General features: G+C 41.0%; 4 protein-coding genes across 7 annotated transcripts; 3 read left to right on the top strand and 1 right to left on the bottom strand.

Annotated features, from left to right (window-relative positions):
* Positions 1 to 26525: 26525 nt before the first annotated feature.
* Positions 26526 to 32573, top strand: FAM89A (family with sequence similarity 89 member A; the record flags this gene model as incomplete). Its single annotated transcript, XM_082308034.1, has 2 exons — positions 26526 to 26777; positions 30781 to 32573. The coding sequence occupies 2 exons, from the start codon at positions 26526 to 26528 to the stop codon at positions 30937 to 30939; spliced, it is 411 nt and encodes a 136-aa protein (XP_082164160.1). The 3' UTR covers positions 30940 to 32573.
* A 5504-nt stretch (positions 32574 to 38077) lies between these two features.
* Positions 38078 to 57995, bottom strand: ARV1 (ARV1 homolog, fatty acid homeostasis modulator). 4 transcript variants are annotated; one of them, XR_014227719.1, is made up of 6 exons: positions 57785 to 57995; positions 49701 to 49820; positions 47905 to 48058; positions 46463 to 46687; positions 44848 to 46042; positions 38078 to 38507 (listed from the first exon to the last, which is right to left on the bottom strand). XR_014227719.1 is itself a non-coding variant. In XM_082307300.1 (5 exons), exons 1-5 carry the CDS (start codon positions 57881 to 57883, stop codon positions 45936 to 45938), a joined length of 705 nt encoding a protein of 234 aa, XP_082163426.1. In that variant the 5' UTR covers positions 57884 to 57995; the 3' UTR covers positions 43634 to 45935. The 4 variants fall into 4 exon arrangements, 1 of the variants encoding a protein (XP_082163426.1); XR_014227720.1 differs by lacking the exon at positions 38078 to 38507 and adding an exon at positions 43634 to 43790; XR_014227721.1 differs by lacking the exon at positions 38078 to 38507 and having other exon boundaries at positions 43634 to 45014; positions 45804 to 46042.
* A 141-nt stretch (positions 57996 to 58136) lies between these two features.
* On the top strand, positions 58137 to 101185 carry TTC13 (tetratricopeptide repeat domain 13; the record flags this gene model as incomplete). Its single annotated transcript, XM_082306686.1, has 23 exons — positions 58137 to 58363; positions 61840 to 61934; positions 64833 to 64908; positions 67732 to 67802; positions 70032 to 70097; positions 71605 to 71697; positions 72800 to 72916; positions 73744 to 73854; positions 76320 to 76402; positions 79182 to 79323; positions 80638 to 80812; positions 81230 to 81386; positions 82536 to 82666; positions 82998 to 83130; positions 83635 to 83727; positions 87948 to 88031; positions 89516 to 89600; positions 91954 to 92063; positions 94067 to 94202; positions 94927 to 95006; positions 96149 to 96227; positions 98225 to 98304; positions 101062 to 101185. The coding sequence occupies exons 1-23, from the start codon at positions 58144 to 58146 to the stop codon at positions 101183 to 101185; spliced, it is 2541 nt and encodes an 846-aa protein (XP_082162812.1). The 5' UTR covers positions 58137 to 58143.
* A 5751-nt stretch (positions 101186 to 106936) lies between these two features.
* LOC309587715 (uncharacterized protein C1orf198 homolog) lies at positions 106937 to 129780 on the top strand. Its single transcript, XM_082306146.1, has 4 exons — positions 106937 to 107327; positions 115310 to 115360; positions 124873 to 125424; positions 127371 to 129780. Exons 1-4 carry the CDS (start codon positions 106980 to 106982, stop codon positions 127425 to 127427), a joined length of 1008 nt encoding a protein of 335 aa, XP_082162272.1. The 5' UTR covers positions 106937 to 106979; the 3' UTR covers positions 127428 to 129780.
* The last annotated feature ends 7560 nt before the right edge of the window (positions 129781 to 137340 follow it).

Genomic DNA, 137340 nt, shown 5'->3' with positions numbered 1-137340 from the left:
TTTCGTTACCCCAGTGGCCCTTTCTCCCCTCCCCGAGGAGAGGAGGACGCCTTCCACCAAACTCGGAGCGTGCTTCTCCTGCGCGCAGCTCCCGCCGTGCGGGAGCACCGCCGCGGCGCTCGGGGGGTCAGGCCGCGCCGAGGGAGCGCGGGAAGGGGCCAAGAGCGGGGGGCGAAGCCCGGCGACGAGCGCGGTGGCTGGAAGGGGCGGCAGAGCGCAGCGAGGGGCGCCGCGTCGCCCCAGCTCCGCCGGTGTGACCCCAACCGGCGTGTGCCGCGACGATGAATCGGGGATGACAGCTGAGAGTTTATGAACTGAAAATAGCCAGCCTTAGAAGAAAGAAACCAGCAGCGGGAAATCCCCCATCTGTTTTGTTTACTCTACATATGCTAAGCGTGGATGTAGCAGTGGCTTATTTTCATAGTGAAGAGATTATACATAAGAGTGATTTCACTGCTTTTTCTTTTTTTATTTGTCTGTCTTGTTTAAAAGCCACTTCTGTATTAACTTCAGTTCCACAAGCAGATCCTAATTTTTCGTTTTTTTTAAAATGCGAGCGGGTTGTTTCAGAGCAGCTATTTAAAAAATGCAGAACTAACTGGTGTCAAGTGGAAAAAAGAAAAGAGAGAACGTATCAAATGCGTCGCCTCTCATCGTAATGTTTCTTAGTACATGAGCATTTTGTGACACTGGGTAGGAAGGATTTTCTAGTTTCAGGTTTTGCTTTTGCCAGATTATTAAAACTGTTGATGGATAGAAAAGGAGGAATGGGGAGAGAGAGTAGGAATATATTAAAGCTTCCAGTTTTTTCAGTCTTTCCCCTCTGCAGTTTCCTTCTTGTATTTTGCTTAGCTGCTCTCATGAGAAGCCGAGGGGAAGAAAGTCCTGAGGGGTTTAAAGCCTTGTAGTTCCCCAGTTCAAGGTGGAAAGGAGCAGGTTTGTCCTCTGGTGCATAAAAGAAACAGTCCTGACCCACATAAACCTGTCTGTCTTCTGCCTAGGTATCTTTTTCCTTTATGTGACCTCTGTGCCAAGATTGAGAGTTTCTAGACTGACGGTGTGTTTCGGCTACCTCCAGCCCGAAACCTCAGCAGCACAAGAGATGTTCAGAAACACCTCTGATTTCACAGCTACCTTATGCTACTACATTGCAAGAAAAAGCTCTAGGTGAAATGCTGTTGTCTTCATAGTCTCTGTTCTCTGCTCTACCATCTGTCAGCAGCGGGAATGGATGTATGCTAAAGATTTCTTGCAGACCTATGGGTGAATCCAAGTGACAAATTTCAAGTCTATGTTGGAAACCATAATCCTAAAGGTATTTAGGAAGGCATGATAGCTTTTTTCCTGGACTTTTGCTTTCTTTCTTTACCTCTCTTGTGTGTAAAGTGCCAGTGATCATAACGTGTGCAACGGTAGCATCAGGTCTGAGACATCTGAGCAAAACTGGACGTATCGGTCATGAAGCGGTGGAAATGCAAAGGTATGAACACCAAGCCCAACCAGCTCCCCTATATAGCTGCTTTTTAGCTGGGGCTTGCAAGTTCCAGAGTTCTAATACACTGAATTTTACATTTCCATTTTGACCATTACTCTAGAGTTTACATAAAATCCTAGCATTGTTTGCACTTGACTACAGAGGGAAATGGCAGGAAAGAAACCGTCTCTGAAGTACAACCATTCTCTTTCAAACTGAACTTTACTTCTCCTCTCCACAAACCTGATCTGGCTTCAGAGCGTATGTCCATAGCGGATGACATTTGAGACGAAGATGACAAAGGGATCTGGTCTTCTCTGTACTTCAGTGTGACTTGTACTGCATCCAGGATCTTTTTCCACCTACTTTAGAAGTTTGTCTGAAAGGTTTATGCCCAGGACAGCTGTGGCTTTGAGAGAAGGCAGAGCTGTGTGGACTGGTGCCCCCGTTTACCTATCCTACTGATCCCAGAACAGCTCTCATTTCTAAGGAATTGTGGAGTTTGAACGCAGAAACCTACACCTCCATGGCACCAGAGGCTGGTGGTGGAACTAGCACCTACTAGTACAATACTAAATGGGTTTAGGTTGCAGAGCACAGATTTTCCTCCTTATGACAAATATTTATCTATATAACTGTAAGTGCGCTGCTGATGACGGAGGGGAACAGTCAAAACACTGCTGTCATCTGTACTGCTCCAGAGGCCAGAACAGAAACTGATCTAAGCATTGAAAAATGCCACTGAGCTTGAGTAGACTGACTTTGGGCACCCTTACTCTTGCCGAGGAACAGATCACACTGAGTCGATCCCACTAATTTTAATGGAGCTATTCATGAAGCGCTGTTCGGTCTGAGCCTGATAGAATCGGGCCTTTACTATGTTTTGTAATCAAGCCATCTTTGTAATGGAGATGATCCCTATGATTTCTCCTCTTTTTATGTTCAAATGAGTCTTTAATCTGTTAGAGCTGTAATGGTATATGGATAACCTAGAAACCCTATTCTGGCAGTCATGGCTTTGATCCTTATTTTAATATTTCAGTATCACTAGTATCATCCCCTTAAACTATTTACCCTCTGTAAGAACTTATTAGCGTGTTTTATATCCCCCTGACAGGAAAAAAGCTAACGAAGTTTATTTATAAATTTATATTATAAAAGATAAGGCACATCGCAGTACAACCCCTCAGTAAGGAGAGAGATTTAATTCATCTTTTTGCCTCTCTTGTTTTATTGCTTATGCCTTCTCCTCCTGTTTCTTCCTTTTTTTTATTGTTTTCCCATTTCTTTTCTTGTACTTTTTATATTTTATATTGCCCTCACACATTAACCCCTTTCCAATTAGTCTTCCCTCCTTTTTTTCTCTCATTTTTTCCTTCAATAGCTGTCCACCCAGGTCACTTCACTTTCTTTAGTTTTCTTCTTTTACCACTGCTGTTCCCCCATGGGGAACTTTTTGATTCCAGCATTGCTCCCACTGACGGGCATCACTCCAAGCACACATCCTGTGGTGTGAAGGGTAACAGAGAAAAAAGGGATCTTATCTCCACAAGTGCTTATTCCATTACAATAAAGAAGGACAGAAAGAGAGTTCACAAGAGGAGAGAAGACAAAGCGCACCTGGGCTAATGCCAGCAGCTTGTGTGGCAGTGTAAGGTGAAGAGTCTCGCAGCCTCGTTATAAATGCATGGTGCTCCGTTATCGGCGGAGGATGCCCTCAGCAACCAGTGCGGACAATACAGCTGTAGCAGCTGGTCATCTCTGAATTTTAGGCTGGAGTACTAACCGGTGGCTATGTTTTTGATACACACACATAGATCATGCCTTGGCATTGCTCTTACACATAACAAACAAGACACCACACTATAATCTCCCCTCTCTGCTTGTTCTTCATCACATTCTTTACCCAGACTCTTCTTCCCAACATTACCAGCTGCAGTTGATGCTGGTGTTGCATATTCTGTTTGAGGGGTGATGTGGCAAAGAGGCATGGGAGGGTAGGCTTCCACCATGGCTTAGAGGAAAAGCTGATACATACGGTCTGTGGGGCAGGGCAGCTTTGGAAGTGGTAGTTATGTGCTACCCCTTTCCCTTCTTTCCTTGGTTTTGTAGATTTGCATTCGTGCAGTTTTGCTGTTTTGAAATCGGTTTGGTTCTGGGGGTTTTTTTTGAGCATGCATTCAAGTAGCTATTATGTTATTTAGGGTTTTCAAATGTTTGCACATTGATCTGTTCATGAAAGGAATGAAGGCAGAGCTTGGCAGGAGCCCAGAAGAGTGGCACAGAAGCATGGCCGCTGATAAAAAGCTTATCTGTTGGCTAGCAGAAGACTGTATCTGTAATAGAAATGCAGCTACATATTGAATTTTCTCTGTCAGAGGAGTAAATCTGCCATAAAAAATATAATTCACAACAATTCTATACAATGGAATTTTATTCAGACTGTCTGGTAGGTATATGCTTGTTATGATGGTTAAATGGCAAAAAATGATGCTTGATCCTAAACATTGCTTGACACATACTCACACTTCTAAATCTTTTTCAGCAATCTATGAATGAAATTCGATACAGAGGAAAATACTGCTTTAAACGTATATGCCAACAAAAAGTGGTACGTTGGCATGGACAAATTTCAGTAACAGGTCGGTTTCAACACTTCTTAAAAAATTTGTATTGAAAAGAAAGCACAAAAGGCACTAACCTACAATCAGGACTCTTGAAAAAGAAGATCTCATGTTTCTGTGATGTTGTAAAAATACCTCAGCCTGAAAGCCTCTGGGATTACTCCAGGGACATCTTGGCTTTTCTGCTGTGCGAGGAGCCCTCTCTTTGTCACTGTTCCTGCAGTGGAGTGAGATCCTTTCCTTCGCTGCTACGGTTCAGCCTGCCGGCAGCGGCCTCAGAAGGCTGCTTGCTCTTTTGAGAGGCGAGAGGATGAGAGCGCTGGACCCTGAGCAGCTGCCTGGAAAGGAAAGGAGGAAATTGTGCCCCGCTTTGGACCCGTTTCAGGACACCATTGGCGATGGGATCATGGTCAGCGTCTTCCCAATACGATTATTGTAGAGAGCTCTTGTCGCGTGTGCTCCCCCTTTTTTAAAGTAAGTGTGTAAACTTCTCACAGAGCTGATTTGGTTTCAATGGTATTATGGCAGAGATTGGGTTACGGCTCCTCATTTTGTTCTCCGTGCCCACTTGAGGAGAGGGTCATAGGAAGCTGGCCTGAGCACGGGCTTGCAGTCTGTCTCAACCCTCTGCACCCGTCCTGCCGTGGTTCCCTGCTCTCCCCAGCTGTCCCCATGGTCATCCCACTCATGCCTATAAGGGAAAGAAGCTTATTTTGCTTTTTAAGAAACTAGCCAAGGATTATATAAAATTCAAACCTGTCCTGGTATTCTCTTTTGTCAGGAAGACTGGAAGGAGGTAGGAAAAAGTAATGTCATCCTAAGCCATCACTTAGGAAGGAGGGAAGGAGAGAAGATGGGCAAACACCCCCCAACAAAAACAAAGGAAGAGCGAGTAATCTTAACATTGAAGTGCTGGCGTTTCCTAAGAGCACAGGATGGGCTGAAAGGAAACAGACAGTTGGAAAAGAAGCTAGGCTAGGCTAGGTATTTGTATATACAGGTGTAAAGTGGAGGTAAATTGCCACCATGTGGCAATCTCTCCACATGTAAAGAAAATACATACGTAAAGGGGGTAGTGAATTTTTGTCCCTGAAAGGGGGGGTAGGGAGCTGATCCATTTTGACTCACTGAGAAAGGTCTTTTATCTAGAAGGGAGGCCTAAGTATCCTTTCTACAGCTTTACTATACATGAGAAAAGATAAAAAGTGCTATTGTTATTTAGCAAAAGACAACTAGTGAGGGAATTTCCCCAAGCCATAAAGGATCTTTAAATACCCTAAGAGATGGGCTTTGCTTTTCTATTCTGCAAGTAGCTCAAGATCAGAACCTCCCACAAGGTCTCCAGAAATGGTGCCCTGAACGCGTACTTGAAAGACCAGGAGACCTGTGAAACCTGCCTTGGCTGTAGCTATTAGGCCAAAATTTACAGGGAGTTCTAGTGGGTTTGACCAAAGCTGCCTCTATTTAGTGCAATGTCGTCCAAGAGCATTGAAAATCAGGAGGAGACTTGGAAGCTGCACGGAGAAACAAGGGGTAAGAGCCGAGAAAGAGGGATCACTGGAGAGAAACATAGGAGATGATAATCGTGTGAGAGGCCCGGATTGACAGGCTGCAGAAATGGGCTTCCCCTTCTCTTCTTAGCTTGGTTTCTGTTATGTAAACAAGAACTTCTACATTATTACACACCAGAGAATCAAGACAGGAGAGGCCTCTTATGAGTGTGGGGACTCGTGTCCTGCCAGTTAGTGATGAGACGAGCACTGTAATCCGGCATAAATCTGTGTCACCGCTGTAAAGGGAGGTGCTTTCTGCCACCACCCCTAGCTGCCCATTCTCGTTGCCTCTCCTGTGCTCACGGTAGCTTTCACACAGCCACAAGGATTAATCCAGCCCAGAACAGTTCTTTATCAGCATCAGCATTTCAATTCAGAGATGCCCGTGCCTGCACAAGGACAGCAGTGAGGAGGAGTGGCCCCTTGTAGCACCACCGAGAATTCAGCCAAGATCCAAAGAGCAACATCCATGGCCTGAGACATCAGCATCAATCAAGTGTGGAGGCAAGGCCACAAGATGCCAAGCTTTATATACCTTTTTTCATCAACACATCACCTCACTTACCTGAGTTTTATGTGCCCCTCTCTATCAGCAGCTGCCCAGTAGGAGGGAGGAAATGGAAGTCAGCCGAATCAATGTGCATGCAGCACACCAGCAAAGTATTTTATTGTTTCATTTAGTGTTACATTTTTTTATTTGAAAAACAACTTATTTCTGCCTTTGTCCTCTTTCCCTTTGCTATGTTTTCCTTTCACCTATGATAGTATCTTTTAATATTCTTAAGTAAGTACAGAGATTCTACTTCCCTCTTCCTTATGCTGCTTTCTGCCGCTACTCCCCACTTCATTCTTTCCTTGTCGCAGAGAAACTCCCTTGCTCCTTCACCCTCCCCTCCTGACACCCATTGCAGCCTTTCTGCCCTGCTCCCACCACTCGTCTCACAGACAGACACCTCCACCTTCCAGTACTCCGCTGGTTCCCCACCTTGCACCGAGCCCTGCCCCAGGTGCACCTTTGTCTCCCCCATGGACAAGAGGGAATCGATCTGGAGAACATGACTCCTACACAAAGAGGTGGGGTTTATCCCATCAGTCCTCTGTACCGGCCGTGGCAAGAAACCCTCATTCAAGAGAAGGAAGATTTGCCTACCTGTCCCTCAGGCACTAAAGGATCACCCTTTTCTTGCCCTCACTGCAGGGGAAGGACCAGCCAGCTGATGGGGTACAATGCTGACCATAAGGCTTTCTTTTTCACATCACTGTGATACAAGAGGCAGAGGATCGCCCCTGGGGAGAACCCTTCACATGAGAGCTTTTATTCGTCAGTGTGCATTGCCTGATGCCAGCCCCTGAACAGAAGCACAGCAGAGAGGTTTGCATGAAGAAAGCAGCATCACCAGACTCCTGTGCACCTCCAGCAATCTAGGTCATCGAGCGATGTGCGAAGCTGTCACCATCTAGCCTACTGGGAAGTACTAACCTAGAAGAAATGCAAGGCCCTCTCTGGTCCAGAGTCAGAAGATAGATACAAAGACAACGATGAATCCTACAAAGCACACCAGACAGTCTGGTCCATCAGCTTCAAAATCTTATTTACATCAATTTTGCACCAGTATAACCACTGATTTCAATAGCATGAGCTGCTTTTCACCATAGCGTGTACATAACATGAAGTATGCACGGAATCAAGTATATTCGCTGACTAGTTCCTCTTTATGCTTTTGCTGTCGTCCTGTAGGAACGGCTAATCCACTGTCAGGCCTCCTATTCATTTCTTGAGCTTCATCGTTTCCCAGTACACACCACGTGGGAAACCAGAATTCCATAAAACCCACTTCACCAAAAAAACCCCAACCATTACCAATCTGATTTCAGTTTTCTTCTTATACTTGCTTTGATACCCACAAAGATAAATGAAATGGCAATATTTGCGAAATACCCAGTATCCACTGCATGCATATTTAAAACCGAATCTGTCAGCACATTACCCCAGCCGCAGAGAGATTAGTCAGAATCTCCCCCCTCAACTTTTCCCTCCCAAGTCTCTTGCTGGGCTCTTGCCTCTGAGTTGATTCCACTTTTAATTTTATGTTTCCGTCAATAGAGGAGAAGTAAAACAGCTGAAGGGGACAGATAAGGGACTTAGCCCACTACAACCACCATCCAACTCCAAATTGGATTGACTGGCTGAGTGCCCTCAAATCCTCCATGGATATGCAATTTAATAGAAAGAAAAAGCTCCACACACAAAGGAAAATATGCAGAAAATAATAAGGCCACTTTATGAAACATAACAGTTTCAGCAATATATATATGATTATAGCCTTAATTCAAATGAAATGTAACATACATGTTCTTAGGTTACCCAAGGATTAAAGAGCCCCAGATGATTAATTAATTTGTCCTTTTACTAAATGATTTAATTTTTAGCAAGCCATTACCCAAGGAAGAACATAAAAAAGGCCGTATCACATCAGCCTAATGATGAACCTGGTCCACCTTGTCTTTGACAGCAGCCAGTAATGCATACTGAGGGAAGACTACAAACTAAGGCTGCAACAAAACAGATGGGAAAAAAAATGCTAAGGAGAATTTGAGGAAGAGGAAAAATAGCTTAAGGCAGGTGGAGAAACTAAAATAATTCCCTTAGTTTTGTAGACAGCTGTATATGCACCATATCGGTACGCGCGAGGCTTTGCTCCCATGGATGAGCGCACATGGATTTCTAGAGAGACAGCCCCAAGCAGAAGCGGTGCTCGCAGGGAGCAGCGCTCTTGGCTGTGCATGGGTGCTCCCTTACCGGGCGGCAGCGAATGGAGATCAGCTCTCCTGCCTGCAGAGGCAGAGCAGCGGGGATTTGGCCAGCCATTCCTTCTATTTTTTTTTTTCTTTTAACTTGAGATATTGCCCCCAAGATTCAACCAGTTTTAACTGCAAGCAGTAGTCATGTATCTTCAAAGTATGTGTTGGCATCGTCTGTAATTGTTCAGCTAATGGGAAGATTAAGATTATAACAGTCCTACCAAACTCCTTTGTCCCAAACCAGGCAGATCTCTGCCCTAGCAGTACGCTATTCTGTCCTCATCTCTCCCTCTCGCTAGCCTTCTTTTAAATTATTCCGCTCAGCTTCACAACTTGCCTTCCCTTGTTCTCCTAATAGGATGGCAACCCCCCTGATCCCTTTCCAGGAGCTCTGCCTGCAACCTAGCCTTTCCAGACTGCCAAACTTTCATTTGTTCCTCATTTCCCTCCCGCTGTGCCACTGGTGTCATCGGTCCCTTTCTACGTCCTGATCTTTCCATTTTCTTTCATTATTTTTCTGCTAGGAAAACGCAGTTTAGCCTATTCACTGCTGAACCACCACAGTAGTTGCTGAGTAACAAAAAATCAGTGGAGCGTTACAACGTTTGCCGCGGCTCATCTAGCAGCACTGCAAACGTTTTGCACCAGGAGGGTGTGGTGATTTCTATTTGCTCCTAATAATTGGAACATCTCCAATTCGAATGCTGCTGGTTTGGGGTTTTTTTTCTGATTTGGTAAAACTGAGCCTCTGTTTGTGATCTGCGCACAGCGCAGGTCCGCAAGCGAGAGGTGGAGGGTGGGATTCGTTTCACCCTGAGAGCGCGGCTCATCCCGCCGTGGGACAGGCACCTCCGGCCGCGGGGACCAGCCGCCCGCCGCCCCGCCTGTGCCGCTCCAGGCAGCTGGCGAGGTTGGGCCTGACACCCACCCTTCAGGTGCGTCAAGCTGGATGAGGGAAATGCTGTCTCCGGGGACTTTGCTTGCTGAAGTGACAGCAGCACCCCTGGCTAGGGGCCGGAGAGGTACCGTAGCCATGAGCACTGGAGGAGACGGGGGCATCATTCTTTTGCCAAAATACCAGTTTGTGCAACAGATCCCCACTCTACTCACTGTACTGTCTGCTTCTGGGTGTCAGGTTATTTCTGGCCTTGCTGACAGCCATCTCTGTTCATACAATGACTGTGGGTAGCAATGCTAGCTCTGACATTCAGACTTAATTGACCCTCATCCCTCAAGGACACAGAGCAGAACAAAGAAAGGCTATGCTATAAATACACTGAAATAGGCCACGCATCCTCGTCTGGAGAGCCCTTCGTGTCTCCTGTCATCGTCTTACTCAGGGTTTCAATGAGACTGTAGGTTCTCCGCAGTGCCTGTCCCAGGCACGCATGCAGGAGCGGCCGCATGGCTGTGCAGCCTTCCTCCAGCCCACGGAGATGGTCCAGGACCAGCCCCATTGAGGGCACAGGTTCCCTCTACTACTTCTTGCGTGCTGCAGGACATTCCCCTGGTCTTCCTTGTCTTCTCAGAAATTGTTACTTATCCTGGATGGCTCACTTCATGGCTCATTGGGTAGGGCAATGCGTTCAACCATTTCTTCAGCGGAAGCCATAATTACCAATATTTCAATCTAAGGTGCAACTGCCACTGACAAACATCCCCTGCTCAGGCAAAAGACAGGACGTTCTAAGCTAACACTTGGGTGATACACAGGTTGGCCTGTATTATTACCCACATGTAGTGACGTCATCAGCAAAGTCATTATTTGAGACAATGGGGTCTCAAAATAGTAGTAGAATTTTTTTTCATGCCTGTAAACCTGTTCTATGTGAGTATATATCCATAAGACATACTTGTTGATCAGCTCTGAGTAATTTCAGCCTACTTTTCTGTAGCTCCATCACAACCCAGAGAAGGTGGGGAAGAATCAGGGATGACTGAGGTCTGCAGGAATTCTGGAAGAGGCTGCTGAGGTGGCCCCAGTGAGACCAGAAAGGCACTCGCCTTCCACTTGCTTCTTCCTCTTTAATATTTAAAGTTTTACTTTTACTGAGTCATTTTTCAGTCCACTGCTAATAATTACAATGATAATCACAACATCACTGTAAGTATTAAAGTGGGTTTTGGTGATGTTCTGAGACACTCAGTTGAACAGCATTATATAAGAAATTCAAACTATTTTTCCTGTGCATTATTTTTTTTTATTTTACATCTCTATTTAAAAAGTGAAGATAGTATGCCTTGAATCTGTAATATAAACAAGCAGCTGCCTTCACATTCCAACAATACAAATACAGCATGACAAACTATATACGTATACGTATACATACATATACACACACACACCCCTCAGCCTGCACAGCTGTTAATAAATATGTATTTTACATTTAGCCAGTAACTGCTGTTCAAAGTTTCTTTCCCGATGCTCAGGGGTGAGTTAAACATCACTTTGATTACAGGGTGATGCATTCCCCATATCAAAAGCTAGCAAAAGGAGCTCCTTCGATAGCAAAAGAGCCAGCCAGCGGTGATTAAAACAAGCAAGCGTCCTGGGGAAGTGTTTGAAGTGAACTGCAGACCCTGATCAAAGCACAGGTAATGTAAGCAACACAAGGCTAGTGGGAAGAAATCCTGTCTTCTATTAGACCGGTGCACACTATTGGAGAAAATGGGCAACTTTTGATACTAAAGCCTTTCTTCAGGTCTGTCATTTGGTCTAATAAAAAGTGTTGTGTCTGCCTACCTATGTTGCTTCTCTTGTGTTCGCAGAGCACTGCTGAGCCAATACTCCTGCTGCTACGGCAGAGGTAAGTCTTGCTGACAGACATGATTGATGCCACACTGTCTTAACAGTTTAGGGGAATAATCTCAGATCTTAATTATTCCAATACAGAAATGCAGCTCCCAAGGAGAATTTGTTTGAATTATTGAAAGAGAGCTCTGTCAGAGGAAGAAGAAACAAGCAGTTGAAAGACGTGTTTGTCAAAGCCCGACACTTCTATTACAACAATGGCAAAAACCTATTTTCTAACCTGGTGAAGGTTACCGTAGAGCAAAGCTGTCTGAAGTCTCTGTCTCTCACAATCACTCTCTGGCTTTGTGCAACTTTATTCCAGTGACTTCAGATATTTATTTGTTTCTTAATCTGTAGCTATGCACCCCTCTGCCCTATCTGACTGTCTGGTTGCCTGCCGAATTGAGACAAAAAAAGCCCTTCTGCCACTTTCTCCCAAGATCTGCAAGACTGACAAGAAGCACATCTGAGCACAAGCAGAGAGCTGAGAAGAGCCCTCTCCAGCTCACATTTGCAAGGGGTTCCCTGCTTCTTGGCTCTTCCTCATCTCTCAGCAGCAGCTTCCTCCACCCTGAGGACTTGTCACCTCCGCGGGAAAGGAGGCTGAGCTGGCGATAAGAGCCTGAGCCACATGTGGTATTGCAGAGAGAAAACGGTGGGACAGTGAGGGAGAAGGGAAAGGAGATTAACTGGGATGAGAATTTCTGCAAAGGCAGCATTTGACATAGAGATGTGCAACAGCTTGGGGAAGAATGAGCCTAGAGTTCATGTTTGGGCTATATAAGGACATAAAACAGACTTTGGGATTGGAACCGATTTATCCTGAACATCAGTTGGGTGCCTTGGAGAATTGTGGGATGGGACTGAGCTGGGGGGAGGCAAGTACAAGTCCTGGGAGGGGAGTGTGGCTCTTTTATGAAAAGCTTGTTTGAAACTGCCTCCCCTTCACTGGGGTGTGCACGAGGTTCCCCCAGGGGAAGGAGCAAGCCAAGGATAAGAGGGGCAAAACGCCTTTATTTTTTGTGATACTAAAGTGAATCCTTTAGTGAAGCATTTTGATTGAAGGTACTGCTGACACATGCTCCAGTTGTAGATCTGCCAGTTTGCTTCCACACCGTCTGTGATCAGAGGAACATTTTCACCAGCCTGCTCTGCTGCCAAACAGGCAGGCAAGCAGGAGTGAGACGGTGCGGCTGACTAATTTCCAAATGTCAAAACTTGCCTTTAACTCTCTCTCCCCCCCCAGTTTTACAGAGGCAGGCTGCCCATTTGTGACGGCAGTGCCTTGGGCAAGGGTACTGTTATTGCTCTCGGGACGCTGGCTACCGATGCTGCATGCTGCTCCTGAAGTCTAGTCACACAGTAATCCCTGAGGAGCGCATCTTCATCTGTTTCTTCAGGGGCTGTTTTTTCCCAGTCTGCGTGATATTGTGTGAGAAGCTGCTGCAAAGTCCTGTGCAAATGTCACTTGCACTTCCCTTGTCAATGAAGAGCTGAGCTCTTGTTACAGATCCTGGCTTTGTACCAGCATGTACCTGTTTATTCCTCTTGCAGACAGATATGGTACATTGTGTACAAGACTCTCCAGAGAGCACGTATATAGTTTAAGAATAACACATCGCCAAATGTATTCCCTCTCAGAGACAGAAGAAAAGACTGTATTTCCTGAAATAAACACATCCCCCATCTATCCAATCCTTCCATATTCCTGCAGACAAAGACCTGGGGAAAGAGATGAAATTGTAACCTTTCCCTGCAAGCCACTCGCAGTCCTTGCCTGACTAGGACATGGCACAGCGGAGGTCTTCACTGGGAACGTCGCCTAGCTGTGGCACATTAGACCTAGGCACATGGTTTGTAAAGCCCCAACGGCTCTTAAGGAAAGAATTGACTCTGTAGCAGTCAAAAATCAAATGCTGAGGTATATTCAGAAGTAAACAAGAAACCCCTCCAACTGCTGAGAATCAGGTTGTCAGAAATGTCCATCAGTTACTGCCCATCAGATTGCTCACACTGCAAACCATCAGATGGTTTTGACAGCTGTGTTCTGCTGAGGCTGTAACTTCTCTGAAAACGCTCAGGGGTGATGCAAAATGGGGTAACCCCATCCGTAAGTCACATATATATGGGTAAGCACGAAAAGCTACATGTAAAGGTGCAAACAAAGAGAGGTGAGTGGAAAAATAAGAGCTCTTCGCTAACGTACGTGAACAGAAATTTGAGAAGAAATGGGAGAATCGGAGCCCCCTCTCTCCTGCATGCATTGCAGCAGAGCTGTTCTTGTTTTTATCTTTTCCCTCTTCTTTTGGCTTCTCCTTTCTGCCTTGCTGACCATTTTAATAACTGTTTTAAGGGTGCTATTTTTCTCAGCACTGTTTCCAGCAAACCTACCTTCCTTCCTTCCTTCCTTCCTTCCCTTCCTTCCTTCCTTCCTTCCTTCCTTCCTTCCTTCCTTCCTTCCTTCCTTCCTTCCTTCCTTCCTTTCTTCCTTCCTTCCTTCCTTCCTTCCTTCCTTCCTTCCTTCCTTCCTTCCTTCCTTCCTTCCTTCCTTCCTTCCTTCCTTCCTTCCTTCCTTCCTTCCTTCCTTCCTTCCTTCCTTCCTTCCTTCCTTCCTTCCTTCCTTCTCTCACTGGTTACACACTTCACCCTACTGCTGGGGCGATACCCTCAAACACGCACTTCAACTTTGCTTATTTCTCCCCATTATCTTTGCTCCAGCCAAAGCCCCAATGATCTTTCAACTCAGCTCCTTCTTCCCTGCAGAGGTCTTAACATCAAAAAAAGGTTTTTTTCTCTCTTTACCTTTTTCTTATTTCACCGCTTCTTTTTCAATGTCATTATCTCTCTGTTCCACCACCAACACAACTACCTCAAAGCTGCCCCTATGTTTCTCGTCTTCCAGCCTCTCCCGAGACTCTCCTCATTGAATTTCCCATAAGGATCCCTGCAAAGATCACAAGACCCGTAGAAACCCCTGCCAAACTGATGAAATATGCATCGACTCTACCTGCGCTGATAGCGATAGCCCTTTCGAGCCTCCCATGTCAATCATGAACTCTGCTGTTCACATGGTATCCTGCAAAGACGATAAACTAAGCACGGACTCCTGCAGAGAAAATAAAAGCCAGAAGGGCTCCCCTGGTGCTTCACATTACGCTGAAGCTTCAAAAAGGTAGGGGTAAATATATTCAACCTTTGCAAGACAAGGAAGCACAGCAAAATGTTGCAGAATGACTCATTTAAAGGAGTTTCAGCAATGTGAAGGAAATACACAGCACTGGGTTAAGACACAAGGGTGGTACAGAGCAGAGTGGTATAAAACTTAGGAAACTTCATAGGAAAAAAAAGGAGTTCAGGAGGAATCAGAGCCTGGAAATTCAAAGGTAAGTTAACCCAACTGTTTCATATATAGGCAATCAGGACCAAGCTGGCTTAGAAAGGCTTAAATCTGTCTCGGCACCTGCTCTCTGGGGGCACTTGTCTGCTGCCCCAGGCTCTCTAATAGTCAATGTTTGTCCCTAGACTATAAAGTATTTGACACCCTAAACCCTCTGTAGCTTTATCAGTTCTTTGGCCCATATTGCCGTCATCCTAAAATAGGTCTAGCACAATTTAAGTTGCAGAGGACACACATAAGGGAATATCCTTGCACACAAGGCTGTAGTCTTTGAAAATCATAAAAGCTTAAAGTAGTTAGCAATTTCCCAACCACTGACATCAATAAATTATATGAGGAAAGCGGGTTGGAAATGAACTGAATCTTTGGATGAAGTATGAGAAGAAAAAGAGGGCATGCACTGCTGCTGTCTTATCAGAGCAAGGACAGGAGAAAAGTCTGTGATCTTCTCATAGCCCTTTGGGCAGGTTCTTAGGTACAACCTTGGCTCGCTCTGGGGCAAGGGTGCTGAACAGACTTGAGCTCTTCCTCCTTTTAGCACCAGGCAGCCTGAACAAGCAGCACCTCCAACCAGATCATGGATGTGTCCCTCCTTCACTGACTAGCTGACCCAGGACTTTAAAACCCATGACACCACCACTGGCATTCATGCATGCAATTCATTTTGCATTAACAAATTCTGCAGGTGAAGCTTTTGCTCAAAACCAATGGAGTCTGTTTCAACTGTCTTGAAATGTTGCTTGTTTTCTCCAAAGGTCCTTTCCAACAGTCAGCTTTAACTAGATTTTCCCACTGTTTTTATATAACCATTTGCTTCTACACCAGAGGACAGATGATGCCAGCTAAACACAAATTTATGCCAGTATGACTTCAGTGACTTCAGTGGAGTTGAATTAAGTGATGTGTTTAGCCTCGCTTGGTAGTGTTCCCTTCCTTCTGTTTTTGATAAATTAACCATTTGTGATCATGGGTTTTTAATAAACTGATAAGGTCTAATTTCTTCTTACAGCTGTGGGCTCCCTACCTGATGAGCATAAACCAAGACTTACTAATACCACTATTTTTAATCATCTTTTAACCTGCGTTGTTCTTGTTTATATTTCACTTGAGTGTTTAATTTTTTATTAATGCATTATGTTATTTTTTGAATAAATACCAGCAGAAATGAAGCAATGCATGATGACTGAGGAAAAATTACCATACAAGCAATGTTTAAAAGTATGTAGTTGAACAGTTCTGTAAACTGGGACGAGAGGAAGAGCCAGAGGGGAATAATCCTTTGTTCAGGCTAGGCTGCCTCTGTCATCCGAGAGGACAAAATTAAGACAGTAGGGCATTGCCAGGCTGCACTTCCACTGCCATCTGAGAAGTGCCCAAGGGGAGCTGCGCTTTGCTAGCTGAAGCTATTTTCCTTCCCATCTGCTCAAGTTGATTTAGAGAAGTGCATTATGCAACCTAACTAACTGCTCAGCTGTAGTCCTGCTATGTTGAGGTTCAAATGGATGTGGCAGTGCACTTAGCACTTCTAGGAGAAGTTTTGAGGAAAAGGAGTGATTATATCAAACCAGGCTCTTCAGTCTGTGATGGTAAAGGTATTGCTATATGGCTATCAAAAAAAAAAAAGGGGGGGGGGGGGGCATGGAAGAAGAAAATAAAATAAAGAAAATACCTGAGGAAAGCTGAAGATTAAAACAGAAAGGTTGAAGTACACTCAATTGTATCGGCAAGAAGGAGTAATAGCATGAAAATCAATCAGGACAAGACTGAGGACACATTACCTGCACAGCTTGGGTGTTTGGCAGAGAAACAGTGGTGTTATCGTACACCAACAACCCAGGGTACAGTCACCTGCAGCCCTTCAGATCATCTCATATCACCGCCAGTATGGGAAGTAGCATTTGTAAATCACACTTGTTAAGTGCTTGCCCTCAGCTGAAAAAAAAATAAACAGTGGCTATTTGTGAAATGTGATAAAACATTCCTATTAATATTTAGTTTAATGAAATCCTTCTTCAAAGTCCCTGCATTTTCTGTTATAAAACTAGCTGATGCTGTCCTTTATGTAGCCTAGTATTACAAATGACACTGTCTTTCCTGATCCTTGTTTATGTGACTATTACGCACCTCCCAGCTCTGTTTGGTAAATCAGCGTTGCTATAAGGACCTAGCTTCCCTGGGTAAAAGGGTGGCAGTGAGTTTGTTAGTCAGCTCTTCTCTGAAACATTCAACATTCAGACACCACAGACATCCAGTTGCTTTTTAAGAGCAGGGAGAAGGGGTTGGTCACAATGACCTGTGTGACCAACCGCTTCCAGCTCAATCTACCCTTGTTTCTTCCAGAGGTGAACAAGAAACCCCAAACACCATCACTGCACTGATTCAGCAGGGCTATATGAACCTATCATCTCAGGCTGTTATGTCACAGGTCTGCACTAGTCCCAAAAAGTCACTTTTTCACCAAGAACAGCCCAAGTTGTAGTTCAGGAAGAGGTGGACATACAGGATGAAAAGCTAAAGAGGCCATACCTCCCTTGACAATACAGTTGCATCTGATGCTGGCTTCAAAAATCCCCCATACGCATTGATTTGGCTCTACGCTGTGCTGTGTTTATGTATTACAAACAGCTGTAAGAGTCATCGCTGCTGCTGGGATGCATTTGACAACCAGGCTGCTGCCTCCACTAAAAACTGACATAAGCTCAACTTTGAGGTTGAGTATCACTTACTCAATGAGCGGGACATGCACAGGCCTTCGATACGGAGCTTATTTCAGTCCTAGGACCTAACACAATGCCCTCTACAGCTGAAGTCAGTGGACAGACTGTCACTGACTTCTGTGAGATTTGGATCAGGCTTCGTGAGGCTTGTCTTAGGAATGCCAGAGGTCTCCAGCACATATTAGGAAGCATCCTCCTACAAAAATCTTGGAAACTATCTTAAATTGCACGCTTCTTGCAGTTTTAACTAGCTAGGGGTTTGCTGATATTTCATTAAATGAATGAGAATTAAAAGTAATTCATTTTCAGAATCAAGTCTAGAGCAGAGACAGCAAAGTATTTAAGTTCTGAAATTATTAAATCACAGTATTTATAAGTTATTACTTGTTTATTTTCTGATCTATGACAGTACACCAAAGTGATAGAAAGTTATCATCTTACCTCTCTCTCTGCCTCAAAGCAATATCAGAGCAAAGAATGACTCAACAAGAATGAAGTTGGTAAATATAAATGGCTTCATCAAAAGAGTGAGTGCCACAGGACGCAAGTAACCTGTTTTCAGAGCACTGACAGAATTATGTCAATTCTGTTCTAAAAATGTTCATAATAAAAACATAAAAGAGCTGGTTCCTGTTATTTTTTGCTTACAGTTGAAAATCGACAAGAATTGTGAGATATTTTTAAGTTATTTCAGGTCACTGATATTCCAAAAAGTTCTGAAAACTCCTAATTAATTAAAAAGCAATTGCACTCTGAAAAGTGACCATGTAAAAACGGTAAGTTGAACTCAAAGCATGTACACCTTGCACTCCAAATCTTATTTCTCACACTGTAGGGGTTTGTGGCCTTGTATAAATTACATTTGGTTTACCCTGTCACAGTTTCTAAAAAAGAAGCTGAGAGAGTAAGGAGAGTGAGAAGGAACAAGTTCCTTTTGCCCATCAGACCTGTAAACTCAAGAGCTGCAAAAGATCACCACCACTTTTGTCTCATTAGCACTCTTTAGGGATGCAAGTGGAAATCAAGTTATTGATGGGCCTTAAAACTGACTTTTAGGATGTATTTTTAACTATTACCTACATTCATACATCAGTACAAAGTTGCTAGTTACTGGTGCACTAAGCACACAGAAATAAAGAAACAGGAGTCTATGAAACAATAAGCTTGTACAATGTCACGTTATCAAAAGTGCATTTTCATGGCAAGTGTTGGACTTAATAGCAATCGTATTTCTGATGGCTCCTGTTGAGGCAGTCTCTGCAGGCTTCCATCTTCCTTGGCCAATTCAGCAAAGACAGACAAAGATTCCTTTAGTTAGCATTTGCGCAGGCAGAACGAGTCTTATTTTTCCAGACTTGCCAAAAATACTTCAGAAATCCCTGTTCTTTCCTTCTAACTCGTTTGTATACCTGTTTGTTCCTGTCAGCGACTGATTACGGCTGCAGTGATTGGCTTGATCTGACCTCATTTCCAGCACAGATGTTTGGTTATCACAGCTTCCCCCCTTTGCGGATATTTGTTGTCGCATTTCCCCCTGCAGGGGTTTTAGTCTTTTCTTTTGTTTTACTTGAGTTTTTTGTTTCCTTTTGCAACCTTGACAGATACTGCAGATTGCTTTTTGGTTTAGGCTCTGTCTGTGCCATGCTCCAGAAGGCACCAAGTTGTAAAATGGCAAAGAAATGACTGGATCATCATATGGTTTGATCCTGCCACATGTGTGAGTTGTCACCAACGATACAACAGGTGCCCAAGGTGTACATAGGAATCGTTGCACTCCAGCACAATTCCCACCTGGCAGCGACGGCTGTCGGCATTACAGCTCTTCCCCAACGGCTCTGCCAAGGAAGAACAACTCTGAAAAGCTGGAGAGGCTTCATGGAGGGAAGATGAATGGAGCCTTTGGATCCCCCAGTGCTCAGGATGTGTTTCTCTCAGTCTATGCCTCTGTCTGGGGCAATGACGCCTGCCTGCGATGAACTGAGAAGAGCGATCGTGTTGTGAAGCACGCGAGAGCTCAGCACGTGATGAGAGGGAGCATCCTCCCGCTTGGCAGGCACAGCTACAGTTCTTGGGTAGGGGTCAGAGAAGCGACCACGCAGTTTGCAGGGCCTGGGAGGGGCATTTCTAATAGAAAAGGAGGGAAAAGAAGAGGGGTGGATTGGTTTTGCGCTATTATTTGAAATGTGAACTGCTTTGATAGTATTTCTCTGACAGGTTCATGTCAGATAAAAATCTGGTATCATAACTACTTACACCCAGAAGCTATTTTCAAGCGTTATGTTTGCTGCATGGAATATATTTTATTTTTAAATACTGAAAGTATTTTAAAGTTATTCCTTTGCCTATACCGTTATAAAAGTTGATTGCCCATAATAAATAAGGCTCAGTCTTGTTGCTGTTTGGGTGCCACATACTAAAATGCTGCAAGAAGCAATGATCATAGTTCCGCCAGTAGAACATCTGCCTCTGAGTCAGTCATTACCGAGTGCCCCTGCATTGAATTTAGGGGTCACTGGGCTGCTGAATGGGCTGTTCTTGTACGAAATATGAAACAAAAATTCTAATCACTTGTTGGCCATTAAATAACTGATGACAGCTTTCATCAGAGACTCGCGATAGCTTTGCTCCTCTAACTGTGCCAGGTAATTACATTCTCTCTACCTAAATGAACTTTCAATTACAGAGAGTACTTTTCTCCTCTACATTGTTTAGAAATAATGTTACGCACTGTTAAATTATTGCCCTTGTCCCACCTCAGAGGCGGCTCAATTTCAGCAGGAGACAAAGAGACCCAGGTCCATACAAGGATGCTCCACGCAAGCTTTGGCCCAGCCTCGATTCGGCTTCCGGATGCTGCGCTCTCAGGCACCGCTGTGGCCTCATCCACGCTGTGCAACCCCGGCTGCTGGAAGGAAGAGGCCCTCCCGAAATCTGCTCATCGCTCTCCCCTTCGGAGAGCTTGCGCAGGAGCACAGGCTGTTTGCACCACCAGGGAGTACGCCGGTGCAGGAGGAGGGCAGTACGGGATAACGGCATTTGGCCCAGCTGAGCTGAAGGGTATGAACTGGGGTTTTTTATGCCCTCAGTTTTGCATTTGTTTATTCAGCAATTCAGTCAGGCACAAATCTGTCTACTTGCATTGTGAGAGAGGAAGGTCATTTTTCAAGAACACAGGTACATCTGAATATAAAATTATGCCCCCCTCCCCAGCAAACATTATAGCCATTCACAGCTGAAGAGGAGTGTTTATCTCCTGAGCAGTGTAATCTACATCTATCTCATGGAGATGTGTTATCTAACAGATTTTTGTATTCGGCCTGGAAAAAAATCTCATATACACATTTACTAAGGGAGAACACAGAAGAAAGAAGCAAGAAATAGGGTAACTTTATTAATATTAGCTGAACAGCAGAAGCTTCCGTGTTTGCTTACAACTGACCATTTTGCAGAGAAATAAATTATTCTTTTTAAAAAATGGTTGACTACTACTCCTCACTCAAAAATGCTTCAAGGCAGCTACCAAACTGCTGGAGAACCTGAAACAGTCTGCACTCTGCAAGCACAAATCCTTCTTACTTCTGCACACCCGCAGCCATCCCTGTTCAGCAGCGCTTTCTCTCCGCCGTGCAGTTTTGCCTGCAGATTTAGATCCCGTCATTTTTACCTCAAACGACCTCGGCCCGGCTTAGACAGCACCCTCCAGATTTGACCCCGATGCAGATCTCACTAAAGGAAAGGGTCTGCTCAGTGTCACTAGGATAATAAGACAAATACCCTTAAAGCCTGTAGCTCTGATCCCCCGGCTATCTGCTTTCAGTAATCAGATTCTGGAAAGCTGTTAGTGTAAGTCAAGTCGGTACTGTTAAGAGTAAGAAGTGCGGTGTTTGTTGTGAGGCTAACAAACTGAACTAACGGCGGAGCAGCAGTAATAAATGCCCCCTCGAGCCATCTTTTTGAAGAGGCAAATGCTTATCAGAACTACACTGAACTCATAGAAAAAGGGAAAAAAATATCAAAAGGCACTTTGAAGTCCTTTTCTTTTGTATTTTTGACACGGTAAAAGGAGATGAAGGGAAGATCCCTTCAGAGCCATTAAGAGCTGTGGGCATGAGGCTAGTTTATTACATAATTATCTCACAAAACTCTGCTGGGTTCTTTCATGGGTATGAATTTTCACATAACACTGAAATTATTAATTCCTACAGCCTACCATTGTTTCTTGTTTCATTTCGGGAGATTTGCTTTTACCAGCTGATACGAAGTACTAAAATGGCTTGCTTTCTTAATTACAACAGAAAACCTGAAGACAAGGACACACTGCAGGAATATGAATTTGGTGTGGTCTAAATGACAACTCTTTTTTCTGCTAGAGTTCACATAATAGGGAAGAATCTATGAGACTGGAGAAGTAGGAAAAAAAAGACTGATACCGCTACATCTAATTTAATAAAGTGAGAGGACAGAGTGAGGAGATTTTAAAACCAATGTTGCAGAGCACTGAGTGATGTACTATGGAGAAGATTCATAGTTTGATCTAAGGTTAAAGAGAGATGTGAACAAGCCAGATTTTGGCATCATCAGGAAAATAACTGGTTGGTTACCTTTACTGTAAGTGCTATCAACTTTACTATCAGATCAAGTCCTTATTTCTCCTGAGCACGATTCTTCCTATAATCCTGAACCAGAATTTCTGATATGAAAGTACAGACTTTGATTCTTTTTTTCCCCTTCACAACACAAACCAGCAGCACTTGGTAACTGATGGCAATGTAAAAAAAAAAGCACGAGAGAGGAATTAGACCCCTCGTCATTGCAGCAACTGCCTATTTGCCACACGCACACGCTCTTTGGATTTCCATACTGCTTCTCACTGCTTTATGCCGTGCATAAATTAGTTGAAAAATCCATACCATCCTCATTGTGAAAAGGAGAGAGGAAACAGAGCTCTGCTTTGAGTAGCTGCCACTTGCAAACAAAAAGGGAAAAAAAATAACCCTACACGCACATCATTGCTGGCTAGAAGATGCCTTCAGTGGTGAAACTGTTAGTCACACACACTTATAGATCTCTACAGACCAGTCCCTCCATGGAACCTCTGATTCTTGCTTCCTTCCGAATCTATTGCCCTTGCTCTGCCCAGTCCTAATCACCTTTCTGTCACACCTACCCCCCATGCCCTAGACACATTCCTTCTCTCCTGTCATCAAAATTTTGCCTTTTTTTTGTTTCTCCATGAAAAAGGAAGAATCAGCAGTCTGACTTCACTGCAGAGGGCTAAAGGGCAGCATTAGATATCAAAGAGAAGCTGAGGAAGTCAGCAGCGAGAACGCACGTGCGGCAGCTGAAGCAACAGGGACAAAAGCAAAAGGCAGGGATAGGAACTAAAGCATCAGAGACCACAGCTAAGGGACGTTGCTTTGGAACAGGGTCTGTGCAAGGACAAGGACAGGAACTCATGGAAAACCAGCAACAAGGCAAGAGGAACAGGCTGGGAGACCAAGTGGCACGCACAAGGGTTTATAACCACAAGAATACATTTCATCAAGAACTTCAAACTGAAGCCTGGATCCCCAAATCGCCATATTTCCGTCTTTCTAGCAGTTCTGAAGCCCGCAGACAAAGGCTGAGGGGTCCTTCTTGGGTATCTATGTGGTAGCAGACCTATAAAAAAGGTAACAGCCCACTATTGCTCCTGTTTACTCAGGTAGCTTAAATAGGAGGATCTCTGCTCCGGATCTAAGGATACGACTTTGCTAGGGACCTAGCTGGAAGTCACTGTGATATTCCGTGTGCTAGAATATACTTGGGTTTTCACCTTTTAGGCATAGATATGGAAATATACCTGGAAAAAAAAAAAAAGTGTCAAAATTAGGACTCGATCATTTTTATTTAAAATCACTTCTCTGATGAAAAATGATGCCTAGGAATTGAATGATCTTTAGCTGAAAATCTAACTTCTGTTTGGATATGCCAGTACGCGGCGGCGTATACTAGGTGCCAATTATACCCAGCATCTTTTAAATTCTGCTTAGCCAAAGGACTGAATTTCGCGTCATTCCCAGAGCACCACAGAACAGCGTGATCTCTGCTCCTCCACATCAGCGATAAAAACCATAGGCCTCATGAGAAACAGAGCATGTTCAGGCACTCTGACTACAGCAGCGAATGGAAGACTAAAGCATGTGTCACCAATTATTAATTTGTCTTGCATATGCCCAGTTTGTGATATCTGGATCCTGACCTGTCCTTGACAAGCAATCCTGACTGCACATTAACCCAATGAGAGGCACCTTGCAAACACAAAAGGGACTTAAAAAGGCCGATGGCACTGACAGGTGAGCTCTGGTGCGTCTTGTTTGGCAAGTTTTAAGATGTCCCTGCTGCACAGCGGACAAAATGGGGCATTAGCCACATCACTGCAAAATCTGGAGTCTTACTTTAAATCTCTAATGAAGGTGGCTTTAAGCAAAGGTGCTGCTCTGCGCAGGGTAGCCGGAAGCAGAGGCACACGTCCTTCTGTCAGTTCTATCAGGTGGAAAATCATCCCTAGGAATCACAAACCAGGCACTTAAAATTAGCAGACGTCTTTTACCATGACCTACCTTTAGCTCCCCGTGTCCTGGTTCCAGTGTGGACAACAACACCGCTTTCTATCACAAGGTTGTCATAAAGAAGAATTCATCAACATTTGCAGATAAGTCAGTTATTAGAGAGGAAAGCATCATAGAAAAGGCTGTAGGAAACAGTCTTAATATATCAATTCAAGATACACTATAATGCATATAGATCACTACATTTGGAAAGAGGAACGTTAGTAAATGATGTACAAATGATACACAGGCATTGTGTATCCTCCTAATGAATAAGGAAAGGAAAAAACATCACATATGGATATGTAAATTAAAAATATACCATAATGCATTTGTGTAAGGAAACGTTATGGGACACCTCTCTTCTGGCACTTCCTAATTCTTTATGACACAAACTACATGCATTTTTAATGTGGTTTTTTTAGGTAACGTCCTTAGCAAAGGACAGTTTAGATGAGTAACACGTTTCTGTACTTCAATTCTAGGAACCAAGAAAGACTGAGAGGTTTATATAGCTAATGAAAGCTTACTCCGTAACCGAAAGACATAACTGCAAAAGACTCCAGCTTCCATTATCACTATGTTATAACTAGGTCAGACTAAATAAAGCAGGAGATTTAGATTTTAAAGGATAGTTATGAATTGAATACGAATGAAGGCTAGATAAGGTTGCCAACTGAGAGAAGGGTCACTGAGAACCCAAAAAGTAATTTTTTTTTTTTTTCAGATGACAAAGTTAAGCAGTAAGCCAGCATATTTTTGCAATAGCAAAGACAGGGCAACAAGGTGCCTAAAGGACACGAATGTGAAGAAAAGGCACTTAGAATCTAATGAGATCAGGCAAGCTGAAAAAAATAATTACGATAAGCTGGTCTAGATGAAATAAGAATATTCACAAGCTTTTCCAAATAGCTGTCATCTGGAAAAAAAAGGGGGGTGGGTTGGAAGGAGGACAAATAAATGTATTTGCTAATAAGCAGGAAGATAATACAGTGCCTACATCCTTAGCAAACCGAATCAATATTTTTGCTGTCAGGCATCCTTGGCCTGGAAGGACGAGGGGTTTGTTGATGCTTTTAATCTACAATGGGGATGGTTTTAAACGCCTTTAGTTTCATAAAAGCTATCATCAGCACTGTTTCACTGTTCACAATCGACCTGGGCAGAAGGGGCATCATGACAAACGGGAAAAAAAATATCTTCTTGATTCCAATGTACAAAGCATTAAAAAGCACATCAAGTCGTCTCAAAAATCAATCCCTGAAGTAGCATGTAAACATGAATAAAGACTGGCAAAAGCTTCCTCCACCGTAAGCGGTGTTAAAACAATTGTCACAGAGTCTGATGACATTTAAACCATGAAAAAGCCATGCGAGTCTGGGAACAAACCTGAAAATAACGCAGAGGCTTAACTCAGAATCGCTAAATCTGGTTATGCCTTGAAGAGAAAACCCCACAAACAAAGCAGGGTTGAGGCAACAGGACCGCACCTTTAAACAACCTGGCTCTGCAATGGCAGCGCGTTCCCAGAAGTCCTTTTTTATACCCTGCTCCGGTTTGGATTTCGAATGATCCAAAATCGCCACCATTTATTCAAGAGACTCCAGAGATACAAACACGTCAGGGGAAGGGGGGGAAACCACAGAAGGCGCAGAAAGGCACTCAGAGCTGGCACGCCGAGGCGGCACTCCTGCGGTGGCAGAGCCGTGGCCGCACCGGCCGTTTCACGGCCTTCCCCTGCCCAAACCCCGCCGTCCGGCAGCGCCTTCCATCACCCTCTCACGAAAGCGCGTGGGTCCTTCTGCAAGCCAGAGCAATAACCCGCTCCGTGAATAAACCCGGACCAAAAAGAGAGAGCCCTCTCTCACGTTGGGAGATGCGATTCCCAGAGTGGACGGATACACCGAGGTTTGTTTTGTTGCAACGCTTGGAGATACAGACTTGATACAAAGCTCGGCTGTGAGGATGCGAAGGGCAACACTGGATGGGAAGGGGAGAGTCACTTTCACGCTGTCAGGTGACTGCACTAACGCCGTGGCCACAGAAGAACCGGCTGCCCTCCGCCTGTAGCACATCATCAGCTTTCACGCCTGCTTTCCCTGCATTTCGCACCCCCCCCCCCCCCCCCCCCCCCCCAGCCTCACCCCGGCACCCCTGGACCGAGCCCGGAGGTCCGGCCCCGGCCCCGCAGCGGCCTTCCGCCCCTCCCAGCCCCCGGCCGGCCGGCTGCCGCGGGGGTGTTTCTGCGGAGCGCCGGCCCCGGCCCGAGCCCGCAGGCTGCGGCGGGAGGCGGGCGGGCGGGCAGCCGGGCCTCGCCCCAGGGGACGCGGGCCGCCGCGCCGCGCCCCGGCTCAGACAAAGCCGCCGTGCCGCGGCCGGGCCCGCCCCCGGCGCCTCCCGCACCCCCGGGCACCTGCGGCCCGGCCTCCCGCCGCCAGCCCCCGCCCCGCCCGCCGGGCCTCTCCCCCCGGCCCCGGCCCCGGCCCCGGCCCGTAGGCGGGGCGGGCTCCGGGCGGCGCCTCCCGCAGCGGGGCCGAGGCGGCTCTTTCCGTCGGTCGCCGCCGCCGCCGCAGCATGAGCGGGCCGGGGCTGCTGGGGCCCGGTGGCGGCGCGGGGCTGCCGCCGCTGCCCAAGAGCCTGAGCGGGCTGCTGAACTCCTCCTCCTCCGGCGGCGGCGGCCAGGGCGGGCGCTGGCGGGACCTGGAGCGGCTCTACGCCCAGAAGTCCCGCATCCAGGACGAGCTGAGCGGCGGCGGCCGGGGCTCGCCGCGGCCGCCCAAGCCGCCCAACCTGGACGCGGCGCTGGCCCTGCTCCGCAAGGAGATGGTGAGCGGGGCGGGGCGGGCCGGGCCTCGGCGGGGGCGGCGGACGTGGCCAGCGGCGGCGGGGGGCGCTGCCGCCGCCGCCCGACGGCCTCCCCGGGGCCGGAAGGGCGCCCCGCTCCCGGCGGCGGCGGCGCGGGGGGCCCGGGTGGGAGCGGGCCCGGGGCCGGGCCGGTGCAGCCCCGCGGAGCCCGGCCCGGCCGCTGCGGGCTGCAGGTAGCGCGGAAGGCACCGGCAGGGGCACGGAGGGGAGTCGGGAGCCCCGACCCCGCCGGCCCGCGCCGGTAACGGTGGGGCTGCTCCCCCCGCGGATTGAGGGCCCTTCAGCGAGCGCCTCGTTCGGTGGCATCCATTTGAACCTGGCACCCATTTTAAAAGGCTGTCGGTAAGAAAAAAGCATCGGCACCGATTCATTCGGTTCGAGTGAAGTGCCGTTAAACATAGTTTTCTTCGGGACTTTGCCTGCGCAGCGCGGTGTTATTAGCGAAATTCCTCCGGGCGACCTGGCCCACCTTTTGATTAAACACTGATTTGGGTGTTGGTGCTTCGCTGGTGCCAGCTGCAGTTGTAATGACTAATAATAACCCAAGCGTTGTGCGCTTAGTATTCTGAAACATATAAAATATGATCGTGTTGAAAATCTGCCTGGTTAAAGGCTGTTTTTCTCATGGTAAAAAGGTGTTCGAGCACAAGAAACTCGGTTGAAAGACCTTTCTGTGGATTTAGGACAGTGTAATGTGGTGAAAACTTAGTCTGCCACCAGTGTTTCAACAAGTAGTTCAAATACAGTTTGAGATAGTCTTAAAACTGGGTATGAGAGTTGCCAGTTTGCATCGAAGCACAGGAAGCCCAAGTGGCTATCGACTGCTGGGGCTTTTTTGTACAGTGCTCTAAGGGGAAACAAGGATATGATCTCGGTCATCTTAATCCTTTCCAAAAAAGCACAGATAACTCGTTACAGAAGTCTAATCTATTTTTCCTAATGGAAAATCAAATGAGATGCTTGTTAAAGTCATTTGACAAGTAGACTTCCCCTTTGATACTGTGTTATCCTTGATGATAATTTGATAAAACACTTCTGAAGAAAAAAATACCTCTGAACACATCAAAGACTTCCAAGCAACAGTCTCCTCGGTTCCAGGTGTACTTTTTTGTGGCCTGTACAAATTAGAGACACTCTCATGTACAAATAAGCTGCCTCTCATCAAGTAGGTAATAGTACTTCAATATTTATATGAAACATACTTTCTTCCAGCAGTCAAAGGTAGCATCTCTATTGAGTAACAAGTTTGCTTTAAATTTTCAATACTGAATGAGGAAGAAGCGCGTAGCAGCATCTTTTCCTGCATGATCAAGCAAGGCACTATGTATATAAGTTTTTAAAGATGAGAAAGTGATGGATTTAGATGCTTTGGAGGGGGAGGGATGAAAGGAGAGGTCACTTCAGAATTGTAATCTTGAGGAAAAGAGCCAATTGCACGGGACTGTGCATTAGGTTGTCTTGTAGGTGCTATGATAAAACTCTGGAGTCAAATGCAGATTGGCTGGGTTTAAAAACTTCATGCTTGTGCTAGCAGGCTTGGACCTTTCTTCAGGCTTTTGCTGCCGCAGGGATCGTACTTGAAAGCTGTGAAGAGCTAGAGGCTGTGTTTTTCTCAATAGACTTATTGTTCTTGCTTGCTTGTTTGACACTAGTGGCAGCTACAGAAAAACAAGATACTAAACGTAACTATTTGGTGTTAAGGCCTGCTAAGTTAATTCTGCTGAGCAATTTCTGTCTTGGAGATTGCACTTGGCATAGAGCTGATCTTCACAGAAAGCGCTGAAGTGCTTTACAGAGCTGAATGGGAGAGCGGCTGGTGAAAACGCGCCCGCTTTCCTCAGGAGACGAAGAACCGGTCGTCTGTCTCCAGGTTGAGTTTTCTGGCTCAACTCACTCCTCATCGCTCTTTGAACAGTTCTTCACCGCAGTCTTGTCCTCCAAACGTTTAGCTCTGATGCAAGTCTGGCTGGTGGCTCTCATGTTCACATGTCCTAGCCTTAAGTCCAGCTTCACAGCATCCTTTCTTACCCAAGGCGAGCAGTTTGTTTAGGTAGGGCAAGCCAAACTTCATCGACTGCCACCTCCAAAGGCTGATGTTCAGACTTTATTCTTGGGCAGGTAAACAGTCATTAGCTTAACAAGTCTGAAGAAATTACTTCAGCAGAGGTAGATGGAGGGATCTGGATATGGTACACATACCTCCCTTTTATTTCCCCTCCTGCAGTCGTGTTTGGTTGGTTGGTTTTTGTTTTACAATTTTTGACAGAAGGAGATTTGCACAAGTGTTGGTTCCCTCTTATAGAATAGAAAGCAAGGAAGAGTAGTATATCCTTTCGGCGGAATGCATACTTAAACAACAAGGGGAGAGAAAGTTGTCATGTTCATTACAGAGGAAAATGGATATGGGTAAGACAAGCAGCATAGATCCGAGGTGGTGGAAAGGCTTCTCTGTAACCTCCTGGCAGCTAGCGCAGTGTTCCACGTGTTGTTCCTTGTGTTGTCCTAAATTCCTCATGTTCGGTCTGTATGAGATATCGTCTTGACTCCATGACCTCGCCAAGTCATTTGTGTTGATTTGTGTTGGTCCTGAAAGGCGCCTGTCCTATCTTTCTGAGTTGAAACGGCATTGTGGTGTGCGATACTTTTTCTTTTTTCTTCCTTCTCCTTCCATCTTGAGAAAAAGGATCTGGCAGGATAGTTCAGCAATGCCAAAGGAAGATCTTCATGCTAGCCTCTGGTGGTTTTCTCGTGTGCTGAGTGTATCTGTCCTTAGAATTTAGACATGTAAGGAGAGATTTTCGAGGTAAGAGTTCTCATTCTGGGTAAAATGTAGCCTGGCATTCAGGCTGCACTAAAGGCTACTAACATTTTTTTTCCCTCTGAATATGAGTTGTAGCAAAAACTTTTATTTGATGAAACAGGCTCGCTAGGAGCAGCCTGTCAGCTTAACTTACTGGAAAATTTAGGCAGAAATGGCTGCTTCTTGAAAATGTTAAATTAGGTAGTGGGTTTAATTTACTGTAAGACAAAAGCTAGATTTAATTTGATCTGACTTGGATAGGTGACAATATCAAATGAACTCTCATTTTGTTGCCAGAGAGGGAAACTGCTTTGAGTTAAATGACTAGCTTTATTTTGCTTTGTGGTGCAATGTACTGGTTTTGTACCTAATGTAAAGATGCGGGATACAAGGTAGCCTTTTTTTAATGTTGTTCCAAATCTTTAATTAGCTCTGGAACTAATATTTTAGAAGCTTGGGGACCAAAATATTAGGCGCTTAATTATAAATCAAACCTATGCTTGAGTAGCACATTTAAATATTCTGAAGATTTGCAGGCTACAATGTACATCCTTATCTTACTTCTGCTTTAGTTTTGCTGCTTCCAAGTAGCAGGCTGTATTGTGCTAGACATACCTAGCCTTGTCAGATGCCTATATATGTCGATAGAGAAAAGAAAATTATAGTAGAAGATACTTAGCCAGGTAGTGGAAAACCAGCCAGAGCTCCATTTGCAACTTTCAATCCACGCCGTTCTAAACAAAAACAGAGCTTCTGATTCTATGTCAGAAAGATGTGTGAAAGACACAGTGTTTCTGGAAAGGTATGTCTCTTGCATAATGAGGAATATAAATTCATATGCTCTATCTGTGATGCTTCAGATAGGAGTGAGCTGCTTATTGGAAGTTAAGCAGGGTGTTGTAATATGACAAAATCTTGAAGAACGCTTTGTTCATGTTCTGCTGTATTGCATCATGTCGTTCCTTATTCTTTCTTCCAGTTTATCCCATAGGGAGTCTGTCACCTTAGAAAATGAATTATACTTCCATATTTCATAACTGTTCAAGGTAGAAAGAAGCTTGATCCTCTTGTTTAGCAATTAAGATATAGAGTATTATACTGCCAGTAAAATCACAATTGTAATACTGTTTGTGTATTTGTTTGTTTGAATTCTTCCCCGCTCAGGTTGGCCTTCGGCAGCTAGATATGTCATTACTGTGTCAGCTGTACTCCCTGTATGAATCGATTCAAGAATACAAAGGTGCCTGCCAAGCTGACTCTAACGCAGACTGCACGTATGCTCTGGAAAATGGTTTTTTTGATGAGGAGGAGGAATACTTCTAGAAGCAGGAAGATTCACCTCCAGGCTGACCGAGGTTCTTTTGTCCTTCTGTCCCTGTAACACACCTCAGCAAGAACGACTGGAATCTGTACGGATCTCCCTTCCTGAGGAGGAACACCCAGCTACCCCGAGCTATGTTAAATTCACTTATTTTAACAGGCTGTCAGTACAAGTTACTCATGCAAATACCACTTGAGGAAAGTGCTGTACTCTAACTTTTGAAGAGTCCTCAAACATGCTTGACAAGAGTTTTCAATTTAATTTGCAAGGTGGGTGTCTTCAACTTACAAACGTTGGTAGCTTATAACTGGAATTTTAAACGTAGAAGACAGCAGCGACTTCCTGAGTTGTAATAACTTTGTAAGGGGGGAGGGAAGCCTCCGCTGTGGTGTAAATAGCTATAGGTGATTTTTTTTTTTTTTTTGGTCAACGGTATTGATAAATGCATATTGAACAGGCATCTGGATGCACGCACATCCTCAGCTGTACTAAGCTAGTTCTGCTCTTATCAGCTGCATCCAGTTTTATACTGGGCGGATTGTTTACACAGTTTAATTTTTTTTTTTTCTCCGTAAGCTAACTTTGACTTTTCCTTATTCCTAGCTTACAAGCTGTACATGCGATAGTGAATGTTATCAGCAGGTTTTTTTTCTGTTGATCTAATTCACTTTCTTGGTACTGCCACTTGGCATTAACTTTTATACTATGGCCTGGATTTCTCGCATCAACATAGCTCTTTGACCTGCTAAACTCTGTTCTGAAATGGTTTGCTTAGCTTTTACTGTACTGCATAGTAAAAGCACAGATTCAAACGTAGTCTGTCTGCCACTGTGTGGCTTGGAATAACGTGAACTCTTGTGCAAGTGTTCTCGATCATATGAAGAATAAGGAAACCTCTCATGACAAAATGGGACAAACTGCAATATTTTATACTGAGTGAACTTTGTTTCTGTAAGGTAGTCTACACCTCTTTTTAAAAATGCAAAATAAGTATTTTGAGCACATACTTTGCATATGTTAAAACTTTTTATACTAACTTGTTCTTTGAAGTGTAACTTATTTTTGTTTTCAGAACTTACTAAAGCACTCGGTTAAGTTTTTATTGTTTCATAGTTTGTACACGTAATGCTTAATCAGCTTGGAAAATGAGAGTTGCCAACTATCTGAGTCTTCACCCTTCTCTATTTTAAGTAAAATCAGCTCCCAACGCGATTTTCATTTCTTAACTTTAATTCTAAAGATTGCTGCAAAGCACAGTGCCTGAATCTTGACACAAGCTAATAATTAAGGGCTTAAATCTCAAAGGGTTTTTGCATGGTTCATGTCTGGCATGCATACAGTTTACAGAAAGAATTGGAGATCACATTCTGGGGTAGCTCCTCTCTTAGTTTTTAGCAAAGGCTAGGATGTTGCAGTGATAAAAGCCAAGCGACTTCCAGGGTGGAGTTTTTATGTGTTCCCTCTAAAACTGGCTTATTTTAGTGGAATTTAAAGGCCACAAGAGTAAAGACTGTGCTGTAATTGTGTATGTGTAGAAGTTCTTAATCTAGTCTGTGGCAATGGTTGCATTTTTTTTTTTAATGTTAATTCTGGTCTAATTACTTCACTCACCCAAAACTAAAGTGAATGATAAGGCAAACACAGATAATCCAAATGGCTACATTTATATTTAAAAAGTTGTGTGTGTGTATATATGTATGAGTATATATACATGCATATGTACATACAACTTTATGCTTTGACTTAAGAATGTATCAGCTTTGAATATAATTTGCTGTGCTTTTGGTATTTAGATGAGGCTTTTTCTAGTCTGTTGAAGTACTGCTATTTTCTTGCTCTTTCCCCCAAAATAAAAAGCATGATGTTTAGCATAACTTTTTAATGTTGTGTGTATCTTAATTTACCATTTCCATGAATCCAAACCCTCCCCCCTTCCCAACCTCCCTCTAAAAAAACTAGGAGTAGTCATTACCCGTGGATTGAAGCAAGCAATTTTTAAATTACAGTGGAAAAGGTTCTACCTGCCTATATTTGGAATGGGAATTTCCTACTTCTCTGTCTTAATTGGATTTTACTTATTTTTTAATTCAGCAGAGAAAATCCTCTCTCTACTAGAATTAAAGATTCTGTTTTACAAATCCTTACATGGTGCCATTCATTAATAGTCCCACTGGTGAGAATGGACTGAGCAAAATTCACAGTACTTTCTCTTATATAAATGACTTAAAAAGCAAAATGCAGTATGCTTGTGAGTTGGGGAATATGGAATATTTGGCTGGTATTCGCTGTACCAAGAAAAGCTGAAAAGTCTCAGGGCATCAGTCCACAACATCATCTGCACTGGAAAAAGGATGGATTATTAGGACTTGCTAAGTTTTCAGCACCTTGTCCCTTTTAATAACACCTTCTTGCATGTGAGAGGAGTTATAATCTATATTCCTAAGGCAAATTCAAACATTGTGAAGGCTGGCTAGCTAGACAAAGGTTTTAAAAACAGTACATTTGTTATGAAGTAAATAAGCAGTTGTTCCAAAGGCAGATTTTTGTGCCTGGTGTTTCAGTTGTGAGCTGTATCTCTTCACCACATTAAAACAGCATGAAGGAGGGAAGTTGCTTTGCAAGAGAAGTGTTTCGTGGGAAAGTATAGCTTAAATACTGAGTAATTGTAACATGCAGCTTCAAGTCAGAGTTTGGTTGTGTGCATGACAGAACAAGCTGTGTTACTACAAAAGCTTGCCACCCTTGGTCCAAACCACATACCAACAACAATCCCTTTCCTATTTTTACTCCGTAACCCCAGTTTCAATTACATGCAACCTTTTAAGGATACCTTTTAAGGGTATAATCAAAGAAACTCTTGAAAAACTTCCCTACCCAGTGAATACCGCACAACTCTCAGTCCCGCACAGTGCAGCCAGCTTAGCCGGCACTGAGCAGGCGCAGGAAAAGACAGGTTTTCAAGGAAACAAGGACGGTCAGGTGCCTGCTGCTCCGAGATGGAACACTGACTGCCGCGCTTCGGAAGGCAATCTACCATGGGTAACTCTTCAGTGGCCTTTCTCCAAAGGGCCTACAAATGCGGTAAAGCAGTTAGAAATAAGGAATTATTACATCTGTGCTAACTATATTTGAAGATTTTTTTTTTAACAACTTACCACCCACATTTTATTGCTGTGACAACTGCAGAGTCATACAGTCATAATTACATTACAGGCTAGTCCCTCAGAAATGTTCTTGGTCTATGAAAAGAGTCGAGTCTGGAAGAAGTGCTCCACGCTGGAGAAAGCGGGTGTCATAAAAAATGGGTGGCTGATGCCCTGGCAGCTATAACAGATGAGCACTTACGTTCAGCTTCGGCTCCTGGTGAATTCACTGTCAGCCCTATTGATTTTACTGGGGATGGACTTCGAAGAAGGGATCTTATTCCTGAAATCAGAACTGCTGCTTGGTCTCTTTTATTTCCAAGACTATGAAAGAGCTGCACGGTATCTATACTAAGATACAAGAGGTATTCAAATACACGCTACCATTTTTTTCAAAGGTACTACTTTGTAGTGCAGTGAAACGCAGTAGGCGATCGTTTGAGTAACTTGTAAAAAAGATCAGCGTTGCTTCAAAGAAAGTTTTCCAATAAAGGCGTGGCAAAATTACACTCTGATAGAAGTTAGAAAGTTGCTCTGTTTTTACACACCTTATAAAAACTAGCAGCTGGAGGAGGAGAGAGACTGCTGCTTCCACAGACAGGATCACGGGTAAAACTCACCTTTTGATTTCTGTTTGGCCACGTAGCAGCCAGAAAGCAAAAGCCAGGTGGTCACCGGCTGCCAGCAGCCGGGACACGTGCCATATCTTCCACGGTGCTGGGTGCCAGTGGGTGCTGTGGGAAGGAGGTGAGAGTCTTCAGCACGTCTTTTAGCAAGTGCCGATGAAGACTGCAGATACAGCAAGACCCCCAGGTGTTGCCTTCAGGACTAAATGGGATGTTGGAAGGGGTGAGCGTTGTGGCGAGGGATGTCACAGAGGTTTTGGAGGATGGAGCTTCACACAGTTTGGAAGGAGATGCCGAGGTCCTGGGACACAAGTTGTTTAAGATCCCATGTTTCATTAGTTCTGCTGTCCACAGCTTTGGGGATTTTTCATGTCCTTTTTCAACGTGTTTTAGAGTCTGGGTATACATTACTTGTCACGTATTTTTAATGTTACAGTCATTTGTTGCAGGTACACAGTTTTGCTTAACGAGAAAGAACGTGTTTTATTTGCTTTGCTGCCTAGCTAAAGCCATTCATTTTGCTTGAGGAATTAGGTTGCTCTGAGGGCAAGGGGAACTAATTCCCCCACTCTGTCGTTCAGCTGACTGCTGGGGAGGAATGTGAAACGGGAGGATTAATCGGGTACATGCCAAAAGGAACCCTATCAACAGGTCTCTTCTTCTCCAACGTGCAGCTTTGTGTTCTTCAGCCACTTCGAAAGAATTTACTCCTGTTTTTGTGATGCCTGCCTGTAGAGGTTATATTACCACAGTAGTTTGAGGTTACTTTTCATATGCTACATGCATTTTCTCAGAAAACAACTCCTCAAATATACATTTTTCAATCCATTGTTATCTTTGGTTTATCTGAAGCTACTAAATTTAAGTCTAGACAACACTGCATGACCTAAGGAAATAACTAATTTTTTGTCTTAGCAAACTAGTTAAAAGCTCTGTCTTCTTTGCAAAGTCATCTTATATTGATTTTAACATTTTCTGGAAATTTCAAAGCTCCCTAACCTAAGTGCTAAAGCTTCCTAACTGGCTGTTCTATGATCCTGGCGACCCAAACTATGCCATTAGCTTTGCAAACATCCAAGGTCTGCTGCAAGGACTAGTTTCTCCCCATGGCTTAAAGAACCTGGGGAATCTGTGCGTAGTGATCTACGCATGGCGACAAACTCCCCCCAGCTGAGGTTGTCTGGGAGAGCGGAGGTGGCCCCAGAGAACCCACGTGTGCTCCAGGGCAGATGTGGTGGATTAAACCGTAGGTGAGGCTCGACGTGTGCTGGGCTGGCATGTGCTGGACTGGCGCCTGCAGCTCGTGGGGCAGTTACGCCTGACAAGGATGCAGTAGGATTAGCAAGGAGTTCTCCCTTCAGATGAGCAGCAGTGAGTTTGGCCATTTGTTTTTAAATGACAGAGGAACTTTAGAGGGGATGAATATTCACTGCAGAAATCTGTCTGCCTTACTTTTTTGGCTCCCTTTCATCCTTTCTATTCAGGAAAATTCATTAGATGAATGTGGAAACAACCAGCCTTGAGTAATGAGGCCCACATCTGATTTCAGAGGAATGTGTTTTTAGCAGTAGAATTTACATTTTTCAGATAAGGTTGGTATGCAATTTAAAGAGACAAGCCCATTTGCTGTTGAAATACACAGGCTTGTGACTATTTCAACTTTTCACTGAACTTTTGCCACAGTTTTAAAGGCATTCACACTAAGACATTGTTAAGATAGTGTCTTTAAGAGAATGTAATCTTTGAGAATTCCTCAATTTAAAATGAGAGGAGAAATCCCATGCAAATCGTAGATTATCAGAATTTAAAAAAATGTGACTGAAGCAGACCGTTTAGAATTGTTCATGCATAGAGTTCAATCCTGTGTCAAGCCACTGCCTTAAATTCACGTTAGCAGAAGCAGTTCGATCCCCCTCGCAGCGCTAACTATTCTCTTTCACAACTCACAAGCATTTTGTCCATGGGTCAGAAACATCCCTGTGATTATCTGGCTAGACACACGAGTAAGAGTTTTAAAGCTCGTTTTGGCTCAGGATACCAGGCACTGTCACAAACAATAAAGTTGCCTGTCTGAGCCCTACCAGCTCTTGCTTAAACGCTTCTGACTCATCAAACAGCAGAACCTTTTAAATCATTTACAAAAAGGCAACATAATAAGGTTGTTACTTCAATTATAAAAGCACCTGGATGATAGGGACAGTACATTTCATTATTTTTCCTCTCAACTCAGCCCTTTACAGTGTGTTCGGTTTAACTGAATCTGAAATTTAACAAAAACCTGTAGCACTAATTATTTGTATTGAAAGCCCTCACAGCCTACAATTTCATTAGGGTTGCTTAAGATATTGGAAAGTTCAAGCAGGGTATGCAGAGGCGAATTAACAAGGAGTGATGCAAAGTTTTGAACAGGTAAAGTACAAGCTTAAACAGGACTACATTTGTAATTTGTTCCAGTACTATTAAATAACATCGTAGGCTGTTCATATCATGGAATAAAATTCTTTGTTATATGCTACATTACACAAAAGGTAAACTACTGAAATATTAAAATAGTTGTTTGGTATAGGGGAAGGCCATTTTATCAGAATAAGCTGAAAGAAAAATAATACATCAAATCAAGGTGAAAATTAATTTCTCATAGCACTAGAATATCAAAGTCCTGTTACCATTTGGTTTTCATCCTGTCTGAACACAGCATGTCTATATTCTCTCTAAGAGCCTCGATATTCCTTTTTTCTTCTGTTTAATATTGTACAAATCATACATAATCTTTGCTTCTATCTTTGAATTACCCCTCCTCTTTCTGACTAATACTTAGTCATGTTGCTCAAATTGGAGAAGCATTTCCTTAAATACATTGCATCATACAATATAACCTGTAGAGAGAAACGGAATATATAGCACCTACTCACTATATAATTTATACCTCTCTTTGTGTGCATTTAAGAGGAAAGACATTTATGAACAAGGCTCTAGCGTATTTTGGGGACTGCCATTGAGCTTGCATAAAGGATTAAAATTTAATGATAAATGAGAGACGTAGAAATTTGCGGTACTCTCTGTGGGGAAGAAGGAATTCTGTTTTACGCATTTTTTTTATCCTGTCTCATGTCCTTTTCCGTAAGATTTGCTTGAGGTCTGAGTTTTCATATGTAAATAGATTTGTCTTGTGTCCAGTGCTTTATGTGGTTACACAATAGGACATTTTTCCCCTGCTTATCACTAGCCAGTCATTCAAAAAGTCCTTTCTATTTCTGTTGCAAATGTAGGACTGTTCTAGGCTTTCAATGTCACTTCTCATAGAGAATAAAACTCTTTTGTATGCCTTCAAATGCAGGTGTGTATGGACAAAATACGTCAATCAGTATTAGAGAAGCCAAGCATATCTCACTATTACCGCAGACGTTAATTTGTAAGAGCGTCTGCTTAAAAGTGTGCCGACTATGGTAATTTACACTACAATTTCTTTTGCAAATTAGAAGGGAGTTTGTACAGATGCGTTTATTCTCCAGGAACAGAGATCTCAATTCACCACGGCCGTTCTCTCATTCCATTCCGAATTAAACGCTTTAGTTTGTAGGCAGCGATCATATTTTTGTTTCAACTTAACTGTGTGTAACCCAATGTGTAAGTCCTTACAAGAAGCCTGTAGTAGATTTGAAGAGGTACAGGCTGCCTTATTTATTTAAAAGTCCTAAATGCTTCGCAGTCCTACAGCCAAGGAATCTGACTGATGGATTTTCATCTTGCTGGCTTAGCAAGGCTGCTGCAGAGGGTAGCAGAGAATTTGAAGCACGCAACCTGGAGTATAAAAACAGAGGACACAAACTTACTAAAAGATCAAGCCACCATCTTCACAATGGATTCCTCAAGTAAAAGCTTATATTTTCACAAAATCGTATTGCTTGAATAAATGGTCATAGTTGAAAAGCTGAAAAACAACTGGGCATCAAACTGCCACTGCACACAGTAAAAGCTGACAGGCCCCCTAATTTAGGAAAGGCTGCTTAGCTTTGGTCTCTCAGAGCCAGGATCTCTGGCTGCCAGTGAGAACATCTGTCAAGAGCGCCCGTCCAGCCTCACAGCTGGAGGAAGGACCAGATGACCTCCGAGTTCACTTCCAGCTCCATCCAATTCTGTGAAAACAAAACTGTTCCCATCGGCGATGGCAGAGGCAGCTGCCAGCTCAGGACAAAGAGCTGAGCCTTCAGGAGCAGCTGCTGCGAGGAGTTTAGAGGAGCCAGCACTTTTTGGTATAATGGCATGAAATTACAGACGGCATCTTCCACCCTGCCATTACAGCGAGGAAGGATCCGCACGCGAGGGCTTCCTGTTTTGCTGTCCTCTATCAGGACGTATTGTAGCCGATTAAAAGCACCTCTCTGAACTTTCTATCAAAGCACTCCTGCAGCTGAATTAGATTAGCATCACCATGCTGGCATTTTTTTAAATGAAAGCAGATGAGTAACAACAAGGGAAGGGAGATGTGATCTGTACATGTTTCTGATGCTGTTTTATCAGGGACGTGACTTTGGTTTTTTTTAAACTGATACAATCTGTCCTGTTGCACAATAGTCAAACTATTGTGAGGATAAGGTGCCTTTCTCCCAGGTTGCCTTTTCTTTCAGTGCAGGACCTTTATATGGTCAGAAGCTGCATAATTTCATACATAGACAAGGCAGAAAATGCACAGCCTGCAAGAGTAGGATTGACCTCCCTCTCTCTCTCTCTCCCTCCCCCCCCATTTAGATAAATTGCACAATTCAATTGAGCAGGAAAGTTTTTTGGGAAAAATCCACTTAAAATGAAATAAATGTAAAATAAAGTTTGAAAAGATGCAAGTTTTAATACAGAGTCTTGTCATGCGGTTATGTAAAGAAATGTATACCTACCATCATCGTGTACATCCACAGCAAAGTTAATTTGCTTTTCCAAAGGAAAGGTTTTGAATAATCTGTCCAACCTTGCTGAAAAAATTCTTCACTAATCAGCACTGTCATATTTTCATTTTGCTCTCTCCCAGGACAGAATGAGTAAGAAAGAGATGGATTGTGTTTTCCTTGCTGTGCAACCCACCTGCCTTTTCCACGCTACTAAATAGGAAAAATGTCCTCATAGGGAAAGAGAGATTCCTGTTGTTGAAAAAATTGATAAGGAGTATGCTCAAAGTGATACATTCACTTTTGTTCCCTACCCTGCAAAGTCCAAGCCCTTTTTCCTGGTGCTGGTATGTGGCACTTTATTATGCAGTGGATGCTCTCAATGGAGAATGTTTTCTTCCTAGTTATTATTACACTTTTGTTGGCTTTTAATTTCTGGTGATCAAAAGAACGCTGTAGTCCTACTGAGACAGAGAGATGCTATCTCTGCTGTAGCCAAGACATGATACATCAGTGGCTTTGAAGGTTAGAACCAAAGCTTTATACTGGAAGTGAAGTGAGAGACCAAAGACGGGATCAAAGTTTAGGAGCGATGCATGTATGACAGCATGGGATGGGCTACAGCATGTGTGGCAGGGAATCACTGTAAAGGTAACACCCACGAGTGAATTAGCAGTTCTAAGAAGAGAATGCAAGGTGAATAGAAGCGCTTCTGTGTTGTTGAGATTTTGTTTTCTTGTTTGAATTTGTGCAATGTACTGGATTCATTTACTGAAAAGATACCAATGGCTTGTAATATTTAAAAGAAAATAATTTTTACACAAGACCTACCTGTGCTTTCTACCTCAAAGCCTTCAACTGTCAAATAAGATACCTTAATTTTCCTTTCAGATAGCTGAAAGTAAGATCAGTTAATGTGCCAGCTCCCTCCCCACCACATTTTTTAACTAATTTCAGATTTATTTTGGCACACAGCAGCTGCAGTAACTTAAAATTCATAATAAGGGATTAATGATTCACTGTATACACCCCTAAAAGCTTTCAGATATGTATGTTATAGAACTGTATGCCAGCAAGGGTCAGAATTAAAGCTTCCCGTACCATAACAAAAATGACTTCTTTGAACATGTCACCTTCAATATTCACATTCTCTGGCTCCTGGCACATCTGTTTCAATATCTGACATTCATGGTGTTGACTGATTCCCAACAACCTGCAGCTGAGAGAACTTAATGCTTTTCATCTTTTTAAGCGGACACAAACAAATTAATCCTCCCCCCAAATCCTGCAATGGTGAAGGTCCAATCATTTTATGAAGCCACATATATGGACTTGTTCAAGGTTGCAGCAGTAGTCAGTGTTATAGCCAGAATTAGGATTCAGGTCTCAGTTCAGGTCCCCACTCGTCTGCTCACATAGCTATGGCAGGCACTTCTGTGCATCTTACGGACAACAGTTCTTTTGCCTAAAAATGTACTCCGAATTACAGTTAGAGATTATAAGAAATTATGGGGGTCATCTGGATTTATTTCTGCAGCAGCCAGCACATGTACAAACTATGAGTTTACACTTTTATGCTACTGTGTAAAGGAATTTAAACCCCATTTTTACTCAGGGAAAAAACAAACGAACGAACAAAATAACATCTATTATCCTAATGAATAGCAATTAAAACATCACTGGTAGTATTTCCTAGCAGCTTTTGCAGACCTCCCATTTATTTATACAGGGCTCAAAAGAGCTTTACAAACTTAGGACAGCAGATCATGTTTAGGAAAAAGATTTTACAAAGCTCCTCATATTCAGATCTTCTTTCTAGCCACCTCAGTAACGTAGTAAGCATTATTGGAAAGAGTAAGGTCAGAACAGCATTATAAGAGACAGGAGAGAAAACAGAAATCTTGTTATATATACCTTCCTGCAAATTCTAACTGCAGCAACCTGGGTTTCAAATTAATTAAACAACAAAATTCCTATTGACTTTTAGCAGCAGAGGAATGCATTCACTATGTCTTTTGCCCTAGAGATTTTCTCTGAGCTCAGCGAGGCTACTCAGAATAATCCCAGCTTGCAGGACTGTTTATGTCTTAAACAAAGAGAAGCTGTGCTAAAATAATTTGCATTTTATAGCTTTCATGGTGATATATTAAATTGACCTTGATACCAAGTCACCAAAACAAGTACTTTGTGATCTGTTTTTCATCACTAACTTCACTCTAACATTTCTCCAAACTGAAAATAATTAATTTCAAAAGCTTGAATTTGTGATTTTACAAAACAAAAATTAATCAAAGAATATGTACTTATAGTGCTTTTACGTTCCTTCCAGTTTTGGAAACAATAGTGCTTTACTTTTCAACTCCAGATGGCACTGTGGGGCTTAACACTACCCAACTGGGGGAGAGCAGATGGATTGCAAAAGCACGCAAGCTCCTGAAAAACAACGGCTTTCTTGTTCTATGAGAAATCAGCTGCTAATAGTTTTCCAGTGCAGATGTCCTATTTTACTTTCAGTTTGGTGAAGACTGGGCTAAACAAATGGCAGTTTATATGCCTGAGATACAACTTGTGGAAGAAAGGACTCGCTTGTCTGTACTCGCACGTGGTCACGAGGGTCATAGCCCTTGCCTCCAGCAGTAAAACCTAATCCAACACACGCTATTGCAGAATGAAGGGAGGTCTGCTGTTCCACAGCTCTTCCTATTCACAGTGATTAATTCTATCTCTGTACAATTGGTAATTCTGCTCATAAAAGTATATTTTCAAGGATAGAGTGCAAACCACTGAAGTAATGAGGTTACCGGTAACTTTTCTAGGGAAACCCATAGACTTTGCTGTTTGGAAGACATCCTTTGCCATTTCATGTTATCACTTAGACTATTACAAAAATGTCTACAATAAATAATATTCTTCCTTCATGTTCATCCTTTGAAAATTTAGGAGTAGGACGTTCATATATTTGCTTAATCATACACTCATCTATACTGCATCTTTTCTTACGTATTAATTTCCCCTTAGTTTTTATAGTCTTCTCAACTCTTAATTTTGTAGAAGCCTGCCTGACACCTACATTCTTTTAACCTTTCCTAGCTTATACTCTAATTATCCAATTTTGTATAAAGTAATTTCTAAATACTTGTTACCCGACCTATGGACCCAGTTAAAGTTCCCAGCTCCCACTGTGCAATCACTAAACTGTTGCTCAGCCCAAGTCTGAATAACATCACTGGTTCTGTGCATTTCATCTGACAGAATTCTGGAATTTGCTCCACAGGCCCATGAATTTCCCACAGGCCACGATAACCCTTTTGATTCCAAGCAAATCTCAAAGAGTTTATATGGGTTCATTTGCAGGCTATTATACTTTTAACCCAAGTAAATCCTTTCCCATACGTTAAGGCAACAACTGAAAACAGATAGAAAGCACAGGCTATTTGTCATACAACTTCCAGCACAGACGACTATTTCTTTACAACAAGTTTATGAAAGAAGAGGAGCTCAAAAGACAAAAAGGAATAAAAGCGAGATGACTTTTAAACAGGCAGCACCAATAGGGTAGGTTCTCTCGAGCACCACATGGAATCCTTTTCCAAAGGCATCAAAAATGCATACACACCTGCCCCCCCACACAGAGGGCATCCTCAAGTTCCCCCTAGATTTATGAAACATTAGTGTATTTGTCATGTTAGTTCTGGTAAATGAGTAGCCATAAAACCACAAAAGGCAGAATGTCCTACATTACTAGACAATAATGATACCTCTGAAGACTGAAAACCTGTACAAAACCTGCATTCATTCCACAGCTCTGTAGCTCTTAATTTTCTTCTCCACCCTCCAAGTTGCATAAAGACAGTGATGGCTCCCGATAGCATTACAGAGTGCATAACTGATACGTTATTGGCATATGTGACACAACAGATAAGCATTTCTTCTTTCGGAATGTGTTCATGTCCATTTTACGTCTTCTGAATAAAACTCAGAAAACATCCTGAAATAATTTTTTTTTTAATTCAAAACAAACTTTAATTTAAGAAAAGTGTTCCCAAACAAAACTTATTTACATTGTATTTACAATTTTGCTGCTGAGTAGTAATATTTACTTTACATGGAATGCAAAATCTTCCCCTTGCATTAGTCACACTTAAATGTGCTCCACTCAGCCTTTACACTGACACCAGTGCCAGAGCAGACAAAGGAGAAATTTCTGAAAAAAAAAAAAAAAATCCTAAGAGGAACAAACCAAAGCACTGTTGTTACATCACTAGAAAAGCAAAATTGGCAGTAGAAAGAATGTACATTTCCTGAAGAGGGACATACAGAGTGGTGAGAAACTTTATCAGCTGCAATGCTAAGGTCATACTAAGATGAACAGAGAGCTGGGTAAAAACCAGATGACGGCTACAATAACAAACAGGGTTTGGCTCAGCAGGGACCAGCATTTTCCTAGTATGTATTCTTGTATGCCATCCTCTCTGCTGCAGCATTTCATTGCCTCTTAAACTCAAGGCAGAAGGTGAAGGAGGAAAATGAAAGCAGGCCAGACCAGCATCCCTGAAGCTTTTCTAAAAGGTCTACTGCTTTTTCCCTTTGCACCCTCTCAACCTGCAGTCTCTGTTGCAACGCTGTGTGCTGATGTTATGGGAGGAAGATAAGCACTACTCAGAGCACCTTTGGCAGCATACTGTTTTTAAAAAAGCTTTTGGGGGTGGAGTATCTCCCTGAATCTAATTATGTAAAGCAAAGCATGTTCTAGGTACGTGTTGCCAAAGCTGCTGCTCAGCCAGGGAGCAACTGCACACCTACACTCAATTGTCTGGCCACTGATTCACACCAGTAGCAAGGTGGATCCCTCATACACCTTCACAACTATGTGCTTGCTGGGGCAGTTGCAGTGTTAAACTGCAAGTACTCGTGTACTTAAAAGAGGCTGCAATTTGGGGGGACGGGGGGGTGCCTTCTCTAGCCATACCATCACATGCTCAGAAAGATGTCAAAGGTAACACAAACGGCACATGAGTGGTGTCAGCCTTTGACCTATTAAAACAGAACCAGCAACCATTTGCTTTTCTGACCGAAAAACTTACCGTGGCACAGGCAGCTGCATCAGACAAACATGTCTGATGTCTTCTGGGGTCATAATCTAGACTTACTCTAAACCTGTTTGGAATTAACTTGAAGATGTTGCAAAATGTTATTTGATGCATTTTGCAAAACACAGATAGGAGCCTGCATCTGAGGAAAATGAAGAATGGAAGTAGTACCTGTAGATAGTACAGCCTTCCAGAACTGAAGCAGGAGAATTAAACATTGGATGGAACGTCATGGAAACTGGTCTGCACAAAAGAAGAAGGTTTGTGTCCTAATTACTGTCTTATGGAAACCAATTCTGCCAGTTCCTTTGTCGGCCATCTCGCCCTCTCTTTGCCTGCTGGGGAAAAAGGTGCAGAACTTCTATAAATGTTTCTTCATTAATTTAGGCCTAAACATTTTTTGTTATTGTTTTCTTTTTTTTTAACAAGTACTACTCTATTGCTGAGCAGCCTCATACTTCGCTTTTTGCTTCCACCAAACCTGCTGCCAGATGAGGGCTGGGTGCAGGAGATGTGGCTTAATATTAAATGCAGAAGCAGCAGTATCCCAAACAACTGTGTATGCTGGGGATCAGAGGCCTTTCACTCTCTTTTCAGCTTTCAGAACAAAGCAGCAGTGTTCATGAGATCACATAAAATTTCAAGCCAGTTAAAACTATAGTTCCTAGAGATTACTCTAGAACTAGATATTTTATTATTTTATAGATTGTTACGTAAACATTCCAGAGTTTTCCCACTGTGGTTTTACTCTGCAGTACGTGCCTTTTCTCTAATAATCTGTTTGCACCTGTTCACTTCTCTCTTTGAAAATCTGTTTTTGCGGAAATATCAATTTTGGCCTTTACATTTTTCCACTGACTCTCTTCTTTCCTCTTAAGGGAACAATTCATCCTCCTCTTTCTGCCAAAATGCAGTGACTGGTAGCAGTGCTCGTTTTTTTAGTGTACCTTTTTTGTTACAGCCATAGCTATGCAGCCAGATTTAAAAAGCTATTAGGATAGTGACACAATCATATTTTTAATGTGAAAATAAACAAGCTAAGGCAGAGGTTTTATGGCTCACCACATTAAATAGGCAAACTTCTGAAGTTTCTCATTTTAACTCATCCTAAAACTGTCTACACTTACCACTAATGCAAGTTTTTGTTATCTACCACCTTCTTTATCACTATGAAAATAGTGTCTTTGGAGCTTGCTGACAGAGATCGTTCTTAGAAAATTATAATCATGTTGGTATTTCTTCAGATCTCTGCTGACATTTCAAACATCCCATCCCATTTTCTGGAACAACCAGACCACACCATTTTCCAAAATTAATCCAAAGATGATGGCCAACCAAGAGAGCATCCGGTTCAAGTTCAGTGTAACTGCAAAAGAAAACAAACAAATTTATCACCATTTAAGAAGATCATGGAAACCATGCAAGAATTCATATTAATTTGTATGTATAAAAAAATCACACAGATCTGTTAAAGTCTGCATTTCAAAGCCATGCATAAAATAAACACGAAATTTTCACCTTCCAGACACACAAAGAATTCTACTTTATGTTTCAATGATCCACAGTGAGTTGTCTCAAATTCTAACTGATGGATCTGATAGATATAATACAGCATATACAAAGAGATGATGGCGAGATAAGAGGTGCTTTTTCTTTAACAGCGTTTTGTTTCATTCACTTTCTATTAAAGTCTAAATAACAGCAATAATAATGATTTCTATAACAGCTGCATTCTCTCACACACATTCTATACAAATAACACAGTAATAAAAAAGCAAAAACATACCTCTAATTGCCTGAGAGTTTGATATCAAGACAAACACTTTTATAAACGCAAGGCACAAAGGCGTGTAGTCATGTTCCCAAATAACAGCTGGAATTAGCAAAAGCTTTCCATAGCTGGACAACAGCAGTGCTTTGAGAAGTAAAATGAAGTCGGACTTTGTTTTCAGCATCTCAGGTCTCATCCACCACAAGGTAATAAAAATGCCAAGCAAAAATGAAGTTTGTTCTAAGAGGAAATAAGAGGAGTTGGAAAGAGAGAATGAAGTGCCAAAATCAAGTCCTTTTTTCAATGAATTTCAATGAAATTATGTGTCCCAAATGCAACTGAGCCACTGCTATTTAAAAGACATCTGCAAACATCAACATGTCCTCCATCTCCTGTGTTCACTCATGACATTCAAAATAATTCTGTCACAGAATTCTGTCTGTAGGATTGTCATACTTGTAATTTCTGACACCATACACAGGAAGTGTAGCATATGAACTTCCTTTACTTTTCCTTTTTAACAAAAGGAGAGGCTTTTTTTCAACTGCCTGTTAGTCTGTAACACAAGATCAATACTTGTCTTTTTTGGAAAGGTCACCAGCAATGAACCATCCATCCAGCATGAGAAAGAACACTAAGGTGAAAATATCATTGAGCTATTAGACTTTTTAACACTGCGTCCCTGAGTAACAATGGTATTAATGCAGATGTCAAAGCAACTCTCATGACAACTGTAATAGGTGAACTACTACTGAAAAATGAATTCCAACCATTTTACTGACTTGTTATGAAAGCCTACTTAGAGCAACACTAGACAATAAATAACTGAATTTCAACTCTGAATGTCTAAGGGAAATACTAATTTTAGTCTGCAGGCTTGATTTAAACTTTATCACCAGAAAAAAATATGAGAATAAAAGTATTAACCAAAATAAAACTAAAACCCTCCCCTGCCTTCAAATTTAGTCTTGCAGCACAGAAGTATTTACTCCTTACCAGTGAGGACACTGCTCTGTATCTTTGTGTATTCATGTAAAAAAACCTCCCAGATACAGCTTTTCCCGATTATTGTTTACTTCTGTAAGGATCATCTTTAATGTTGCATCACCTTAATGAATAATAAACCTTGGAGTCAACATCAAATATGGAGTAAGGCTGAGCTCTACACTAGTCTTCAAAACTATGTAAATGGATTCAGATGAAGATTTCTGAATATTGGCACTTTTCAGTGTTTTGGTATCTAATATTTATCAGTCTGAACTGTAATCAAGATCGAAATATGCATCTGCATTAAATGAAGGCAAATGAGAGAGTATGTGTATAATCGTTTAACCATACTGGGTAGGACATGACATCCATTCTGTATTAATTTTTGCAACACAGGGTTGATGAAATACTCATGAAGTCATTCAATGCTTAAAGAGTAAATCGTTACATGAACTAATCATTGATCTTACCTAAAGAAGCTATACCAAACATTTTATAAAAATCCCATTCCTTGGCATATCTGATTAAATCATCAGGATCTGTATTTTGGCTTGAATCCTGTAGTTGCAACCACCTGAGATAAGCCTCACAGAGCAAACAAAATATGCAGAGCTTCCCATGAATCTGGTAAATGAAAGAATAATAAAAGCATTAGTATTAAATCAGCATAAATTAAAGTATTAGTATTAAATTGGTATTTAAATTTCTACATCTCCACACAAACAAGCTCTGTAGATTTATTATGTTTGTTTAGAAATATAAGCAAATTACTTCTGTTGAGCCACTAGTTTAGCACATCATCCTTTTAATGTAAATTAACATGTTAAGCCAATTAGAGAAGGTAGGAAACTGCATGAACAGTTCCATACAGAATAAAGCATATAACTGTATTTTGTAAAGCCTGCTTTATACTTTTCTTTTAATTGGAGAGGGTGTTTCAGTTAGGAATATAAAAACAAAATTGTGCCATACCTAGCAAAACTATACTATCAAAAATTTTAGTTTCAGGGCAACTACTCCCTTTAGTGAACTGGTTTAATAGCCTAGTTGCTGTTTTTGCCTGGGACGATCTCCATTAGAAGAAACTGGTAGTGTAGTTATACCCAAAGCATTTCTTAGATCAGGTAAGGGTGAAGAACCAAAAATAAATGGACCATGTAACTAAACAAAACTTAAAAGTATCCTCTCAAGTGACTACAAAAATGATGTCGCGAGGGTCCATAGTTAGCATGTTTCCACATTAAACAGCCTGCAAGCCAGCGTGTACGCGAGGTGAATTCTGATTTTATACAGATTTAAATAAACCACTGCAATTTCTGTGCGTAGATTCTACTTTTTTCATTAGAGACTAGTTATGCCAATTGCACACACATGCACAGGCTAAGCCAGTTTGAAATTCAACTCAATTTATTTGAATAGACAAAATTTCCACAGATGGAATAGTTCTTCCAGAAGCCTCATGAAAAACATCATTACCAGTCTCCAGAAGCACTGAATTCATTAAGTCCTTTAGTAAGATTTATGCTTGAAAGATGAGGTGAGTGTATCTATCTACGTTGCTTAATACTGGACTGGTCAAGAGGTATCGACACAAACACAGCACACACTTATGCTTGGATAGCTTGCTCTAGATTAGCTTCCCTCTCCTGGGAAATCAATCCTTAAAGTAAAAATATGCAATTCTGTCAGAAAAGCTACACCTCTACACTCTGGCTGGGCCAGCACAACTAAGTTGACGACATAACTCTGCATCAACAACGCTTCACATGAAAGCCACTATCTTTTGCTATAGTTTTGAGGACATGGTTAATTACTCAGGAGGAAACTCATAAAAAATTACTAGAGTAGGTTTAATTGGCATAGTATTGTTAATATAGTATGTTATGCCACTATAGCTCGTTTCAAAAAGAACAGTTTCCAACAGAAATTTAAGTTGGAAATGAAATTAGACCTTTCTCTTCCAATGAGTCCAATTAGGACTCTCTTTAACATATAGGATGACTGCTGTATTTGCTGGTATTGTGGTATTGCTACTGGGGAGACAGGAACTTTCTTAGTAACAGCTGGAGTTTGAGATTTCATGTGTTCTGTTCACGATATTAGACCCTTAACCTGTTCGAGAACAAAACTGATTCAGCTTGATGGAACCGGTGGAAAGGCAGAGGAACAGTTCCTAAAATTTTACAACTATTACAATCAACTTACCAAACCTAAACATACCTGTAACCAAAAAAAAAAGTCACAGGGTAGGGGCGTAGCAACTTACATTTATCTTTGTATTGAAAAGAATGTGTCTGTACGCTTGTGCTTTACATAAAATAGCATTAATCAAGATGATAACAGGATCGTACTCAATGTATTTGTCCACAGGTTTCTGGCAGGATTTCTGAAAGTCACAAAATAACAAGAATTAGAAGAAAAAAAGAAACAAAAAAAAGCAAGCATTTATTAAATGTTCCTCTACGCTTAGCACAATTGCATAAATCCAAAGTAACTATTCAATTCTTATTAGTCTTTCCTTAATGTAATCTTCATTTTCAATAAGTTTTTAACCCACTCATAAAAATTGCTTCCCTCCCTTGACACTATAGTTATGTTACAAAACAAAGATACATTATCAATTTTTATAGGCTTCAGATTAACACAGATAATAAACTATGCAAGGATGTACTTAGCTATCATTTTGTGTTCTACGATGCAAAAAACCCAAACTGCCTTCCCAACACTGAAGAAATGCACCAGTATCTTGTTAAAGGTTATCTGATCATGGCCTGTCTACTGGTATTTTGGGATTTTTTTTATTTTTTGGAAAGAAAATTAATTTCTTTTATTACTTCCTTTTTTTTGAGAGAGATGCTTTATCCTCCTATCAAGAAAAAAAGTAAATGTTTTTTCCTGTTGCATTGGTCTTCCATATTGCTAAGCAGTCCAGATGTTTCAATTCATTTTCCATTATTGAACAAGATATATTTAGACTACTGATAATGTAGTTTTCACACACAGATATAGCCAAAGAGTGGGAAGTTGCTACTGAACGGCAGTAAGATGCTAGACCATTACTTCTCCAACACATCTGCTGGTTCCCACTGGGCCTACCAGAGAGGTGATTTCACCCAGACCACTGGGAACTGCTTGTCATCAACCCCCTTGAGATTCACTGACTTACCTGCCCGGGTGGTCACTCCTTGACTCCAGTTAAATGAGAAAGGCTAACAAGAGGCTATTACACTAACTGTGACCAGGAGGGTTAAATACCAGTCTTACAAAAGGCTCATCCAGCAGACTTGAGAGGGAAATAACTTCTAGGAGAGAGCTGAGGAGCAGCAGCAGCAGCTGATGATAGCAACCCCTTCAGCTCAAACAAGCGCACTTGCAGAAGGGTGCTCTCCTGCAGCTCAGCTTTCTGATGCCGATCCTCCAGTTCAGCTACTGGTTCCAACCTGTCCTCAGCTAATCCCAGTCCCCTGGACCTCCACATTAGCTGCCATGCTTAGAGTACATCAGTCATAGAAATGATCTCTATTTCCATTTTAATGAGTGCACACTTGTGCGCTGCCAGAAGAGAAATCTATGCACACAGCTTTCTGAAATGCTGAACAGTCAAAAATAGAGCATTAGACAACACACACCTACAGACAAACTCCCAGGAAAGAACAAGAAGGTTTTTTTCAATTTTATAGGGATTCCTTGTGTCCAAAGTTAACTTCGCCTTGCTATTTACTAGATTATTACTGGAGAATTTGAGAAGCAAAATTTCACTAGCAAACTGACTCAAAAGTCCAATACCCATATCAAGAAAAACATCCAAACAAATGCGTAAGTTGAATAGAGTGTCTAAGGAATGTTCTTAACACTAATCAGTGTTTCTTGGTCCAGCTCAAGGAAAAAACCCAACAACCTCATTTGCATTAGAAAAGAACATACTGCATATGACAGTACACAAGTTAGAGATAATGAATTCAAAAATTGACTCAATTAACCGGCAGTTTGATAGGTCTAAAATTAGAGTGAGAGAGATGGAAGAAAGGACATCATTACCAGAAGACCACAGCTACAGCATTTAATAGAGTGAAAAAGAAATTGCAACTATAATTAAAGGCAATGTCTTGCTTCATTTCTTTCTTCAGGGAAGTCACGAACAGATATTCTTATAGGTGGTAATTTACATATGTCAAATCTCTGGGTTGATGTAGCACAGGAAAACTCCTATTTTTTCAATAGGCTTATTCACACAAGCACTGGACAAGCACAAACAAAAGAAGATGATTCTTGAACACAGTGGGTGTCATAAAGGATATCCTACGTACCCCAGGATTTACTCTCAAATTTTCCTACAACAGAACATTTTTTTGACCAGGGTCAAAAAAATCTTTCTGAGAAGAGGAATGATCTTTTCAAGTGGAGGGTCCCAACCAAACACCAATCAAAAAACTTGCAGTAAAGTAGTACTGAAAAATTTTCGCTGACAGCTGACATGAATTTTAGACAATTAAAATACATCAGAGCAACCCTCCAGGCAAAACCAACGATGCAGAAATTCTACTGCAGGTATATAAGAAGCCTACTACAAATGAATACACAAATAGTGGTGTTACCCATAAGAATGGGTTTTCTGCTCAACAGCTTCTGGCAGCCACAACCAGATCTTCTGCAGCTGTGAGAATGATGTTTAATTCAGTATTTCAGCATACCACCACCAAACATTTAAGAATCCTATTTCTCGTGTATTACTTCAACAGGATAAGAAAATCTGCCCTATCACAAAAGAGCAACCGTCTTCAAGGACTTTTCACACACAGACACACACACATATTCATGTCTGCCTGTCTTTTAGAGCTAGATGAGAGCCCTATTCTTAATATACTTGATTTCTATTGAGTCTCAACTGTATGAAGGCAAAGTCCTTTGTGCTTATCCAGCCAGTGAACCAGAGTTCATTCTGGCACTTGTGAGACCTACAAACCACCTTACTGCAGAAGACTTGTGTGTGCACTGCCATAGGCTAATTGGACAAAATGAAGACGACACTATACCATGAGAACATTACAGAATGAACACACCCTCTAGGATGAAATTTTCTCCATACCTGGCTTTTTTGTTATTTTTTCCAGCTGTACGACTAAAACATCTGACACTAACCTTAAATGCCTAGGAAGGAAATTTGTGACTAGAGCCTGACTTCAGCAAAATCAATGCAAGCAAGGGTTAATGCAGTTCAAGTACACATAGGTTTAACTAGATAGCTTTATCTAGTTCAAGTGGTGTAACTTTACGGACATCAATAATCACTAACACTTTCAGAGAAGATAAGTACGAGCAGCTCAGCTATGGAGAACTGCTTGCACGCTTACTTCTAAGATTTTAGTCAGGCAGTTGAGAGTGAACTGCAATGCTGGTGCTCACGTCTCATTCCCAGTTGCAGTTCTGCACAGCTGTAGTCAACAGCCTGTTCAGCATGACTGAAGGCGGCACCTCTTTAACGAAACCGAGCTGTTCCAATCTTCTTTGGGCTTTCTCGAATCAATGCCTCAGTTATCATAACCAGTGCTAAAATGACAGAAAGAAGTAACTGGATTTCTCTCTGTTTTTAACCAGTTTTTAATTTCTTCCTTACATGTGTAACGAACATCAGAAACGGGAAATAACTGGTATCTTTCCTTGAAAATATAGATATTACTTTGTTTAAAAGGTACTTTCAGATTATGTTGCAGAAGAGAAAGATCAAGCTTGACACCATAAATTCTATTTACGCATCTTCTAAACTGGTAAATTTAAGGAAAATTACAAATGTTTGATACTGACACACAGAAGTCCAATAGATACTGTAAAAAAATCCTAAAAAACACACTAAAAGAAGGTGTTGAATATATTTCAATATTCTAATGGATTTAAATGGATATTAGTTTAGGAATTGTTTGACTAGTCAAATATTTAGGAATATTTAACTATGCTTGTCTGTTGTTTCAAAAAAAAAAAAACTTCCATTTTCAGAGCTTAGAAATTTGCTTAGTTATCTTAAAAAAATTTAAAAAAAAAGCAAAGAGCTTTAAGAAAAAAAGAAATCTTCAAAAGCTAGTTCAACCATGTTCTTCATAGTGTAATGTATCAGATTCTTTCCGATCAAAGCAATCCAAAACAGTTAAGGAAAGTAACATATGTTTTAACATCTCAGTTGCATTAAATAAAACGAAGTACTGAAATGTTAACTTTGACTGCATGTTTATCAGCCTTTTATAAAACATTGCTCAAAAGACATACCTCTTCTTTGTTCATCAAAGATACTCAACTTGGAACACAGTTCACAAACGTATGCCAAATGCAATACAGTGTACAAATATGTGAGGAAATGCCTACTATCACTGAAGGGTAAAGTTCCCAAAGTATATGAACATGACTTTTTTAGAGTGCTCTCTCCAATATTAAAATATAACTGAATTTTTAAGGAAAAGTATTTTGGGATGGGGGTGGTGGAAGGGAAAAATGTTCTTTAAGAGGAAGCCACAGGACACTACAGAAAATAAAAATATACATTGAATAACCAGGCTTCATCCTGAACTAAAAATAAACATGAAAACCACACCAGGAATATGTTTGCAAATCTCTGGATATTAGAAAAAACAGTGAAGCAGTCTCATTTTAGTATTCCTTTCTCCAGGGATTGGAGTTTGGCAAAATTAAGCTACAGTTTTTTGCTGGACTACATAACACAGCAAATTTTAACAACATTTACATAGCTTCAACATGAGCATAGGTCCATTTATATAGGTTCATAGGGCAAACTAACACAGACCCGTCATCTTGCGAGAATGCCCTTAATCCCAGTTGCACCCTTAAACAATAAAATGTAATTAGCTGTGCTGCTTTCAGGAATGAGTTCTTTATTAAGGATGCAGCTAAGTGTCATAATAAGCTGAAAAACAAAACAGCCCAGTTTCAGATGCATTCAATTTCAGGAAACTGAAATAAAAAATATTGTTTTATAATTTTTCCTATATGATCTGTTTTCCAGTAGTGAGTTGGTCTGTAGATTGAGTTACATAAATAAGAAAAATAACATACTTTATTTTCCAGGATAATCTTTGTACTGTGGACAGATTCTTTATGTTACCACATAAATGCTTTGCATTCAAAGCATTTACAGTCTCTCTGCCTTGCTGCAATAAAAGAGCTTTTCAATTATTTTTTAATTGCAGAAAAGCTAAATGAAGTGTGCACTGCTCAGGCAATTTGGCTTTCTTATTACAAAACACAAGGGGGATCCTGACTGAGCTCTACATATTGCAATGAATAATTTCTTTCCGTTTGTTCGGGTCTGGAATGATTAACATTTTTGAAACTTTATTTTTAAACACAACAGCATACATGTAATTTAAAACCAAATTTTTAAAAAAATGCATGTTTTTCCTTCTCTTTTTGACTAAGTCAAGTTTGATAATTTCCTGTTTTATTCATTGCACTTTGACTGCAGAATTTATTCCAGGTTAGCCAGATGTGTGGTTTTTTCCCCCTACAGCATTAATACTGTAGTGGGAATGTTATCTGAACAGTATTTTTTGTTGCTGTTGTTAATGGTTGGTTCATAACATATTCAGTGAAGATTCGCTGTATTACTTACAGATCATTTAAGTTTTAAGGATCTCAAAATAATTAAGAAAAATCTCCTCTATAAAGAACCACCTAGGCTTACTTTCACGATCACTTCTGGTTCGGAATAGGGAAACCGTCAGCACATTCACAGCACAGGACTAGAACCAGAACCATGAGTTGCAAAGCAGCCACCAGAAGTCGCCTTCATTGGAGGCAATCCTAATACGCCCGCACACCCCCGCCACCCCCCGTTATCACACTGAAGAAAAAAACATATTGAACAGGTCTCCTCCCTGAGGAGGTGAATTTCCTCAGAATTTTATTATCCATTTTTAAGTACCTTTAAGTTCTTTTTAAGGAGCAATAGTCCACCTGTCTCTTGTAATGGCATCTCCACAGCAAAATACAGGAAGGATGAGAAAAAAGTTCATTCGCTAAATGCGAATCTCAAGCAAGAAGGAATGCTCAATACCAGAGGAATGGGCCAGGTTTCTGCTGAAACTGGCCTTGATTAAACAAAACAGATAACAGTTCCTCATGTGGACCGCTCCTACTCTCAGCACTTCCTGGGTGGCCAGAAATGGAGAGAAAGGGTTAGAGACGATCCATGTAAGAGCAACTAGGACTAAGACTGAAACTGAACCATGATAACCCACAACATAGACAGAGGAAACAGACTGGTAGGAGTAAGTGAAAAATGGTACCAATCTGGGCCTACATGAAGAAAGGTGGACAGAATTCCAAGTTGCTAGGAAAATGTGATCCTTTACTCTTTCTTTACTCTTTTTGTAAGAGTTTGGCGTTTGTGATGAACACAGCAACTGGGACTTAAGTCTTTGATTCTGCGTGGGATGTCACAGCTCCGAAGACCAGGATCTGCAGTCTTCACATGGTTAAATGCTAAGAGGAACAGGTGCCATCTACTAGCTCCCAGTTTCCCTTAGAGATTATCATAGCCGAATTAATAACCATAATTGATGACCTGGGTTTACAGATGTGCTACATCTTATATGATATGGCTGCAGGCATTAAGCTTTATACTTGTCCTTTTATATCCAACTTGTCCTTGATTTCAATGATGATTTTGAAGCTCCACATGAAAGAGCTCCAAAGAAAAACATTTACATTTTTATCATGTACCAATGACAAATTTTGAGTACATGATTTGACTACCAATGATTTGATGTAGCTCATATCTCCTACTAAACATGATACATTATACTAACACGAAAAAGCAACTAAAAATTGATTTTCCTTGCAGCGTGCATGTCTAAAGCCAGTGGAAATCAATCTCTATTACTTTGTTTGTCTTTTACCTAAGAAAACTGCTGACTCTCCAGTTTTTGAAATGTCTGCAGAGATTTTTGTGTACATTTTCAGCTGGTTTACGCTCTACAGCAACAAGCCATTTTAACTGACTGCTGGGCTGGGAAAAGAGAAGGATGTGAATCAGTTCTTTCTACTATCATCAGTAATTTGTACGTATCTTGTTTTCACAGCCTCTTGTTGATAACAGAAGCTGAGATCCAGCATGTATGACTTTCAGCTTGAGCTAACCACAATTTCCCCAAATACAAACTACCCACAGGCCTCTATGATCTGGTTGCCTACGATCTCTATTTTTGATCTAAGAAATGCTCGAATGAGTCGAAGTTATAACGCTGTAAAGGAATTCATCACAGGTTTCATATAGAAAGCTTTCTGGTCAGCTGTTATGTTTATAGGTTTGCGGTTAGTAAATTAGCCCATTTTCTAGTAGCATTCTCAAAATGTCAGAGGCTACAAAACTGGGGGAGACAACCACAAAGGAGGTTTGAATGATACAGAACTAATTCCTTACAAAACACAAAATACTCAACAATTTGTTCAAAAACAAGATTTCCCAATTTTATAAGGAACAGACAGGATGTTGTGAAACACAATCACAGATAAAATCAAAGGCTTAGTCAAGATTTATTTGCAGATCTCTCCATTCCAAAATTTTTACTTTTTCCCCCACACTAAAATATAGGGTGCTAAGTGACCCAGTGTTTTACACGCTACAAAAAAAAAGTCAAAACTAACCACTGGAGACAAGTTTTCATAAAATCTATCAAAATTTGAAAACAGTAATTTAGAAATAGTTGAAAACATCGCTTGAAAAGGTAAATGCTTTTTCCCTGCGGCTGCAAAGTCTCCAAGAAAATGTGGGAGATGCTAAAAGAAAGAAAGTTATTCTAACATTATGAAACACTACGGAAAAAAAAAAAAAAACAAACCTCTGTGAGAGGCAGAGCGGGAAGGGGGAGCAGTAAACAGCCTAGGACACGCTGGCCCCATTTTGGAAGGCACAGCCGCTGTAGCTGGGTAGGTAACACAGGAGTCCTTGTGCGCACGCTGCGGGACCATCAGTCAAAACCCGACGTTTACGCCCAGCTGGTTGCCGGCTTCACCGAAGCTGTCTAACCGCGGAGCCCCTGCCTGCCAGCCAGCCAAGGGCAGGGGCCCGGCCCAGGCCAGCCGGGCAGCGCCACCGCGCAGGTGCCCTGGAGGCCCCGGGGGAAGCGGCGGCGGGGAGCCCGGCCTGCACCCGCAACCGGGGCAAACGGCCGCCGCCCGGGCCTCGGCGCCAGGCCGGGCGGGAACGCCGCCGCGTGCCGCGCGCGCCGCCGCCTGCTGCTGACGTCGAAGCTTCCCGCTCGCACCCCTCCCCCCCGCTCACACTCCCTCCCTTCCCCTCCGGCCTCCCTCGCCCGCTGCCCGGCCGCCGCCGCCCCGACTCACGCAGATGGAGATGCGGAGCACCCCGCGCTGGTAGTCCCGGTACAGCTCCGCCGCCTCCCTGTTGCACTCGATGCAGCGGTAGGCGCCGAGCGCCGCCATGGCACGCGAGAGCACGCCCCGGCCTGTCAGCGCTTCAAACCGCCTCGCTTCCGCGTTCGGGGGCGGAGCCCGGCGCGGCCCGCGCCGCGGCGCGTTCTGGGAGCCGTGGTTTCCTGCCGCCGCCCTCGGCCAGGCCGCGCCGGCGCGGAACTCCACGCCCCGGCGGGCAGCGCGGCGGCGCCCGCCTCCCGGCCCCGCCCGCGGGAGGGGCGGGGTGGGGTGGGGGCGCCCCCGTCCCGGCCGCGGGGGAAGCGGTGCGCATGCGCCCTGGGAAGATGGCACCTGCCGGCGGCTGCGGGGCCGTGAGGGGGCTGTGGGCGCCGCTGGCCCTGCTGGCCCTGGCCCGGGCCGCGCTGGCCCTGACCGAGCAGTACCCGGCCTTGTCCCTGCTCAAGCAGGAGCTGCACCGGCAGCGCCAGGGCCCGGCGGGGGGCTGCGCCTCGGCGGGGGAGTGGGCAAAGCACTACTCGGCCGAGTGCGGTGAGTCGGGGGGCGCTGCGGTGGTGGCCGCCCCCAGCCCCGGGGCGGGGGCGAGGAGGCCGGCAGCCGCTCGGCGCCGCGGAGCTCTGAGGCCGGGGGTGGTGGCGGGGGCGCCGGCGCGGGCGCCTTCTGCCCCGCTCCTGCGGAGGGCGGCGGGAGCAGAAGAGGAGCGCGCGGCCGGGCCTCGCCTCACGAGGGGGCGCCGGCGCGGGGCCCCGGCGGCGGGCGGGAGGCGGGGGGGGCTGGGCTGCGCGCCCCGCTGCCGCCCCGCTGCCTCGCAGCGCGGCGTCGCCGGTCTGAGCTGCGCCCCCGAGCCGCGCTGTGCGGTGCGGAGCAGGGGCTACGGCTGTGGCACGGGGCGGGGGAAAAGCTCCTTCCCCCTTGAACGGGTGAGCCCTGGGGCCTGCGGCATCGCCCGGGAGGAGTCCTGTTGCCCCGCTCGCCGGCCTGCCAAGTCCAGCTGCTGGACTCTGCCTGCTTCGTCATCCCTGCGCTCAGGGGCACGCAGGCACCCCCGCCCCTTGTGCTCGTATTTTTGCATGGAATATGGCTCGATTCATTTTCTGCTACGGTTATGTATCTCTTGCTGGTGAACCAGGTGCTTTTCTTTAGGAGCGCCAAGTTCAGGTAGCAGATCTTCTGGTCTTTTTCAAGTTAATTGATGGCTTTTAATACAGGCACAGTTAAAACTATTTTTATGTGCTTAAATATCTGTTGCATCAGGATCGTGTGACTTAAGCAATCTGTTATGATCTTTGATCGTGAGCATAGTGTGAATGTGCTGTACAAAAATGCCGGTCTGAATCACAATGTACATGTAATACAGATGAAGAAAAAGATTTTATCAATTCAATGCAATATAGACATTCAGTTATTTATATGAGAATAACCAGTGATGTGTCATGACTGCTTAGCTGTCTGCAGGGTTTTATTTTTTTTCCTCTTATTTCATAAAGTCTGTGCTCATATCAACAATTGCTGTGGTCCTAAGGACAATATACAGCTAGTGTAATCCACGCAAAATTACAAACTTTCTAGATATACCTTGTTATGAGTTTCCTACATCTGCTTTTTTTCCCTCTGCATGTGCGCTTTTGTCATTATAGCTTAAAGTTCTTTGGTTAGTTTATATCATCTGTGTTAAGTAGGTATTTTACATCAGCTGCTTTCTTTTTGGGGGGTGGGGGCAGGGTGGCTACAGTGGCTGAGAGCCATAGTACATAAACACTAAATCAGATCATGAAAATTATCTCGGTTGACCATTGCTCCAAATCATTCAAGCTTAAGCATAAAACCAAAAAGACTTTCACCCAGCGTTAAGATAAAATCTGTATATCACACAAGTTAATAAATGGCAAAGCGTGATTACATCTCTTCTGTTACTAAGGCATGAATGATTGACTCGGGATACTCCAGAAGTGTGTTTGGAAGATTAGATTTTGATTTAAAGGTGGATGTTGTTTTAAAGAGACCAGTGTAATTGGGATTGATATAAGGAATTCTGCTTAAATCATCAGGTGCCTCAGGTACTTTGCATACACTGATAATGAGATAGCCCTTAGTTACAGAACAACATACTTACCCGGAAATAGCTGTATACCAGTTCACTCCTTGCCATTTAAATCCTGTGGCTAAATAAATTGCCAGTTGAAAAATTCCCTTAAGCTCTTAGTCTTTGTTTTAGTACAACTTTCCCAGAAGCTGAGAATCTTTTTATCTCAAGTAGTTTCTCTTGTAGCCTACTACAAGGCCCAGGGTAATTTCTCTGGTTGGTGTTTCTGTTTTTTCATAAAGTTGTTAATGAGGCAGTGTGGTACGGGTTTGACTGTATCTAACTCGCAGACAAAGGCAGATCCGTTCTTCCCTATGAGTAAAGCAGTTTATTGCCCCAAGAATTGCAAGATCTGAAGGGTCCTTTTCCCCCTATATCTTGTAACAGGTAGGCTGTTCTTATTTCCTGCCACCTTATTAAAAAATTCCTTCGCTAAATTCTTGCTGTTGTGCGGAAAATTATTCTGGAGGTGGGCCGTGCCTGCACCTCTTTGTTTTGGTTTGTGAAGCAAAAATTGCTCAGTGAGTCCACAGCGATGGCTCTTAACTGTCACTGACTTACGAGCACCAACACAGAACAAGTAATGTGTTAATAATGCTGCCATAGCACAGGAGGGTTTGGCCAACGTGAAGAGCAAAGGGCAGTGTTGAAAACTCTTACTGGAAACTGTGGCTGTTGAGCCACTATTCTTACAGGACTTTCTGACTTTAAACTTTGACCTTCTGCTTTTCACCACTCTTGCTTCTGTTATAAAACTTCTCCCACCAGTTATTGTTTATGGCTCAACTTAGTTCCAAGTTTCTATTTCGAGGGAATGATTTTAGATGCTATTTTGACTTCTCTTTATAAGAAGACTGTTTCTTTTTCTCTTTTAGCACTATACTTGTGAGAAATGGGGAGTTAACTAACTGCAACCCTTATGTAATCAAAATATAAGAATAGCACTGCCTGTACAAGTGAATTAGAAACACACACTGCCCCCCAGCCTTTCAAACTTAGCATCAAGCTTATGTTTACAAGCATTAGGGGAGATGAGAAAATTTGGTATTTGTGACATGCAATCAAAGAGATAAAGACTGTTTATTTACCCTTTCTTGTTTACTCTTGAAATATTTCAAGTTAATAGAAGCTTTAAGATCTGAAGACTTAAAAGCTAATAGTTCTGTTAGGATAGCAGTTAAAGCACCATGTAAGTGAAGTAGTGACATCTATGGTCTATCAATCTAGGGGATTTTGTTGATTATTGTTGTTACTTGTTTATTTGTTTCTTTTGTTAAACTTTTTCTCTGCTATGCCAACAAGCTGTTTGACTTTTCATAGATTTGAATCAATCTTATACTTTTTCTAATGGTCGTCTTAGTAGTATACCTGTGAGGACCTTTGTATATGTTCAGTCAATTATGGTTTACTATTCTGTCTGCTTTTTACAGTCTTTTATACCTCTGTTTCCTGGACTTCCAGCAGTAGCTCTTTTCCTACCTCTGTATGGTCCTTTCCAATTATTTTCCTCTCTGGGATTGGAATGATAATTTTGTCTTTAATTTCTTGGGCCAGAAAATGGAATCATAATGCCAAATGGGGACATGTCTACCCCAGACTTTTCTCAAGCTTCCAGCTTCCTCCCCTTTTTACCCCCCTCCTTTTTTTTTAGCACCTTCATTTTTATTTTTTTAATGTATTTTTAGCCAAAAGCATAAGGAGAAGTAGCGATAAAACTGGTTATATAAAAGCAGTCATGTCAGCTATTGCTTCCCTGGCTGCGTGGATGTAGCGCTGTGTGCAGAAGGTTCTTCATTAAAGTTCTGCCCTGTGGAGTGCCCAATGGGGAAGCTGTTCAGATGAACATGAAGAATGTGAGATGTGATAATAGAACATATGTGCAACTCTCTGAGTTCCTAAAGGTATTTTCTCTATTTTCCCCCAGATTCATCATTTTTGCACTTCCATGAGTCTGATTGCGACATAGGAGGGTCTTCATCTTGTGAATCTGTGCTTTCTTTCAACACAGAAAAAATTCTGGTATGCTATCAAGAATATAATGTACAAAACAATTTTTAATAGATTGTTGATGTCGCAGCACACTTTAGCTGCATAATCAGTGAGAATGAAGTTCAGGCAAATAACTACAAATAGCATCTGTTGATCAGTAGGCATAGGTCCCCAAAAGGCTTAAGAATGAACGAACTCAATTTCGTAGTACACCATCATGAGTCTCTAGGGCTGTCAGCAGTTTCAACTAATTGAAGCTGACGTTTCCACTGAAGGCTAACCTTCACCTGGATTAGTCTACCAATTAATTTTTTATTTTTAGGGGTGCAGGGGCTATGACTGAAAAAGGGAAAGGTGTGTTAGTTTTTACCCAGATTAACTACCTGACGAGGCTTACCACAAAATGCATGTAAGAGTAGGAGTGATAACATGCAATCGCTACAGAAATAACATTGTGCACAGATGATAGAGTTATAGGCTTTAGACCATATTTCACTAGATGTAATACAGACATGGTATGTGGAGAATATTCTAATAAAAGAAGAGTATCTCTTTGTAGAGAGACTTCAAGAGGATTATTTTGAAATTCGGGTTTTCTTGCAATGCTACTGTTAACCTGTTGATCTTGAACAAACATAATCTTCAGTCTACGTTAGAACACAGGTTTGATGTTACTTCTTCAGCCCAGTAGAGTTACAAATATTGAAAATCTTCAAATAATTCCCATGTGAATATACAAAGAAGCCTTGGCAAATTTGTAGAAATTATTGGCTATGGGGGAGTGTGGAAACAATATTCTAATTCAAAGCGACTTTTCCAAAGGAGGCATTTGGAAATAAAACTACTCTACTGCAAATCCACCAAGCCAATTATTTAACTTCAATATTCTCCATAGACGTTACTTCATCAGATATTGGTCTGATCTTCTGTCTAGTCTAATCTAGCGGTACCAGCAATTCTTTCTAAGGCAGTGAAATGTGTATTAGTTTCTTAGAAATTTCCCTGTTTCAAAAAAAAAAAATTGTTTTGAAGAGAGCAACAGTTCGACCTGTTGGGAGCTGGTACTGTGATGAAAATTCTCTCATTTCTTGAAGGCAGAATGACTCACATTTTGGCATGTAGAGCTGCAGGATGTCTAACCTATAACTGAATTCAGAATTTGTTGAAGAAGTATGGATCCCCTTCCTCCCTCAACCCAAGAACCAAACACTATTCTGTTGTTCTATGATAACAAAACAGATGAGGTAGATGAGGGCGGGGGAAACCGTGCTGAGTGCAGCTCTGTAATTCATAGGATATTAATGTAATGCCAGATTCTTTTGGTTGTAGCTTATTTTCCAATACCCAGTGTGGAATCTTGCTGTATCTTATCTTTTGTCCGCAGGCAAAGAAATGTAGGCCTTTTTTGTAAATCCACCAAAGAAGAGGTTGTACTTCAGTAAATTGATTTTTTTCTAATGTTAAGACAATTATAGAAGAATAATGTTTTGCAGAGTTAAATATTGAAGATCACTTTCTGAAGTAGGTTTTCTGGAAATTACCTGAAGGCCATTGATGATATGAAATGGTTGTGTTTGGAGGTGTGTGATTTGTAAATATATATGGTCTTCAATGTAGATTTAGTTCTCTAACTGGTATACTTGTTGAACCCTGCTCATTCTTGTGCTGTTTTTTAATGATTTTTTTTCTATGAGGAAAAGAACTTTTCCATTCTGTTACTGTAGGTGCAGCACTAGGTGGAGTAATAATTCTCAGAATGTTATAGTGTAATGTAGAGCTCATACATGATCTCTAACAAACAAGGTTTGTAAAATCCAATTCGCTAATCGTTCATACCCTGCAAAATACTCAAGTTTTTAGAGCAGATGAAACTTTCTTCTCATTCCTAAGATTATTAGATGAACAGGGCAGAAACTGTGCAATGGGATTTGGCCAGTTACTTTTGTGCTTTGTAGATCATTGAAATGTCTGTGTCATGGACACAAGTAATGAGGCTACTTTCTATTGAACATGCCAAAAAAAGTGGAAGGGAGGAGGACAAAGTGCAGTCCTCTCAGTAGAGGAAATCATGAGTTAAATATGTTCTCTGAAGTTTAAGGTGTTTAACTGCCTTCTCTGAAGTTAAAGATGTACTTATGTGCTGTTTAGCTGAAGCAAAAGAAGAGAACTGAGCAGTGAGAGAAGTTATCTTTTCCTCTTCTTGCTCCCTAAAACAGTTTGGAAGGCTTATTAATTGAATGAGCATTTTGTATTTTTCTAACATAAACTGCTCTGCTAGGCTTACAGCTGTCTATTAAATGTATTTCTGAGGGCTTGTCTTTGGCAGTCTTGGTTTCTGTAGGCGCATTATTTGGGGAACAGAAACCTTAGATGAGGCTACCATTGGCTGAACAAAGTCTATAACTGATAGAAGGTTATTGTTGAAAGGACAGCCTTTTTACTTTAGTATGGCAGTGTTAAGTTAAACTTGTCTTTATTGCTGGAGTGCTATTCTTCTCAGTGTTTCATTTTCAGTGTTTTACTCTTCTGTAGTACCCTTCCCTTTGCAGGAGACAAAGGAATAATTAATGGGGTAAAGAGTATAAACTTCCCTACGAAGTAGCACGTGTCTTAAAAAGACTTCCAAAACTTCATGTTAAGTAGATGTAGTATAGAAACACCAGCCACTGGTAAAATGCTGACAATGTCCTTTCATCGGAAAGGTTTGATTAGCCTTATGTTAGAGAGGATAACAGCAGCACCTGACTGAAGAGCTGTTTTTCTCCCTGTAGACGACTAGGAATGAATTTGTTTTCAGTTACCTTAAAGCAATCACAATAGTCTTAACTTTTTGATTTAAGGCATTCTCTTAAGGATTTAAAACATGGGTTTTCTATTAAATTCTTTACTGTTGTTTGCTGAACACTTAAAAAACATGATGTTTTACAGAGTCAAGCGAAGTTGCTTGCAGAGCAAAAACGATTTCCATTTGCTACTGATAATGACAACACAAATGAAGAATTGGGTAAGATGCCTTATATAAGGTTTGTGCAGGTGAATTACGTGCTAGTTATTAGCACTGAATGTTTTGAAACTAAACTGATGATTCCTTAGTGATGCATTAATTTTTAAAGTGATCCTAATAAGCCTGAAAATACAGTGAGTTTTCTCTGGTCATAAAAAGAAAATATGTATCTCTCTTTCTAAAAATCTTTTCTCCTTTGCTTACTAGAATTCTTCACCATGTCTGCTTAAGCAGGTGTTCAAAAAGCATTTTGATTAAATCCTGTTAAACAGTCTCAGCTATTTCCTGCTTCTCTTTTTCTGTCATTATTGATGAATAAAACTATTCAAACATCCAGAAAATTTTACCAATGGAATATGTTTTCTATCAAGCGTAGATCTTGGATCTGTATTCCCATCTCCACACACTCTTCCCATCAACGCTAACAGGCAGCAGGAAGGCTTTCTGAATTATGTCCTTATACAGGCTGCTACTCGATGTTTTTTTCAAAGCACACTCGGCACAGAAAATGGAGGCATTTCAAATAAAGCAACAGGAAATACTTTTCTGAAAGGACTCGAGGAAGGAGTTACTTGCACTGCTTCTCCAAACTGGTATCCTCTATAGGAAGCAGAGGTATTATGAGGCAGCAAAGGTCTTTTTATAAAAGAGCAAAGGGAGACTTTACTGATAGGTTGTCTAATGAAATTAAAACAACTGAGTAGTTTTTTTTATTGACATAATTTCTGCCTGCACAGATTTATCCAGGATAATTTGGGGGCTTAATCTTTTTTCATATTCCTAGCATACCTATGTTCATAGAATCCTGCAGGGAATACCGAACTTCCCTCTAGCAGAAAATATTTGATGCTTTTAGTATCCGCTCTGTAGACGTGGAAGACTATGCCAGAAGGTCCCTATGCTCATGTTTGACCTGTAGGCTGGCACCTACCTACCCACTTTATTTCAAGTATGCCATAGTGTGGAGAGCCTGGGTACTTCTTGTTTGTGGGTGTTACTTTTAACTGTTCTGAGGAAAAGTAGTGTGAGATGTACGGGGCATTCTGAAGCAACGTTGGTACCAAAATACTTGGGCTAATGGACCATTGTTAACCCTTAGATTTTTCATAATAAATTAATTGTATTTTTGTAGTATTTAATTAAAGATGAAAAGATTAATCAAAGAGATAACATTTAAAAAGAAGCTGATACTGTATCAGCTACTAGCTGCCCATCAGTTGCTGTAGTTTTACAGACATAGCCTACAACCTCCTGCATTTTGCCAAGAGTCTTGGATAAACAAAATAAACTCATTATCAGCAAGACAATGAGTCTTCATTATCTTCCTTCCTCCACTTTTTTCCTTAATACTGGCATGGTTGAGTTGATTTTATTTTACGTGCCAACTGTTCTGTATTCTGGGATTGGAACAGTAAGGATGATACTAAGAACTGTGTAGTCTTGGAGGAGAATGAAATGAGGAAAATTCAAGAGCTCTTCAACCTGTCCTTCGCCTTGCCAATTTTCTTTCCTTTTTTGGCAATGCTATGTATCTGTACCAAGTGAGGCTTTTTATGTATCGAGGAAAAAGCTTATGTTGCACACAAATACTTCCTTCTGCATAACAGAAATGCTCCAAGAATGAGGCAAGCTCTGGATTAAATACATTTCTTATTTCTCTTTCATTTAACTTTTTTCCTCCTTTAACGAACAGTGCTTGGCGACACTGCCAAAACAATGTGGCTCTGCCTGCATGGAAGATAAATGTCTGTGTCCTATTAAAAATACCTGTGTCCTAACTGGCTTATTCGTCTCTCCTCATGTTTGAGTAAATAATTAAGCTGATAGGTGCCTCTTCCATTCTGTTTGGATGACTGCTAAAACTCATTAGAATTATGTGGAAAGGTGAATTCTCACTCTTAGTTCCACTGTCAGCCGTTTGTGCAAACTGCCTGGGGAAGAGTTGTACTTTAACCTTCATGGCTCTGGTCTGCAAGATACTTGTTTTTTGTGGGAAGTGTAGACAGAGCTTAGTCCAGAGTTAAGAACTGTGAGAGATTAAAACATGTGAAATGAAACAATCTCGAGATATTCAGCTGTCAGAACTGAACTTCAGTCATGCAAGCACAACTACAGCTTTCCAGTCTTGTGACTTGACTGTATTTTTATATCTTGTGGAGATTACAGGAACATGTTTCTAAAACAGTGGTCTGTTTCTTTTTCAAACACTTGGCCTCTACCCCAAAGCAGGGGGGATATGCAAGAACTTTAAAGCTTTTCATAATTTTAACATCGGTAAAGATTCTGTAGTTTTTCAGTCTCATTTTTTAAATAATGTAATCACTTTAGTTGAGGTTTTTCTAGATAATTCAAATGAAGGAAAGACTTACTGTGAGCTAGTAAAGTTTAGCAAAATGTGTACAAACAAGTACAATCAGATGTTCTCTGATAGAATTATCAAAAAAAGTTTGCCAGCGTTAGCCAGGCTCACTTATAATTGAGAAAGCAGCTATGGCTACTAAATGGGATCATGGGTCCTAAATACTTTAGAAGCAAACACGGACCCTTTCCTGAACAACTTGTTTGGGTTATTTTCTCTCCTTTTTACAAACCACAACCCCCAAACCCAATTCTGATTAGCATAGTATGAACTGAATAATTAACAAATCCTAGGTAATGGTTGAGGGAAGTCATTTCAATGGCAGTTCAGAAATCATTTGACTACTTAAATCTTCAGTGCAGTGTAGGAACTTATATTAAGTACAACCAAATTGTAAAATGTATAAAAAAAAAAAAAAATCAGGATTTTTGCTGTTTTATTTACATTTGTAATTTTTTTGTTAGCAATTGCTTACGTGTTGATTGGCAACGGCTTGTATGATGAAGCCATACGACATTTTTCAACAATGCTGCAGGTAAGTTTTCTGTTTGGACCCCTAAAAAATCACTTTATGAAATTATCCATTACAACATACAGCTTTCACTAAAGCAAAGATTCCATTAAGGATTTTAAAATGAGGGTAATTATTCTATGAGAGTCATTATTCTATTATTTGCTCATTTTTTTTCCATCCAAACATAAGCATACTCTTAAAATCAGGTGATTCAGTATCTTTATTATTTGCTGAGTACTTTTTATGGCACTTTGGGGGGAAAAAAAAAAAAGGCATCTTCAGAAACCTGACCTGTGCAAAATTGAAGTTCCTTTAATTGCCCTCTTAATGTGTAGGCTGAGATGTTTTGATGTGGATTTTTTTGGGCGACTGTCAGCATGTTGCCAGTAACATCAGAAAAAAAACCCAACAGAGATGACTCGTTGCTAGTGGCAAGTACCACATTGCTTTCACGATGATAAATGATTTTGTATGCTGGGTTTATCCTTCTTCTTCAGTGGTAAGCATTTGATGAGTTTAATATGCAAGTAAAACATAACTAATACTTCAACATTTTTTTTTTTCTGGCCAAGGTAAAGAATTCAGAATCTTCTTCTATGACGTAGAAGGTAGCCACTTCTAAAACAAAACAAACCCCAACAGTTTAAAAGCTTCAGTTAAAGCTGATTTCAAAATACTGCGTTTTTATGGCTAAGAACCTGGGACTACCAGAAGCATGGACCTGCTTTTTGATCTAAACCGGTTGTAGTACATAAATGCAAGCTGGAAGTAATACTTCAAATACTAGCATGCATTTTTTTTTTTTTTTTAACTCAAAAGTCGTATGGCTTGTACTTAAATTGAGTGAAAGTGTGGCAATTTAGTGAATTATTCCAGGGAATTTATCAGAGGACTAGAATGTTTTTTGTTGGTTTTTTTGTTTGTTTTAGGTGTTTAGTGATCTCTGATTTGTTTTTTATGTGAGGAATGATTTTTTTTTTTACCCTAATGAGTAATCCTGCCTCAAAAACCACTGGATTTACACAATGTTTCCTGCCTTCTCTTTATTAAGAAGGGAACTTAATATATGTGAAGATAAGCAAGATACAGCAACTGTAGAAAGATATTGTGAGAAGTGTGTATATAGTAGAGTCCCTTTGCAATGCACATATCTCAGTTGAAATGAATGTCGTGCTTATTGTATGCCTGAAAGGCTGTAAAGTTGTTGACTCTGTCTTCTATAAGGCAATTTTAAATACATATAAAGTGAATATTAAAACATCTAACAGAACAAAACAGCCTTACTTAGCTGCTGTATTAAAAGTAGGGAAGTTACCTGAAGTTGATGTTGGCAAGTGTACACTTGGAATCACCTCAAGTCTGGCAAGCTGCCGGCATTGGTATATCTGTTGTTTTGTCAGTGAAATAATTTGTTTCTTGGCAGTTGTCCCAGTTAAATGAGACCAGGTCTATGCTACAAACTTTTGTAGCACAGCTGTGGTATTGGGTGCAGGTGTGAAGATGCGGGATTCATGACTGGTTTTCAGGGAAACTGACTGCATAGACATTGTTGTGCCAAGAAAACTGGTTTTGCTGTTGTGGTTCTTCAAATTTGGATGGGAAACCATGGCTGGAGTAAATAACATGGAACAAGAAGTAGATTCACTGTGTAAGATGCATCCCCTCAAGTGCCTCAGTTGGAAAGCCAGGGACTTACATCTAACCCAAGGAAGGTTTGTTTGAATTTTGCAGAACTATTTTGGCAGAATACCTCTAGTTTTAGTTGCTACCTGAGTACAAATTTTGTCAGGATGTCACAATTTCCTGCTTCCTAATTTTAAATCTTAAATTTAAATTATGAACAAAACAAGCTTTGAATGGCTGAATTGTATTTGTTTATTATCACTTCAGTGACGCAAGAAAAAAGAAGTCATATAATTACCAATAAGGTTACAGATAATGAAGTTTGGACAACAGACTCTACTAACGTGTACATAGCTTCTGATAGGTGGTCACTGACACTGTAACTGCACTCTGTTTAGCTCATCTTCCAGGCAAATACCCCAGAACAGTTCCAGTAAATTGAATTGGAAGCTGTGAGCATATGAAAGTATGGACTGTAAACCAATCAATTTCTTTGCCTGACAACTGTGATTGCTCATTGCTTACTACTTAAGATCAGTAAGAATTAAATACATATTGAAGAAAGATACCTTTAAAAAAAAAAAAAACCCACAACTTACTATTGTATTCATTTTTTAATCTTAACAGGAAGAACCAGAGCTGGTTAGTGCAATTTATGGACGAGGGATAGCATATGGAAAAAAAGGACTACATGTGAGTAGATAATTATTTAAATTAAGATCTGACTGAATTATTTGAATCCAAACTATAAGAAGGCCTGTAACAAGAGGAGCTAGACTGATTAGAACTTGATAGGTACATCCCAAAGTCTTTGTGCTGTCCTAATATAATGATGTGTCCATCCCTCGGTAGGTCTTCATAACATAGAGGGATCTAGCAGATCATACTGCGCAAGCCACGGGTACATTTGCTTTGTGGGACTGTGGAAGTAAAGCAGCGTGAAGCAAGGGTGCCAAAGGAGAATATAGGCACAGTTGTGAGTGGTAGATAGTAAGGCTGGGAGCCACAACCACTTGAAGGAGTTACCTAATAAGATAATAGTATCTTGCCTCTGAGAGGCAGGTTTATGAAGTCCCACTGAATTTGTCTCCACATCTAGTCTGTATCTGGAAACAAAAAAGTCTTTTATTGCAACTTGGAAACATCGTCAACTCTTGCAATCCAGTAGGCTTTATATTGCTTCATGATTGCCTATGCCTCTTGATACGTATACCACCTTGAATTTGTTAAAAAAAAAAAAAAAAAAAAAAAATCAAAGTTACTTACAGTTACAGCTGACTGCTCAAACAATTTCCTGAGCAAAAATAAGTTTAAAAGTAGACTATGGTCCTCGTAGTTTGAGTTTGTGGCCTGTTGAATCGTGATTGAATGGTTGCTGGAATTCTAGAAGAAAGAATAGTTAAATAACTGTTTGAAAATTTCCTTTGTGCAGAATATTTAATTCTTTAGTGGTGCTGACAGGAGCTTGAAGTCCCTCATATATGCATGTTTTTAACACCAGCCTGAGTTTTTCTCAGTTTGGCTAGATGTTGAGACAGCTTCACCTCATAAAAGTTTCTGTGAGTGACACCTTCAAGACACAAAGATGATGTTAAGCACATGCAAAATTTCTTTGCCTTGAAAAAGAAGAAAAAGATCAATGAAATCTAATACAGAACTTGCTATATAACCAGTTTGGATTTTTTTTTTTTCCAATTAAGTAACTGCTTTCATCCTACAGTTTATTGAGGACAATATAAAAATTTAGATAGGCGAGATGTTGATGACATTAACCCGTTCACCAGTACTACTTGGATTAATTTACAGACAGTACAGATGAAAACACTGGTGGGTGAGAGTATGCGTGTGTGTTGGAGTTCGTGTGAGAGCTTGAGCCAGCTTTGCTGCCAAGAAAGGTACCTGTGGAGCCGTAAACCTAATGTTTATTCACAGAGTTACATTAATAATTTATTAGAGGTACAGCACAAAGATGATGTGTACAAGCAAAGTTTATTTTTTCTTGTTTATAGCAGATGGGGGGGAGGTGTTCAGCTATTTGTAGAATACTGCATCGTAATGCTATTAGCAAAGGTGTGAAGGGCTTTTAATGTAAACTGATATACTTTCAGAAACTTAGCCAATCTAGTTGTCCTTCACTCTTCAGAGTATATTACTCTAAGTATGCACAGTTGTTTACCTTCCTTATTTTTCTCCTTTTCAGGATATGAAAAATGCTGAACTTGCTCTGTTTGAGCTCAGCAGGGTGATTAGTCTAGAACCAGATCATCCTGAAGTATTTGAACAGCGAGCAGAAGTGAGCATTTTTTGTCTCTTTTCAGAATTTTGGAGAAGCTGCAATTATACAGTATTTTCAAGTATTTCTTCACTGGTTTAATGACTAAAGCTCTTACTTGTGTTTTTCTGTGACCATTCCTCCTTTCTTTTAAAATATACATATTTGTTCTCAAACAGTGTAATCTGTGGAATGTTTGTTTTTAAAGTGAAACATACACCATATGGAGTTACTATAGCCAATAGAATAGCGTATATTATGTCTAAATGTTTAGTTTTCGACATACTATATAGCAAGATTGTGTGTGTTTTACTGTTTTTAATATAATGAATCAAAATATCACTCAAACCTTACTGTTTGCACTTGGTGTCACCTTAGTAAATGTATTGTTGGGACTAGTTGGTAAAATGCCAAACTTGTAAAGAATGAGTTTTTAATCAAATGTTTTGGTTTTATATTTGTGCGCGTAAGTTAAATATCATTCAAATACACAGATATTTTTCATTTTGAAAATCATGTTTTGTTTTGCCAATTACAGAAAATGGATTTCAAGAAGCAGCTTTGTAGACAAATCAAAAGCATAAATATTAAAGTCAGCATACTGTATAATGATAACTGCCATAATATGAAATTATAATTCACAATTTTCATGTTTTTAATGATTTGTTAATACATTTGTTAATAATCTTGATCTAAAAATGTGAAAGGCATTCAAATAATTAGAAAATAGACTATTTTCCATTGGGGAGAATATTTTGTCAAAATAAAAAGGTTTATGAGAGTACTTCAACTACATTTTCAGTTGAATGTGTTGAAATAACTTGAAATAGAGTATTTTGCTTTGGCTGAATTGTTTTTATTTGGAATACTAGGTTTCTGCAAATGTTACTGGTGATTTTCATGTACACTAATATTTTTTTGGAGAAAAATGCTTTCAGATTTTCCCTTTGATAGGGGCTTAAAAGCAGTAAGTACTGAAATTTATAGTAGAACTTTCCAGCCTGTTCTAGCAAATACAGTTACTCTGTTACAGCTGAACATGAAAAAGAATAATTTTCATATTTCTAAAACAAATCTATTCAGCCTGTTTGCTCTAAACTATGTTTTTGTTTTATACCCTTAGATATTGTCCCCACTAGGACGAATCAGTGAAGCATTATCTGATCTCACCAAAGCTATTCAGCTACAACCATCAGCACGGCTCTACAGGCACAGAGGTACCCTTTACTTCATATCTGAGGTTAGTGGATTTTGGGGATTCTGTTTGGTTTTGGTTGTGTGGATGTTGTTGATTATTTTGTTGTTGTTTGTGCCAGTTGTGTTACTTTTGTTCAAGAGGTTCTTTCCTATTTAAATTAAAAAACAAAATAACAACAAAAGCCCTGATTTTCTTGTAGTTGGCTTTCTGACAGTTCCGAGGTATTCTTCAGGTATTTAATCTGCATATCTATTTAATGCAGAGAATCAGAGGGCAAGTACCTTGCATGCACATCTCTGATTGTTTTGTGTATTTGAGGAGTAGGATATGGATAAAGAATTTGACTTGATTTATAACCTACAGCTGCATTTGAGCAGTATTGTTAAATGCCAGTCTAAAAAGGAAAACAGTTATGGCCAAGGCAGTAACTGCCCTATATACTTAACCCCCCCTCCCAACAAACAAACGAACAAACCCTACAAAAATGCTAGCATCCTATTTTGCTATGTAATCTGTGTGTGTTGTTCTTATGCTTTAATGTAAAACAAGTAATTTTATCTTCAAAGATTGTGTGAATACTAAATAGCTGATTTCCCACTTTATTCTTCTGATTACACTCTCTTTGTTTCCAGCTATTTTTCCACCTACTTTACTATGTTTTATGTAGCACTTGCTGTAAAAGTTGTGTGTTGTGCATTCCTTATTCTTTGATATTCTGACTGGCAGTTGACAGTCATTGCTGCTTAGGCCTGAGACTGACTTCATATATTAAACAAAATTCTGTAGTTTACTTCTATGAAAATAAAAGTATGTATTCCTCTTTATTTGTATGGTGTTTCCTCTGTCATTTAAAATCTACTTTATTACAGGATTATGCAACAGCCCATGAAGATTTTCAGCACTCATTGGAACTGAACAAAAATCAGCCTATAGCTATGCTTTATAAAGGCTTAACCTTTTTTCACAGAGGACTTTTGAAGGTAAAGCTATGTTAAATAATAGTTCATGTACGAAAATACTCTCTATTTGAAGTTACTTCTACAAAATAGTAGAAATATCATAGGTGTTGATATACATATTTTTCTCTCACATAAGGAAGACTTTTTACAGCAAAAGAGTGCAAGCAAAATGAAAGGTGCCACTGCTGACTGTCATACTTCATGGTATGACATGTAAATACTGCTGGTCTTGCTGGATCTTGGTAAATCAGTGATAACTGACGTGTTTATGGAGTGTTTTGAAAGATGATTGTATTTGGCACCTCTGCTAATATCTGTATGGTAAATTCAAAATTTCTTTCCATGAAATGGAGACTCCCTAGGTTTTGTGAAGGGGAAAGGGATGAAGAGGAAAATAATTTTAAATCCTTCCTTGAATAAGCTAGAAAATAATCAAGGAAATTGCTGATAGAGAGCCCTGCATCTGTGTGTGTGTGTATTTCAGTTACATGTTGATTCTGAAATGCTCATATCTAAATTGAGGGAACATAATTGCTCTCTCATATTCTAAAATCAGCAGGGAAGTAAGTTCTTCCCATGCTTTTTTTAATGTTTCACCATTTCCTGACTCAAAACTTCTCTGTGTTTTAGGTGTAGTAATATTGCACCTGTTCTTGCTTGTAAAGTATTTAGAGATACTGCTGCAGTTTTTCTGAGGGGAGAGTAATTAGACAAGTTGTCCGAAATCATCAGTTTGAAAAGTGAAGATGCAACTGTGTGATTCCTAAATTCCAACAGAGTGGAAGCCTTTTTTTTTTTTTTTTTTTTAACCTCTGCTAACAGCTCGGGATTCATTAACGGTTGTGTGAAGAAATCCTGACAGAACCTGGAGACAACCCAGGACTCCCGAGTTTCAGTCCAGTATCTTTCATAGGCAATCACTGCATGTGGGGTTTTTTTCCCCCTTTTCCTTCTTTTTTTTTTTTTTTTTTTTTTAGCAGCAAACAGGGTCCTTCTCCATTTTCTTGGTACCTAAGCTGGTATTTTTTCCCCACACTCTCAGTGTATGCTGTGAGAACTTCAGGCTGTCATTGAACTTACTGTCTGTATCTTATTGCAGTCAAATGAGTTACTTGCAAATAATAGTCTGATTGAATTTCTGATTTTTGGTGTAGGCAGCAGAGAGCCCAGAAAGTGATGGTGGAAATATAACTGACAAGGATAAATAATATCTCAATTTGCAAAACAGAAACAACGTTTTCTTTCTGTTCGACACATTTCTGCACCACCACCTCCTTCCCTCCAATTTCTTTTCTCAGAGGAAGTGTCTTCCCTCTCTCACGTTCAAGTTCTGAGAGATTGTGACTGAGTGGCTTTTCATCCCCAGGTATACCTTAGCTTCCAGTCAGGTTCAGACTGCCTCTTAAAGGAAGGCTATACACGTCATCTGTTAGGTTTTACCAGGCTTGCTGAAAACTGAGACTTGAGGTGAGGGTAGCAGAGTGTTCATTTTTCAGTGAAAAGAGATTGTTGGTTTTGGATCACTACTTTTGGGAATAATCTTCTTGGATTTAAAACTTATCTAGAGGACATAAGCCTATCAGTAATGGTAGGTGATTATCTTATATTTTTGTTCAGTAGATATTTTTGTGCATGTTGTAGTGCTCAGAATGTATTTGATAGTTTTTTCTGAATAAGAATCTCTAAATTGACTGAAGATACTAATGATGCTTTCCTTACAGCATTTAGTTTCTTGCACTATAGACTTCAAGATACTTTTCAGGCATTCCTTCATAATATAATGTAGTTGATTATTCCTTCCTTAATTCTAAGTCTCAGTACTGCATTTGCCAATTTATATAGCCAGTCCAGTTTAAAAACCTGAGTTCTTAATCAAATCCTTTGAATCGGAAGATTTGTTTGAACATATGCGTATAATTATTTTTAGCTGTTTTATTTTTATTATATTGTATTCCTCACAGCAGCAGTACATGCTACTGTGTGAAGATGATCACTTACTCTGTAATCCCTCCTAAGAGTGTTTGCTAACTGTGCAACTAACACAGAATGCAATAAAACAATGAAAGGCAGAGTACAGATTTGAAGGAGTCTTTTGGATTGCAAAAAGTAAGAGGTGTATTATGAATGAAGAAGGAGGACTAAGGAGAGACTGCTTTGCCTTAGGGACCAGACTGAGCTTTGAAAGCAAACTCTGTAGGGATTTCATCTCTGAATTTTATTAAAATGCTAAAAGAATCACTCTTTCCCATAGCATATTAGACAAAGGAATTCCAGGTAAATCTCTTATTACCGTAAAGAATGTTGCAATATTTCATTTGTTATATGATGATTATTACTCTATAGATTTTGTAATAAATTCATGCCTTGTTTATTTCTTCCAAGGGTTTTGACAAATAACTCTAAATCCATGGCTAGTAACTACCGAGGATGCTAAAATTAAATGAATGCAGTAAGTGACAAGTTTTTCTGTTGATGTCTTTCTATAGGAAGCCATTGAATCGTTCAAAGAAGCTCTGAAGCAGAAAGCAGACTTCATAGATGCATATAAAAGTCTGGGACAAGCCTACAGGTAATTGCATTCAGAAATAGTTTTAAAGTCAGTTTTCTATCTGATGATGTTCTTTAAAATGCACTCTCTGAAGTTTTAAATGCTTGTTACAAAACCGTGCAGAATCATATGTGTATTTGGTAGCTTCTACAGCCAGAACGGCTATGTCGGGATATGTCCAATATAAATAATTTCTAGGTTTGCTGTGTATTTTTAATTCAGTCTCCAGTAGCTGTTTGAATCTCCCAGACTCAAAGGTTAGGTAAATGGCAGTTTTCAGTAAGATGTGTTTTAGGTATGCTAAATGATTTTTTTTTCAGTGGTGTAAATGTTTAGTATGAACTGTTGATTAATATGCTCATTAGTTGCCATCTGAGATTATTGTGCTACTTAAATTTATGAAAAACTCATTGCGTAGCACATATAATTTTATAGAACTGCTAGATCCTATATCAGTTAATCTCTCACCAAAGAGATTTACAGTTCTGAGAATTTAGCTAATTTCCTGTTTAGGTTTTTTTTTTTAATATAGACATGTAGTTTCTTACTTATTAATCAAATAATTAAAAAAAGGCAATTTCCGTTCAGAAGGGAACTAGTCACTTTTTTCCTCTTTTAATTTACATTAAAGATAAAATAATTCATAGTTGAATAAATTGTATTACTTTAAAGGTGGTCTGCAGATAATCACTAAGGAGAGAAGTACATATAGCTTGTGTATAACGAGACAAGAATATAACGTAGTCAGCAACTGAGTATCTCTGCCCATGGTAGTTCTTCTCCCAACCTGCTGGGTCTTGTTGGCTTTTTATTTCCTGTTTTAAATTTTTATTTTTGGAAAGCACTGATCTGCAGCATAGATGCTGCTGCAACATAAATGGCTTTTGTGTAGCAAGGGTTAAGTTGGGTAGGGTTGGTGTGCAAGCGTTACAGGATCGCGTGCTCTTTTTCTTCAGGCTTTATGCTTCCTTCAGCATACAGAACATGCAATATTCACTAAAGGCAGTATCAGTTAAATTTTTTTTTTTTGTTATCTTTTGCTTTGTGGACTTGTGCCTTATTTACCACAGTATCTAAATTCTGAACTCAATGTAGAATCACTAATTTCTTCATGAGTTTTTCTGTGATACTTGTTATTGCAGTGCGTAAGTACTTTCAAGGTACTAAATAATAGTCATTTAGCCTGGAAGATGGGCAGTTGCCTTCTTACATTTCCAATAAATGCTTTAACTTTTTTGTTTTGTTTTTGGATGTGGGACTGGCTCTCTAGTTGATCAGCTGTTCTACCCTGTGCCCAAGAAACCTTAATCTGAAGAGGTTTTATTTTGAAGGAGAGAAAAAAAGCAAGCCTTAAAATGTCTCATTTTGCACAGCATTGTTTTTTTACAAAGCAAAAGTCACTTAACCAGAGTATTCCTAATCAGCTTAGATCTGTTGCTTTTATTCCCTCTCACTGTCCCCTGCCTCCAAAAGTTCTCTGATCCTCAGGAAATAATAGGGGAAGGAATGTAAAGAAATCTACTAATTTTTTTTTTTTTAAAAGAACTTAATGTACAAAGGACAATTACTGTTAACTCTTCTAAATGCTCAGCGGTTAGAGAAGGCCAGAAGCTGAATAGAATATTGTTTAATAACTGAGGACACTGTAACTAGTGACCAACTATGATAAGTCTGAATTACTTTCCCATGAACACTCGGGTCTTAAAATAGGCATAATAATAATCTCATTTCTCCAGGGCACTGTTAACTTCAGCTGTCAAATTCTTCTTTCTTTCTAAAATCTTATATTTTAAGTTCACACTTTCTTCTGCATCAAATAAGTTTCAAATACAATGCTTAAAAAATACCTTTTAAATAATTCTTTTTATAGTGGAAGCAGATAATTGTTAGTCTGATTTTTCCTTCTCTACAACATGAGTTATAGCGTTCTACCTATTAATTCCTGCTTCAAATCTAGTGACTTCGATGTTTGTCCATTTATTTGAAACTAAAGAGCTGTGGTTAATCACTCTTCTGTCTAAAAATTCTTTTTGGCAAATTATTTAAAACTAGTAAGTCTTATTTGTTTTTTCTAGCATTGCTCGTTTGGATTAATTTCATCTAATACATTGATGTGGAAAGAATTCATCTTTCCACATTGATGTGGAAAGAATTTCATGATCTTAAAAAAAAAAAAAAAATCAGTGTACTGGATAAAACAACTGAAGAAAAATTAAGTTGTGTACTGTTTCTATTTTAATTTTTTTCATGATGGTTTCTCCATGGCTATTTTTACTAAAAGCTGTCCTGCACATGGAGTAATTGCAGTCAATACTACTTTAGTTAGTTTCAGCTTTCAAACACTGTATGCTTTTTCTTATTCAGCATTTAAGAAGTTAGTATGTTTTTAAAAAGGTGTTTATAGCTAGAAGTTAAAAAGACCTGTCATAGATAGTGTTTTCCAAGAACGCTGTCTGTGGAAGTTTTGTTTCTTTTAGTTTTTGAAGAAATACCATAGGTATGTGTTTTTATGGTTTAGAACATTAATCCTCACACTGAGGATTGTGAAGATTTGTGGTCTTATCGGGTTGTGTTTCAGAGTACACCTTTCTGGGAGTGAAAAACTCTGTGCAGCTGTTCTGTTCTTACCACTGAAGAACAGTTGCAGAATTGCTGCTTTTGTTAAAGAAATTTTCCATTAGTACTGTGCTCCTCTTTAATGATAACCCCTTTGGATGTGTTAAAACAACTTTTAACAAGCAATTTTGTTGTCACTGTTGCCTTCTATATTCCTCACTTTCCACTTTATGGAATCGCCTAGAGAACTTGGCAACTTCGATGCTGCTACAGAGAACTTCCAGAAGGCTTTGCTGCTAAATCAAAATCATGTTCAGACATTACAGCTCAAAGGAATGATGCTTTATCATCATGGTAGCTTAGATGAAGCACTAAAGAATTTTAAGGTAAGCAGGCCCTAAGTAAATACAAAATTAAGAAGTTTTGACAAGGACTAGTTTTCAACAAGTGCAATAAAATGGACAAATATCAAAGTTTTTCATTCTGAATGTGTATGTGCATTTGAACTAAAATTATTTTTTTGTGAAGTCTGTCTTAAAAGATGTATAAAACCGTACAGTTTTCAGTTGAAAATGGAATTTTGCTAAAACTAAGATACTTCCTCTAACTGTTTTATGAATTTCTAAAACTAAGCTCTGTTTGAAATGTTTTATCTCTTTGTTTTGTTTTGGTTTTTTTAAACTGTTAATTGTGTTTTTGCTAATATTTTAGTTTGGGTTGAAACCTAAAGTTTTTTAATATCTGATGGAAGAAGGAATGTAGTCTTTCTAATTTTAAGCTTAAAATAAGCATACAAAGTTCCAATATTTATCTAATTTTTCAGAGGTATTTTTTTTTGTTTTGAAAAACTCAGTATATGTTGCGATTCATTGAGCTTGTAAAAACGTGCATGTTTCCATAGGTAAATAAAATCTTGCCTCTCTCCATTGGCATTAAATAATGGCCTCATTTTGTAGACAGAACAATAAAGGCACATGTTAATCATACGTCCATATCCTTAAAACAAGGAATGAAATAAGATGTGGAAATGATTGTATCCCTTTCTGAATGAGTGTGTGCTTATCCCAAGGAGAACACTTCATGTGCATTATTACATATTCACCTTCTGCAACACAATTTGTAGATACTGGTGTAATTGAAAAGATATTTCAACTTTTAAGATGGAGATGCTCTTCTAAAGACATGTAATTGCTAGAAGAATCAGAGCATTAATTTTTGAATGATAAATATGAATTTGCTATGTGTTTAACATATAGCAAATAGTTGACTAACATAATGAAGTGTACTAATGCATGAACTAGTGAAGATATGGATGGAAGAAATGACACGATATATCTGTTGAACTAGCCAAAAGTGACTTGTGCCTAATATTGTCAGGAGCATGTTTTGTCTAATTTCATTAAGCTAAGCTAATATCAAAATAGGTCATGTTAGCTCTAATGATAACAATTAAAGTGTGATCAAAAGCATATTTGCACTGGCAGTTCTTCCCCCCCTTAGTGAAGCTGAAAATATTTTTTTTTCTTACATTTGCTAGCAATTTAAGTGCTAAGCATCATTTGCAAGAAAATGGTAATGGAAGTGCATCTTAATGACTGGTCACTCTTTTCATGCGGTCTTCTGACCAAACAGGTTAATTTATTTGAAGATACTCATTCTCTCTCTTGACTTATGGGTGCTTTGTTCCTTTAATCTCCTAGAGATGTCTACAACTAGAACCATACAATGAAGTATGCCAATACATGAAAGGTCTCAGCCATGTTGCAATGGGACAGTTTTATGAAGGCATAAAAGCTCAGACTAAAGTTATGTTAAATGATCCACTACCGGGTCAGAAGGCCAGTCCAGAATATCTGAAAGTGAAATACCTCCGAGGTAAGTTGGAATTGTTTTTCAGTTTTTTTCATTTTCTTAAATCCTTCGAGAACGCCAAAAGTGCTAACATGCTTGTAGTTATGGCCATTTTAAAGAAACTGTCGTACGTTCTCATGAGCACTGTTGAGTATGTCTGTTTAAAAAAACATGTACGCTGATTCTTATTTGTTCGTACAATTGAAAACTAGGGCCACAAATGAAATACACATTTCTGTATAATGGTGAAGATACTTAGTTGAAACAGACTTATTTCTGTCTTGGAAATTAGCTAATAGCAAAATTAAATTAGCTAAGAGTAATGACTTACTAAAGGCATGTTGGATAACTGACAAACACATAATCTGTTTTTTGTTTTTATGTAATTATGTAAGTAGGCTGATTATGCAAACGGTATTTAACTTTATTTCTTTCCTCCAGAATATTCTAGATACTTGCATGCGCATTTGGATACCCCTCTTACGGAGTATAATATTGATATAGATCTTCCTGGAAATTTCAAAGACCACTGGGCCAAAAATCTTCCATTTCTTATAGAAAATTATGAAGAACAGCCAGGGTTACAGCCACATATAAAGTGAGTGATATTTTTTTTTTAAAGCCTACCCCGAATGTTTTTTTCAGTTTGACTCTTTACAGTGCTATTCTGAGGCATTATAACAGCGTAAATGTTTGATACTATATGAAAGTGGAATTCCACTGAATGTGTAATCCTCTTCAAAGTCATAGGGATTGGAGTTGGTTTAGCTCATAAAAGAGGAAGAATGAAACTTAGAATGATTTTTCTTCACTTATGTCTTCACATAATCAATAATATTCACATAAAGTTGTTTCATATTCTGTGGCGTTACTGATTAACTATTCTATTTCTTTTTTTCCTGCATTTAATGTTAAGGAGTTGATAAGTTTGAGATGCTCAGTGTAGTGTTATGTAGCACCCTTATTACAGTTTCTTGTTATGTGTTAAGTTTTTACTTTGTTATAGGTGTAATTTCCTAGATACTTAATAGGATTTTTTTTTTTTAATGGCAGCTGGGTTTCACTGGGGAAAAAAATATTCTCCAGAGTAATTTAGATAACCAGTATTTTAGGAGGAGGGTGATTTCAGTCAACAAAGCAGGGGATTTATTAGAATAGGCTTCAAAAATATGTACCTAAAGGAAAGATAGCAATTTCTTCTGCTGTAAACTAGTTTCTAGATTTATTTTCATGTATTCACTTTATCCATGTAAAAAAAATTGCTAGGTTTAAAAATGTACGGCTTTTGTGTATATGGAATAGAATCCACCTTTTTAGCACAAGAAGCTTTTACAGAATTATGGGAGAAGTTACAGAATAAGGCTACCAGTTTCTATGCATATTCTTTTCTTACTTAGTGTTAAAGTTCCTCAGGGTGAGTGTAACATTGAAGTATAATATATTATCTGTGAACTTTATTTAGTATCACTTATTATGAGCAAGTCTGAAGCTGAAATACTGGTTGTGACAGTGGTAAGATTTGCCATTGGATTCAGTAAGACCAGGATTTCATTTGAGATATTGAGTGTAGCTGCCATGTACTGTGTATGTTCAGTGGGGTGGGAGGGGGAATGAGTGTTCTTTATACTGCTTTTAAGTATTTCTCACACAAAGGGTATTAATTATTAAATAAAAAAATCTGTGTTTTACAACTTTCAGGACTTTTGTTGCCAAGTTATGTCTGATGCTTGTTTTTCTCCTTTGTAAGAGATGTGTTATTTCAGAATTTTGAAAGCTATAAGCCTGATGTGCAAGAGCTCATATGCGTAGCTGATCATCTGGGTTCCATGATGCAGTATGAGACACCAGGATTTCTTCCAAATAAAAGAATACATAGAGGTATACTGAAAATGCTCTGTAAATTTCAGGGGGGGGAATAAATGTGGTGATAATTTAATGCTATACCTTTTCTATCTGCAAATTAGTTTTATGCTCTGTTCCTTTCAAATCAGATAAAAAGTTTAAAATGAAAATAATCGTTATGTCAGCAGTGTCTTGACCTAATAGGGGACTGGAAATCATGATCTCCCAGATTTTATTGATGTTGGCAATTCTCTTCCTGTAAATACATCACTTTCCTGCTTCAGTTTTCCTATCTGTACAAAAACGAATGTTTGGCTCTAATTGGTTTTCTGTTGTTTGTCCCTCTCTCCTCTCCCCCACACCCCAGCAATGGGATTGGCCACTCTAGAAGTAATGCAAGCTGTGCAGCGGACTTGGGCAAACTCAAAAGTTCGGATGAATGGGAAAACCAGATTGATGCAGTGGAGAGATATGTTTGATATTGCTGTGAAGTGGCGAAGGTAATGGTAAAAGAAGAGAGAGAACAAGCCTTATGTTGGTTGCAATAATGGTGCATGCTTCAGTTAATCAAAGGGCTGAAGTCACAGAGGACAAAATGAATGCTTGCTACCACTCTGTAACTAGAAAGTGTTCTGATAAAAAGAGAAGGAGGGTTTAGGTACAAGGAATGCACTTCTGAAAATACTCCATTTTTCTTCTTTTTCAAAAGAGAGAAAGAGTTGGGAATAGCATTTTCTGGTTGAGGCAAAGTTGTGAAAGACCATAGGATACATTGCAGCTTAGGCTAACAAAAGTGAACAGTTTCCAACTCCAGCAACATAACATACTTATGATTTGGTTTTTTTTCTTATGGAAATCATACATGCATTTCAATAAAAAGTTATTTTTTGTGATCTTCAAATTCTAGCTTTTGCCTAAAATTATTCTGTGTGTGAACAAAGCTCAATTAAAAATATTATATGGAGTGAAATGTGTGCCAACATTAATGTCCTTTGTCTTTCTAGGATAGCTGACCCTGACCAGCCTGTGCTTTGGTTGGACCAAATGCCTGCCCGAAGCCTTAGCAGAGGTTTCAATAATCACATTAACTTAATCAGGTATGAAAGTTTTACCAAACAGCCTTCCCACACACACTAAGGGATTGTACCAAAACTTACCGGCTGTTCATGAAACAGCATAGTACAGTATAGAATGTATTTGTGCATATTGTTTTGCTTTAGTATTTATTTTATATTTCCTAATGGAACATTTGGGGTTTGCGCACCTCAAATTTTCCTTCATGACATTTCCTCTTTTTCCTGAATTTCAATTGTACAACTCAGTTATAGCAAGATCTAACTAGGATCCAGAAGATGCATATTTTTACGTGCTGTTTTTAATTTCCAAATTACCTGAAATTTAAAAATTAGATTAAGTTCATCACAGTTGTAAATTTTGCAAATGCTGCTTCTCAAAGATAGTGGTAGCAGTAATGAAACAATGCATTCTATTAGCTTTAATACCAATTTATAATCGAGAGGAAAAACATAGTTCTTTTAGTTGTTTTCAAAGCAGGCCAAAGTAAAGCAAAAATGGCAAAATAAGTAACCTGTGAAAGGTAACAGTTGCACTTTCAAACAAAGGTGAAATTTAAAAGATTCAACCACTGTTGTACGTTCCATCTTCTCCCATGCTGCAAGACTCAGTATTGTAGTCACGACAGTGCTACCTCCCATGAAGGGGTAGAAGTCTGAGAGACTCAATGTGGCAACATCACTGTCAATCACAGGAGCAGAGTGTGTTTGTGTAAGTAAATATGTAGCCAGGGTTCATCTTATTTCCCTCCTCCCCTCCGCCAGCCATGGGAAGTATTTGATCTGTCATTCTGCTTTTGTATCTATTTCTTTCTTTTTTGAGAAGCTGTGTGGAAAAAGGAGGATAAGGGAAGCAAAGCCTTCGCAAGAATTATTTCAGGCAGAGAAAAACAGAGATATTCTAATGTTCGCTTACAGAGGCTAGTGAGAATTTGTCTGTGCTCTTCCTTCCACTCTAAGGAATGGACCCTAGCAGCCTCCTCTTTACTTTAGGGAGTGGTTACAAGGTAGCGTTAAACTCCAATGCGGATCAGTAGTTGCCTTGCAGGGTGTGCTGCTTCTTGAACAGTCATATGCTCAGGCTTCTGTCTTCCCTCAAGCCAAGTGTTACCTTTGGTCTCCAAGCTCTGTCCATCTTTGCTGTTGCTGCATTTCTCTCTTCTCACATGTACCATTCAGCAGAAACCACAACCATCTGTACTTTGAGACAAGGATGCATTCCATACTTCATCTGTTTCTTCCTGTTTTTATTTTAAATGGGAGAGTAAAAGCTTAATTTCTAGGTGATCTGTGCTGGCAGAAGGGCATTCATGTAACAACATCTGATTACCATGCTGAAAATAACATTGAACGTTTATTCTGGGGAAATGTGTCCCTGTACAGGATCTCTGTGTCAGCAACTCTGTTTTTCACTGGCCAAAGTACTTTGCTTGTTTTCCTCTCATCAGAGAATGCTAGCAAAACTCATGATTTACTGTTCCAGCTGTCTTGGTGATTTCATAGAAATCTGAAATAACCTTCATGAACACTCAGAATGGTAGGCCCACAGTGAATCTAATTCTAACCTTTTGGTTTTGGCTCAGCCTTGACTTTTGGGGATCTCATCAGCATTTTGGTTGTGCTTTTTTGATAGCTAAGTAGTAGTTGTCTGAAAATTATTGATTTGACACTTTTTTTGGGAAGAACAATAGATTTGAAGCAGCCTAAATACTGCTGCCTTAGTTGTTGATCATACTTTAGTACTGGATGGTGACTGCATCCTTTTTGATTCTGGAAACCCATACTTGTTTGATCATTCTGCAACACAAGTAATAGCTGCTTTCATTGGTCAGCTTTCTGTAGTGATTAGTTTCTGCTTTTGGATTCCCTCCCAATGATTTCACAAGAGGTGAGGGATAAACGAAATTAATATATTAAGTAGTAATAGGGTTTTTTTAAAATTTATTTTATTTTATTTTTGAAGCATGTTCTAGTCCACTATGATTTCTAAATGACAATTTACTCTTAATGGATCATACAGATCTGTGTAATCTCCTTCTTGTGTTACTCAGCTATAAAGTGGCTGCTGATTGAAGATATTAATAGGCTACAGGGCCAGCACCTTTTTGTTGATAATTGAGATCACTTTATGGTCTTGTGACTCTTTTTCAGGAACATATACACTGCTTTATATTTGCCTTATGATTTGAAAGTTATTCTCATAACTAAGGCTGAATTCTTTCTATAGCATGACTACTGAAAACAAGGTGTAACAGTAGATTATTTAGGCTGACAAATGGCAGCCTTCATGGTTATTAAATATACAAAGATATCAGCTGTTCAGTCAAATAAGTAGTGTAACAATATCAGTTGGGTGTTCTTTTGGTATTCATAACAGATCTAGTCATGCTGAGCTCAAGCTGTCTCTAGGTTTTGTTTGGTCTAAATTGTACACCAGTAAATTCTGTGTGCAAAAATATTTGGATTAGATATCTCTTAACATAACCTTTTTCTTTACTCAGAAGTCTTTGCATTTAAAGTCCATTATTGTTCAGTGATTCCTGTCAAATGAGTCTTGGCAAGGAGGCACTAGCATTCAGTGACTGCTGAATTAAAGATTCTTTGTCAGAGTGGCAAAATGTTTGGAGAGTGTCAGAAAATGAAAACTTTGTTTGTTTTGAGTCAATTTGGGGACCTTTTGTTAAAGGTGTATAAGAAACATCTTGCACTTCACAATGTTTGATAGGCTTCCAGATCTTAACATTCTCAAGATGCACGTATATCGGCTGTCATGGGTCTATAGAGAAGTGCAGCTTTGGCTTATCTCCTTTCTGGCTTAAATGATCAAAGCTACCAAGTTTCATTTGAAGTAGAGAAAATGCTTTTGAAAGCTTAAGTTATTTTCATAGGCAAAATAAGGATTTGGGATCAGCTAAACATTAATGATATACTCAGTGTTCTTATAAAAAAAATGAAGACACTCTCTGAAATACTACTGCTTTTGAATGCTTGGTGGTAGTGTTTATTAAACAAGGAGAAGGAGTGGAAATAAAAACAAATCACTTCTGACCACCCACCAAAAGTCTTTTCTTGGTACTACTGTTTCTAGATGGCCTTACAGAATGATAGGGCTGGTTTGAATGTATTTTCCAAGATGCCACTAAAGGAAAATCCAATTCCTTATACTGACACGCTTCTGCCTGTTGTACAGATATATTTTTAATACAGATGGAAAATGATGGGACGTACAACAAGGGCAAATTATGTATATAGGTTTGTCTTCATCCTTTCGCTTTCCCTACCTCCCTTTCCTATGTGCAGATATGTATATGTTCTAATTCTGTTCAGTTCTTAAAGACTGATTCTGCCATTATTCTGAGACTAGGCCTACTAAAGTGTGAGACTGTCGAGTGAGACCTTAGACAGGGACTTAAGCTGCCAAAAATGGCTTGGAGTGGAAAAAAAGCTAGGTGTACACACCTTCCTGTGATTGACAGTGGTTTTGCTTCCTCAGAGAGCGATAACGTTTGCTTTATAAAATCTTGTTTTGTAGACTGGGAGAAGAGGAAGGACTCCTACAAATGCAATAACGGTATGTAATTTTTCCTCTCAGAGTGGTTATAATCCTAGCAGGTTTCTACCAAGTTTTTAATGTATATTTTTTCCTTAGTAGTCCAAGGGGAAAAACAACACATTTTTGATGTTTTTGTTTAACAGTTACTCCTTGTAACTGTTAGGAGTCAAAGCAAAATTATTTCAATATAGAGGGATGTAGGTGAATAAAGAAAAATGTATGTGGACTGTCAGAGCAGATCAGCATATCTATTGGCAAATATGTAAACTGGAGAGTGTTGGTTCTCGAAGTAAATCAATGTGCAGATTGAGAATTCTCTCCTAGTTCTTCAATATCTGCAAGTGTAAATAACTGTCTAAGGAAGATTATATCCTTGTAAAAATTGATATTTATCATATAGGTAAGATTTACTGGACATGGGCACACTGGGGAAATATGCATGAAATGTAGTTTATCAGAGAACACCACCACTAATGCTACATGAGCTTTTGGAAGTTCACTATGGAATCTATATTCCAAGTGGGGTATGAGCGATTCCCCACTTCAGATAAACCTCTAGTTCATTCCTTTAAGTTACAAAGCATCTGTGGGTAAAATTCTGTCAAATATTAATGAGTAATATTTGTGTCTCAGCCCTGGAATGTTTGGTTGAAAAACAAGACTTTAAAAAAACCTTTTCTTTTCTTCGTAGGGGACAGGTCATTAACATGCGGTACCTGGAATATTTTGAGAAAATTCTTCATTTTATCAAAGATAGGATCCTTGTTTATCATGGGTAATTTTCTGATTCCCCCCCCCCCCCCCCCCTTCACTCCACTTGTAATACTGATTTGAAATTTACATAAGATTCATTCCAGAAAGTCTGAGGGATATTTTCTTAATTTTAGTAAGTTCGAGTTTTCTTAGTATCTATATTTTCTATTGGAAAATGAAAAATCCTATTCATTGCCACATAAAGAAACATAAACTAATAGGAAAAACCATTCTGAATTACAGTATACCTCGAAACTAATAACGGTGTTGAATTTGTACTCACAGTTTTGGCATGAATGGGTCTCAATTATTTCTAAAAAATATGATTTATTAAAGATGTTTGGTTTCTTCCTGGTAGAATAGAGTACAGTTTCTCTGAATATTGAGATTAATTTATTAAATAGTAGGAATGAGGAAAAAAGAAAAAAGTTATAGAAGGTAATTTTAATTGAAACTGGTGTTTGACAAGTGGTTTTAAAGGAGCAGAGAATCTTTACTACCTGTTATGTAGATGGGTTGGTAGACTTTGTCCTGGAACAGAAGACAGTTGTAGAATCCTGAATGAAAGAATGTGACTAAAGGTAATCTGAAAATTGATGTTGGCATCTACTTCAAACTTTGATCAGTTTTTTTATGAGTAAAATGTCTTCCCCACCTGTGGCTCATTTGTGGCAACACTGTTCTGATAACATTAAAAATTAAGAAACTCTTTTAGTTTTAAACCCTCTAATTTTTTTTTTTTTGGCCTGGTAACTTTTATTAAATATTAAGTTCTGTTTTTCAATCTCGTTATGCTATTTAAATATCACAAAATGAGAGTGCAGAAAATCCTTATAACAGTTGAAAACATTTAAGTTTTAGAAAATTTATGATAGTTGCTGAAGATACCTAAGTTCTGTAGTAACTGGGAAGTCTGTCCTCTGTTGGGAGAAAGTTTGTTCAGAGTGAGCCAGCAGCATTTAACCTTAAACCAGAGCAATTTGTGCTGTTATTTTTTTTAAATAATTTTGTTCTTAAAAGGTGTGTGTACAGTAATTATTAAATATTAGAGCATGAGTTTAATAGGTTTCTTCACGGTCCAGCTGTGCCCGCATCTGTAGTATTTACATACCTTTGAGGCTACACAGATGCGTATATTTTGAGAAGAATATTTCTAACATGGACTCTATTCCTCTTCCATCTTTCCTCATCAACAACCCCCTGCCCACATGCACTCATGCAAACACTGTTTAATGCTTCAGAGTGGCCAACAGCAAATAATAAGATAAACCTGAAGTTTAGGTTTGAAGCTGAAAAAAATAAGCTGAGCTGATATAGGAGGAAATTACTTTTTGAAGAATAGGAGAGCATGTGGCCAAGTATGAAGGAGCTAATTTTCAGAAAAGAAATAATTAAATAACTTTCAATAACTTATTCCACTATGGCTAATTAGGTTAAAGCTAGATGGATTTCCAGAAATGCTACATGTGTTCAACCATTGCGATTCCATATTTAATTTTTTTCCAGTGCTAATAATCCAAAAGGACTATTAGAGGTTCGAGAAGCTTTGGAAAAGGTACATAAAGTAGAAGATCTTCTTCCCATAATGAAGGTAAATTAAAGAAAAACTTCAAAATATGATAAAAATAATAAAATGTATTCCAGGAGATATGCAGTTCCTCAGAATATAACCATTGTGTATAAGCTTAAAATGAATAACTGGAAACACTAACTCAGGTTATTTCAAATCTGCTTATGTAGTATATGACCTTCCCTTTGATATATGCAGCTGTGTGATATATATTTGAAAGGCTTGGCCTAACTGTGAATCGGTAAAGAAATGACAGGAAAACAAAATGTTGAATGTAATTCTTTGAAGCCAGCCTTATCAACCGGGAGGGTTTGTGGTCAGATCCACCATGATGGGCTCATGGTGTGCCTGTGCAGTACGAAGAAAAAAATTGAAGATGTATATCTGAAAGATGAGGAACATGGAAGCTCTTTTTACCTTAGGTTCATTGGTGCAGGTCAGTACGTGGTGGGGCTGGCAGGGGGAAACGGGGAAGTAGTTGCCCTTAGCGATTGATAGCTGATCTGAAATGAAGTCTTGGTTTACGTTCTTGTGCTTTGGAAGACTGTCAGGAATGGGGAAACCTGCAGGTTTTCTTCTCGGTGGTGGTGGTCTTTGTAGAAAGGCTTGGAATATATGACGTGCAAAATTATTTATATTCTTATGCCAACACAAGTAATAAGGCTTGAGCTGGGTTTAAGTGAAAGGTCGTCCCGCTCTCCCCTCACTCCCCCAAATTAATCTAGGATGAGCAGTATGTAAGTATTTGGGTTTGGGGAAACAGTTACAAAGTATTTCTTTTTAAAGGATTGGACAGGATTTTATCTAGAATGGAATAAAATTTGGAAGAAACAGTCATGCTAAATACAGACAAGCTCATTGCTTTCTTATCAAGTGTGTCCACATTGCTATTTCATATCTAAGCAAAGCTGACAGATTGCCATAGAACAGAGCTCTCTGAAGATATATTGGTGCTGCTGTTGATAGGCCATCTGAGTTTGGATTTGTTTACGGTAATAGTACTTGCTCATTTGTGCACTATGGATATCTTTACAGAAGCTACATGGCTCAAGCACTAAATTTTTTATGGAGTTTTTTAATATGTATTACTAACATAAGTGTCTTCAAAGAACATACCATAATTTTGGATGTCCTTTTTATATTACTGTCTTGTTCTTGGCCTTGAAAGATGAAGCCAAGTGTCTACTAACTGAACCTAAACAAAAACTTGTGATGAAGGGGTAGTAGCTATTGGGATGGATAGACAATTAAGTGTTCCCTACTGACACATAAATGTACACATAGGGCCCTGTAGAGCACCTAATATGTCTACTGTTGAATTGTCGGCCAGAAAAAATGCTATTAGGGAGTTAAAAATATAGGCTAGTCCAAGAGGATGATGAAAATATATAAACACAGTGGACTATACGTGACTTATTTCAAAATAAATGTCTCAACTGCAGTGTCTCAACTCACAGCAAATATTCTTCTTGGTTTTCATAACCTGTACATTTTGCTCTGGTTTGAATCTCTTGTATCCCATTCTAAATTGTATTGAAGTGGAATGCTGTTTCTCAATAGAGGCTTTTAGATTTGTTTCTTTAAAATAAATGCAGATTCTTTCTTTAAACAAAACATCCTGGATCACAAGTTCTATCTTAAAATAAATAATTGCCTGAGTAATTCATTCAACACTATTGCGTAATAGTCATTAATAGTGCCTGTGTAAAATGAATGTCTGCTAATATTGATGTAGGTTGGTTATTTGGGTAGCTGGGGAATGTTGTATGCCAAAAGCTGGGCTTTTGTCTTTACTTAAATACGGCTTTGCATGGTTTATACAACTCTGGCTATGGTATTACACTTAGATAATGTGGCTTTGTAAAAATCTTAAACTTTGTGATATTTTTCCTTCTGATGAGGATAAACATTAATTGAAACTGGATCACAGTTAAGAAATTGTTGCTGTGAGCTGTATTGTGGAATTCATACTTAGACTAATGCAGCTACTTCTTAGTGTAAACATAAAACAGGCTCTCAAATTCCTGCTTTTGCATTTACATTGTTAAACCAAAAGATTGCTATCACCATGAAACTTGGGGAGAAATCTGTACAACTCAAACTGCTTTGTACAGTTGCTTTTCCTAAACAGTGCCACTTTATATTCGCTATACAGTTATAAAGTTGAATGTCAATATGCCTCATTCAATATTTATGATTTCCATTCAGTAGGAAATAAAAGATAAATGAAATAATGTAGTTGACAGTAACTCTTTGTCCTGTTCCCTCAGTTTGTCCGTTTTCATTTCTGCTCCATGTATTTTAGGTGTTTCAAAACAATAGCTAGGTAGTCTGTCTCTGCTCACTCTAATATTACTTTTTTTTCTTTTGAAAGCAGTTTAACAGTAAAACAAGAGATGGGTTTACTGTGAACACAAAAGTCCCCAGCCTCAAGGATCAAGGGAAAGAATATGATGGATTCACAATTACAATAACAGGAGATAAGTATGTTTGCTATTTTCAGAGGTTCACATATATTAAGTAATGATGAAGTATTAGCAATTAATCTTCTCAAATGCCATTTCTACTTGCATAAAGTGGGTTTTGTTTTTCAGTAGTGGCATTTTTGTAAATAACGAAAAAATTTGTTGATTTCAGGATTTCTGATTCCTGTTGTGTTCCCTAACAGAAAGGGAATACGGATAACATTGATGGAATAGGCCAAGTTGAGATGATTCTCTAACATACAGCACAAAAGCGAAGAGAGACCTTGTTATTCATTTTAGACTATTAAACCACTGTTGTGGTTTAACCACAACATTTAAAATGTTGTGGTTTAACCCCAGCCAGCAACTAAGCACCACACGGCTGCTTGCTCACTCCCCCCTCCCTGGTGGGATGGGGGAGAGAATTGAAAAGGGTAAAAGTGAGAAAACTCATGGGCTGAGATAAGAACAATTTAATTGAAGTAAAATAAAATAGAATAGTAGTAATAGTAATAATAATAATACAATAATAATATACAAAGCAAGTGATACACTATACAATTGCTCACCACCCGCTGACCCGATGCCCAGCCCGTCCCTGAGCAGCGATCCCCGCCCCCTGGCCAACTCCCCCCAGTTTATATACTGGGCATGACGCCATACGGTATGGAACAGCCCTGTGGCCAGTCTGGGTCAGCCCCCCTGGCTGTGCCCCCTCCCAGCTTCTTGTGCACCTCCTCGCTGGCAGAGCATGGGAAGCTGAAAAGTCCTTGACTTAGTATAAGCACTACTTAGCAATGACTAAAATATCGGTGTGTTATCAACATTGTTCTCATACTAAGTCCAAAACACAGCATCATACCAGCTACTAAGAAGAAAATTTACTATCCCATCTGAAACAGAGACAGCTATAAAACGCTTAAAGGAGAAAAAAATCTCAAAAATCTCAGCCTTTATCCATATCAAAATACATTTCTTGTTGTGAGACCTTGTCTGTTATGGTGACTGAAAAGTCCTGAGTGGAATGGAAATTTCTATAATCTAAGAATGGAAGAGACTCTCTTCTATTTGCATTTTTGGCCTTTTTTAATGCTTATTTTTGAGATGTTTGCAGACTTTCTATCTGCAAATGCTAGTTTAGATTGTATCCTCATACATTGAGGTACTATCAAGAGGCTTTGGGCCAGTCTTTGGGTGAGATAGTAGATTTCTCACTTTATGGATCCTGGCTCCTTGAAGAATCAGCATTAATGTGAAGCTCAGAAGCTCTGTCCTACTACTAAAAAGCTTTAGCTTATGGGATTTAAAATTCTATGCATTGGAATTTTTCCCAAAACTTGCATGCTTCCAGTGAGTGGCATGGAGGCCAAACTTCTCATCTAAAATGCTAACATATCTCTCTTGGTTTTTAGTTTTGCATTCTAAATCATATGCCTATATACAGTGAAATAGCATTAAATATACAGCCTCACTGTCTTGGGGAAAATATTTTGGTGTCAGTAAAATGGTCTGACTTTGTTCTGTACCAACTTTGTTCTGTATCAGTCAGCCTGTTTTGATTCATAGTTTGTAACTATGTTTTTATGCCAGGACAATTCCATTCTGGTAGTTTAAAAGGTAACAAAACTACACTTTACATTCTGTACAAAAATCTCAAGCTCATGGAGATATTTTAGAATTTCATATTACTTATTTTTTTATCTACACTTTTAAGTGAAACATTAGTACTTCTCAGGTATTCTTCAATGGAAATACTTCATCTGTGATTAGACAGCAATCTTTATGTATTCTTTCAGACAAACTTACAACATGACAAAATGTTTTTAATTCAGTGATTTATTTTTTTTTTTATTTTAACTAAGAGAGGCAATGCATCTCCTGCTTAAGGAAAAATTATAGGAAAAAGGTTATGATGTGGTATTTAACTGCAGTACATTTGTAACTTACCCTGGATATTAGATTATGCCTCAAGTTCTGTTCAAAAAATTTCTTACTTCCTTTTTTGTTTCATCTACTTGATAGGGTGGGGAACATATTGTTTTCAGTAGAAACTCAGACGACAGAAGAGAGAACACAGCTGTATCATGCAGAAATAGATGCGCTATATAAGGATCTAACAGCTAAAGGAAAAATCCTAATTCTGTCTGCAGAGCTGGGGGTAAGGCTGTTTTAATGGAAATGATTAATTCCTTGATAAAATTCTATTATGTTTTTATACCTTCTGTTTAACAGTCAATGTTCTAATAATTTTTGACAGAGATCTTAGGTAATAAAATCGACTGCTTGCTTAAACCCAGTTATGACAAATGTTATAAGAAATTGCTATAATTCTGTCTGCTAATTTAAAATTTGCTATGCTTTGCTGCAGTACTAGAGAGAGTCCAGACAATGTCTTAATATCACAGTGTTCTCCTTCCCCCCTCCCCCCCTTTTCTTTTTCCTCCTCGTTTTCTTTATTTTTCTCATGGGTCTGTGTTCACTGTTTCATCATCCTTATAAGCACTGCTTAGGATTTGGCTCATGGTGGCTACATATCAGATGAGAAGTAACACGACTGCATAAGAAGCACTAGAATTGTGTTTGTGTTGATCTGTATTGCAGTGAGAATCTGACTACATTTGAGCTTGTGCTTTCCATTTTTCATCCTTTAATACAGTGTAGATGAACTGTGTTTCACCTAAATTTTGAAGTTATAACAAAACAATTTGCTTAAACATCTGTTAATCAGACTTCTACTTCTCAGCTTAACGTTTTTCAGATTTGAAATGGTTCTTTAAAAAAAAAAAAAAATCACAGTACTGTAAGACTTTCCAATATGTATTCCTTTATATGGTATTACCTGTCTATTAAATTATCTTTAACTTTTTTTTCCTCTTGCTTAGGAAGTAGATGCTGTTTGCAACTTGATCCTGTCATTAGTTTATTACTTCTATAATTTAATGCCACTTTCAAGAGGATCTAGGTTAGTGATTGTCTTTTATCATGTCTGTTATCGCGGATGCACACTGTAAAACGTCCTTGTGTTCAGTATCTTAATATATTTTTTTTAATATAAAAAAAGCTAAAAAACTCTAGGTCAAACTGTGTATGCACAGTCTCTCATTTTGTGCTGCCATGACAATGGGTACTGACGTAGTACTATTTAAAAAGCTAGTTTGTAATTGCTGATGGTTAACTACTCATAGCTGCATGTATATGTAAAGTGATGAGTAGTCTGTATTTATAGACTTCAGCTCACGCATTGAAAAGTGTCATTTTTAAATTGTAATGTTTGGGTTCCTAATCCATATTATGTTACACCACTCTAATTTCACTCAAGAAGCTTTACCGAAACATGTATTTAAGATGAAATATACTTTGAGATAACTAATTTTAATAAAATACACTAAAATATTGTTTTAGAAATTTATTGGAACTGTTAGGGTCACCAAATGAAACCCTAGAATAAAGTCCCATATGTCGCATATCTCTCCAACTGAAATTCTAGTTTAATTCAAACCTGGCTACATCTAAGACTATTATGAATCTCTGTTCCACAAAGCACACAGTTCAGTAGAAAATAAAATTTAAAAAATCCTGAGACATTTTTATAATCAGACTTTGCCTTTATCTTACAGAACGTAAAAATTAACAGAAATTCTGTCTGAGTTTCATAATTTAAAAAAAAGTAAATTAAAAAAGGAGTTAAGTAACTGAACAGCTTTACAGTGCCTCCAGCTCTGCTGCAGTAGAGTTCATAAACTCTTCTGGGCTACAGCTAAGCTTCTTGGGAACAGGAGTTTGCTTTGTTTTCAGGTCTATGGAGTCTTAAGAACTCGTGAGTCTGAAGTTATGATTCTGACTACTGTAGAAATAGCGCTCTTCAGTAGTTAAACTCCATAGGACCATAACTTCATTCCAGGGTTGTTGGAAAGTAACTGTCATTTCACTTTTCAAGTGTTTCATGCTTGTTTTTACTTCTAAAACAAAGTAACTAGCACAGTAACTTTTACTAGCCTTCTGTGAAACAGTACTATATTCTATTTGTTTTGTAGTCTAAAATAGCATTATGGAAAGACTTCTAATGTACTTTGTTGGTTTTGATTTTTTTTTTTTTTTTTTTAGTGTGATAGCTTATTCAGTGATCATGGGAGCACTAATGGCAAGTGGAAAAGAAGTATCAGGAAAAATCCCTAAAGGAAAGGCAAGTATCAAAATACACTGGTTCACCCTTGATGGAGGAAAGAATACTTGTAAATATGTGAGGAAGGGGCTGTAAGAATGAACAGAAGTTGCACACTTGTTTACTGGAGATGGGTTAGCTGCATACTATGGTGTCTTGCAGCCTGAGAGAGTTTTGAAAATTTCATTGCTGTTCTGACAGCAGGTGAGACTTAGAGCTAGTATGTGTAATAATTTTGGTTAGTCAAATTGTAGCAGTTTGTGTCCCACAGTAGTTACATATTTGTAACAGAAGCATTTCTAGCGTGCCAAGCTGCTCTTTCCAGTTTTCTTTGAGAAGGGTTCTGAGAATACTTGGACAGAATTAGTGACTTCTGGCACACAGCAGAAATTTTCTGTCTTTGCTCTCAATGTATTCCAGAGCATTTAGGGCTTGGTAAGTAGAAATGAATTTGCAACTTCTCTTGATTTCTCCTTCCCCTCTGTGTTCTGCTTAATTTAAAATAAGTCCTAGTTTTTAAGTGACTACATTTGAATATTATACCACCTTGCTCAATAAAGGGTTTCCCTTTCTTTATTCAAGTGTTGGTCTGTTGACTGTGTTAACCTCTTCAGCATGAAAGGAGTGAGAGCACCTCTGGCTCTTTAATGTATTGTCAAAAGAATCAGTGAAATTCCAGTGAGAATCAAAGTTGTTGAAGAAAATATCCCGTGTGAATAACCGAAGAAAGAGCAACTTTCCCTTTTGTTCTAGGAAGCCCTGAAAACAATGAAGTTTGTCTTTTCAGTACAATGAATTCCTAGTAGCTTTTAAGAGCAAACTGCACTAGCCTAGTAGCAAGAAAGCTTCCTTTTCAGTACACCATTAAGCTGGCATCTTCACTGTTCTGTGAGAGTTCAAGCTAAGGTAAAAGACTTATGTGGGTTTTCCTATGCGTCTTCTTAGGCCTTAATAGGATAGTGCATTTTGCTGACTGATTTTATGCAGGCAAGCCAAGTTTCAGGGTTACTAAAAAGCAGGATTTCTGACTTAAAGGAAGCTTTGGGGACATTTTTACGTTTGAGGGTTTTTCCTGAAACAGCGTGCCTGAATTAGAACAAAACCATTTTTTAGAAAAGTTTTCACCAGCTGGAAGAAATTGTTTTCCCCAGTTGAATGAAAATGGGAGATTTTTTTTTTTTTTACCAGATTCCTTAGAAGGATATTTCTGGTCCCAAGCTTATGGCAGTATGCATTATCAGACTGCTCTGAAGACGAAGATGCCCAGTAGTCAAGAGTCCTGTTGTTGCCTGGCAGGTCAGTCAGTAGCCACAGCCAGTGTAGCTTCCCATATTGGTTGTGGTGGGGTGTGCAAACCCGCAGAGAGCTTCAGTGCCTGGCATGCATGCTGACTTCCAAATTGGTGATGAGGGACGAAGCAGTCTGGGCACAGACTAGCTAGTAAGCTTACTCCTGCCTTACCAAGAATAGAGGTAGCATGCTCTCAGAACCCTTCCTTGAATTCAACCAAAGTTCACTGTACCACAAATGTGTCAGCTTAAATGTTTCAGTATTAGTGAACCAATGTTTTTGACTGAACATTGTCTTGCTGAAAACTTATTTTCAGCTGTAGATAAAAAGTTGCACAGAGTTCTTGGCTATAGGTAGTCAAACTTGTCTGAAAATCCACTGTGGAAAGAAGTAATACAGAATGCCTGGAAAATCCAATATAAATCTACCAATCATGTGATACAATATTTTGCAGAATACAGTATGCAGAAATGAGAGATATCCCTGTTTTATTTGGACATTGTAATAAAGGGCTGAAGACAGTCAATATTTCCTGGCACTGGCTCATTAGTATAAACATCTTGTTAAGAGATAAAAAAATAAATAACTGGATTTTGTCACAAAAGGAAGGATATGTTTTTAAAATTGAATTTATGTATTAAGAATATTTGAGGATTAACTTCCTGAAATTAGAGAACTTAAAATGTCTCTAATTTCTTAAGATCTCTTCTATTTTGTTGCATTTTCAGCTGGTTGATTTTGAAGCAATGACAGCACCAGGGTCTGAAGCTTTTAGCAAAATAGCAAAGAGCTGGATGAATCTAAAAAGGTAAATCTTTTTGTTCAGGTGGGGGGTGGGGAAATAAAATATGAAAGACTTCGTATGTAAAATTTAAACCTATACTAAAAAATGTTTCTTAGAAATTGAGTTTACTAAATGATTCAGTGTGTTTTTTAACACTGTTTAGGAATTGATAAGACAAGATTTGAATTTACAGACAGTAGTTTATTTCTAGTCTAACAGAGTAGTTAGTAGCCTAGACATTCAGTTATGTAAGTGTTATGCTCTGAGAAAATTATTTGGGTTAATATTTTCCTCATTTTTTCCAGTGGTCAAATTTGCCTTTTTATCATTTTTGTATTAGTAGTAAATCTGGTGATAGAGTGAACAAAGCAGGGGAAAATTTTAACTTTTTTTTTTCCCCTCCCATTCTTAGGGATCTCTTCAAACTATATATCAAAAGTCATTTACTTATCCTTTAGTGCTATTTTAGTTTGGAGAATAAGTATTTTCAAAGCAGATGGAAGTTTTGAATATAGAGAATTAAGTTACTTAGTATAACTGCATGACATTTGTATAATGCTTTAAAATTTTGATTTTCATATGAATTGATTTTTGAATACTGAAGACATTAATTCCTTGTCAGTATTATGAATCTGGTGCATTTGATTTGTCCCATAGTGGTTATTCCCCATACAAGATCTAAAAATCTGGCCAGAGACAAAACCAGTTTTAGTATCCTTCAAGTCAGGGTCAAGACACTTAAAGGGTGCTGAGAGAACTGGCCGATGTCCTTACAAGGCCATCTATAATCTCTGAAAGGTTGTGCACATCAGGGGACATTCTCGGTGACTGCAGGAAAGGAAATCTTGCGTCCATCTCCAAGAAGGCCAGAAGGACGACCCAGGGAGACTATAGGCTGGTCAGCCTCACTTTGGTCCCTGGGAAGGTCATGAAGTGAGCCCTCTAGGAACGCATTTCAGGGTATATGAAGGAGAAGGTGACCGGGCACAGTCAACATGGGTTTACCAAGCGTTGTGTGACCCAATGCGATTGCTCTGTGATAAAACGACTAGATTTGGGGATCAGAAGAAAGCGATTGATGTTGTTTATTTTCACTTCAAGGACTCTCACAATACTCATACCAAGATAGCACATTATGGTCTGGACGAATGGACAGCTAGATGGGTAAAAAGCTGTTTGGATAATCAGATTGAGGGGGTAGTCAGCACTTTAGACCACACCTAGAATACTGCATCCAGTTTGGGGGCAGCTGCAGTAAGTGCTATGATAAACTGGAGCAAATTCAGTAGAGAGCCCCCAAGACGGTCAGGGGGCTGGAGCACGTGCCTTAACAGGAGTGAATTGGCCTTGTTCAGCCTGGAGAAGAGAAGGCTTTGACCTAACAGCAGCTTTGCAGTACTTGTGAGTATTGAGAAAATGGAGTCGGACAGTGCTTGGTAGGAAGACAAAAGGCAACATGCATTACTTGAAATGAGGTTCAGACTGAGCACAATCTTTTCACCCTGAGGGGAGCAGGCTGCCCAGAGAGGCTGTGCAGTCTCCACCCCTGGAGATTTTCAAGACCTGACAGGATAAAGCCCTGACACCCTGGTCAGACTTTGCAGTTGACCTTGCTTTGAGCAGGATGTTAGATCACAGACCTCCTGAGGTCTGGTCCAACCTGAGTTATTCTGAGAGCCTGAGGAATTCTGCAGCTGCTGTTAGTGCCAAATGTCTCATAGTGATTAGTGTTGTTTAACTTCATTATCCGTGGTTCTTAGCCTGGTGAATTGCACTAAACTATGAAATCTCTTCCTAAATGAAGGAGGCTATTAAGAAAACTCAAGGACATCTTTGTCAGACTCAGGCTAAAAAACTACATGGAAATGCAGTCAAATTCAGCATTTATTAAGGAGTGACATTTTTAAACTACAGTGTAGCAAGTTGTGGTTTTTATTAAAAGTAGTCTGCACAAATATTGTGACTTGGTTGTCTTGGAAATATAAAATATTTATTGTTCCCACAATTTTTTTACTGTAAGCCTCCCAATTTATATACTCAACTTCTTAATCCTCTGTTCATGTCCCTTTTTTCTTTTTTTTTTTTTTTTTTTTTTTTTTTAATACACTAAAGGGGAGCTTCTCTCTTGGGAGCAAAGTCAGCTTAAGCTGTTTTCAACCCTACCTATGTGTTTCTGACCTTCTCAGTTGTACTGTTGAAATTTGTGGGAATCCATAGCAAACCAGATCAGGAAACTGATTTGCGTTAAAAATAACCTTGCCAAAACCAAAATTTATTTTTAACTGAAACCGTTTTGTAGCATAGTCCCACCGATAGCATTGCTGGCTCAAATGAGAGATGTATAATGGGTGAGGAATGAGCCAGAGTGGAGAAAATGCTAAAATTGGCTTTGCTTGATGCTGAGAAAAATATCTGTAGAACCACAGCCCAAAGGACTTGAAGTAATAACATGATGGTAATTAACCTGAGTGGCTAATTTGTCTGTGGTAGAAGAATAATAATGGGTAAGGTAAGTAAGGCTTGAAGACTTAAAGCAATAAAATTTTGCTTTAACTTCTGCTGCTTTCGAAGGCTCTTTTATGTAGTCATTATTTTCATTCTGTATAGTGAGTGAGGAGTCACGAGAAGCAAGAGCTGGTTGTGGGCAACAGATTCTTGACTTCAGGTCCCAAATTCATTGGAGAAGGGGATGAAGAGAAGTATAAGATAATGTGTTAACTTCCAGGTAAATCATAAAACTCGGCAAAAGATAAATAATTTTCTTTTTTTCTCCTCTTTCAGTATTTCACCTTCTTACAAGAGCCTACCATCAGTATCAGAGACTTTTCCAACCCTGAGAACGATGATTGAAGTACTAAATACAGACTCATCTCATTGTCTAAAAAAAACTATAGTTGTTGTATAATTTATACAAATAAAAGGCCAAGAGGTACTGCTTCATAAATTATTTTGAAGGGGAAATTGTGGTCAAAATGGTTTGGTTTTGGTTTTTTTTTTTTTTTTTAAATAGAGTAAACTTATTTGACTAGTTATCACTAGAATAAAAGGAATCTTTCCATGACCAATAACATTAAAAAGGAAAAAAGAAGTAGAACAGCTTATTTCTTGTGCTGAGACATGCTCTAACAGGAAATACAGTTGTTCAGGGGTCAAACCGAAGAGCAGTAATAAACTTCTATCAGAGTTACGATCTAAACATACTTCAGGTGAAAATTTATTTAAAAAAAAAAAAAAAAAAAGAGAGAAGACTAATCTGTGTTGGAAATACCGCTATAGTACTTTGCGTTTGGTGGTGTGGTTTTTTTTTTTTTTTTTTCCAAAGCCTCTGTCTTCTGCATGGAAAACTTCGAGCTGTACATGTGTGAGTAATTGGTAAAAACACAGGCGTTTCATGTAATGCAATCCATTGAAGGAACAGATGTCAGCTTAAAAGAATGGGTTTCAGGAAGACATCATTTGGAAACAAAACCAAACAAATGACGTATTTGGAGTTAGGCTTTTGGTGAGTAAATGTCAGAAACACAGCAACTGTACATCAGTCTCCCTTTCCAAGTACCCCTTGGTGGTGGTGGCGGTTGGTAAAAGATACCAACAGATTGACAGTTTATCGGGAGAGCTAGCTAGGGCTCCTTGAGTAGTTGTTGTTGTTGTTGTTGTTGGAAGGGCCTGGCAGCATTCTGGAAAGGCAGGCTTCCTGTAGGGCAGGGCTAACTCGGTTCAAACAACATGGACGGTACCGTGAACCAATTTCTGGTTGTAATAGGGATGGTATTATTTCTGGTGAGTCCTAACTGAATTATACTCATCTTAACCTGATAAGGAACTCTAAAGTCACAGAGCTCAAGCTAAGTGATTTCAGAAACAGCAAGCAATGGTGGGGCAAAGGTCTGGTTTCCTTAGTGGCTTTGATCAAAATTTTTTTCCTGCCTGAATATTCAGCATTTCAGAAAATGTACAAAACTGTTCTGTTTTAGATATAGCTTTCAACTTGTTTAATATTGATGGCCTAAATTGTGGTTCTGTTGCTGTCATCTTTTACACAAATACTCGTTTACTTTGCTTGCTTCCGATTTTCCAGAGGTTAGGGCTTAGTTGGGCAAATGCAAATACCTGTCCTAACCATGTAATACAAGATATGCTAAAGAATAAGTTATTTACCGAGGGAGAGGGGAAAAAAACATCTTGCATACCAATAGCAGCGGTGTGGTTGCTTTTCTCTGGCTACAGCACAGGGCAATCTCAGTCCCCTCTTTAATGAAGAAAGAAGTGCAGCAAAGCATCAAGAATGTTGATACAGGTGACCTATTTTAATAGTGGGACTGAAAACAGGGTGGATTTATTGAATGGAGGGTCTTTTTTTGATTATTCTACACAAGTTTTTGTCAGATTTGAAGTGGACTCTGTATGTGTGTGCATGCGTGCATTTAAGTTCTTGGGGGAGTGAGGTGCCACAAGGTAAGTCAGAAGCTGCTGTGAATGCTGACATCCATTATAAGAAAAGCCCTGTTGATTTAAAGTTAGCTTTCACTGTTTGTTACCTCGATTACTGTCAGAGTAGGACAGCCATGGGTAGCTAGAGACCTGAGTGTTCGCACGTATAAAGGATTTTCACAGAGATAGAAAATGAATCCCGGGAAGTGGATGTATGCTACGTCTACGTTAGCAGGAACTGCGTCCCACCCAGTATGAGCAGCTCGCTTCCCACACTATGCACATTTCAGAGGTTTTACTTTTGTCTGCTTGTGTAGTTTGTGAACTTGCTGCTCATTGCATTTGGAGCGCATGTTAGCAATGCATCTTCCAGTTTGGATGCCTTTTGGATGAAACGACGTGTATTCTGAAACCTCTCTGCACTGTGAACCAAAATGTGGTAAGTGGAGAAAATGAGGAGACCTGCTTCAAAAGTGTGCTCCCGATACAAACTAAATCAGTGGTGCATATATACCCCTGGGAACTCTTTCATGAGCTCTCATATTCTAAGATTGTATGTTGAAAATACAAGGGTAGGGAAAGAATGTGCTTTCCTTCCACTTAACGCCTTTTATCATCTATTACTGAAACAAATGTTGCTGTCTGTGTAGTGACTCTTCCTCCCTAAGAACCAGCACTGTTAGGGTATTAACTTCTTGCCGTGCTTAACTTACAGTTCTGTCACCAGACTTGTAAGCACAGCAGAAGTAATGTTGTATGAAGGCAGGGGAAGGAATAGGAAACAGGTTTTTTTGTTGTTTTTTTTTTTTGTTAGATGTTTTTAATCCTGATTCTGGTATGTCTGAGAGTTGGTCTAAAATACACTTCAAAATTTGCATGGACTGTACTGGAGCTACGGTGATAACGTGGTTAGATGTGATTAAAAAATAGTGACCCAACTCCCAGCCAAGGGAAGAATGATCTAATGTGCAATATCCTGAACTGTAGAAATCAACATTTTGTTTTGCAAATATCAGAAAGCAAATGGTGTGCCCCTGTCTGAGCCCATTGTTCCTAAAGCCTATTTTTCTCTTCTCACACTTGTTTGCGGGAGAAATTATTCAGTAGGTGCAGGTGTCTGATCAAGGGCTGCATAACAGATGAGTGCCCAAAATGCAAGGAAATCTAGAAAACTGGGGAAACACCTGTTTGGAATCGCAAGTTGCTAGCCCTTAATGAACACTAATGCTCTTTATAATGTTGCTAAGCATTTGGAAGGATAGGTATAATTTTGAGTAAGTAAGTAAAACCTCATTAGCAAAAAACAAAAAAAAAGAAGCAGAATTTCATATGCAGACCTAAGGTTCATTAACCATAATAAAGGCAAATTTGACCACCTGGCTGGCTGGTACTAATGAACATGCATTTTAAACTCTCTTGATCAGAATTTATGTAAAGGACAAAAGTAGGTATTTCTTTGCAAGTAAGGATAAAGGAGGCTTGTGAGTTTTCATTGAAAGAGTTGGGTTGCTGTCCAACTGTGACAAAGGCATTTTCCTACTGTTCTTTTGCTTGAGTACCTTCCCCTCCCCCACTAGAAATGAGCACTATTTGCTTTTATGGTGTCTTCTATTTAAAGGTCTAGAAGTTTCAGAAACCTCTATTAGCTTTCATTATGGAGGAGAGGAATTGTTATTTTCTGCCTACCTAATGGAGAAACCGGTACAGTAGCCAGGAAGAGATGCCTAACCTTATGCCTTCATGGTATTCTGGTAGTATGAGCTTTCCTTTAAGCCTGTAAGTTTTCTTATACCTTGTATTATTCGTTGAGAAAGGGGAAATCTACACCGGCACTGACCAGACCTTGGAGCTATAAAATAAGAGGTTTCTTGTTTTAGGGATCAGACCAGAGGGAGTGGAGAAGGGGTGGTGGGGAAGAAGAAAATTCCCTGGACAAACAAACCATGTACAGCTGTCTGGGTTTCCTTCTCCTCATTTCTCTTACTCCTGTGACTGACTCCATACCCATCCCCCTGCTGACAGACAAAAAGATGATATTAATGGGAGCATCAAGGGAGGGTTAGTGTAACATGTTACACCTCTATGAGTGTGTGTATGTGTGTACGTGTTTCAGAGGCTTATTTCTCTGGGCGTGATACAGATGACTAAGAAAGAAAGCGAGCTCAAGTCAAATGCTCTCAAACAAGTTTAACAAACAAAACAGGGCTATAGAACTGGGCTGGTTTGCGATGACTTGGAGAACTGTAATTACCTCCGAAGAACCAGATATGTGGAGAAATCTAATTATCATTTTCCATCCTCTTCTCTGTCATCTTAAACAGCTGGTCTAGCGATATCATTTGAACTCTTAAATGGGAACATTAATGTATTGCAGCCCCAACCATTTATCTATTAAGAATAATATTAAAGAAAGCAGAATGAGGAAAAAAAATAGGCTAAGCAGTGAAAACCCATTAATCTGAACATCAGTATTTATGTGACTTTGTAATATGCTCTGAAGATAATAAAAATACCCATGCAACTACCTAGGACAAAAGGCAAAACAGGTTTAGTCTCAGATAAATCTTCTGACATATTTACCTGTCTTTGGTAAGCTTGCTTTGTTTTTGTGGAGAGGAACTATGCTTTCCCCCCCCAGGAGACTTTGGGGGTCTTTGGGGAGTTTAGCAAAGCATTTGCTGAGGTACCACACACAAAGTTAGGACTTTAGACAGGAAAAGAGGTTGGTTGTACAGTGAATGAGGAGTTATCTGAACGGGAGAAACAAGGTGGTGGGCTGCCAGGCGAGCTAAGGTTAGTAGCGTGGTTTGCCAATGAAATTTGCAGGTTATGGAAGGTTTGGTGTGTTAATAAACTGAGGCACAGAATAGCAAGTAGGGAGAACTCAACATTTGAAAGTACCTGAAATGATTTTATTGCATACAATTTCATCCCAAGTATTTTGTAATTACCCAAACTTGGAACTCAGTATTTGGAAATACAAGTTGCAACTAATAAAACTTGCTACGATCAGGTCGCTGTGGAAAAGGCATATAGAAACCCTTGCATATGCCAGGAAAGATAGTCCAGATTTTTTTCTAAAGATGTTACACAGCGTTGATGGGCTGTCCTCTGCAATACTGCTGCATTGGGGAGTTCTGGCGGACAACTCCGTCCACCCGTGGTCAATCAAGATGACTTCAGACAGCACCAAGCGTGGGGAAGGGCGCTGGAGCAAAGGCTGATTTAACACAGGATCTCCCTGTAAGCACATGAGTCAGAAAAACAGACTCGGAGGAAAGAGTTAAGGCTTGACACAAGCTGGTCATAATGCTGGCAACTCGATTTCAGAAAGTGGGAAGAGTTTGGCAATGAAACGTTCTTTTAAGATCTTGGGTGTTATGCTGCAATTATTCTTCACCAGCTACTTTCTGCCCCACATTCTCCTAATTCATTGAACAGTGGGAAGAAAGCATTCTTCCTCTTGCAGCACACCTAAGACTAAAAAACCTAGTTATTTCAGCCTATAGGAAATCTGTTTTACCGATACACGGACTTGGTATGCTTGGCTGCAACTTTTTTATTTTACCAAAATACCACAGAGGCTTTGGAGCGACTTGCTGCTGAACCTGTTGAGTTGGACGAAGTAGCCCATCCCAGGCACGATGCCTCTGCTGCCAGGAGCTGCTGGCCCTTCTGTCGCATCGGGAAACGGGGCTCACTGGGAGCGGGGAGAGGCAGGTTCCTGGCTCTGGCGCTGCTCTGCCAGCTGGGGCGAGTCGTTTCCTGGTGCCCCTGGCCCCGGCACCGTGGGAATACTGCTGCTCGCCCCTCTGGGACGGCGGGGAGGGCTGCGGGCGAGGAGCGCCCGCCGCGGGGCCCCGGGCGGGCGCGGCTGGGGCCGCAGCCTGGGACCCGGCCTCGGCTCCGACCCGCTCAGCCCCGCGCCGTCGAGGGTAACGACCCCGAAGCAGGCCCGGGGGGCGGCCTCCGGTGCCTCGCCGGCTGCCAGGCCGACGGGGAAAGGAAGAGCCGCCTCCCCCCTCCCGAGAGCGGCGGGCGGGCGGCGCCGCGGGGGAGGCGGCCCGGGGCTGCCGCGGGCGCTGGGCGTGCGGGAGGCGGGGTGTGCGGGGCGGCGGCCGGCCTTTATAGGGAGAGAGGGGAGGCGGCGTTTGCCGGAGCAGGGAAGGGAAGGGAAGGGAGAGCGGAGGAGGCGGTTCCCGTTCCCATTCCCGCCGTGCGAGTGCGCCCGGCTCGGTGCGTGCGGGGCTGGCGGCGGCGGGGTGGCCATGGCCTCCATGGCGGCGGCGATCGCCGCCTCCCGCACGGCGGTGATGAACGGCAACCGGCCGCTGGACGAGCGGGAGCGCAAGCGGTTCAGCTACTTCTCCTCGCTGAGCCCCATGGCGCGCAAGATCATGGCGGAGAAGGAGCGGATCCGCGAGCGCTACGGGCCCGAGTGGGAGCGGCTGCCGCCCCGCCAGCAGGACGAGATCATCGACAAGTGCCTGGTGGAGCCGCACATCCAGGCCCGCTACGCCGCCCACCGCGGCGCCGCCCGGCCCGCCGCGCCGCCCGCCTCCTACCCCAGCCTCCGCCTCAACACGGGCCAGAAGCTGGTGCGCTTCGGCGACGAGGTACCGGCGGGGGCGGGGGGAGGAAGGGGCCGCCGGCGGGGCCCGCCCCTCCCGCCCCGGCGCCTCAGGGCCGGGGCCGCTGGCGCGGCCGGGGCGCGGCGGCCTGAGGGGGGCGGGGGCGAGCGGCGCTCCCCGGCGCCGGGCGGGGTGGCCGCAGCCTTGCCCCGGCTTCGCGGCTGCCGCCGCCCGCCCGCGCCGCCGCCCGGCCGCCGCGAGGAGCGGCGTTTCTGGTCGCCGGCTTTCCTCCCGCTGCGCGGCTGGGCGGGAGGGCGGGACGGTGCACGGCGGGCGCGGGCAGAGCGCGGAGGCGGGAGCGGCCCGGGCCGGGGTTGGCCCGAGGTCGGCAGGGGTCTCTCCGCCCGGGGTTTGGCGGTGGGGGGCTTGCAGGAGCGGCCGGTACCGGCTCCCCCGAGGGCGGGGCATGGCCGCGGCTGGCTCTGGAAATCGTCCCTCGCTGAAAATGGGCCGTGGGGAGTGTTTTCACCCAATTAAATCTCTTCCTTCTTGTTTCTAATTTTAGACACGGTTAAAAATACAATACTGAAAACATTCCAGCTCATGGTATTTTTGGCACCTTAAAAAAATGCAGCCTGTTCCCTGTCACGTGCCAGGAAAAACAAGGGTGTGGAAAGATAGATGGCAAAAAGTAGGGATTTTGAAGCTTCCGAGAGCCATCTGTCTAATGGCGAAGCGTGGCAGCCCTTCTAGAAATCCATGGGTGTAAAGGTGCCTGGTCCGGAGCAGTGGGTCACGTTACAGAGCGAGATCCCTTGAAGGGAAAGGTCTAACGCAGCTTGCCAAGCCCCGACGGTGCGCTTCAGATACTGTATCTCCCTTAGTCTGCGCGTGAGATTTCCTTTGTTTTGTTTTCTTTCACGTCTTGGTATGATTACAGAGCTGGTATCTTTCGCTGCCTTCGCGTAATGTCTTAAAGCAACCTATGGTTGATTAACCGCTTCTGCGTTTGTGATCGTCAGTCCAATTTAAAGAGAACAGTGCTGCTTTTAGCCTTCTCACCAATATCGCTTGCAAATGGGATTTGTAAGCAGCGTTTGAAGCACATAGATACTCGGCATCATGGTTCCCGACCAGCTTTGTGCTAGAAGACTGCTGCCTGTGTTTCACCTGTCGGGAAGGTGTGACGATGTGCCGCGCACACGCCGTATCTAGAGTTAGAGAACGTATGGTCAACCTCAGTTTTGTTTAGTCCGTGATACCAGAAATTCTGGGTAAACACTTGCTAGTAATAGACCATAACTCCTGGTGAAAAAGAGGTATAGAAGGATGCACGACAGCGAATTTGGTTGTGCAAGCAGTCTTTGAAAGGAAACGTAAACCTGAAGTTAGTTGCGAAAGGATTTAGGTTAATGACTGTGGAAAGTAAATACGTTCAGCTTTCCCAGTCTCAGGCAGCTCTGCTGTGCCTTCTGCTTTGAATTTTGTGGATCCGGAAGGAAAGCAAGCTTGTTGTAGGTTGTTGTGCAGCACTGTATGGAAATAATCATTTCCTGCTTGACAAAACAGCTAGAGAATCCATCTGAAATTTGGCAAATTGTTTTCTTTCCCCTCTTCCCACAAAATACAGCTATGATACAAATAATGTTGTTGGTAGCATTTGTGTAGCCATTAACCAAAGAAAGCATGGTTCGTCAAAATATTTGATGCAGTGTCTAATTTTGGAAGCATCTGCCTCAACTGACTTCCTCCTTGCCTTCCAAGCTGAAGTTAATATAAATCGTACTTCTGAAGAAAAGAGATTCCTCTCGTTTTGGCATCCTCCATTTCCATTTTAGTTCTTCCAACTGCAGTACTGAGCCTTGGAGCCTCTCCTGGCTCCTCATCTGATAGCTTCCTCTCCCTCCCGCTCCCTTGCTGGCATTCGACCTGATTCTTGGACATTTGCCCTGGCTCACTGGTTGTTCCTCCGTGTCCTGCTGTTACAAAGCCACTGCGGCCGATCTCTTGCCATTTCGGTTCAACTTTTCCAGGCTTGCAAATGCTTCGCCTACAGAGCTTTATTATCTTGCTGTCTTCTGGTCTGACAGTTTACTGAGCTGTACTACTGCCATCTTTGTAAGACATAACTGCTGCACGTACCGTGGTCACCCAGCCCTCGCTCAGGGCAGTTAGATTGGTCCTGGCTGCTGTCCCTGTCTCACGGTGTATGGTATCCTGAGGCAAGGAAACGGAGAGCAGTCTGCATACCTCGGAATCATTTGTTGGTGTTGCAGCGCTTTCGGTGTGAGTGTTTTGGTCTGATGGCGTTGTTGCTGACACCTGCTCCAAAAGCTTCATGTTTCCAGCCACAGCTCATCTTCCCTGTTAACTGATGTTGAAATCTGTAGCGATCTACCTCTGCTTGCTTAAGAACGGAAAGTTGATCTCTTTCACCTCGTGTTGTTTGGAGGACTTGGGAGAAAGCAAAACAAGGATGAGTGCTGAAGATACTGATTTACCCATCCAGGACTCTCACCGTTTCAGTCCCACTTTCATGCATGTGACCGCTTTCGTAAGGTGGTCCAGAGGATATATGTAGCGGTCTTGTATCTCTGGAAAATTGGTTCCCTCTTTCTCATCCCCACTGTTTCCCATGTCTTTTCTGACACCAAACTCATCTCCTGAACTTGTAGCCCAGGGCTGTAAATTCTCAAACTATGAGCATCTCTTAACAGTTTCAAAACACCTTTCAGTATGTTGGTTGTGTGGAAAGGCTGTGACAGAAAATAGATGTGCAGTAACAGGACCGTGACACCCGGTCGCCATGATCCAGTCGTTTCGTAGTGCTGGAGCACTGCAGCACCATGTGTGACTCTTAGCAGATGCCTAGAGTCAGCTGAGTGCCACTGCTCCTTCTCTTCCGTTATCTTATCCTCGTTGTAGCATTTGCAGTCATGGGGTTAATAACTGAAGCCGTACATGTACTGTGAATGCAATTTCTAAAGAGGATCGGTGCCAGGACACCAGAGCTGCTTTTTTAGTCTCCTGTCTTGCTGTCAAAGAACTGAAGGTATTTTAAAAAGTCTCAAAAAGCTTGATGAAAAAAGTGGAAGTGCAGGAATCGGGCTCCCTGATTCCCCAAACAGCATTTCCCTCTCAAGCACAGAGTTGGGTTGGGTGGCACCCGGTTCACTTGGCATCTACCTGTGTGCACCACGCTGTCATGATGAGGATGCACGCAACTGCTAACACCAGCCATTGCGTGCCTACCGTCGGCCTCAGGGTGTCAAGTTAAGACTTCCTAGTTGAAACAGACCCCTGAATGCACCAGCTCAGTAACCTTGATGCGGTTGCAGGCCTTGGTATTTTCCAACACCTCCTCCTAGAGAAACCCAACATCTCTTGCCTCTCTATCTTGTTCTGTTTTCTAGAGCTGTGTGGTCTAGGTCAGGCAGATATTTTTCATCTCTTCCAGACTAATAGGGTCATTTAACACACCCGTGACAGAAGTTTTGTCCTGTTTGCTGAAGATTGACTTGCTATCCTTCTGCATGGGCCCACCACCAGGAGACTATTTGTTGCTCCACCATCATTTTCTGTGTCTAGACAGTCTAGACCTTCTGGCTGAGGGCTTTTGGAGGCTGCAACCTTCAAGCAGAGCTTCCTCGTTCCCAACAAGCCTCCAATTGCTGGCATTTCTCCATTTATGTCTAATGCTCGTAGTGGTAGAAAATAAGGTTAACTGAGCAGAGGAAAATCTGGAAATAGAATCTGGGATTGAATATAAATGTAATTAATATAAATGGGCTTTTTTTGAAATATGCCATAAATTATGAGCCATCATGAGGGGAACAGGTGGAAAACCAGCAGTGTGTGAGAGGCTACCACCCTTTGACCACCATAGTGTTCAGCTTGTGTTAAGCATCTGATTTGATGTTAGTTGATGCCACTGGATCCTCCCTGTTTAGTTCAGTGAAAGATAGTGTAGATATTCAGTTTACAACAAGTTCTCACTCTTCTCTTAATATTGTCCCTCTTTATCCACAAGTGTTTGACATACACATGGATTTAAGGTCTGATTTTTCTTTTTTTTAGTTCTTTTTTTTAAAAGGAATATTGAGTATTTGAGCGCTACTCAGCAGCTCAAAGAATTGGACTTGAAATAACTAAACTTTTCATTGAAGAAAATGCCATGTGCTTTAGGAAATGGTAAACATTGTATGTGGAGGAAAGACAGGTAAGAGAGTTCAGTTAGCTTCATTCATCATCTTTTAATAGGGAAGCTTGACTTACCTTCCTGAAGGCAGATACAGTATTTGTTTTGCTTAGCCTTAAGAACTTTGGCAGCAAGCCAAAGGATCGACCCTTTTATCTCCTACTTAAAAATGCTTTAAACCCATAAATATTCAATATAGTAATAACTTTTATGTTGGGCCTGCTATAGGTCTGTGCTTTTTGAAAAATGAAAAAAGCAGGGTAGCTGGTAACACTTCTAAGATGCATTTGTTGGTGGCTTTGTGGCTGCCTGGTTACTGTCAGCTGCTCTGAGCAATGCTCCTGTCAGATAGGCTGGCACGTTTCTCCTAGTGTCTTCCATTTTGAAATTCAGATGCTGTTTTGCAACAAGCTGCCTACATATAGCAAACGTAGTTTGTGATTCTTTTTTATATATTCTGCAGCTGGTTGTTGAAGTCAAGTGTATGACTGGATTTTTGCCTCCCTTTCCCTCTCTCTCTTCTTTTTTTAGCTATGAAATATGTTGCATGAGGCCCTGTTTCTTACAAATAGGTTCTTTAACGCTGGTGAACAAAAGTTTATTTATTTGCCTTGCTTCTGGAAGAAGGCTTTGTTGTGTGCTGAAAACAAAAGCTGATCAGATATAGATCTCTTCTAATCTGTGTTGATGATAAATAGCCTTGAAGCCCTTTCCTCTAGAATTTCCACTTGTAATTTACTTTTGTGAATATTGAAATAGTTGATGCTTTTGCTCCCATTTTCTTCAAGTGTGTGAAAACTTGTTTATTCTACAGAAAGCAAAGTTATTTCTCAGATTTTGTTGGTGATAAACATGAATCAGGTGCATTAGACAGGAAACTGTTGAACTGTGTTGTTCTCCTGCTTCTCACTTGGTCCTCTGCATGTCCCCTGTGTGAGGGCGCAAGAGGTGGAGGCCACAAACTTCCTTCCCTTCCCTGACAATGGACAGAACTTGACAACTGTCTCCTTCACCCTAGCTTCAAGTACACTTCAAGTAACCACAGACATCAACTCCTTGAAGCTTTGTATCCTCAAACCATGTCTTATCCTATTTTATCCTTTGCTAGATCCCATGGAAGATCTCTTAAATGTGGACAAAGCTCCTCAGACTTACTGGTTCTGAGGTGTGCTGGGCTGTGCAGCCTGAGGTACAATGAGCCATCCTTTTAAGAAGAAAAATCTATGGTCTTTTTCTTTCAGGGAATTGCTCCTGCCTAACAAGCATGTACTACTTCCATCTTTCAAAATAACCTATGAAAGTCTTAGATTTTGTCTCTGACAAGAACTTTTTAACAACTGGTACCAAAAAGTACCGTTGATTCGTTTCAGGAGCTTTTTGTCTGCCTGAGCTGGAGGTTGAGGTTACAAGTTGAGGTGCCAACAAGTGCAGAGGCGGTTGAGAAGACATCACATTCTATGAAGCGGGAAGCTGACTTGCTCCATCCTGTAGGGAATGACGTATCCTGGTGCACGACAACCTGATACCTTCACTCTGCCTTCCCCGTGCTGCTTTTCTGTCCCTCTGTGGGGAGCCTTTTGTCAGCAGGGCTTGCTCACAGCAGCGATGTCGTTGCTGAGTTGAGGATGTGTGAGGAGCGTTGGGTGAAGAGGTGTCCCTCCCAGTGCTGTCTACACTTGCCTCAAATGCAGGAAAACAAAGAACTGGCTGTCTCAGATCCAGGACAAGAATGGTCATGGCTCACTCCCAGATTGAAAACTGGTCCATGGCTGATTTGCATGTCCTGTAAATGCCAAGAAGTCAGAGCTTCCTTTAAACTCCTTAGGTAAAACCCACTGACAGCTATGCCAACATGTCTGGAGCTTTAAGGTGCTGTGACAGCATGTAGGAGTATTAACACTGTTTGGTGGACTTCATTTCTGTCCCTTACTGCTCTGTTTGAAATCGAGTACTGATTTGTCCAGACCACATGTGGACAGAAGGGTGACGGTCCTACCTTGTGCATGAGACTCAATCCAGTGGCTGGGCTCTCCCGTCTCTCTTCCCTCCTGGACCATGATTCCTGTCACGTGTGCTTCAGAAATGAAGTGCCAGCTCCACTGGTTTCAGAGGCAAAGGACACGGTCTTAAAATGATTTTTAAATAATTTGACATTTACCTGCTGTGAGGCATCCCACCTAAGTGGTGTGGCATTCCCGTGTGATCAGCAGCACTCCACAGTGCAAATACTGATAGAAGTCAGAACAGATATTACAAAGCAGACTTTTACTCCCTTTGTTTCCATTAAATGTTAATAAATATGAGTATCCATTTCCTGCAATGAGAGAGCCTGGTATTACACTTGTGTTCTTGGCAAAAATTTCCTGTACTGAATTTCCTTTTTGGCCATAATGTGTGGTCCAGCAGAACCCAGGCCTTTCCTTTTAGATGGTCTCTATCAGCCCAGTTCTTTTTAAGAGCATGGGATCGCCCTCATATATACCACAAATACTTTGCTGCTAGAAACCCTGTGTTTCACAGATGAGTAATAGTTGGAGAATGACGCATTTTCACGTTTAGGAGATGGTTTCAGACGCTTCTAATTGTGATTTCATAGCTTTTGACCAGCAAAATCTGCCTAGGGTGAAATAAGAGATGGCAGATCAGGAGAATGCTATCAAATGTCTGAGAAATATATTTCTATAAAGGCAGAGGTCAGAAATAAGAAAAGGGCAGTCATGGTAAGAAAGATGTGGCGTTCCTGTGTTAGCTTAAAACATGGTCTAGTTCTGTTATTCTTTGAACAGCAGGAGTGTGAAACAAGCACTCCAGGTCTTGTCCTGTCCTCTCCTCGCTGTGCATGGTCACTCCTGGCCTTTCTCCTTCCATCTGCTCTTCTGACTCCTGTTCCTCCCCTGATGTACCTGGTGGCCAAGCAGTGCTATACTCAGTATGGAGGGTGCAACTCAATACCTCTACCAGCACGAACATCCAGTGTACAAATGAGTCTCATCCACCACTAGACATAGAAGTGTGATCGTTTTGTTGCAAGTCTTGAACAAATGTGAACTTTATTTATTTATTTATTTATTTATTTATTTTTCACCCCTTCTTTTTTTGATGTGGGTTGCATGTATTGCTGGAGGGCATGCCGTGTATGAAGAGATTATTTAAATTTCTCAAATTGGGATTATTTTCAGAAAAATAAGCTTCTTAAAAATAGCTTCTTAAAATAAGCTATTTCAGATTGGGATTTTACTCTGGACATTGTGTGGTTCTTTCAACAGTACTGAATGCTTGTTTCAGACTGATTGTCATTGAAGTGGCCCAATGATGTGTCTTGTCAGGGCTGGATCCAGCTGTGGCTTGGCCTGATGGACGCACAGCTGTTTTGCTGCCCCGTGACTGCCTGGTTGCACGCGTGCCCTTCGGTCTGCGGAGGGGAGGAAATGGGACTTTATTTCCCTAAGGCCCCTGCTCTTCTTGTTATTTCTGTCCCAGTGTGTTGCTGGTGGCTACCAAAGAAAATGCCTAGTAGAAAACTGGAAATGTAATATATTTTAAAGCTATTTGTAGAGAAACCGTTTCAAGAGGTTTAGACCAGGATAAACCTTCATATATTTTGTAGGTTAAATTGATACACTAATTGATAATCTTCTCCTCAGAGAACTTGCTTTCAGTCAGTCTTAAAATGTAATCAGTCCCACCTCTTAGTGCTCTCACTTTTTAGCAAGTTCTGTGGTAGTGGTTGTTATGCTTCCAGCAGTGCAACGTAATGTCATCTGTATGATGCTCCTGAGCAGGTAAAGCTGCTTTTATGATTTTTAGTCATTCTTGAATTTTATTTCAGGACATAACTTGGCAAGATGAACACTCGGCTCCATTCTCCTGGGAAACGAAGGTAAATATGCAGCAATTTTATTTTTAATATTGGTTTGTCATTTTATACTGTTCCTTGTGCATTTATATTGTCTTCATTTTGAGACTTCATAGACTGATGTCACCTTTATTCTATGAGAGCTGTGTAAAGTGACCGTCCTGCAAATGAAACAGGACTGGTGTGCTTCGATTTACATCAACAGAAACACAAAATGTACTTCATGAACTAACGTTCTGGCTTCAAGTGCAGGTGTAAAACTGATTCATTAGAAATTACTTGATTTTTCATTGTAAACTTCTAAAACAACTTTCCATGTTTAGCAAGACCAGTGTCTCAGATATTACATGAACATAACTGCATTTCACTTTTGAAGTCAGCAATAAAGTAGCTGGGGAATGGGGTGAGAAAGGTACACATATCTAGTAACTTCATTGGATTCTTTCTTAAAGCCTGTCTTACGTTTCATCTTTTTCATGTACTCGAATGTAATGAAACTTGTTAACCTGGGGCTATGCTAGAAGCATTGTGTTATTTCCTCTCCAAAAGGCAGCTCCTCCAAAAAATAATGTATTTTTCTGTGGTGGGTTGCTTTTGGTTCCCCCCCCCTTGCTTTACCTCTGGTATTTTGTTAAAGCATTATTTATGATGGGATTCTCATAAAGCTAACGCAGAGACAGAGTTCTCCATCTTTCTGGACCTGCAGTGTGAGGAAATATAGTTGTGCCATATTTGTGGTGGGAAATGAAGTTTAATTCTTCTTGTTGAAGAAAATCTTGGAGCGAAAACATAGCTCATTGCCTTTCTCAACTGGGTATGTGGGCATATTAATTTAATCACACATTTCCGACTGTGTTTTCTGGCTTTATCTGCCAGAGAAAGCTGCTTCTCCCCTGTCTCTTCCATTTTTTGCCCTTGAACCATGTAGATAATCATGTATGAGCTTATGAATAGAATCTTAGCCTAATGCAGAGTAATTCTTTGGAAATGCCAGTGAATACTAAATTAATCTGATTGACCTTAGACTTGTTGTCAGCCTTCCCTGCTCAAGGTCACTGCCTGTAGCTAGCACCCCATCTGTGCTTTTCAGATGCTGATTAACCTATAACTTGATGTGACTCCTGGGTCCCTGCAGCCTACAGTGCTGCAATGTAAGAGAAACCATTGCCAGTCTTCACTTGCCTTAAAACTCCTTTACAAGTTGTGGTGGTTCAGGAGCCAGTGGAGGATTTGCTGCAGTGGAAGCCTGGTAGCTCAGGCAAGCCCTCCTGGGACTTCTAAGGACCCTTAGAAGAAGCTGTCAAGAAAAGAAAAGTAGTGAGAAGAGTGTGGACCTCATTGACAATGAGGTGAAATAAATCATATGTTGGAGACAGCGGTGTTCTCTCCCCTACTTTTTGCGTGCAAACCCTAAAACTCAGTTTTGGGAATGTGGCAACTGTAATCTTATTTCTAAGCTCTGTCTTGATAGGGTTTTGTAAGTTCTGAATACTTGAACTTCCTGGAGATAGTGTTCCATGTAATGCACTGACTAGTGATCCATGGTGAGATGCATCTGCACTCAAATGGATTTTCTCTTTAATTAATAGTTGTCTTTTCTTTTAAATGCTGTATGTCTAGTGAAGTGTTTCTCAACCCAGCCTGTGGTTTATCCCTTGCTGATTAAGATGATTTTCACTACCCTCCTGGTGTCTCAAAATGAGGGACTGCAATGGATAGATGCTCTAGTTTCATACTTTCCTGTAATGAATGGAGGATCACGAAATGATACGGGAACACTCATGTGACCGCTGAAGAAAAGTGAGGTGGGGAGGAGGTTGCTTTAGAAAGAATTGTCTCAGCTAATCAGGTTTTGCTTCCCTCTTTCCCCCACTCCCTCCTTGCTGACTAGAGAGAAAAGCTGTGCCTCAGCTGTAGGTTGAAAAGTTGCATGACCTTTTCCTTTGGCAAACCTCTAAAGAATCCAGTTTGCTCAGCTTTATGGGGTGTGGGTTGGTTGGTTTGTGTGAGTTCTTCCATTTGGTTTTTCCCCAGTGCCTCGTATTGTGTCAGTCTTTCAACCAAATCCTTCAGCTGCTGAGTCTTCCATTTCTAAAGGTGGAGATCTTGCTTTGTGCTTACTCTTTGATCTCTTCCCTAACCAGTAATTTAATAAGATAATATTGGAAGGCAATTTCTCCATGAGGTACCGGTTGAGGAAAAAGTATCCTTGCCCAATCAATCCCGCGTGGGGAAACAGTGAAGAAACCTGAATGAGCTGTTTAATGAGGTTGACATGTTGTAATGCACATTCAGTGTCTTGTGAGCCAGATCTGTTCCCACTATTATTTCAAGCTGTCAGGCTTTTTCCATTCCATGAGCTCTACCCCATGATGGATTATTCTTTCCATAATATTCTTTTCTCTGATATCCCTTTAATGCAGAGTTTTTCGTTTGGTTTGGTTTTTTGCATGTTATTGCCATGATGATGAAATTCCTTCATTCTTTTGTAGCTTTGCATGGATGTGCTCTGGCTTACCCAAGGAACGGAATGTGATGTTCACTTTCTGCTTTTGCAAAGAAGGAGAAAGTAGAGATCTAAATCAGTAAAACCAATAGGCTAGGCTTTTATTTTTTTTTAAACATTGAGACTAAGGAAAATAAAGCAGCAAAATCAGTATCTGTCCGTAACTAACTACAGGAAAACTGAGAGGGTGGCGAGAAGAGTAGAGAAGAGGGAAGGGCATGTTTTCTGCAAGTTGGAGCCTCTCTCAGCTGTTACAGTGATGTCAATGGTGATTCCAGTTGGTTAGGTATGGACAAATTTTTCTCATGGTAGCTAGTGCAATGGATTCCCTAATTCCCTGGCTGTCAAACTTACCCAGAGAACAGTGGACTAAATTGCTGTCATTTTGGGCAGAACATTGTTGAAGGGCTTGATAACTTAACTTCTGTCAAAAGTAAACTTTCTGTGTTCCTGTTTTAAACACAAATGCGAGATATGGCTTAAGTCATTTGTGTCACAGCAAACACTTGCATGAGTATCTCCACCATTTTTAGCTGTTTGATGTGTATTTAAAGTTCTTGTCTTACCTCTTTATTTTTAAACCCTCAAACAAAGCAAACAAAGCAGAAATACAATGTAAATTGCTGAGTTAGATGTGAGGCAGCGCTTAAAATACTAACATTTTTTGTAGAAAACTGTAGCACTTCCCAGAAGGAAGACTACTTGGGAAGCAACAAGTTCTTATGGCACTGCAAATAAGCTGACATTTTAAAACTAGAGATTGAATTGGAGGGAGTGATTTGGTTCATGGGTGGAGCCCTCATGAACATAACACATCTTGAAATGTGGGTTACATTTTTAACTGGAGCTAAAGCCAGGTTTATGAATTTAGGGCATTCTATTTATGGCTTCAGGTTTAAGTGAGATGAAAGCTGACATTTTGGCTGAGTTTAGCCTTTGAGGTTTCTTGGTTTGTTTGAAGTAAAAATTCAGTGAAACTCAGCACAGACCAGAATCATGCCTGGTTTCGGAAATAAAATTTCTTTGCAACTCTTCGTGAACTCAGAACTTTCTGGTTTCGGTGTGCTTGTTTTTTGTTTGTTTTTTTTTTTTAAGTAATTTAGTAGCAGGCAGAAACTATAATTTAGTCTGCCACCTCAGCTAACACATTGAATGCACAGAGCAGCATAGGAATAAGTTGGAACCTATTTCAGTTAATGCTATTAGCTTAAATAGGTTTTATTCCAAATGCTTAAAATTGACACATGCACATCTAAAAATTTGTTGGTCTTGATACAGGTAGAATAGTTGCGAGGATAGCTTTAGAGAGTTCTTTTTGTATTATTTTTCTTTTTAACTCCTGGCTTTTTCCTCCTTCAGCTCTTTTCGACTTCTAACAGGCCCTCAGATAGATATTTGATTAAAAGAGAAGCCTTCAAGGTGTGTTTAAAAACAAACAAACAAACAAAAAAAGCTAAAAGAGAAAGTGTCAAGCTTCAATTTCTTCCATAATCTGGTTGCTGCCTCCCTGTCTGAATTCCCTAATTATATTGCTACAGAAGCGATCTAATCCCAGTGATGATTTAGAAAGAAAAAAATCATGTTGCACTTATAAAAAACATGGTTTGCAAACTGTTTCCTTTATCTAAAGCTAAAAGACGGTCTTCAATAGCCTTCTTTGTACAAGTCCTAATTGGTTTTGTGTGGTTTTGGGTTTGTTTTGTTTTGTTTTTTTTAAATATGAAGGAAGTGGCAGAAAAGATTCCCCCCCCCCCCCCCCCATCCTTCCTTAGCAACCTGATATTAGAATTGTTTGTTACAAACTATACTTTGGTGTGATTATTTTTATCAAGCTGGCATAAATGGCAATGCTTCCTTGGAAAGAAAGAATGATGCCTGAGGTTTTGGGTTTTCCCTTCCCTTTTTGATCCAGACTACAGGTGTTTAAAACACAGTGCTATAATACTACTGTTGACTATTAGTTCTTGAGCAAAAAAACCACCAACTTTTGGTAATAGTAGCTGTGTTCAAGGTTTATTTTAATCTGCGTGGACAGATGTTCTCAGCTAAGGATTCAATTACCTCTATCAATCTTTAGACAGTTGTTTCTGAGCATAAAACCATGCACATACCAGATACCGTCATTATGAGTTTGCTCAGGCTAACCAGTAACAGTGGCAGACTAGAATGCTGTTCATATCACTGAAGAGTAGATCATGAAATTTCTTCCGAAGCTCCACACTATCTATCTTTGGTGTTGTCTTTCCGTGTAGACTAAAATTACTTAGATTGTTTTTGAGTGCTTTGCTCTATTTTTGCCCTTGCAGTTGGTGTCTGCTGACCTAAGGATTTCTTTCTGACTCTGAAAAGATCCTGGAAACACCCACGGTGGGCATAGGAAACAAAGCAAAAACTGCAGCTACTTTGAGTCCCATATTTATTTTGGTTTTGTCCGTTCAGCAAAGCAAAGTCATCTTCTAAATCATTTCAAACTTGGCTTTCTTACCTCTGCATGTATCAGGCTTGCTTAAAACAAGTTGCTTTTGACAGTGTTTCTGCAGTCTTTGTCTCAACAATTTGGATTTTTCAGGCTGCCAAGCAAAACAATTTGTTTTGGCTGTGTTTGCTTGACTGTTTAGTAAAATACTACACATTCCTGATGAGTGAATAAGATACTTAAAAAAAAAACAACAGCTCCTGGGTTCTTTGTGGTCATCTTGTTTTTAATATAGACTTATGGACTGAGACCTGATTTTATACAGTATTATTAAATCATTGTGTTCTTAGTATGTGGGGCCTCTCTTTTAGAATGCATTGTTTCCCATGAGCCAGTATGACAATTTGGTGGATTGTCCCTGCCTTGAGACAGAAGTTAGGTCTAAATTTTTTAATCCAATAAAGAAAATTCCTAAATACCTTAATGTGGTCTTTTCAAGGAAAGATGGACATGCAGCTTCCTAAAATCTGCAATTTTAAATATTATTTATATTTATTAGACAGAGAGATGATTCAAGACCTAGGCATCCTTTATTTTAACCCCTGCAGTGGTTTGGGACCAGAGGGATAAAACTGAAAAGAACACAGACTTCTAGGTTTGCTCTGCTTCAAAATACTACTTTGTGCTTACTTTCACATGCACTCTCTCTTTCCCTCTCTCTCTTAATGTGTTGAGAATAACTTGCTCTTGCATTATCTTGAAAATACTACTGCTGTTAATAGCTTTTATTTGAATTCTGATAACTTCTAGGAATGGCATTTGGGACTGTACTAGCCTGTCTGTAAACTCTTGAGACTTTCTGGGCTGAACAGTTCCCAGAAATACAGTTTGGACAAATGGTAGGAAAAATAAAGTATTTGTATTTTATTCCTTAGATGGGTAATTAAATTACAGAAGCTGCAGCTCATTCAAAGTCATACAAAATCTATGAAAGCAGCTGGGGACTGAAACCCTGTCTCTAGAATCCCAAACTGTGCCTAAATGACAATTCACTTTTGACCATCAAATCTTACCGCAGCATTCAGTGTTTGCTTCCCCAAGGTGGCAGCTGGTAGAACGCCGCCAGTGCGGTTCTGCTGCTAAATGCTCAAGTGCACAACTGCAGCTCACGGCAGCTCTGCTTCAGCCCAAGGAAAGCAAACAAGTGGTACGGCCCTTGGTGGACTAGCTGCCACCATAAGTTTGATTGGGGCCAGAAGAGATGTGCATCAAGATATTCTCATGGCTGGCAAACCTAAAGGAAAAGGAAATGTTTTTGGGGGGGTAAACTGTCTTTTAAATGTCATTTCCTTCCCTCTCCTGCTGACCCAGTCAATTGCCAATTTGCAATCTGATGTAAGAAATTGAGAGCAGAACAGTAATTAAACTCACATTTCTAGTGTCTAGTGACTCATTAGAACGTACAGTACTACTCATGACTTAAATGTCAGCATGGGGTGTTTCACACATGGGTCTTCTCCATCTCCACATGAAATTATCTCCCTACTTATACTGGTGCTCTGTTGGGTTTTTTTGGGGGGGGAGGGTGTTTATAGTATTTTATTGCCAATTTTGTGACTTGAAAGATATTGCATATTAATCATTTTCTTTCATCAGCTACATTTCTTAGGGGTTCAGATGTCTTAAGTAACCTTGAAAGTCAAATAGAAGCATTATATATTTCAAGGAAAATAGAATAACTTGTGACTGGTCCACAGGAGTTCTTGGCTTCTCGAGCTAAATGCCAGAAGCAGGATTATACATCTGACCTCTCAGGGCTGTATTTACATCATGCTGAGACGCAGTGCTTTCAGAACCTGTTGGGGTAGTCTTGTCTTCTTCGCCTTCCTTGGGGGAGAAAGCAAACTCCTGAAGAGTATTTTCATTCAGTGTATTCCATGTCAGGTTATGAACCGTTTGATCTCCAAAGCATACTGTGACACAGATATGCAATCTTAAGTGTCAGGTGGTCCTGTCTTCTGAAACGGAACGGTACACCCCACAGTCTCCATTCTAAAAGGACAAAGAGGGCATCCTCTCCAGAACATGCACCCACGAGCAGGTTGGAAAGGGTACAACTGCCTGAAGTTGTGCTGCAGTACCACGCTCTTCTCTGCACTAGAAGTGGTCTGCCACTTCCAAACCAGACCTCTGAGTCGATATTTGAACCCATATGAAAGGACATAAAACGTGACTACAGGCAGTGGCTTTTGCTCCACGGCGGAAGAACTTCCCAGGAGGCCTGGCTTTGCTTGTCTGTCTTGCTGCCATTGAAAGGCAAAGCCATCTTGTTGGTTTTCCTTTTTCTAATTTTTATTCTAACAGACCCCTGCTTCCCTTCCATCAGCGTTTTTTCCTGGATTTTGTTTCCAACACTATTCTGGTGGATCTGGGGCTGTGATGGCCCCTCTGTCCTCTGGGCACTGACCTTCCCTCTCTCTTTGGCTGGGGGGTGAAGGAATCATTTTACTGAAATTGACTGCTGTTGTGGTGGCCTTTAGCTACTGTTATCTCTAGCGTGAGCCCTGGGACAGGCTACTCAGAAGAAGGAAGACTGCTGAAGGACAGAAAGTAGCACTGTTTTAATTCCTACATGACAAGGTACTTAAGTCTTCCAAGATAGAAATTTCACCACCCCCCACCTTTGGATACTGGGGAGGTGCAAGTCTATTTTATATTGTGTTGTGGGGTTTTTAAGCTGGGATTTTATCAGTTCTGAAGTCTTAAAGCATCTTAACTTCAGGGTGGTAAATCTCTATTCAGTAGTATTGCCAAATGAGCTTAGGGAAATAAATCCCTATATTTTAATATAGGGAATGGCAGTCACTGTAAATAATCCTCAACACCATTGCATCCATAGTTTGTTTATGCAGAAATTATCTAAGGAAAAATCTCCTGCTCTTAGTTTTACATCATGACTTTTGTTTAAAAACAAAAAAAAAATTGGAGCACTAAGGTTTTTCCCCTTAGGTTTTGCAGGCAGGGTGGGGTGTTGAGCTGTTTGGTAAGAGTTGCACGTATCCTTGCACTCACCTTATTCTAGCTGAACTATAATTACTAACAGCTTGTTTATGTTCTGCATCTTTTGGTAACACAGTATATTCTTAATGAAAACACGGAAGTTGGTGCTTCCTTGCCTATAACCTTGGAAAAATATCTAATGTATATAATTCTTTAGAAAGATCAGATGTTAGTCCAGGAATCAAATTATGTGTAGTCAGCTGCTGACTGTTTAAAAAGAATTGTTTTATAAATAATCAGTTGCTGAGTTAACATTTGTACTTTGATGAGAAGTTTCTGAATATGAAATACTAGGCGTGTGAGACCTGCTAGGTCTAGAGTCCCTTTGAACTTAACACGCACAATAACGTAGGACTTGAGATCAAACGTTTCTAGTGGAAATGATATGCAACTAGGACTTGTTTTAGACTCAGGTCCATAGATGCTATTGCAGTTTTATTCAGTAAATGCCAGGTGATGAAGTAGAATGGGGAAAACATCACAAATCTGTAATGAACTTCAAAAGTATCTGTTAACTGCTTGTAGCAAAAGCTAGTATTTGAAATGGTCTCGGAATTTTTTCAAAATGAATCAGGCCCATAATGACAACAGCATAGCTCTAACAGTAAATGTAATTTTAATATTTTTTTTTGCATTGTTTGTTCCATTTTACAAAGAAAAGTCTAGACATTAGGTTGTTCTTTTCTGGCACTTGCTATGGTGCTGTGCTCCTATGCTTACATGTATGTCAGAGTGAAATAAGGCTTAACTTTTATTGGCCTAAAGAGTGTCCCGCTAGTTGACAATCAAGATTACTGAAGTGGTGGTAAGAAAAATGAACATTTTGAAGTACTGTTCGCTTTTGGGTGGCTTTTGCAAGGTCTGTATCATGCTTTAACTGTGCTCACTTGCTTCCTTGACCCAGTGTTACCTCTCAGAAATGAGTACAGCTATATGCACTGCAAGTAAATACAAAACAAGGTTCTGGAATAAGTGAACTGGTCCTGCTGGAGTTGTTTCTCTTCCTTCAGAGGGGCATTAGAATTGTAAAAACCACTTATCTACGCATACCCATTACATCTAATCCTTTATCTTGGAAGTAGATGGAGTTGTAACATGTTGCCAGCTGTTTCAAAGACTATAATGGAAGATTGCCTTTTAAACTACACTGTAAAGCTTTTTTGCTTTATAATTTCATGTAAAACATCTATGGCTTTCAAAATGCATCCACAACTGTTCTAATGTTTTAGTGCTGCTGTTCTAATGTTTATGCTATGCACCGCTATCTTGGATGGCACTGAGTAACTTGAATACGATTGCTTTCTCTGACTCCTCTGCAGCAGGTCTGGGACTCTTACGTTTGCTTGCAGTTCAGACTTCAAAAAATTATTTTTTTAATGTAGCTACAAAGATAGACATTTATGGAGAAAATAAGTTAGCTTTGCTGTGGTATCTACTGCCTGGGAGTTGCCTAGCTGTGGACAAAGGTGTTATCTATATGCACCAAGATCAGAAGTTCAAAACTGTGTCTTTGTGAAGTGCTTTGAAATACTGTTTTTCTTTAACCCTGAACAGAGTCAGATGGAGTTCAGCGTTGCATCTCTGTCCATACAAGAACAAGGTGGTGCCCAGTCGCAAAATGAACAGAGGCAGCCCGTTAAAGCAGCACCTGGTGTCCAAGTCCCTAAATCTTCTCAGGCCAATAAGACCCCTGGCTCTGATGGGTTGATAGCAGCCAGAAAGGAAGAGGAGTCCTCTTTCTGGAAGATCAATGCAGAGCGCTCAAAGTTTGAAGGAGACAAGTCTGAGTTCCAGTCCCTGACCCCCAGCCAGATCAAGTCCATGGAGAAAGGAGAGAAACCCCTTCCCTCTTTTTACAGACAAGAGTCTACTCCAAAGGAGATGGTAAAAGCTGAGAAGCCCAGCATAACTAAACCAGAGAAGCCTGTCGCCCCCAGCCTACCTTCTGTATCTCTTGAATGGGAGAAACCTCGACCCGCTCAACTCCCTGCTAATTCTCTAGATGACTTCTTTCTTCCTGACCCACCACAGGACCTGGCATCTTCTAGGACAAACAAGGAAGATACGGATGGTACTGTACTTACAGAACCACAGATGCCTGGACAGGTAAGGACTGCTATATCCACTGTCCATAGATTTAAAAACTGTATAGCGCATTAAAATCTGACAAGGCCACTCTGGAAGATTAGGGACTCCATAAAGCATTAAGCCATAGTAAGCTTGCTGGCCTTTTATCTGCAAATTCAAAGAAGTCTATTTAACCAACATGTTAATTGCTATTGTTTGTTTCAATCAAGTATTTTTTAATGTAGTAAAGTGCATAGGATAAAGGCATCATGTAAATATAATACCAGAAACACTGACATGGCATCCAGTGGCTCACTGACAGCAAGCTACCTAACAGTTTGGGGTAAAGAGCTTGCTGTATCAAGTAAGAGAGTTGTTTTTTGTTTTTTTTTTAATTGAAACAACAAAGCACTTAATGGAAAAAAGAAGTTTTTCAACTTGAAAAGTAGATAAACTAGAGCCTAGGATACTTCATTGGTACACACAGCGTAGCAGTGAATGCCAGACTAGTTTCTCAGCTGTTTTAAGTGGTAGCCCAACAGCCACTTCCCAGTGCTTTGTCCCAGGCAGCTGGGCTGCTTTAAAATGTGTTTTCTCTTGAAGTCCAAAATGGAAATGGAATGAGCTTCCAGAATTAGCCTTCTCAATGTTTGTTTTTTTTTAATAAAAAAACCCAAACAACCCAACAACAAAAAATAACCTTAAGCAGCTCAGTAGCCAGTGGAAGCTATTTAAAAAGCAGATGCTGATCTGTGAGAAAAGAAAGGGAACAACACAATATGACATGGTGAAGGAAAGAAAAGGAAGAGATCTGGAGCTTGGAAACTGTGAAGTAGAGAAGAGGAGCGGTTCTTCAAACAGAGCTGTGCAGTTCTGTTTGGAATCTGGCACATCACTCTGGCATAAGCCTGACATATTACTGTACACCTTAAGCATGTCGCATGGCTTTTTCTCTACCATGTTTTTCCAACAGTGATTGTTTAAATTCCAAACAAGATGATGTAAGGTCAGAAAGATGCAGGATGAGGTAAATACTTGCAAGAGAAGTAAGTGGCAGCACTTATGAGAGAAAATACTTGAGTAACTCTTCAGTATTTGGAGCCCTGTGTTTAGTTATTTTTTTCTGAAGCTAAGACATAATGCTTCTTGAGCTGTTTTGCTACAAACTGTAGTCCTTTAATTTTAGTTAAAGGCATTATCATGTTTTCCTACAAATTAATGGTTTGTTACACTTTTAATTCCTTTGTGAATGTTTTCTAGCTAACTGAAATAGTTTGAAAAGCCTGATTTTTTTTTTTTTTTTTTTTTTTTTTCTCTGTGGAGAAACAATCCTCCCACGTCAAAATGTGAACAGAGTAGCAGAGAAGATAGTATGATAGAATTTTCTTTGTTTCCTCTTTTCTGGATTATCTTCCCTGTTCTGGGGAAGAGAGCCATGATCTAGGAAGACAATCTAGAGTCTCAGCTGTGTCCCTTGAATAGTCTTCCTGAACATTCAAATCACCTTAAATGTCGTGGCTAAAAGTGCAGCATTGCAGGAGTGAGCATGTTCTTGATAGCCTAGTAAATAACTTATCAAAAAAGTTTAAACTGTGTAGTTTTCTGGAAACAACTGGCTGTCATGCAGCGGGCAATCCATTGAATTAGTGATGCTTACATTCTGTGTTTATTTCATTCTCTGCGATTCCAACTCTAGTCTAAAAATTGATCTTTATGAATTTTTCCATGGCGAAGAAAATAACATTTTGCCTGCAGACCACTACAAGAATTTTATTTTTACCTGGAATTGCCTTTTTGGTCATTGTGAGTGTTTTTCCATGTCTAGCATTTTCTGGGGTAGGTTCTTAGGTATCCTAGAGCAAGGTGAAGAACTTGAAATATTAGCAGACAACATTTTAAACTTTCTTTTGTAGATAGGCAGTCAAGTACTGAGTTTCTAATACCCTAATTAACAACCACGTCTCATTTCTTTATTTTCCTTGCAGACTAGTACAAGCAATGTTATCTTGAAGACTGGCTTTGATTTTCTAGACAACTGGTAAAAGATACTTCAAAATAGATCAAACCAATTTTGGGGAAGGAGTGGAATATCTTTCTCCTTGTATGTTAATTTACTAGCATTCGTGTCTTTTTCTAGAAGTAACTTTCAAACTCTTAAATGTTGCCTTTGTATAAACTTTTGTAATACCATATGCATTTTTGTTTTTTAAACAGTGATAGAAGTGTGGTTTCATTTGGATATTTTTTTAATATCTGTTAAAATTTTCAGTAGCTACTGTATTGAGAGGATGGGAGAAGTTACCATACACATGTTAAAGAAAAACAAATGAGAGCCTCCATATCCTAGAAATGGAACCTACAGGACCAGATTGCTGTTTTCAGTCGAAACCCTGCTAGCGTGGCTTGTAAGAAATAGCGTTGCACATGCAATGGTTCCAAATAAGCAAATAATTCCATACTTCAGATAACTTAGCAAAAACAGTATGAGAAATAAGCGTACAGAAGAATTGCATTGATTTCTATATTTCATTTAGTTTGAAAGTAACTTTTGTACCACTTATTTGAAAACACTTTTCTTTTGAAGAGGCCAAAGGCATTGCCAAAATGGTGGATCCAAAGAAGCACTGTGTTTGTACCCTACAAATCACTAAAATAACATAAGAGTGTTAGAAAAATGACCTGGGGAGATGACAGGTGTTTCTGGTCTTTGGATTAAGGACTTGGGGGTGAGTGGAGAGGACAACACCTAATGAATGGGAGAAACTGTCTTCAGGGAACACAAGCCTCATGATTTCACTGCCTCCTTATAGAGCATAACTCTTCATAATAGTAGTGCTGGAAATACAGCGCTGGGAATTGCTGGAGCGTAGATTACGTTTGTGTCAGGAAACCACTATGTTTATGGGAGGTCATAGCAGTATAAGGCTTCTTTGTTTTTTAAGCAGCTTATCGTCTCAAGGACTCATCAACTTTGGTGCTTTTTCCTCCTTGTGGGTACATTCTCTTCAGTGTTCAACATCTGGGTTACATTTGTTCGTGAGGTGCAGAGAGGCATCTCAAGGTGGCCCTCAGCAGACTCGCCTCCAGTTCTGCTTTCGAATGACCTTTGTTTGGTGTTTAAACTGTAGAGAACAAGACTAGCTGTCATTTGAATCTGTCGTCTCTGAAATGCAGCATGATTTACACACTGACTCTCACTGTGTTTACCTCACCTTGAAGCCTTAATTCCCCCTACGCACAGCCAGTGACTGGTCTGCTCCAATGCCAAAGGTTTGACCTTTCCCTTTACCTCAGCAATAGTCCCAGAGCATTTGTTTGGGGTAGAAGGCAAAACACGGGGCTCTAATGGGTCTAATGGGTCCCAGCCAAGGCTATAAGAAGGTCACCATCTCCTAGACCATAATTGCGCTAGGCTTCTCATGGATTAGCACTTGACATTGGGTTCAGTGCCAGGGGCAGTTAAATGTGCAGGATTGGATGCTGCAGGATTTTCTTCTGCCCGTTACAAGAAGAGTTGGAGATGTCCTGGAAGAATCCTTGCCTCTAATGGCTGTGCTGCTGGCTCTGAACAAGCAGAGGATGCTGACAGAGCATTAAAACCTACTTGTTGATCAAGGAAAATGCTGTAAGATACCCACCCTCCCTCACCCCCCAAAAAAATAGAACCACCAAGCCCAAAACCTCCAGGTTTTCTAGTGTTTTCTTAAAAGGTTTCTTAGCTTAAGGGGAAGATTGCCACAGAGTATAAGTCATTGCGTAGCCTTATTTGTAGACTTCTTTACATGCTTCCTGAGATGTACAAACTCCTGTAATTCATGGATATTGTCTCTGCATTCAGCAGTTCAGACAATACTTGTTCTTTCTACCAGCCTGGACTTTACTGCTGGTTTTTTCTTAGCAGACCTTTTCTAGCATTTGCTACAAGTGTCCAGCATTAATATAGCTTAGAACAACTTTCGCACAAATTCTTTAGGTGTATAGTTAGTATTGACTTGCACCTTCCTTTCAAAGCTGACAAATGTTAGCCCTGGGGTTTACAGTTACCAGTGAATTTAATTTTCTGTACATTCAGCTGCTGAAAAGTTATAAATCCAACATGAAGATATGCATTCTAATCCCACTTTGATATGAGGACATCTGAAAGCAAAGTCTCCTACTGTTGAGGAGTGTTATTTTAAACCTCTGCTAAATACCTTAAAGCTTCTTAGGGAAGAACCTGGGCTGCCTGTCTCTTCCCTCGGCTAACTCGACCCTAATACACATTGGGACCAGCTGGTAGAACATGCTGCAGAACTTTTTACTTATCCTGGTGGGTTTTTCCTGTGCTTTGACAAGAGTTGATGCTCCTTCTTTCTTTAATATGTTTTTATTAAACATTCTTACAAAAAATTGTACTTGGTCACATTTTATATTAACAATGTTTTAATAAAGTCACTTTAAATAGAACGTTCAAGGCTTTTGTGCTGCTTTGTGTATTGTCCTTTATACTCTGTTTTCCTCAGTGCCGTTGGAGTTGTTTGGGGTATCTTGAATCTGCCTGAGAGCCAGCCAAGAATGATCTGGTCTAGAATTTAGAAACTGAATTTTTCAGATCAGAAAAAAAAAATAAATCAGCACACTGCAGCTGTTTTTCAAGCTTTTAAGTGAGGCTATTTGGGGAAGTATCTTTGCTTTATCATTTTATCTGACAGCTGAGGACAGGATGAGATTTGGGACTTTTTATAAAGACGAAAATCTATTTGTGCTTCACTGTAATAGACTTAAACCTAACATCACCACCACCACCATCCCCAATATCTTCAGGTAATCCAAAGCAGTATCTGGACCAATATTGCAGGAGCAATGTGAAAACTGTATGGCGTGGTTTAACCCCAGCAGGCAACTAACCACCACGTAGCCGCTCACTCGCTTCCCCCAAGCAGGATGGGGGAGAGAATCAAAAGGGTAGAAGTGAGAAGACTCATGGCTTGAGATAAAGACAGTTTAATAGGTAAAGTGAAAGCCACATATGCAGGCAAAGCAAAATAAGGAATTCATTCACTGCTGCTCATCAGCAGGCTGACTGTGCTTAGTGCAAATGACCAGAACTGGCAATGACAAACTTTCAGGCCGTTCTCCTGTCAGTTGATGGTTGCGTACGGGTTTTAAAAGCGTGTCAGGAAAAGGAAGGTGCTAGCAGAGGCCGCTGGGTGGGCTCGCTTTCTGCCTTTGTCTTACGCAGCGAGTTCTCAAAAGTGTAAGAGAATCAAACATGCAGCTACAAGGAGTTTTACTTCTACATGCCTACATCCACTTTTTCCAGAAACGTATTTTGAAAAACAACTCAATTTGGTTTATACTTGAGCTGAATTTCTACCAACAACTAAAAAGGCATTTGAAGAAGCCAATTAAGGGGTGGTATTCCAACTATATTTAGGATCTGGCCTACACATAGTTTGCTTCAGTCTTGTTTAAGCTCCGTCTTAACTTTTAGAAGTCCTCTCTAATAAAGGCAAATCCACAGCATCCGGGCGCTGTCTCAGCATGTGGAGTCAGCAGGACTTTTCAAGGCAGAGTAGAACACACGCTGCGGCTGCCTGCCGAGGGATAGCGATCAATTTGTTTATTGGCGACTTCAGTCATAGCTGCTGGGGTTCAGACAGCACAGAGCTGTCTTAGAAGTCAGGGCTGTGGGTGCTGGAGCAGCACCCAGCAGATAGGGTCCTGCTGGTTTCTTAGCACCAGCATCCCCCAAAGAGGTCGCAAGTCACGTCCCTGAGATACAAACCCAACCTTGTAGGCATTATTCACAGACAGGCCCCCGGGCTTTGCTGTCCAAGTTTGCCTGTGACCCAGTTGAATCAGTATGTTCTTGTTACTGTGAGGACAAACGCGTAATTTGGCTGTCCTACACTTGTGAGTTAATGAGTTAATGCCAGTGAAAGCCTTTACAGAGGAGGTACGCCAGGCACACCTGGTTCTCAGCAGGACACTTTCTACATTTCTATTGAAAATCTCTGTTATCGTCTCCTTTTCACAAGTGGGCTTTACACCTCAACACACGAAATAACCAAGTAGGTCACAATGAGGATCTACACCTTCATCTGACCTCCCACCATCTGGGGAGCTTTGACAGCACCTTCTAGAGTCAATGCATGTGAGGTGGGAGATGACGACAAGATTTGTTTGCATCCCTAGTCCAGCAGTTCCCCAGTGGCACTGAGCTGCACCCAAAGGATGCTGCTCTGAGACCAAGTTTATTCCATCCTAATGGAGCAGAGAAGGAAATCTCATGATTAGCTTATCCCCCTCCTTCAACAGACCCTTTGTCCCCAAATATCCTCTTCCCCGGGGCGTTGCTCCTTCCTGTTCTCCTCCCTGCTGTTCAAGGTGCAGATGCCAAGGGCCAGGCCACAGCTCACCCTGCGCCTCACCAGCAGCCTGATTTGCTCGCCAGGTCAAGTTCATGTGTTGAGCACAGTAAAGGTACCTTCTCTTAGGGCCACTGCTGGGGTGGACAACTGCCCGTTACCCCTGAGCCAGGCTTGGCTGAAGCCTGGCAGCTGTGTCTCTACTCGCCTTCAGCCCAACACGTTATTTTTAAAGCTTACCATTTTCCTGTTAAGCATCGCTGTGGATTTTACTCTGAATGTCTTCTGGGGCAAAAGATTCCATTAGGCAACCTCTAAATCACAGCATTTATCAGCTCTGCTGCCCGATGGCTGTGAAACTTGGACCTCATACAGGGCCGAGATACAGGGCTAAATGCCCTTGGCAGGTCAGGATTTTACTGGGATGCCAACAAGTCAAAAAACATGTAGCTGCCCTGAAAATAGCTTACTGCCGTTTCCCTATAATGCTTGTCTCCAAAACGAATGAGGGAATGAGAAAAAAAAAAAAAAACAGATGGGGGAGGGAGAGAGTCTTCTGTGTTTTTTGGATGGTTCAACGATTTCAGTGACCAACCAGAGATCTACACAAGGGCCTGACCTCAGCCTTAGCTTCCCTTCTTACCAAAAGTGGCAAGAATGCCAGCGACCATGAAGCTCAGCTGGCCATTCGTCTCCTGGGCTCGTTCTCTGAACTCCAGTAGCCAGAGTGAAGGCAACCTTTGGAAATTTCCCACTTTCAGCTAGATACAAAGTATGTTACAAGGATTGGTTTTGTTGCTGTGAAATGGCAGCTGCTATGAAAAGATGCAGTGGTACGCAGCGTCGCAACAGAGACAGGAGAAGAAAGAAAGGTGACGGAAGAAGGAACAAAGCTCAAACGGGAGAAGAAAATTCACCGTGTGGGTCCTCTCCACTCTGACATTTCCCAGCTACGTGAGCTGAAGCACTGGCTCCGGTTAAGCTTGGTGGCAAAATTTATTTTGACTCGTAGGAAGCCCGGACTTCATTACAGCTGTTTGTTATTAAAGGGTTGACTGAACATCCTGCTCTCCTTGCCACATTTTTCAGAGCTTACATCTGCCAAGAAGGAAACTTCTGGTGTGTGCCTATAAGCTTATGTTTAAGAAACCCCGCTCTGGCCCGTGCGTCATACCGAACCCTTTGGCTGCAGCTCAGTTCCTCCGGAGCACAGAATACTGCAAATGCTTGTGGCCAGTAATTACAGCTTTTTTTCACTTCTCCATCCTGGAGAAATTGAGCTGCTGCCGGTGATTCAGGGCACCTAGGAGCTCCCACCAGGCTGGCAGCAGTGCAGGCAGCGAGCAGCGGCTGCTGGAGGCACTGAGCTGCCGGTAGCTGCTGCCCAGGTCTGCGCCGCTGCCTCTAAGCCCTTCAGCAAATCCCATGACCTGCAGTCTGAGACACACTGAGCTGCCTTCAAAAACTGAGCCTGGCCAAAGTCACAGCAAAAGTACCAATAGATGAGAGTTTCTTGGCCAGCTGCCCTGCCAGCACAGGGGTACTGCTTATTGCTTGTCCTCTGTTTTGTCCTCTCTGGCTCTCAGCTCACTGAGAGAATGGTCTTGCTGTCACTGAAGTCATGCAGTGTCATCTTAGCAAGAAGATGTAAAATTGCAAGACATTTTAATAACATAGCTAGGTCTCAGGTACTTGCTCTCACTGAGGCATACCTGGTGTATGAAATTTCATACAGATCTTGGCTGCGTTTCCTCCAGAAACCACTAAAGGAGTTGAAGAAGGGGGAGAAAAATCCCAGATCAAACCATTTTGAGTGCCCAATCTTTAGTCAAGTTGTACCATATCTCTACCACCAGCCTCGACCCAAGTTTAGGTCGACCCATTAATTGTGGTATCAACTCAATTGACTGTGTGGAAATCCTGCAACAGCCCCAGGGAAGCTCCTCATCACTAAGATTTCACCAGTAATGTTACAGGAGCACAGATGTCTAAGAACAAGCTTAGCAAAGAGTGACGTACGCTCCTGTATGGTCTTTCCACCAGCTGGTTCAAAACCAGTGCTGGCTGGGAGCAAGCAAAGCTTGCTTATGACTTAGTTGAATCAACTTCTGCCCTGTAGCCCCATGCGGTCCCTCATCACTGACGTGTCCGGCACCTCTCTGCCAGAAACGACATTTTCTCCCCCCATTCCCAGCATGGCAGAAACTTGCCCAAGCACCAAGCCAGATCCCTCAGGCCTACAGCCATGCTCCAGTGACTGAGACTTCTCCCTGCCCAGCCACTCACTGCTCTAGGTCACTGCTAGCAGACAGCTGTCCATTTTGGTTTATCCAGGCTCTCCGGGGCTCTGGGGGGGCAGTTAGTGTAGATGGATGGAGCAGGAACCAGGAGCCGGCAAGGTGGGCACTAGGCTCGCCCACCTCCAGCCTGGCCTGCTCCAGCACTGGGCTTGCCCTTTTAAAGGAAGATTTCCCCTCCCGGGCTGCCGGCCCGCTCCCCAGCAGCATGGTTTGTTATTGCAGAAGCAGCTTAGTTTCAAGGCCCTGTGCCAGGACGGGACGCTTTCCCTTTGAGGCATTTAGCCGTCACTAACATGCAAGCCAGGCTCCAGAGCCCGTTTGCAGCCCACCGGTGCGATCCTCATGACCCTCAGCCCAGAAAAGCATTTCATCTTGAGCTGTTATCCGCTCCACAATTTTCTTGCCTTCCTGCCAAAGCCCCCACTCCTGCAGCAAGCACCTCAGTGGCCAGGCCACATGAAGGCTTCACCAGCTCCAGCAAAGTCTTCTAAAACACTCAGTTTGAAACTCCCTGTGCAAACTTCTCACGCATGCCTGGAAAATCAGGCATAGAAGTATTTGCAAAGCACGGCCATTACGAGACCGCTGGATTTTTGTGGGCATTCTTTAAATATGTTATTTTTGTCTCTCTCAACATCTTTTTTTCTGCCCTAAAGGGTGCCGAGCCCTGAGATGTGCAGAGCCGGCCCTCAGTCCCTTTGCTGGCATCAGCCCAGAGCTGGGCATCAGGGACCGCAAGGTCACCAGCCTCCCACTGCCCTTTCCTCACACCAGAGCCCAGTTCATGTCTCACTCCAACACCGCTCCCTGAAGTCAAATGCCTTTCACCAGTGTAGAGCCAGAAAAGTAGATGGAAAAACTGGGTCGTGATGGTAACGTCTTGGTAAGGGAAGTTACACGATGATAAACAGCAGAACCAGGGGTGGCTTCTGAATCCGGTCTCACAAGCTTTATGCAGCAGTCGGTGACCGCAGCTATAGGGGACTTCAACTGACATGAAAAAAATCCAAATCCTGACTCCTTTCAACTGTACAGATTCAGTTAAAACCCATAAAAGCAACAGCGCTGAGTCCTTCTTGGTTTATTTGCAATGAGTCCCCCAGGGTATTACTTTTGCTAGAAATGCCATTAGCATTTACTGTTAAGTTCACTGGGAGGCACTTCTGGTTTTAATTATATAGCCCTTATAATGCTTCCTCTGGCACTCTCTTAGTATGGAAAAAATGAGCATAGGATGTAGACAGATAAAAAAGCTATTAATTCCGGGACTAACAATGCCAGATCAGTATAGTTACAAACAGATTTGTCTCCGTAACCCAGCCCAAACAGCTGGCTTTCAGTGTTTGGATAGGAATGTACCAAATATGACAAAAATGTCTTTATCTGGGGAAGCTAATTTTAGACACCATTTTTGGCCAGGCAGTAGAAATACTTAGAGAAGAAATTATTAAACTTCCAACTAAAAAAATGGTTTTTGCAGGACACATTGCACCCAGCGTTTCAGAAGCGGTCTCCCATCGCAGGGAGACGCTGGAGCGGCTGCTCAGCCGTGCTGCCACGCAGCCAGCAGCGCCAGTCCGTCCCGTCCCCTCTGCAGCTTCCCCCCGCCTCTGTACCACCACCAGCCCGCAGACCACGATGGAGCGGCGCTTGGGCTCTCCGGGTACTCCCAGGACACGCAGCCCAGCCTGACCAGCACCCAACCGAAACACAGGGGCTCCGGAGGAGCCACATTTGCCAGTGGCTTCCATGAGGCTGGGAGAGGTGATTGCCAGCACCCGCGGTGTCTCAGCCTCCAGGCCAGCATCATACCCACCCCACATCCTCACCCACCCTGGAGAGACGCGGGTCGGGCACCGCGACCGGTGGGGGAGCAAACCGGGTTCCTGCCTCACGAAAGGGTTTCCCACTCCAGCATTTCAGAGTTTCCCACTGCCTCAAGATGGGGCCGAGGTATTTCACAGTTTCAATTAAAAAAAAAAGGCAGCAAAAGCAAGGTAGAACCCAACAGCTCCAGCATCCTCCTGGCACGCAGGTGATGCGGCTCCATTCCCTGCTCTGCTCGCGCAGCTGAGCCGCCTGTGCAGGGCTGAGCGGCTGCAGACCAGCCCCGTGAGGGCAGCGACTTTCCTGAGATGGGGGAGAAGCAGATCCGAGCTGCCACATTGACTCGAGAAGAGCAGGCAAGACCTGCAAGTGAAGTCACCACACATAGCAGTGTAAACAGAGCAATTATAACCTAATTAAAGAGAGAGGAAAAGCACGTGGCATATAAACAAGTTGTTACTGGAGAAGTGCACTGAAAAATTTTTAATTGATCCAGAGCTATGCTGTTTAAAAATTCATGGGCTTCAAGTTATTTCTGCCACGTTTAAAGTTGCTTTTAAGTTCAACAGCCTCAGTGCTTGCAACCAGCTACCTGCAAAATGTGCTCAGTTCAAAAGCCTTTACCTATAGTTGATCCATTTTTGTGTAACAACATGTGTTTTCTTCCCGTGCGCAGTCATTGCATGGGACAGCAGGACTCAGAATCAGTGGTGGTTGCAGGGGAGGGGCGTTCACGGTTCTGAATGCCGCCAAGTGCCAACAGGATGCAAACAAATATATACGTGTATTTTTAAATTCAAGAAATCAGGGCTTAGAAATGCTCACTCTTGATAACAGCCATCAAAACACTTAAAATCTGCCAGCATTTCCCCTTTCAGCAAAACTCTGAGGGTCGGGGCCAGCTCCATCCGTCACGTTGTTTCCAGAGCAGATTGCGGCACAGCCCAGCTCTTTGCCTTCCCTTTTGGTGGCAGGGCAGGGCTCCCACCCTGAAGTGCCTCCTCCTGCTCCGGTGCTGAAGGGGTGACCTGGGATGGGAGCTGCGGACAGCCCAGCTGCAGCCATCGGGGCATTGCTGCGGGATACCTCCACTCAAGTCTTTGCCCTCAAACTTGGCGTGGCCTCAAGATCACTCGCTTCACCTCGAGATGCCCTTACAGGTTGTCCTGCGGGGATGCTGGTCGTGTGTGTGTAGAGCACATACGAGCCTAAGGACAGTAATGTTGACATTTGTTGTCATCTTTTGAGGACCAGCCAGATAAAGGCCACGGGACCCTTTGAATTAGTTCTTTACATATGAAATAGAAAATGAAAATAGAAATAGAATATGAAAACTTCTTGGCAAAAGCGGTTGCTAATAACCATGGCAAAGACCATGTGCTCATGCCCCGTCTCAGCCTCCGTGAGAGTAGTGACGGCAGAGCTTCCCTTCCCAAATCACTCGCAGCCCACAGTTCTTCACCGTGAAGAGGCAAAGA

The sequence above is a fragment of the Platalea leucorodia genome (genome assembly GCF_965183815.1).
Source record: "Platalea leucorodia genome assembly, chromosome: 3".
NCBI classification, from domain to species: domain Eukaryota; kingdom Metazoa; phylum Chordata; class Aves; order Pelecaniformes; family Threskiornithidae; genus Platalea; species Platalea leucorodia.
Note: the sequence above shows the minus strand (reverse complement) of the source record. Positions and strands in the feature narration are given on the sequence as shown.

Excerpts from the sequence above, each read along its gene's own strand:
- ARV1 (XM_082307300.1), bottom strand. The coding sequence starts at position 57,883 with ATGGCGGCGCTCGGCGCCTACCGCTGCATCGAGTGCAACAGGGAGGCG. Across the intron at positions 49,821-57,784 it reads TGCTCCGCATCTCCATCTGC|AAATCCTGCCAGAAACCTGT; the intron begins GTGAGTCGGGGC and ends TGTGACTTTCAG. Across the intron at positions 46,688-47,904 it reads GTTTGGTATAGCTTCTTTAG|AACAAACTTCATTTTTGCTT; the intron begins GTAAGATCAATG and ends ATTTCCTCTTAG.
- LOC309587715 (XM_082306146.1), top strand. The coding sequence starts at position 106,980 with ATGGCCTCCATGGCGGCGGCGATCGCCGCCTCCCGCACGGCGGTGATG. Across the intron at positions 107,328-115,309 it reads TGGTGCGCTTCGGCGACGAG|GACATAACTTGGCAAGATGA; the intron begins GTACCGGCGGGG and ends ATTTTATTTCAG. Across the intron at positions 115,361-124,872 it reads CATTCTCCTGGGAAACGAAG|AGTCAGATGGAGTTCAGCGT; the intron begins GTAAATATGCAG and ends AACCCTGAACAG.